The sequence below is a fragment of the Jaculus jaculus genome, chromosome 14 (assembly GCF_020740685.1).
Source record: "Jaculus jaculus isolate mJacJac1 chromosome 14, mJacJac1.mat.Y.cur, whole genome shotgun sequence".
In the NCBI taxonomy this organism is placed as follows: Eukaryota; Metazoa; Chordata; class Mammalia; order Rodentia; family Dipodidae; genus Jaculus; species Jaculus jaculus.
In genome coordinates, this window is record NC_059115.1 from 62552211 (window position 1) to 62656651 (window position 104441).

General features: G+C 43.2%; 1 long non-coding RNA gene across 1 annotated transcript; it reads left to right on the forward strand.

The window, feature by feature from the left end:
• The first annotated feature begins 6550 nt into the window (after nt 1–6550).
• LOC123454840 lies at nt 6551–95648 on the forward strand. The gene is made up of 3 exons (XR_006633507.1): nt 6551–6657; nt 94731–94811; nt 95172–95648. It is a non-coding gene; the product is annotated as an uncharacterized LOC123454840 (long non-coding RNA).
• Nucleotides 95649–104441: the final 8793 nt, after the last annotated feature.

Here is a 104441-nt window from a genome sequence, read left to right on the forward strand (position 1 = left end):
AAAATCCTTAAAACAAATCCCAGAACTAGCCACTCTCTAAAGGGCCTAAGAACCCCTGGAATCTCCTAGTCCTTTTCACTGAATCCACAAAAATCAAAACTGTTTTTATAATAATACTAAGATTTTATTTAATACTCATTCTTTCATAAGTACATAGTGGAATTTTCCCAAGACTGAATGGCATGGGACCCCTGACAGATCAAATGCAGAGTCAAATGGAGAACTCTGGCTTGCTTCTCTAAACTAGCCATTAAAGATCCTCCAAGTATCAGGGTGAGGTGGTGGTGCACACCTTTAATCCAACACTTGGGAGGCAGAGGTAGGAGGATCGCCATGAGTCTGAGGCCAACCTGCGACTACAGAGTGAATTCCAGGTCAGCCTGGGCTAGGGTGAGACCCTACCTTGAAAAACAAAACAAAAAAAGATTCTCCAAGTATAAAGAATGGTCCATTTCATTACCTTCTTTCTTTCTTGTTTAAGAAAAAAAAAATATTTTTTTTCTTTTTAAATGCTATGCCAGAGCTAGTGAGATGGCTAAATGGTTAAAGGTAATTGTTTAATGATACTTAATGGCCTGGGTTTGATTCCCCAGAACCCACATAAAACTAGCATAAAGTGGTATATTGGCCCATATTCTCTCTCTCTCTCTCTCTCTCTCTCTCTGTCTCTTTCTCTCATAAATAAATAAATTGTTAAAAACCTTTTGTGCTAATATGTAATGAGTTAATTGTTGCTTAAGACAAATTAACAAGTATGTATCTTTCAAATCACATGGTGTTCATTTCTAACTAGTTGGATATAAATAGATATAATCCACATCCAAAAATCTCTTTGGTATAGTCAATATTTTTTATTTATTTATTTATTTTTTGGTTTTCCAAGGTAGGGTCTCACTCTGGTCCAGGCTGACCTGGAATTAACTCTGTAGTCTCAGGGTGGCCTTGAACTCATGGCAATCCTCCTACCCCTGCCTCCCGAGTGCTGGGATTAAAGGCGTGCGCCACCATGCCCGTCAAGTCAATAATTTTTAAGGCATGGGGGTGGTTATCCTAAGCCAAAAAAAACTTAAGAAGTGTACCAAATTTACTGTTTCTTCCAAAAGAAGGCTGCAGTTACCTCAGTGATGACTCTTTTATGGTCCTTGATCAGCTGTGCATTCCGGATCTTTTGATTTATAGCTGAGCAACTGTTTTACCAGGTGAGTGACTATCCTGTTCAAAGGATGTCGGAGAGATCCTTTTGACCATCCAAGACTAAGCAGTGCTGGTTTCCATGAAGACAGAGTAAAAAACTAGAAAAACATGCCCTCAGAATTCCATCCAAGTAGCCAAGTCTGGTCAACACTGCAAGAGGAATAGATGGGATACTGTTGAGACAAAGATATTTTCGGTACACATAATCTTACACAGCTAAAATAACATCCTCTGTGAAGCAAACATGCCTAGAGTCAATATATCTTTCCCTGCTATTTTATCTTGAGCAAATCAAAACCTTAGGTTCTCTTTTTGTCTGGGATTTATATTGGAATTTAACACTCATTCATTATTCATTCTCTCCTTTATTCAACAAGTATTTGTTAAATATCTCCTTAGCTCTAGACACACTGTTAAGCGCTGAAAATACAGAGATAAATGACCTAATGTCTGACCTGAGATACAAGCAGTCTATGAGGAGATAAATGCCAAAACATACTTAAGGCAACGAAGTGACTTTGATGGAAATAGCTCTCCATATTCACACCCTTTACCGTCTTTCTTCAGTTCCACATAGCGCTTATCAACACGATGTACCGTGCATTTATCTTAATGAGTGAGTGTGTGGGTGGATTGCTGTTATGTCATTTAACTATGTTCCAAGCAGACAGGGACATTATATATATATATATAAAATATATATATATAAAATTTTTTTTTCCTGACACATGGTTGACAGTCAACAACTATTGGTTGGATGAAAATTTTAAAAAGGAAACCAAAAGCTGGATGTGGTGGTTCATACCTTTTTTTTCTAACTAATTTATGTTTTACTATCCCATGGTAATGCCCTCCCCACCCCCCCCCACTTTCTTCCCCTTTGAAACACATTCTCCGTCATATCCCCTCCCCCTCTCCGTCAGTCTCTTCTTTTGATGTCGTGATCTTTTTTTCCTCCTCTTATGATGGTCTTGTGTAGGTAGTGTCAGGCACTGTATAAGGTACTTTACTCATTGTTATGGCCAAACACCTGACAGGAAACAAGGAAAGAATGTAATTCCCATTTTACAGATGCAAACGTTGGCGCTCAGAGGGGTTATGAGATATGTGGCAGCGCTGGACTCCAGCAGCCAGCTGTGGCAACAGAAACCAGACTAAGACGCATGCATTGTAACCACATTCCCTTGGTCTGCATACGTGTCTTATTTATACTCAGTATGCACTGTTTTCTAGAACACACATCTTCAGCCCCACTGGCCGCTCCCACCCCACCCTCCGGTGCTGGTCACAGCCTGTGAGCCTCCTCCGTCACTTCTTCCCAGCACCATGGTGCCTTCTGAGTCATCCCAAGGTCACTGCCATCAGAAAAGAGAAGGTTCTCTAACCAAAAGTGAGAGTAGCATTAATACCCGGGTGTGAGCATTAGGAGAAGCGCTTCCTGGGCTCTTTAATCCCAGCCTCAGAAGATTGAGGTAGGAGGAGCACTGAGTTTGAGGGCAGTCTGGGCCATCAGGTAAGTTTCAGATCAGTCTGGGATAGAGGGACGCACTGCCTCAAAAATAAAATAAAATAAAATATTATAAAATAAAATAAAATAAAATAAAATAAAATAAAATAAAATAAAATAAAATAAAATAAAATAAAATAAAATAAATAAAATAAAATATTATAAAATAAAAATTATGAAAGAAAGAGAGAGGGGGAGAGAAGAGGGGAAGAGGCAGACAGAAAGGGTGCCCCAGTGCCTCCAGCCACTGCCAACGAACTCCAGAAGCATGTGCCACTTTGTGCACGTGCCCCGTGTGGGTACTAGGGAATTCTCCCAGAGGTGCTGACACTCCGGCTCTCAGCCTGTTTCTTTCTCATCCTCAACCCTCCACGACCTTCCTTCTGGGTAAGAAGGAAGACTTTTTTTTTTTTTTTTAATCAAATCACTACAAAGTGATTTGTATTCTGATTCAAGAACTAGATTTTCTTATTTGGGCCCGGGGGGGGGGAGGGGTTGCTTGATTGGGTGTGTAATGTATGTGATGCTATTGTAGAAATGTTTTTTTGGAAAGCTCACTCAAATGCCAGTATGAGTGAAAGTAGAGGCGTTTATTTACCTGGAAATAACCCTTTAAAGAAGCTCTGGCGCCAAGCTGAGATTTTATTTCCATTTTATAGTTTGCACAGCCAAGGGGAGGGGTAAGCAGACAAAAAGGCTGTGTCAATTTGCATATCAATCATTACTGTAGCCCATGTTACTTTGTTTTAGCCTAAACTGTCTTCCCTTCCTATCATCCCTCTGGGCCCTTCCTGGATAGTTTTCTCCTTAGGATTTGTTTTGTTTTGTTTTTCGAGGTAGGTTCTCACTCTAGCTCAGGCTGACCTGGAATTCACTATGTAGTCTCGGGGTGGCATCAAGGCAATTCTCCTACCCCAGCCTCCCAAGTGGTAGGCTTTAAGGCGTGCGCCACCATGCCCTGACTTCTTTTGGATATTTTCATATGCTGACAAGGATAAGTTTAGCTCTTTAGCAATTAACTCTTACAGTAACTCAGCGGATCTGTTCACTTTCGGCTTCTTTCCTATAATGTGATGTGTGTATGTGCAATGTGCCCACGTGCTCACCGGTGACAGGATGGGAGGAGCTTGCAGATCATCGCGGGCCCTGCTCCACAGCCCTCTGTCTGTTTTCAGTTGAGCCAGAATCGCTTACTGATTCCAGAGCTTGATGGTTTTGTTTTTTGGGTTTTTTTTGTTTTTTTGCCTGCACCAGGTGATTCTTCGGTCTCTGCTCCCCTTTGCAGGACTGGGGTTACCAACCCTGGCAGCCACACCCAACTGCTTATGTGGAATCTGGAGATTTGAACTCTGTCATGTTGTAGGTTCCCTAGTGCATTTAACCACAAAGTCATCTTGCCAGTCTTGTATTTATTCTTAAAACACTATTATGTCCTCCATTGTTCTTTCTTTCTTTCCTTCTTTCCTTCTTTCCTCCTTCCTTCCCTCCCTTCCTTCCTTCCTCCCTCCCTCCCTCCCTCCCTCCCTCCCTCCCTCCCTCCCTCCCTCCCTCCCTCCCTCCCTCCCTCCCTCCCTCCCTCCCTCCCTCCCTCTCTCTCTCTCTCTCTCTTTCTTTCTTTCTTTCTTTCTTTCTTTCTTTTTTGTTCTCTTTTCAAGGTAGGGTCTCAGGCTGACCTGGAATTCACTATGTAGTCTCAGGGTGGCCTCGAACTCACAGCGATCCTCCTACCTCTGCCTCCCGAGTGCTGCGACTAAAGGCATGCACCACCACGCCCGGCCCATCTTTCTTTTTAGAAAAATATTGTTGGACTGGAGTGATGGCTTAGTGGTTAAGATACTGGCCTGCAAAGCCAAAGGACCCAGATTTGATTCCCCAGGACCCAGGTAAGCCAGATGCACAAGGTGGTGCATGCATTTGGGATTCGTCTGCCGTGCCTGAAGGCCTTGGCATGCCAATTCCCCCTCTTTTTGCTCTCAAATAAATAAAAAATGTAAACGTTTTAAAATATTTTTATTTATGTATTTGCAAATAGAGAATGAGGTGTCAGTGGGGGTAGGGGGTGGATTAGCCAGGGTTTCTAGCCATTGCAAAAGAACTCCAGATGCATGCCCCATCTCGTACATCTGGCTTTACGTGGGTACTGGGGAATCGAACCCAGGCCATCAGGCTTTGCAAGGAAGCACTTTTAACCCCTCAGCCATCTCCCCAGCCCTTGCCTGCATCTCTTTATTCAAGGAGCATCACACAGTAAGCTAACTGATTTTACAGCTAACTCAAAGAAAGTCAGGGAAGTGGTTTTGTAGTGTAGAAACTGAAATAAAGAGGGAATGACTAACCCCAAAATATAGTTATGTCTTAACAGTTCTTGATTTTAATATTGTACCAGACCAATGTTTATCAAGTTTAAGAATTAAGTTAAGGGGGGCTGGGGAGATGGCTTAGTAGTTAAGATCCTTGCCTACAAAGCCTGTCCCGACCAGCAGGACCTCGTTATTCGTGGGGGCGAGGGGGACCCTAACCTGAAATAAGATGGGTGAGAGAGAGGAAGAGACTCAAGCAAATGTACACTTGTCAAGAGTCCAATTTTATTGAGCCACAGCGGCCTTTTTAAGGGTTAGGGTTAGGGTCTTGGGTGAGGGGGGGGCTGGAGGAGGCAGGTGGTGGAAAGTTACAGAATCTTCTTGGCCTTTGGCCTAGGACAGTTTGCAGTTATTCCAAGAATTCACGGTATAGTTCTCACGTCTCTGCAGTCACCAGGCAGGATGTTAATTAGTTAGGTGTGGCGGGGTGAGGGGATGGAATCAGTTAGGTATGGCAGGGTGGGGGGATGAGGAAAGGTCGGAAGTTGCTCAGGGCAGAAGTTATCTCAGGGCAGAGGTTATCTCAGGGCAAAGGTCTGTTCAGGGCTCATCTCCTCGTCTCCAACAAAAGCCAAAGGACCTAGGTTTTATTCCCCAGGACCCGGGTAAGCCAGATGCACAAGGTGATGCACGCATCTGGAGTTCGTTTTAAGCGGCTAGAGGCCCTTGCATGCCCATTCTCTCTCCCTCTCTTTCTCTCTCTCCCAAATAAATAATAAATAAAAATATTGGGCTGGAGAGAAGGCCTAGCAGTTAAGCTCTTGTCTGTGAAGCCTAAGGACCCCGGTTCGAGGCTCAGTTCCCCAGGACCCACGTTAGCCAGATGCACAAGGGGACACACGCTCTGGAGTTCATTTGCAGTGGCTGGAAGCCCTGGCGCGCCCATTCTCTCCTTCTGCCTCTTTCTCTCTCTGTTGATCTCAAATAAATACATAAAAATAAACAAAAATATTTTTAAAAGAATTAAATTTAGGAGCTTGAGTTCATTCTCTCTTAAATAAATAATTTTTTTTTGAGGTAGGATCTCACTAGTCCAGGCTGACCTGGAATTCAGTCTGTAGTTCTAGGCTGGCCTTGAACTCACAGTGATCCTGAATGCTGGGATTTTTCTTTTTTCCTTTCTTTCTTTCTTTCTTTCTTTCTTTCTTTCTTTCTTTCTTTCTTTCTTTCTTTCTTTTTTAAGATAAAGCCCCAAGACTTTGTACACTTAATTCAGTGATAAAAACACTACTTTATGAAAGAAAACTTAATCTATAAGTAAAAATGTTCAAATTTGCATTAGTACATTAGCACTACAAACATTCTTGTAGTAACAGGTAAGGTGATTTTTTTTTTTTTTTACACTATCTTTAGAATGAAATTTGTACATCTGAAATTCCACAGGAAGCTCCCAAGCCCCAAAGAATGCAGCCCAACCTGCCCCACCAAGTTTGAGGAAACCTATACCAGGCAGAAGTTTATTTCTACACAAAAGCATTCTCAGTTGCATAGCGAGCCGTTGGGGGTCCTGACAGTGTAGAGCACCACGCCTATTTAATACCTTCCGTACAGGTAAAGCAGGCAGCAGTTGAGGCACAGAGCTTCCCCTTTGCCCAGGTAAGGTGCAGTTCATTTGCCCTCTGGTTGTCTGCTGAGTGAATGGCTGACACAGTAAGTGCAGGCAAAACCCCTCTTGAATTTCTGTGTATTAGCCACTCTCTGTGCCTGGCTGATTTCTGTTCTCCTGAACAGACACCTTCATTCCATCCACAGCCGAAAGAGCGCCAAGGCCTTGGAAACGCTCAGTGGTCCGAGGCTGTTGGCTGCCTGCTTGGTCAGACTTGGAATATCTAGCCGCTTGCCATAGCATAGGGTGTCTCAAGGGGTTTGGGATCATTTTCAACCAGAATTCAGAGGGGTCATGTTACAAGGTTATTTGTCTAAGAGGCACTTGGCACAGGTTCAGGACACCACCTCCTTACTGCACAGCCTTCTGAAGTAGCATATGGGAGAGGAGGAAACCGGAAGAGGCTCAGATTAACCCCTTAAAGGCAAATTGAGGAGGGGGTGGAGGACTAATAATAACCTGAGGGACTCCTTTGTAGAACTGCTCTACAGTGTTGAGCAGGAATTTCAGAGTAATAATTAGCAAACGTTTTATTTAGATCCTAAAAGTCTACCATTTCAAACATACTGATCTTGAAAGTCTCATATAAATTTTATTATTGCTGGGCGTGCTGGCGCATACCTGTAATCCCAGCATCAGGAGGCAGAGGTAGGAGGATCGCCATGAGTTCAAGGCCACCCTGAGACTACAGAGTGAATTGCAGGTCAGCCTGAACTACACTTAGACCCTACCTCAAAAAAAGAAAGAAATTTTATTATTATATTATAGGAAGGAATAGTGTCTTTTGTTTTGTTCTGTTTTGAGGTAGGGTCCCGCTCTAATCCAGGCTGATCTGGGATTCACTGTGTAGTTTCAGGTGGGCCTTGAACTCACTGTGATCCTCCTACCTCAGCCTCCTGAGTGCTGGGATTAAATGCATGAGCTTCCACTCCACCATACCCGGGGCATATTTTTAAAATCAGGATCTCACTATGTAGTCCAGGCTGGCTTTGAACTTGTGATCCTCCTTCCTATTTTAGCCTGGTGAGTTGCTGGGATTGTAGGCATGCGCCACCATACCAACTTCATTGGCAAAATTGTGAAGTTCTTCAGTGATAGGATGGGAAGTGATTTTTTTCCCCTGTCATTCTCTGGATTTCTGTACTTGTCCAGTGGGCCACAAAGAGGGAAAAGGAGGCATGTAGATTCAGACTTACTGGCTCCACTTTCTAATACGATCTCCATGTGACCTTGGGCAAGTTATTAATCTTACTTATTTTTGTCTCTTTCTGTAAAATGGTGATAATATTACAATCCCTAAAGGCTCTAAAGGTTCTCAGAGGAAATAAACAAGACAATCCCAGTAAAGCCTTAAAGAATGTCTGGCTCACCCTCAAAATTTCTCTATTATTATTATTACTAGTATATTCATTGTTTCCCAGATTCATTTTTTTCTGTCTCATTTTCACCTTCTTCTTCTTTTTTTTAATGTGTGTGTGTATTTTTTAAAATATACATTTGGTATTTTGAGGTAGGGGCTTGCTCTATCCCAGGCTAACGTGGAATTCACTATGTAATTTAAGGTAGCCTTGAACTCACAGCAATCCTTCTTTCTACCTCTGCCTCCCAAAGTGTGGGCCACCATGACTGGCTAAAAAAAAATTTTAATTATTTATTTATTTGCAAGGAAAAAGCAAATGAGAGAGAAGAAATGGGTGTGATAAGGCCTCTTGGCACTGTGAATGAACTCCAGATACATATACCACTTTGTGCATCTGGCTGTATGTGGGTACTGGGGAATCAAACCTGGTTCACCCGACTTTGCTAGCTAGTACCTTTACCCACTGAGCCATCTCTCCAGTCCTCATTTTTTAAAAATATTTTTAATTAATTAATTTATTTTACAGAGAAAGAGGGGGAGAGAAAGAGAGAGAATGGGCACGCCAGGGCCTCCAGCCACTGCAAACGAACTCCAGATGTGTGCGCCCCTTGTGCATCTGGCTAACGTGGGACCTGGGGAATCGAGCCTGGGTCCTTTGGCTTTGCAGGCAAATGCCTTAACCGCTAAGCCGTCCCTCCAGCTCTCCAGTCCTCATTTTTAACGTCTTAATAGGGATGTATCTTATAATCGTTGGTCTGATATGGCTCAATAACTATCCCTCTTTATCTGTCCTGCTCACATGGACGGATGCATCTTAAGGTGACATTTTTACTTTGTGTTGATGGAGAAGTCATTTTCCCACTTGCCTCTTTCTTCATTGTGATGACTGAGGTGACATTGTGACACTCGTGCCTACTGCCTCCGGTCGGTCTTGTCTGCCTGCTGCTTTTCCACTCCAGCAGGGTGTCGTCTCCCAGCCTGCAGAGACTCTCTCCTTCCTCGCCAGCTTTGCTTGGAACTGATCTAGCTAGAGCAAGTCTCACGCCCCTTGTTCTTGCCCTGTGGGGAGTTGGGGGTACTGTAGCATGGAAGAGGTGAGAAGGTTAAACCAAGTGAAGTATTCAGGACTTTTGCAGTAAATGAGAAGGCACAGAGGGGTGAGATTTCCCTTTGATGGCCATGTTCATTAAGCGGAAGCTCTAGCCAGGTCACGCCAATAGCTGACGGTGGTGGTCTCATTCAGCCAGCTGGGCAGTTTGCACTTGACTGTTGCAACCAGGGGCTGTGACTCTAAGAGGTTCACAGGGCACTTTGAACTTGTTGGTTACTCCTGTTTATGGGGTCTTTATCCTGGGGAGGGGGACAGGGCCGGGACTTGTTGCCTTTATGAAGATGAGCCCAGCAGGGTTCCAAACTTACTCCCCACTCTGTGATCTCAATATGGCTCAGATAAAGAAGGCCAGCTTCTGTGGGCTAGTAACCAGAAGCAAGACAGATAAGAAACAAAGGGGGAGTGTGGCGCACGCCTCTAATCCCAGCACTTGGAGGCAGAGGTAGGAGTATCATTGTGAGTTCGAGGCCGCCCTGAGACTACATAGTGAATTCCAGGTCAGCCTGGGCTATAGTGAGACCCTACCTTGAAAAACAAAAACAAACAAACAAACAAAAAAAATTAAGACCAAAGACAGACAAGACCAGTTCACAGTATGTCACATGACCCATCTAAACTTGCATAAGCCCTTCATGATTGATTCCATGGGAGCTATTTTAAAACTCTGTAAGTTTAAACTATTATTAAGCAATACATATACATTTAATATTCATTTATTTATTTGTGAGAGGAGAGTGAGTGTGAGATAGAGAGTGGGTGCACCAGGGCCTCTTACTACTGCAAATGAACTCTAGACAATGCACCACTCTGTGCATCTGGCTTTAGGTGGGTACTGGGGAGTTGAATCCAAGCCGGGAGACTTTGCAAGCAAGCACCTTTAACCACTGAACCATTTCCCCAGCCCCCAAATAATTTTTAAAATATTTTATTTATTTATCTGAGAAAAAAACGAGAGCAGAGAGAGAGAGAGAGAGAGAATGAATGGTCATACTGGGACCTCTGGCCACTGCAAACCACCTTATGCATCTGGATTATGTGGGCTCTGGGGAAACAAACCTGGGTCCTTTGGCTTTGTAGGCAAGCACCTTAACCGTTAAGCCATCTCTCCAGCCCCCAAAATAATTTTTACTTATAGGCATGGACATGAATTCTTTTGGTGGAGAGACAACCCTCTTGCTTCCATCCTTCTACCTCCCTATCCCCATGCAAAGCCAGTTTTATGCTTTTTGTGTTAGCACACTCATTTCATCATTCCTTACCCATCATATTTTGTGCTTCCTTGATTTCTCCTTTAAATCAGTTCCCTGGTTCATTTCTTTAATAACTTAGGTAAGATCTTTAATGTGTTCATTTTATATCTGTATGAGTACCATGACTTACTTCTTTTGAAAATATCTTCTAAGCTGAGTTTGGTGGCATATGCCTGTCATCTAGCACTAGAAGGCTAAAAGCAGGAGGATCATGAGTTCAAGGCCGCTCTTGGCTTTACAGCAAGTCTCAAAAAGACTCAGGAGGCAGAGGTAGGAGGATCACCGTGAGTTCAAGGACACATACGTCTGGAGTTCGTTTGCAGTGGTTGGAGCCCTGGCATGCTCATTCTCTCTCTCTCTCCCTCTCTTTTTCCCTCTTTCTCTCTGTCAAATAAATAAATAAAAATTATATTAAAAAAGAGAATACCTTAGAGACAGTTCTTAAAAAAAGAAAAGAAAAGAAGCTGGGCATGGTGGCACATGCCTTTAATCCCAGCAGTCAGGAGGCAGAAGTAGGAGGATCATTGTGAGTTCGAGGACACTCTGAGACTACATAGTGAATTCAAGGTCAGCCTGAGCTAGAGTGAGACCCCACCTCAAAAAAAAAAAAAAAAGAAATGAAAATGTGGGTCAAGGTAGGGCTGGGATACCCGGTTGTTGGTCAGAAAGATTCCTGTGACCCAAAACCAAAACAGGCTATTGCCAATGCTCTTGGATACTTCCCAGAACTAGGAATCATAAGACCCTGTTACTGAAGATACCATCTGCTTCCGTTGTAATACATTGAGAAATCAAGCTGGAACTGAGTTGGAAGCCTCCTCTCTGTCACAGTGCTTAAAAGTGCTACCTAGGCTGCTAGGGTAGAAAATGTATCAATAGCATTACCCAGCAGTGGAATCTGTGAGCTATGTAGTTGGCCAGCCAGGCAAAGGGTGCCCACTGGTTCAAGAGTGACATGACCATTGTGGGGTAACCAACTGCCCTCTGATTGGATGTGAGCACTATTTCACAGGGGAGAAGTCATGCCTGGTACTAAACTCAGTCAAAAGCCTGTGACTGGGAAGGTCAGAAGCCCAAGGGAGAAGGAGAAGACGTCATGCCCATCAAATCGCCTTATAATATGTATGTTTTCGCCCATAGATTAGTATTGTTCTCACTTTTTTGTCAGAGAAACTTCTTTATGCAGTTGGTGGTGATCACTAGAGAGACTCAAAGCTTGTCAAAGCACAGAGAATAAGAGATTGTCGAGTGTTCGGGGCTAAATGAGACATCTTTATCACACCCTCCAAGGTTTAGTCAGGGAGCGTTGTGGAAGAGAGGACAGAAAAAATGTAAGATCCAGATGATAAGGAGGAGTGCTCTGGGACGGCGTGTTCTGGACGTGAAGCGGCCATTGCCTTAATGATCTCACAGTGACTCTGGTCACCTGCTAAGACCTGCGCGATACAGGGCCATCAGCATGCTGTCATGGATGGTGGAGGAGGGGAAAAGGCATGAAAGTAGAATAGGGGCTGTTGTAGTCAGGTTCGCTCTGCTGGCAAAAACACCTGACCAAGAGCAGCTTGTGGGGAGAAAAAAAGTTTATTTTGGCTTACAGATTCAAGGGGAAGCTCCACAATGGCAGGGGAAAATAACATGAGCAGAGGGTGGACAACAGCAACAGGAGAGTGTGCCAAACACTGGCAAGGGGAAACTGGCTGTAACACCCATAAGCCCACACCCAATAGTACACTACCTCCAGGAGGTATTAATTCCCAAATCTCTATCAGCTGGGAACCTAGCATTCAGAACACCCAAGTTTATGGGGAACACCTGAATCAAACAGCCACTGGGACCAAAGAAGGTAATGGAAGAGGATCATGATCAGAATATGTTATTTACATGTATGAAACTTGTCAATAAAAATGCACAGCTGGAGAGATGGCTTAATTGGTCAAGTGTTTGCCACACATGCATGAAGACCTGAGTTTGGATTCCTTGTTCCCATGTGAAATACCTGGAGTGATGATGTAATAATCCCAACAGTGGGGAGGTGGAGGCAAGAAACTCCTGAATCTAACTGGCTAGCTAGGCTAGGCAATTGTGGAGCTCCAGATTTCATATGATACCCTGTCTCAAAGAATAAGGTGGGCGGTAATAGATACCCGACATCAACTCTGGCCTCTAAATACACACACGCAAGCGTGCACATGCAATGCTCTTGCACACACAAGAAGACACACTTATCTATGCACACCACACATGTACATATACAGAAAAGAAAAAAGAAAGGAAGGGACATATGTTTCAATACAAGAAATGGGATTCAAAGTGGAAAGTTAGGGGGCTTTGAGTACAATGGGTGGGAAGGATGCTACAATTAAGACTGGAAATGACTTGTTCAAAGCTTGTCCACAGACACAGGCGCCCTCTCTACTGTCTGCAAGGAAGGTGGTATTTGGATCTCATGCCTGTTCCTTGGTTCCTCTTTCAAAGCTCAAGCAAATTATGAGTGTCATTTTGTGGCTTCCTTCAGAATCCCAGGATTGTGCTTTACTATTTTAGTGGCAAAATGCCTTTTACTTATGATAATTTTTCAGTTCTTTGAAGTAAATTGTACCCTAAATAAATACATATCTAAGATTAGCCTGAGAACCAGTGTATTCATATACATATATATGCACCCCCATGCTTTTTAATATTTGCATGAATTCCTTTAGTATTTGTTTACCTAGGGAGACATTTCAATATTTTATTCAAGTAAAATATCAAGTTTAGGATAAAAATAAACCTTGTCTGAGGATATTGATTTAAGCAAAATGCATCTAAATTAAAATAATTTTATTAGGGCCTGGACAGATGGCTTAGCAGTTAAGGCACTTGCCAGTAAAGCCTAAGGACCCAGGCATGATTCCCCAGGACCCATGGAAGCCAGATGTGCAAGGGGGCACATGCACCTGGAGTTCGTTTGCAGTGGCTGGAGGCCCTGGCATGCCTATTCTCTCTCACTCACTCTCCCCCACCCTCTCAAATAAATAAATAAATACAATTTAAAAAACAACAATAATAATAACTTCACTAGACTCTCAATTTGCAAAGACATCATCCACTAAACAACTTTCTCTAAAGTAGAATATAAGGGATTTAAGATATATGCAATCATAAGGATACGTATAAAATATGCACTGTTATAGATTCATGACTAGCTAGCTCTTCAAACTCAGCTACCTCTGCTGTGGTTTCATTTAGCTCCTCGCTCTACCATATCACTAAAGAAAATATTCTAGATAGATAGGTAGATGGAGATATTCGTTATCTATATGTAGGTATAACTGTATATACATATTCAGGTGTATATGTAAATATATAATCTAATATCAGATAGTTGTAGATGCATTTATTCTTTTTCACCAAAAAGCAGCAAGCATGAATCTATAGCAAGCAGGAGACCCAGAGCTCCAACTTCCTCTTATACCTTTGGGCTGGAATTCAGATCTACCCCCAGTGATACCCTGGGGCTGGACTTCAAGATCTGCCCCCCAGTGACAACCTCCTACAGCCGGGCAGCTGGAGACCAAGTTACAAGTTTAATGTTAACACCTGAGTCAACAGGGGACATGCATTCAAACTGCCACAAGAGGCCAGGAAGAGAAGGAAATGGACCAGGTAGCAGAAGGAACCCTAACTCCCCCAAAGTGCCTGCTCTTACTCAGTTACTGCTCTCTGTCTCTTGCCTCTTGTCCTTAGGCAAGTTCCTTCCCGAGTGCCCTCTGGTCTCTGCAGCCAACTTGCTGTGGTCACAGAGCTCCAAGTCTTAGGCCAGGCCCAGCTCGACTTTTATGTTTAAGATCCCTATTCAGTTTTTCTAAAGAGGTGATTTTCAAATAGTCAAATATTCTTTGAAAAATTAAACACATCTGAAAAACATTTTGGGTAGAAATGCACTTCAACAATATAATGTGAATAAAAGTCAAACTTTCCTTGGTGACTCAGGGCCAGCAGTGTGCCCAGGATTGCTGGCCCTTTTCTGTAACAGACATTTCCTACCGTGAAGCTCGCCTGAACTTCTGTGCTCTGGGATCTGCTTACGGTTGTATCATCGTGTCATCAATATCCTTGTGAATTAGAAACTAGAAATCTTTATAAACAGGGCCTGAAAAAAAGGGCAAATGGGCAGAGTTATTGGTGTTTTTCCATAGACACAGCGCATTACCTCAGGCAAATTTGAGGCCTTCATTTTGAGTACACTGATGCCCTTGGAATTTGGCTCTTGGACCACAGCTGAATTTCTGCACTGTGACGAAGCATAATGCTATTTCCTAATCCTGGCGTCCTAAGGAATATGTTCAAAGCAGAATGCAGCCTAGAGTGGGTAATGCATTAATTAATGCTCACTTTAGAGAAGACCAACTATGTTGGCATTGATTAAAAACTCTGGAATTGGGCTGAAAAGATGGCTTAGTGGTTAAAGCACTTGTCTGCAAAGCCAAAGGACCCAGGTTCAATTCCCTAGGACCCATGTAAGCCAGATGCACAAGGTGGCATATGCGTCTGGAATTCATTTGCAGTGGCTGAAGGCCCTGGCGTGCCCATTCTCTCTATCTGCCTCTTTCTCTCTCTCAAATAAAAAAAAAAAAATTCTAATATTGAAAAAAAAATTGTATTACTTTCTTTTCTTCCTTTTTTTTTTTGTTTGTTTGTTTTTCGAGGTAGGGTCTCACTCTGGCCCAGGCTGGCCTGGAATTAGCTCTGTAGTCTCAGGGTGGCCTTGAACTCATGGCGATCCTCCTACCTCTGCCTCCCAAGTACTGGGATTAAAGGCGTGCGCCACCACGCCCGGCTTGTATTACTTTCTTCTTCAGGTAATCTATATGTCAGAATTATACTCAGCTACACACACAGTCAAGTTAAAAAGAAATGCTCGTAAGCTAGAAAGGGGCAATAAGGGAGGGAGGAGAGGGGAAGGCTTAAGGGAATGGTATTGTATATATGTAAACTGATAAACAGATTACTAGGGGGTGGAGAGGCCTAAGTGAGGTCAGGGAAAAAGTTTGAGTAAAGCAAGGGAGGGGGAAGGGTTATTCAAAATTTAAGAGGGTATGAATATGCCAAATAGAGACCTACTTTTTTGGACAATGGTGCACCCAGAAGCCATAGATTGTTACTAGAAAAACTTCAGTGCCTGAGCTCTATATTTGGGATTCATATTAAGAACTCTGAGGGGGGGGAATGCAGGGAGCGATGTTAAAATGATCTACGAACCCATTTTTGGTAGATTTTAGAAATGTAAGTGAGTAGATATGAAGAAGTGATAGCTTGCTTCATTAAAAACTAGAGCCTCCATGACTCACAACCACAGCAATGAGCAGTAATGCACACACCATGCCTTCCTTATCTTTTCACAATAGAAGGCTGCACAGTTTACGTAACATTAACAAAGGGTCAGAACAAAAAAAAAAATCTTTTTTTCCAAAATAAGTTCATCTTCTTTGCAACACTAAAGTGTTTCTAGATTTTTCTGTCTGATAGAAAACAGAGTTGAAAGTCATTCCTTGCTATCCATCAGAGGATTGGTTCCAAGATCTTCAATCCATGCCATAATCTGTGTACGCCTTATATAAAATGGCACAGTGTTTGTATGGAACTATATGTAACTCACACAAATCCTTCTGTGGATTTTATTTTATTTTATTTATTTATTTATTTATTTTTTGGTTTTTTGAGATAGGGTCTCACTCTAGCCCAGGCTGACCTGCAATTCACTCTGTAGTCTCAGGGTAGCCTCGAACTCATGGTGATCCTCCTACCTCTACCTCCCGAGTGCTGGGATTAAAGGCATGCGCCACCATGCCTGGCAAGTCAATAACTTTTAAGATAGTAGCGATGTGTCTGGAATTGGTTTGCAGTGGCTAGGGGCCCTGGTGTGCCCATTCTCTTAATCTCTCTCTAATAAATAAATAAATAAATATTAAAAAATAGTTTTGGGCTGCAGAGATGGCTTAGCAGTTAAAGGCACTTACTTGCAATGCCTAACAGCCAAAGTTCAACACCCTAGTACCCACGTAAAGCCAGGCGCACAAAACGGTGCATATGTCTGGAGTTCTCTGCAGTGGTAAAAGGGCCTGGTGTACCCATTCCTTCCCTCCACTCCTCTCTCTTTCTCTCTCTGCTTGTAAATAAATAAATACATACATAAATAAAAATATTAAAATAGTAATAAGCATTTCAATCCAAGGATGGTGGAATCTGCGGATATGGAATCAGAGACGTAGATGTCCACCTAGATTAAGTACTTACCACTTACCTTCACCTATGTTAGACACAGTCAGATTTACTAGATTTGTTGCTGCACAAGATAGATATAATCGCCTTCTCTGTCAAAGGAAGTCAGATCTCCAAGAATTAGCTTACCAACCTCAGGGATGACAGGACGGCAGAGAGGTGGTTTTCTGCCGCAAAGGGACTTATTGTCAGACTGTTTCAGTCCATTTCCAAGCCCCGAGTGCTTTGGTATCTTATGCATGCACTGGAGAACCCCTTCCCAGCACATTATGCTGTCTTCGCTCTTGGTTTTGTGGCAGAGGCAGAGTAGAAAACAGGCTCATTTAAATCCTGAGGTCTCTGGAAGGAGTTGGCCTGGGGGACGTACAGGATATTATAGCCTAGCTTTGGTTAATTAGAAAGTACACCTGACTATGCGCTGTGGCTTTGAAGAACGTTTTCAGGCATGAATCAGTCAAAGAATGGAAAATCATGGGGGGAAATGTGACTTAACCACTCTGGTGACTTTGAGAGCGCAAGCCTTCATTTTGGTACATGGTTTAGAACACAAAATGATAGGATTCTCAAGACTGTGGGAGAACACCCACTGGTTCATAATCATTAAAAATATTGATACGTTAAGATTTGTCATTTTAGTCTTTATGTACTGTTTTCTTCTTTGCTTTCTTTTTTCTGTGGTAATATGTGGTAGGACCTTTTTTCTTTTCTTTTCTTTACCTTCTTTTTTTTTTCTGAGGCTCATTTAGATTTTGTTTGTTTGTTTGTTTTGTTTTGTTTTCTGAGGTAGGGTTTCACTCTAGCCCAGGCTGACTTGGAATTCACTATGTGGTCTCAGGGTGGCCTCAAACTCACCGTGATCCTCCTACCTCTGCCTCCTGAGTACTGGGATTAAAGGCGTGTGCCAAAGCTCATTTAGATTTATCTGACACTCGTTGTATCTTTGATGGTTTTGATACATGAATAGAATGTATTTTGGTTACATTCACCCTTATACCTTCTCTTGTCCCCTTTTCCCCTTCGGTTGAACCTTCTTCACAAGTAGTCCTCCTTCTTTTTAAAAAAAACATTTTGAATATATTTAATTTAATAAATCATTTATTTGAGAGGGAGAAAGGCAGAGAGTGAAAAAGACAGAGAGAGAGGGAGAGAGAATGGGCACTCCAGGGCCTCCAGCCACTGCAAACGAACTCCAGATGCATGTGCCCCCATGTGCTTCTGGTTTACATGGGTCCTGGAGAATCGAACCGGGATACTTTGGCTTTGTAGGCAAACGCCTTAACTGCTAAGCCATCTCTCTTCTTCTTCTTTTTTATTTTTCATAACCCACCCAGTGGAGTTCGGGTTGCTGACATAGCATAGGTGTGGGATCATTTCACAGAGGATGGGCAATTTACCAGTAGCTGCGCCGCTGGAGAAAATGCCTTAACTGCCAGTAACTCCTTGGGGAGGGATGAGGGCCGCAGCTCCTCCCGCATCCCTGACAAGATGTCCTCTGCAGTCCTCTGCAGCTCCCGTGCAGGTCTCTGCAGCCTTCGTGATGAGTGCAGCAGTCAGGTCAGGCGTGGAAGACAGCACCCCACGGCCCTGCGCCTTAGCCTCTGGCTCCTACGCTTCTCAGGGAGGAAGCGTGCTAGAGCAGAGAAAAAGGATCAGCATGTTCGCCCCAAGCTCAACAGCAAGGCCTGGACCAAGGATGTGGGTTTCGTGTCCCATTTCAAGCGCTTTTTGGTTTATCTCTACTCATATGCAAATTCCGAAGGCTTTATTGAAGGCTTTGGGACCTTGCTCTCCGCCCTGCTGCGCGGTCTCAACTTCTCCCCGACAGCTAAGCCTTTGGGGGAAGCAGAAGAAGGATGATCCATCTGGCTGTAATTACCCCCTGCCGCGGAGGGCCCCAGCTCCTGCCTGAAAGGGACCGTGGAACTCTCTCCCTGTTAGCTCACAGGATCTAGATTTCCTGTAGTAGGAACTGACTGGAGACTGCATCCAAAAGACTTTAGTCTAAATCTGTTCTATCCTAGAAGACATGACTATTAGTAAGCAAGAGTCACGTGATTGCACCAACCAATGACCACCCCCCCACACCCCGGCCCCAAGGGCAGGATCCAGCAGAGCCACCCCTGTGTGTTGCCCAGGAGAGCCATCCCTGTGTGGCTGCTGCCAAGGGTGAGATGTCTGGTTGTCCTTTCAGCGCTGTTTTTAAAAAATGAACACACACTGGCGGTTATGCAACTGAGGATGTGGCAAAGTGCAAAAGAACAATTCTAAGAGTGAGCCCAGTGGTCAAATATATTAAAAGGAAAACAGTGTGAGGTTGTAATCGCCGGTTTAGAGTATAATAGTAGTGCCAACAAGTAACGAATAAAACCAAAAAAATACGCTCACATGGAGGAGGTTTATGCCTGTAATCTCAGCATTCTGGAGGCCGAGGTAGAAGGATGGCTATAAATTTAAGGCCAATCTGGGCTAGAATAAGACCTTGACTAAAAAAGAAAAGTCTGAGAAGATGGCCCAGCAGTTAAAGTCACTTGCTTGCAAAGCCTTGCAGCCTGGGTTCAGTTGTCTAGTACCCACGTAAAGCCAGATGGACAAGGCGGTGCTTATGTCTGAAGCTCATTTGCAAGGACAGGAGGCCTTGGTGGTCCCCTCTCTTTCTCTCTCCCTCTGTCTGTATCTTTGCCTATGAATAAAATTATATATATATAATATATATATATATATATATATATATATATATATATATAGTTACTTTACAAATAGATTTACGTGTAGAACTTATCTTCGCATTGTCTAAGTTGACATCTGTTTTTCTCTTGTTTGAAGAGTATTTTAAGCTTTTTAACAGTTTGCAGGTATAAACAGCCTTGCTAACATGCTCTCTAGCTGAGGATAGTCTAGTGAATACCCTCTTGCATTCTTTTGGTGTTTTTTTTTTTTCTTACATGTGTTGCAAAATATGATGTTACATTTCTTTAATTCTAACATAGCAAAACATGGCATAGTGACGATGTTTGCTCGCACCAACTTTGCTTCTTTCTGCTTCCCGTTAGACAATGTCTCCAACTCCCACCCCAATACGGCTGAAATATCCTTTCAACAAGCTTCACTAATGGCAATTCATTCATTCACAAACCTAGAAAAGCACTAATATTGCTCATAACCCACATTTCCCTAGTAAGTATCATTCTCTCTTCTTTTTAAAATATATTTTATTTATTTATTTGAGAAAGAGAGAGAGAGAGAGAGAGAAGGTGCCCCAGAGCCTCCAGCCACTCTGGCTTACATGGGTCCTGGAGAATCGAGCCTGGGTCCTTTGGCTTTGCAGGTAAATACCTTAAGTGCTAAACCATCTCTCCAGCCCTCATTCTCTCCTCTTTGATAACTCTTTTAAATCTTCTACTCAAATATCCTATACGCTCCTCCTCACCCTCACTCTAGGCTGATGGTCCTGTGTTGTTCTTCACGAAAGTAGCAAAAATACAGTAGAACAAATTGCATACTAAGAAGTATCAGTGTGAGGGCTGGAGAGATGGCTTAGCAGTTAAGGCGTTTGCCTGCAAAGCCAAAGGACCCAGGCTCGATTCCTCAGGACCCATGTAATCCAGATGCACAAGGTGGAACTTGAGTCTGGAGTTTGTTTGCTGGAAACCCTGGAGAACCCATTTTCTCTATCTATCTACCTCTCTCTCTCTCTCTGTCTTTCTCTCTCTCTCTCTCTCAAGTAAATAAATAAATAAAAATTTAATAAAGCATTTAAAAAAGAAGTGTCAATATGAGACATTAGGCTTCTTTTTCTATACCTGAAATAAAGTCTAACTCTAGCTCTCATTCCACTGACAGTAGAAAATTGAATCCCATGTTTCTTTAGTTTTCCAATATTTTCCAACTCAGTGCATTAAGACATTTTGCCTTTCATAAAAATTTCCCAAAGTAATGTTTAAGGTCTTGGGACTTTATATAGTGTAATCAAGAAGAGTTATGCAGCCGTGTGTGGTGGCACACGCCTTTAATCCTCCCAGCACTTGGGAGGCAGAGGAAAGATTGCCATGAGTTCGAGGTCACCATAAGACCACATAGTGAATTCAAGGTCAGCCTGAGCTGGAGTGAGACCCTATCTCAATAAACAAAACAAAACAACATTGCTGGAGCTGGGAAACAAGTCAGAACCATATCCAAACATAAACCCGCTCTCCATTATCAAGCTATCGTGGGCTATAAGAGGGCCTACACCTATTAAATTCTCTATAAAAAAGTAAGGGTTATCTCATTTGTCCTGGTGCTAACTTACTCTCCGTTGGAGAATCTGCTTCTCTTTTTCAGATAGATGCAGATCCTAAGGAGAGAACCACCCTATCCTACCTCAAAAGGGCCCCGGCTGAAACTAAGAACAATTGGCAAAACAAGCAAGGGTGCTGTTTTCTTGGTGAACCGGGTACCAGCACAGGGTGAAGGAGGTCAACACAGAGAAAAATCAACTCCTACCAAATCAGAGAACCAGAGCCTCAGAGGCCCCCAACACCTCAGCACTGAAGCAGACCAAAAATGAACCCAACATGGCTCAGGGAAATTTTGTGGAAGAGGGGGCGGAAAGAATGTCAGAGCCACATGTTGAGTCATGATATGCAGAGACATTTATCCTACCCGTAACTGTGGGCTCACTCCACAATGCACGACCCATATACCTCAACAAGGAGGGGCCAGAGGGTGGGGGTAGGTCATGGATGAGCCTAATAATGGTACCAAATTGACTGTATTCACCGAGTACAAAACTAATTAATTATTATTGTATTCTTCATCTTCAAAAAAAAATTTAAAGGACTCAGGAAGTAATGTCCCTTGTCTTTTTTTAAAAGAATTTTTAATTTATGGGGCTGTTTTCATTTTATTTTTCATGTCTTTGCTTTAGGTGTCACTATGTATCTTCCTGACTCAGTCTGAGGTTGAAGTGCTGGGATTATAGGTGTGACCTGGCATAGCTCACAAAATTTAAATGTATATACATGAGGAAATTGTCAATAAAAAGTGTTTTAAAAAAAAAATGAAGAAGAGTTATGCATTATAGCTCAGCATACCAAAAACTTGAACAAGTGATCTAGTAGGAAGCGTCTCTTACAGAGACCCCAGAACTTCTAAATTCAAGTGCTGTAATCTGGATGTTTGCTCCTTCCAAAAGTCATGCTGGAACTGAATACCCAGAGCCCTAGGTCAATGCTGTTTGGGGGCAAGGCTTTTGGGAAATAGAATTTGATGAGGTGATGGGGGTGGGGCCCCCGAAGTCACAATAGTGGCTTTATTAAGCAGTGGAAAAGGCAGGAAGCCTGCTTGGTCTGGACATGTGATACCCTGCGCTGTCTGCAGACTGTGCTTAGGTCCCAGACTGCAGGGAGGCCCTTGCCGGAAGCTGAGCAGATACCAGTACCATGGGTTTAGATTTCCCAACCTCCGAAGCTATGAGCTTATCAAACATTTTTTTTTTTATTAATTTCTCAGTTTATAGCACTTAGAGAAAACAGGCTTAAGTTATCAAGACAGTAGTAGGAGGGGATTACTGAATCCACTCAGTATGAAATTTGTTATCTTCTGCCCACACCACAGATCCTAGTTGTCAAGAACAATAGAAATGATGCATTTGAATTTCATGTAGCCACTTGAGTTATTCTGTAGTATATCAAAGGCAATCTGTAATTAATATTAGTGTTTCAGACACATGACTAGGAAACTCTTTAAATTTTACTTTTGTGAGATGCTGTTCTATACTATTGGAGCATATAGCTGTTTTTTACTTTTTCCTTTTCCTTCTATTTAAATGTATATACATGAGGAAATTGTCAATAAAAAGTTTAAAAAAAAACAAAAAAAGAAGAAGAGTTACGCATTATAGCTCAGTGTTAATCCTCCATCTAAGCCTACAGCTAGGGCTCACTTCCAATGTTTATGATGAAATATTTCCTACAATTTTCTCCATCTTCCCAAGGAAGATTTCATAGGAACAGTATTTTCTGAGTTTTTGAATCATTTTCACATGCAACCTACACTTTCTTAGTGTAAAGTTACACTTTTTTTTTTTTTTTTTACTTACATGACAATTTCAATCATGTGTATTGTCACGTGTATATTTTGATCATATTCATCCCCATCACTCTCTGGTCTCCCACTTCTGCTTATCCTTTTCCTGTTCTAAACCAGTGCATGGTGGCGCACGCCTTTAATCCCAGCACTTGGAAGGCAGAGGTAGGAGGACTGCCTTGAGTTTGAGGCCACCCTGAGACTATATAGTGAATTCCAGGTCAGCCTGGGCTAGAGTGAAACCCTACCTTGAAAAAAAAAATTATCACCATAATTAAGATACAGAACAATTCACACACACACACACACACATATATATAGATAGATAGATAGATAGATAGATAGATAGATAGATAGATAGATTTTTTTTTTCCTTTTCAAGGTAGGTGCTGGGATTAAAGGTGTGCGCCATCACGCCCAGCAATCCAGAACATTTCCATTGCTTACTCCGCAAGTTTTTTTTTTTACTAGTCATTATAGGCTTTTATTATGTACCCTCTTTTATTTAGCACACATACCTTGAGATCATATTATGTCTATATAATTCCTTTTATATTACTTTATTAGGTGCAAACACCACAATTTGTTTATCTGTTTATCTGTTGTTGGACATTTGAACTATTTCTGAGTTTTGGCAATTATAAATAAAACTGCCATAAATATTCCTGTGCAAAAGTATCTGTGGGAAGTATATTTTATTTCTTGTTAATTATTCTGATTTTAAAATATGAGTAACCAAAGCAAAACATTTTAATCTCACACGGTCCAATAATAAACTGCTTAAAGCACATCTGTGTGCCAGATCCCAGCTGCAGATCCCTGCACTTTATGGTTTTGCCTTTGGAAATGCAAGTCTTGTGTGTGGCTCTTTGACCCTTGGAGACTTAGCCAGCTACATATTCACTGGCCTGAGGTTATGTGGAAGTCAACGAAGGAAGCCATAATTTACGATTCAGTGTTGTCCCATCTTAGGGAACCTCCAGAGTGTCCCCTGGGAGGGGTTGATCCTTTTGTAGCAAGGTAGGGATCTGGAGAGGGGAGGACAGTACACCCCCTATTGTCTGTGACAGACTGAAACTGGCAGAACAGCAGCTGTAAAGTACTGCGGGTATCTCTGGCTGACCCTCCGCCACTCCACCAAACACCCTATTTCCAGAGGGGAGTTTCCCAGCCCCAAAAAGCCTCCTGACAGCCCAGCACAGTGAGATTTCCAGGAAGGCAAAAGTACAAGAGTCCTTTTTTCTCTGGCCTCAGAAAAAGGGAAATTGTAGGACTGGTCTTAGAAAAAGAATCCCTGATTATCTTTTCTTTATATCAATGACAGAGAGGGGAAAGGAGGTCACTTAACAGCTCTGGAAGGTAGCAGTGCTTTCTGGGCTAGTTGCACAGTGGAAACTCAATACGACAGGTCAGCTTGGGTCATGATAGGGAAATATTAGCCCATGAGAAGTCCAGAATTCATGTGATGTTCTGTAGAATTCAACCGAATGGGGGCTGGGTAGGTGGCGTAGTGGCTAACCGCGCTGTCAAAGCTCCTCCTCCTGGCTTTGGTTCTCCAGCATGCATGTAAAGCCAAATGCAAAAGGTGGTGGGTGCAAGAATCTGTCATTTGTTTGCAGTGGCAAGAGACCCTGGCACACCCAGACACACACACACACACCCAAATAAGTAAAATTAAAAAAAAAAGATTCAACAGAAATTCTATCAAGTTCAGTATTTTGTTTTGAAATGGTAAACAGTATCAGTTGTAATGTCTCCTTTCACCTGTTTTATTTATTTGAGTGTTCTCTTTTTTTTTTTCTGGTTTTCTATCTAAAGGTCTGTCAATTTTGTTTATCCTTCTAGAAAATCAACTCTATTGCATTCACCTTTTGGAATTCTTATTTTTCTTCTTTAGCTTTGACTTAATTTCTGCTCTGATATTTATTTCCTTGTATTTACTTGGGGATTTGGTTCTTGCTTTTCAGTCTTTGAGGTATATTATTGGGCTATTTCTTTGAGACTTATCTTTAAGCATATTCATTTATTGATATGCATTCCCCTCTTGGTACTGCTTCTCCCATGTGTAGTAGACTTCTGCATGTTGTATTGTCATTTTCATTGGTTTCTAGCAATATTTTCTTTCCCCTTTCAATTAGCCATTATTCACCTAGAAGCATATTACTCAATTTCTGTGTGTTGGTATATTTCCCATTCTTGTTGTTGTTGTTGTTGATCTGTAGTTTTATACTGTTGAATTCTGAGATTTCAGTGTTATTTTTTTTTTAATGTTATTGGATTTCATATGTGACTCATTGTATAATCTATCCTGGAGAATTTCTGTGCTGGTGAGAAGATTGTATATTCTGATGTTATTGAATACTATGTTCCTTAAATACCTGTTAGGTTCCTTTACTGTAAAGTACTGAATAATAGAAAAACTTAGATTTATTTTTTGTGTGTGATTGTCTCTCTGAATGATCTCTCCATTGAACAGAGTGAAGTGTTGAAATCCCTGTACCTTTACCAGGAAATGGGTTTCTTATAGGCAGCATATAATTAAGTCCAAGTTTTTAAAAAAGTGTCTAGCTAATATATATATCCTTTGATTAGTGAATTTAATCATTCCTTCATTGTTAAGGCTATTATCAATAGGTATGAATTTTCTTCTGTCATTTTGTTGATTATTTTCTGTTTATCTTGTCCTTTCCGTCTCATTATTTATTTTTGTGCATTGGTAGTTTTCTGTAATGGTAAGATTTGATTCTCTTTATTGTCTCTGTCATGTGTCTTTCATGAATTATGTACATTCATGTTTTTAAATAACTTTATTTATTTATTATTTGAAAGAGAGACAGAATATGGGTGCCCCAGGGCCTCCAGGCATGCAAACAAACTCCAGATGCATGTGCCAGTTTGTTCATCTGGCTTATGTGGGTCCTGGGGAATCAAACCTGGATCCTTTGCCTTGCAAGCAAGGGCCTTAACTGCTAAGCCATCTCTCCAGCCCTCATATGTTTTTATTAAAGTGATAATAAATAATTCTCTACCTCTCCTTCAGGACTCCCTTCTATATATATATATATATATTTTTTGGTTTGGTTTTTCGAGGTAGGGTTTCACTCTAGTCTAGGCTGACCTGGAATTCACTCTGTATTCTCAGGGTGGCCTCGAACTCACGGTGATCCTCCTATCTCTGCCTCTGCCTCCCAAGTGCTGGGATTAAAAGCTTGCACCACCACACCCGACTTCCCTTCAATATTTCTTAAAAAGCTGGTCTGGTGGTTGGGCTGGTGGTGATGAAACTCTTCAGTTTCTTATTGTTTGAGAAAGGCTTTATTTTTCAGTCATTTTAACAGACGATTTTAGAAAATATTTTATTTTTATTTATTTATTAGAGAAAGTTAGAAGGAGAGAAAATGGGCTCACCAGGGCCTCTAGCCACTGCAAACAAACTCCAGATGCATGTGCCACCAATGTCCATCTGGCTTACGTGGGACCTGGAGAACTGAACCTGGTTCTTTACATGCCAGTGCAAACAAACTCCAGACATGTGTGCCCCTTGTGCATCTGGCTAACGTGGGTCCTGGAGAATTGAGCCTCGAACCGGGGTCTTTAGGCTTCACAGGCAAGTGCCTAACCACTAAGCCATCTCTCCAACCCTTGTCTTGCACTTTTGATGTTTTGACTCTAATATGCCTAGGTGAAGGCCCCCCTCTTTTTTTTTCAAGGTAGGCCCTCATTCTAGCCCAGGCTGACCTGGAATTCACTATGTAGTCTCAGGGTGGCCTTGAACCCACAATGATTCTCCTACCTCTTCCTCCCAAGTGCTGGGATTAAAGGCGTGCCCCACCACACCTGGCTTTTGAAGGTACTTTTTGATGGAATCCAGTTAGTGCCTTTGAGCTTCTTTTAAGAATTCTTATTGAGAACTTTAACATATGAACATAGTGCAAATTGGTCCTTTTAGCTTCTTGGATCTAGATACCCATATCTCTTAAAACATCTGGGATGATTCTAGCTGCTAGTTCATTAAACAGGTCTTCAAGGCCCTTTTCCTTTTATTTACCTTCTGAAGTTCCCATAATCCAGATGTGTGTTCACCTACCATACATAGGATTTCATTATTCTTTTTCATCCTTTTTTTTTTCCTTTCTTTCCTCCTCTTCCTTTTAGTCTGTCTGAGTTAATTCAAATCCTTCTGCCTATTCTAGGCTATTGTGGAACTTTTATTTGATTGATATATGTGTGTTTTTATTTGATTGATTGAGGTTGTTGGTTTTGTTTTTTTTGAGGTAAGGTCTCACTGTAGCTCTGGCTGACCTGGAATTCACTATGACGTCTAAGGGTAGTCTTGAACTCACAATGATCCTCCTACTTCTGCCTCCTGGGATTAAAGGTGTGCACCACCATGCCTGGCCTGATTGAGATGTTTCTGAAACAAGCACAAGTGCATGTGGAAGCACCAGGGATGCCTGCTATTGCAAATGAACTCTAGACACACTTGCTACTTTGAGCATCAGGCATTAGGTGGGTACTGGGGAATCTAGAAAATCAAGCTTTGCAAGCCAAGCACCTTGAACCACTGAGCCATCTCCCTAGCCGGAAGACATTCTTATCTCATTGATTTCTGATTGATTCTGTTTTATGACTCTGATCCTTGGGTGATATGAAATTCTCATTTATTTCTTAACTTGTTTTTCTCATTTCCTTGCACCCTCACTATGTATTCTCTAGCATCCCACTGAGTATTCTTAGAATCATTATTTTGAATGTGGGGAGCATTTTAAAATTTCCTTCAAATTGTGACGTTTTTTGTTTTGAGAATTACCATTTTTATTTGAAGGCATTCTGCTTCTTTTCATGATTCTCTTCTTGCCTCGGTATCTGAACCTCTGGAGAAATGGTTGGCTCTTCCAATTTATGAAGTAACTTTTGTAAGAAAGGACTTGGATAGGTATTTTGGCTTTAGTTAGAGGTGGCTCAAATGTGTAGTTTCTGTGTGACCTTTCTGGCTTTGATTGATGTCAGTACCGTATGAATCCTCAATAATGTAAGCCACAACATTTCATGACAGGCAGCGCCACTTTCCACTGAGCACAGGCCTTCCAAGGTGCATGTCCTCAGGGCTCCACAGAGCTAAGCCCTACTGGAATTTAGGCAGCTGCTGTAGTCTTGGTAGTTCAGAATGTGAAGAGAATTGTCCTTAGGTCCTTTAGGGTGATACAAAGAGTTGTATACCCAGTATGACCCCAAAACCACAGAATAAGATGGATCCATGGAACAATAACTATAGTTCTAGGATGAGACCTACCCCCATTCCATGGAATGGGCGCAGATGATACTTGTGTCTTTGACCTCAATAAAGGTAAACTAAAATTCTGATAATAAGCTGGCTTTTTTTTTTTCTCTCTTTATGCTCATAGTTAACATCAAAGCCTTCTGTGACAAAATGTAGGCAGTCTTTTTCCACATCAGGCAATTTACCATTATCTACAGATTACAATTTAAATCAGCCACGACACTATGTTCTTGGAGATATCTCCTGGAGATAGCTCAGAGCCCACAGTACACAGGCTCCACCCAAAGAGAGTGAGCACTCCCACAGCAGACAAGGGCTGCACAAAGTACCCCTTGGGCTTCTGGCCAGCAGGCTGTGCACCCCTGGTCCCCCCCCAACCCGCTTCTTGATCTGATCATTGCTAGAACAACCCCCAGAACCCAGGACAACAGTTCACTTCCTGGCTTACTAGTTTGGTATAGAACATGCAGCCCAGGAATAGTTATAGACACAAGACACACACAGCAGAGTGGGAAGGGCCACCTGCACCCTGCCAGCTCCTTTTTCTATTTGGTGTGGCAAAGGCACAAAATGGAGGCTGAGAACCAGCAGTCCAAGCTTCTTCGATGGTTAATGAATGGAGAAGTAGGAGTTTAGGCTTGCAAATCCCCTTCTCAACCTTTTATTGATGTGGGGAAATCATGGGTACAGCCTAAAAGAAATGATGGGCTGGAGAAATGGCTTAGTGGTTAACGACTCAGGTTTGATTCTCCAGGTCCCACATAAGCCAGATGCACATGGTGGTGCATGCCTCTGGAGTTTGTTTGCAGTGTCTGGAGGCCTTGGCACACCAATTCTTACTCTCTTTCTACCCCCATCTTTCTATCTCTAATAAATAAATAAATAAATAAAAATCTTAAAAAGCATAAAAGAAATGAAAGAAGGAATTGGTTAATAAATGGGAGGAACAGTCATGTCTTTTCCCAGAAGAGCAGATGTCTCCTGATACTCGGGTACCCTGCCAGCTTACTTCCTTTCTGGGCTGCTGCTTCCTGACATGAGACTGGTAGGTACGTCACTGAGTATGGAAATTAGATTAGAATAAAGTTCAAGGGCTGGAGAGATGGCTTAGTGGTTAAGCGCTTGCCTGTGAAGCCTAAGGACCCCGGTTTGAGGCTCGATTCCCCAGGTCCCACGTTAGCCAGATGCACAAGGGGGTGCACGGCGTCTGGAGTTCGTTTGCAGAGGCTGGAAGCCCTGGCGCGCCCATTCTCTCTCTCTCCCTCTATCTGTCCTTCTCTTTGGGTCTGTCGCTCTCAAATAAATAAATTTTAAAAAATAGAATAAAGTTCAAGTTTGTCTGGAAGTCACTCTAGTGCCATCTTAGGTCCAGTGGGTTTTGGCTATCTTACTTGAAGAGGAACTTGTAGCCTTGAGGCCCCCCCGTCCTCCAAGTGAAAAGAGGAGTGCAGGGTCAACGTTCAGCTGGGTCACCTCGCCAGACTGGTAACAAAGGGGCCTGGCACGTTTGATGTTTTCTTTAAGAGCATCAACCTCCCAGCACCTCCATGTTCTCCTCATTCCAGTAGTTCTCTGGACCCCACTTAGGACTTCAATAGATCTTTCTTTTTTTTTTTTTTTAATTTTTTGGTTTATTTTTATTTATTTATTTGAGAGCAACAGACAGAAAAAGAGAGGCAGAGAGAGAGAGAATGGGTGCGCCAGGGCTTCCAGCCACTGCAGACGAACTCCAGATGCATGTGCCCCCTTGTGCATCTGGCTAACATGGGTCCTGGGGAATTGAGCCTCAAACCAGGGTCCTTAGGCTTCACAGGCAAGCACTTAACCACTAAGCCATCTTTCCAGCCCCGATAGATCTTTCTTTACAGAAGTATTTGCTTAAATCATGGACGATTGATGACCAATTGAGCCTTCAGTCTCTCTCTTCTCCCTGAGGTCCAGAATTGACTAAAAGTTCTAGCCCTCTAATACCTGGTTGGTCCCTCAGGCAACTAGATCCATCCCTAAAGTCCTATCACTGATGTAAACTTAGATGTGCTTGAAAAGGGCTTGTCACGAGTACTGACGAACACAGCCCTTCACCTTTATTGCTAAATCACTGAGAAAGTTCCCATCACTTTAGGAACTATATGCAGGATCATAAAAATTCATATACATTTCTGTCTTTTATGGCGTACATGTATGGTGTGTGTGTGTGTGTGTGTGTGTGTGTGTGTGCAAGTTCATGTGTTTGAGAGTAGGTACATGTGTGCCATGGTGCACATGTGGAGATCAGAGGACGACTTTCAGCCATCGGTCTTCACTTTCCAACTTTTAAAAAATATATATTTTATTTGGGCTGGAGAGATGGCTTAGCGGTTAAGGCACTTGCCTGCAAAGCCTAAGGACCCAGGTTCGACTCTCCAAGTCCCATGTAAGCGAGATGCCCAGGGTGACACAAACGCGCAAGGTCATCCATGCGCACGAGTTAGTCCATGGTTCTGGAGTTCAATCGCAGTGGCTGGAGGCCCTGACATGCCCATGCTCTCCCGCCCCCTTTCTCTCTCACACACACATTAAAAAATATATACAAATTATTTTATTTGAGAGAGAGAAAGATAGGCAGGGGGTGGGAGAGCATGGGCATGCCAGGGACAAACTCCAGACACATGTGCCACCTTATACATCTGGCTTTACGAGGGTACTGGGAAATTGAACCTGGGTCCTTTGGTTTTACAGGCAAGCACCTTAACTGCAAAGCTACCTCTCCAGTCCACCTTTTCTGAGGCAGGATCTCTTGTTCAATACTGTATAACCTGGCTGGTCTGCAAGCTTCTAGAAGAACTCTTCTATCTCTGTTTCCCTTCTAACACTAGGTGCACTGGGATTGCTTCATATACTGTCTGGTCTTTTATGTGAGGTTTTTGTTTTGTTCTGTTTTGTTTTGGTTTGGTTTGGTTTTTCAAGGTAGGGTTTCACTCTAGCCCAGGCTGACCTGGAATTCACTATGTAGTCTCAGGGTGGCCTCGAACTCGTGGTGATCCTCCTACCTCTGCCTCCCAAGTGCTGGGATTAAAGGTGTGCGCCACCACGCCCGCCCTTTGATGTGAGTTTTGAGGATTGGAGCTCAGGTACTCAGCTGGCCTGGCAAGGACTTTATCAGCTGCGTCATTTGCCTGCCCTTGCATGCTAATTATATCACAGTAGTAACACATCAAAGTGAAAAATCTGCCTAGTCTTAAGAGATCAAAAAATCACTATCTTTTCCAAACCTTGGACATGTTTCCTCTCCTGGGCCAACTTGTAGCAGACGGTGATCCAACGGCACCTTTCCACGGCACCTCTTCCATTGTTGCCTGCTGGAGCTTAAGAACTTCTGAGGATCTTGTGTCTGACTTCAAGCTGAGAATTATCCAAGCATCTCGGTAACCTCTGCTTCCTGCCTGACATGCAGAGACCCCTTAGCTTGCATTTAAGACCCTTGTTCTTAAGTCAGTCACAGGCAAGGGGAAGGAAAATCTTCCATTACTAATTGGTTTTATTCTGTCACACACCAAAATTATTTATCCAGAAGCTAGGTACTAAACAAATCTTTCTAGAGATTTTTTGAACCCATAGGAGCGAAGCTCTTTCCTTGTAAAACCCTTTTTATGGAGCTGGGGACACAGAACTCAAAGGAAGAAAGAGAACGGATGAAAAATACAATTTAACACTTGAGAGGCAGAGGTAGAAGAATCACCATGAATTCGAAGGCACCCTGAGACTACATAGTGAATTCCAGGTCAATTTGGGCTAGAGTGAGACCCTAACTCAAAAAACCAAAAATAAAATAAAAAAATAAAATTTCAAAAGAAAAATGAGGGCTGGAGAGATGGCTTAGTGGTTAAGGTGCTAGCCTGCAAAGCCTAAGGACCCAGGTTTGATTCTCCAGGTCCCATGCAAGCCAGATGCACATGCCAGAACATGCATCTGGAGTTTGTAGTGCCTCGAAGCCCTGGCATACCCATCCTCTCTCTCTCTTTTTCTCTCTCCCCACCCCTCTCTCTGTCTCTAATATATAAATAAATAAAAGTCGGGCTGGAGAGATGGCTTAGCGGTTAAGCGCTTGCCTGTGAAGCCTAAGGACCCCGGTTCAAGGCTCGACTCCCCAGGACCCACGTTAGCCAGATGCACAAGGGGGCGCATGCGTCTGGAGTTCGTTTGCAGAGGCTGGAAGCCCTGGCGCGCCCATTCTCTCTCTCTCCCTCTATCTGTCTTTCTCTCTGTGTCTGTCGCTCTCAAATAAATAAATAAAAAATTAAAAAAAAAAAGAAAAAAGAATATCTTAAAAAAAATAAATAAATAAATAAATAAAAGTAAATCTTTAAAAGAAAAGAAAAACAGGAAATAAAAACAGGTAGAAGTTTAAGCTAGTCAGTTAACTGAGATACATCAAGAATGCATCAGCACATGATACAGCCATATGACTCATTGTGGTAGTTTGGTTCAGGCATCCCCCATAAACTTAGGTGTTCTAGATTCTACATTCCCTAGCTGATGGCAATTGGAAATTAAAGCCTCCTGGAAACATTGTATTGTTGGGGGTGGGCTTATGGGTGTTATAGCCAGTGTCCCCATGCCAGTGTTTGGCATACTCTCCTGTTCCTGTTGTCCACCTTATGTTGGCCAGGGGGTGATGTCCATCCTCTATAAATGCCATCTTTTCCCCTGCCATCATGGAGCATCCCCTCAAGCCTGTAAGCCAAAATAAACCTCTTTTTCCCACAAACTGCTCTTGGTTGGGTGATTTCTACCAGCAATGCAAACCTGACTGCAACGGTAAACGTGGTACCGAGGAGTGGGATTGCTGCTAGACACCTGACGGTGTGGCTTTGGCCTTTTGGAGCTGAGTTTCAAGAGGAATTTGGACTAAGAGACTCCTTGCTGTAAGTAAGTACAGCTTGATGGACTATTCTAGTCAGAGTTAAAAGACCTGAATGCAGTAAGAACTATGGGTTGTGAGGTTTGGCTTATGAGGGTGAGAAAAAGCTTTGCTTGGATTGGTCTAGCAGTTTGTATATGAAGCTTGCTGTTATGCCCGTGTCCTGAGAAGTTGTACAGGGTTGCTTTGCTTAGAAATGACCTGGTGTGAGCAGAGGGATATGACCCAGAAAGAAAAATCTTTGAGTGAACTGCTGCCCGTTCAGCTGCATTTGAGAGATTACAACCTTTGAGATTGGGCCAGCTGACCTGCACTGGGGCAATAGGAAGAATGTCGACTCTTTTGAAGAGGCCTGAGTGCTCAAGGAGTGTCCTGTTCTTCAAAGTCTGCTTTATTCCCCCCCTGGATTAACAAATTGGCATCCTAACTGGTATTATGGAGTATAAGAAATGCAGGAAAGAGAGGGTCATTAAGTTTACAACATGGTCTTGTGTTTTGGAAATGGCCATGGGCAGAGTGAAGCAGGTTTGCTGGATGCCTGCATGGAGGCTCACTGGAGATGCCAGGACCATGAGATGGCTGCCAAGGAGAGCTGCCGGCCCCAGATGAAGTTTTCCAGGACTATGAGTAGCCTAGCTGGAGGGGCGGAATTGGAGTGCCAGAGACTTGTTGCTGGTTAGAATTAGAGACTTGTCACTGGCTAGAGTTGTTGGACTTGGAGCTACAGAGTTTGGTGTTTGCCCTGTTTAAATCATGTATTGCTTGAGTATTTCTTTGCTATGCCCAATGTCATCTTTTGCAGTGTGAATGTTTATTCTGTGCCGTTATGAGTTTTTTTAGGTTATTTTTTGGTATTATGGCTCAGTTAAAAGATCTTGGACTATGAGGATGTTTGAACATCATTGGGATTGATAAAAACTGTGGAGACTTTTCAAGTTGGATGAATACATTGCATTTTACATCATGTATAGTTAGCAGTTTATGGGAACCAGGGGCGGAATGTGGTGGTTTGATTCAGGTGTCCCCCATAAACTTAGGTGCTCTGGAGGCTAGGTTCCCCAGCTGATGGCAATTTGAAATTAACGCCTCCTGGAGGCAGTGTATTGTTGGGGGCGGGCTTATGGGTGTTATAGCCAGTTTCTTCATGCCAGTGTTTGGCATACTCTCCTGTTCCTGTTGTCCACCTTATGTTGGCCGGGGGTGATGTACACCCTCTGCTTATACCATCGTTTCGCCCTGCCATCGTGGAGCTTCCCTTCGAGCCTAAAAATCAAAATAAACCTCTTTTCCCACAAGCTGCTCTTGCTTGGGTGATTTCTACCAGCAATGTGAATCTGACTGCAAAAAACATCTTGTTAATAATCATAATAAATATTTTAAAAAGAATGCCATCAGGACATTTAAATGTCACTAAATTATAGCTGGAAAGATGGCTGGCAAATCTCCTAATACTATCAATTCACTCATCCCTAGATCTGAAATGTTACCTTTCCTACCTTTTCAGCTCAGTTTAGTGGTCACATATGAAGGGGCAACAGGAAATCTCAGAGCTATGAGCTTGTGTGGATGAGATGGTCATGGATCCATTCACAGAGAAAATGAAGCAGAAACTAGTTAGGTCTTAAGACTGGCTTAAAACTTGTTAAGTTTCAAGAATGAAACTTGCCCAAGTAAAGATAACTCTTGACTAGTTAGAGATTTTAAATAGTTCTATTGGGGGGAAAAACTACATACACATTTGAAAAATGTATAAGGAAGGCACAAAAGTTGATGATCTCAGAAGGAAAGGACAGGAACATAGATAAGCCAAAGTAAATACTGATTTGGGGGGATCCCACTTATTGCAGCCAGGTTCACATTGCTGGCAGAAATCACTCAACCAAAAGCAGCCTGTGGGGAAAAATAAAAGTTTATTTTGGCTTACAGACTCTAGGGGAAATTCCATGATCACAGGGGAAAACACTGGCATGAGCAGAGGGTGGACATCACCTCCTGGCCAATATCGAGTGGCCAAGAGCAACAGTAGAGTGTGCCAAACACTGGCAAGAGGACACTGGCTATAATACCCATAAGCCCACTGCCTCCATGAGGCTTTAATACCCAAATTGTCATCAGCTGGGGACCTAGCATTCAAAACACCTAAGTTTATGGGAGACACCTGAATCAAACCACCACACCACATTAGTGATAATTAGTTTCCTTCAGATGATGAGGGAAGTAAGAGCTGCAATAAAAAGAAACTATAGTTGGGCCTGGAGAGATGGCTTAGTGGTTAAGCACTTACCTGTGAAGCCTAAGGACCCTAGTTTGAGGTCTTGACCATGTTAGCCAGATTCACAAGGGGGTGCACGCATCTGAAGTTTGTTTGCAGTGGCTGGAGGCCCTGGAGTGCCCATTCTCTTTCTCTCTCTCTCTCTCTCTGCTTCTTTCTCTCTCTCACTCTCAAATAGATAAATTAAAAAAAAAAAAAAGAAAGAAACTAGAGTTGCATGTATGACAGCCAAAAGACAAAAGAGTAGCAAAGCCCAGAGAAAAGACTTTTGAGAATGGGAAAGTGAATGGCCAATGATCCTGATGCCCCGAGAAAGATTAAAGACATGGACAAAGGAAGGGAAATTGGTCATCACATGGTAGCTGGGGTGTCCCCTGGACACACATTAGAAACACAGGTTCTTAGAGTTCTGTGGACTCCAAAGGTGCATTCTGAAACATTGCTCCTGGGGATTCATATAGGCACAACATTTGGAAAGCACTGTTGAGGGGTGTTTGTCCAGGGCAAGTGGTACAGGTAGAAAGTTGATGGTGTAAATACTTGGAGTGGCAGCCTCTCTTAGAGAGGGATACTCTTGGACGAGGTGAAACATGTGCAGCTATTAAGTGAGAAAGAAAGGCACAAAAGGTGGGCTGGAGAGATGGCTTAGTGGTTAAGCGCTTGCCTGTGAGGCCTAAGGACCCCGGTTCGAGGCTCGGTTCCCCAGGTCCCACGTTAGCCAGATGCACAAGGGGGCGCACGCGTCTGGAGTTCATTTGCAGAGGCTGGAAGCCCTGGCGTGCCCATTCTCTCTCTCCCTCTATCTGTCTTTCTCTCTGTGTCTGTCGCTCTCAAATAAATAAATAAATAAAAATTAAAAAAAAAAAAGGCACAAAAGGAAAGGAAGACATTCAAAAGGAGAAGAAAGGGCTGGAGGGATTGCTTAGTGGTTAAGGTGTTTGCCTGCAAAGCCAAAGGACCCAGGTTCAATTCTCAGGACCCACGTTAGCCAGATGCACAAGGGGGCACACGCGTCTGGAGTTCGTTTGCAGTGGCTGGAATCCCTGGTGTGCCCATTCTCTCTCTCTCTCTGTTAAATAGATAAATAAATAAAATATATTTTTTAAGATGGAAGAAAAGAGCCACTCAGGCAAGGAAAACAGGACTCTCCTACTGCTGGAGGGAGCAGGGATATGGGAAGTGAAATGAAGTCAAACAAATGGTGAGGTCAGTGGGAGGTGTGGTCCCAGAAAGTGGAAAACATGTGGTTGCTTTCTTGCATCTTAAGAACAGGGGCTGGGTTGGCTCATCTGTTTGGGGGTCATCCAAACACATCCCCATACCTTAGTGACTCACAGAGGAAAACAGGAGAGCGGATGAGCCTCAGCAGATGTGGTGTAACTCATTGCCCAAGGTTGTACTTCTGAGCACTAGAGTCACCAAGGTCATTTAATCAGCCATGTTTTTTTAATAGTTATTTTAATTTTATTTATTTATTTATGTGAGAGAGAGAGGTGTGCCAGGGCTTCTACTGACTGCAAATGAACTCCAGACCCATGTGCCATCATGTGCAGTTGGCCTGTGTGAGTTCTGGGGAGTTGAACCTGGGTCCTTAGGCTTTGCAAAATAATAAAGCTGGAATGTGACTTCCTTTGAATGGAAGTTCACGGGAAAATCGATATTTTCTGCAATTAATATTCATTCAGTGCTCAAGCTGTATGTATGGACTGGTGGTTATCTACACACTTGTATTGCACTGTTGTTGAGAAGTGGTTTTACATGTGCTAAGCTGCCCTCAAACTTACTATGTAGCCAGTGATGACCTTACACTTCTGCTTCTCCTGCCTCCACCTCCACAGGGCTGGGATTGCTGATACGCACCACTGCATCCAGTTTATATGATGCTGAGGATGGAAGCCAGGGCTTCAGGCATGCAAGTCAAATGCTCTACCAACTAAGCCACGTCCCCAACCCTCATTTAAGGGGTAAGGAGTAAAGAGAACACTGAGGAATTCTTTTATGGCAATAAAAATATAGTTTCTCCCCATGCATAGTGGCACATGCCTATAATCTCAGCACTCCGGAAGCACAGTAGGAGAGTTGCTGTGAAATCAAGGCCAGTCTAGGACTACAGAGTGAGTTTCAGGTCAGCCTGGGCCACAGTGAGACCCTACCTCAAAAAAAGTAAAAAACAAGAGCCGGGTGTGGTGGTGCACACCTTTAAATCCCAGCACTCAGGAGGCAGAGGTAGGAAGATCACCATGAGTTCAAGGCTACCCTGAAACTACATAGTGAGTTCCAGGTCACCCTGTTCTAGAGCAAGACCCTACCTCAAAAAAAAAAAAAAAGGGGGGGGGGTGGCTGGAGAGATGGCTTAGCGGTTAAGCGCTTGCCTGTGACGCCTAAGGACCCCGGTTTGAGGCTCGGTTCCCCAGGTCCCACATTAGCCAGATGCACAAGGGGGCACACGCATCTGGAGTTCGTTTGCAGAGGCTGGAAGCCCTGGCACACCCATTCTCTCTCTCCCTCTATCTGTCTTTCTCTCTGTGTCTGTCGCTCTCAAATAAATAAATAAATAATTTAAAAAAAAAAAAAGTAAGCCAGGTGTGGTGGCACACACCTTTAATCCCAGCACTCAGGAGACAGAGGTAGAAGGATTGTCATGAGTTCGAGACCACCCTGAGACTACAGAGTGAATTCCAGGTCAGCCTGGCTACAGTGACACCCTATCTAGAAAAACCAAAAAAAAAAAAAAAAGTTTAATTTGTTTTTACTTTTCCTTAACTAAAGTACACTTATATTTAGGAAATTGCACGCACACACACATACACACACCTCTAAATGCCTCTGCAATGACAAAAGGGCACAGAAGACACAACAATCTGTTAAGAGGACACAACAATCTACAGGCCAAATGCTACAGCAGAATGTTCCCTTCCCACAGGAAAGCCGCAAGGACTTCTCACTGCAAAGTCGTTCCGCGTCCACTGGAAGATTTCCTAAGAGGAAATCACATATGAATTTGTGAAAGGAACATAGTCATTCTTCTATTTACCTTTTCCTTTCACCGTGAAGGTTTGAAGCAACTTTTAAACCAATGTCCCTTTAAAAATACACTTTTCCTGCACCTCCCCACTGGCCCACATATTCCCTATGCAGGGAGAAGAATCTGGTTACTGGGAGCTGTGTTGAGCAGCAGATATGAGAACAGAAAGATTTTGTGCAGCAGAGACATTTCTCCTGCTTCACAAAGTTTGGTTAGGAACATTTTTTCTACCATTAATGTGAATTCAGTACTCAACTAATATTTCTTCTGCTGGGCGTGGTGGCGCACACCTTTAATCCCAGCACTTGGGAGGCAGAGGTAAGAGGATTGCCGTGAGTTCGAGGCCACCCTGAGACTACAGAGTGATTTCCAGGTCAGCCTGGGACAGATCAAAACCTTACCTCAAAAAACCAAAATTTTTTATAAAAAAGAATATTTCTTCTTACTCATGTTTTTCATTTTCACTAACATGAAAGTTCAGATTTCCAGTAGCCATTTGGAGTTAGGGTTGGTTGAAAATATACTTCCTCATCTCTTCCTTTTTCTTTAATTGATTGTGAAATACAACTGAAACATCATGTACTCAGTAGACTCGGAGGGTTTGAGGTTTCTTTAATAGTGCAAATGTGGACAGTGGATTGAATGATATCCAGAACCCCACGCTGTTTATCAAGCAATCCCTCACGCCATGTCTGTTGCAAAGTCACAGTGCTCCCAGCTATTTTTGCTGTACAACAAAATAGTTTGATGCAATTTCAGTTGAGGTTTTTTTTTTTTTAAAATAAGTTGAAGTTGGGAAATCTTGCTTCCTTCTCATCTATTTGGCTTCAGTTGAAAAGACCCTTATAGTGAAACCGAATATCAGTCTCAAGTGTAGAAAAGTGGAGATAGTTGATATGGCAACCCTCGCTCGCCACTCCTCAGGATGGTTCTTCTGCCAAGCCCTGTCAGAGGTCCCTGGCTCTGCTCTCTACCTCACAAGATCTCGTCCTCAGGAGAGTGTCTGCGGGCACTGCGGCTTGTCACTGCAGTGGCAAAACCCCCGTCTTTTCGTGTGCCAGCTTGTAGGTGGGGTTTCAAATGCCCGCGAGGGCTTGTTCTCTTGAGATTCCGCTGACAGAAACTTAGGCCCTGTCCATTCAGAATTGACTGATTGTCTCCCCCACCCCATGTATTCTTGCTGGCTGTTTGAAGTTAGGCTGTGTGTGGACCACCGAGGAGTCTCAGCAGAGTTCTGGTAACATGAACCACTGTGCGAAGACAACGCTGGGATCTGCCACCCTCCGTTTCAAGCAGCTAAGCAAACACCACTCCTCTCCGGGGTCCAGAAATCCAGCGCTTCCTCACCTCACCAGCGGAAGAACTTCCCTGTGGCCAGACCGTCGCATTCGTTGCAAGAGCGTCGTGTCTAAAAATGATCGCCTGAGGGGCGTGGGGTGGCAGCATTGAGATCTCTTTCCTCAAGGACTCTGGTCAAGATTGTCTACTCACAGGTCAGCAGGGGACAGTGGGTGCTATGGTTCAGCAGGGCAGGGAGATGAAGACTTTGGGAAACCAGGAAGCCTTTGTCCACTATTAAAGCTCTGACTTAGTTTAAAGTAGCCAACCTCGGGCTGGAGACATGGCTTAGTGGTTAAGCGCTTGCCTGTGAAGCCTAAGGACCCCTTTTCGAGGCTCGATTCCCCAGGACCCACATTAGCCAGATACACAAGGGGGCACATGCGTCTGGAGTTCATTTGCAGTGGCTGGAAGCCCTGGCTCACCCATTCTCTATCTCTCTATCTCCCTCTTTCTCTCTCTCTGTCACTCTCAAATAAATAAATAAAAATGAACAAAAAATAAAAATAAAAAATAAAGTAGCCAGCCTCACACAGCTGCATCTAACGGTTGTCACATGGGAATACGGCTTGTTTCGCCAGATCTTTGGATTTGTCCAGTGAAGTCAGATATTTATGTGAAATCTATCTATCATACACAAGTGGGAATAAAAAGACTGGCAATACTTTATTAAGTAGTTGAAACCATTTTACCTCCTTCAGTTCTTTGTCCAAATGTCACCTTTTCAAAGAAGGGTTACCTTGGACATTTCATTTCAACCATCACTCTCCATTCATTGGTACATCATTCTCCATTTGGCTTTTCTCCATGGCATTTGATGACCATCCAAGCTCCAAGAACAGTCCTGGGCCCCAAGAACATGTTCAAGAATGTTACTGAGTAAATGATTACATGAAAGAATAATGCAATGCAGATCTGATCTACAAGTAGAAGGGAAGGTGACCGAGGTACCTGCGGTTAAAAGCTTCTATGACCTTGGAAATGAGCACCTCACATTTTGTGTCCTAGAGATGTCCATCCTTGTTCTAGTCATGGCCAGAGTGATGTAGTGACCACAGTGATTTCTGTTATGATCCTCAGGATGAAGGGGGAGGAAAGGGATGAGGAAGTTTAAAAGTTAATATGCTACTGATACTTAAAAATGTTATTAACTCCAATGAATCTCTAATTTTCAAATATATGGCTATTGACCAAAAATGGCACAGCATTCTTCAGTTTGAATTTAATCCTACCAGAGATTAGAATTTTCTATTTATTCTCTCATCTTTTCTATAAGAAATAATCGAAAGTAAGCTCATGAAAATTTTCCCATTAGTAAGGAGAGAGAGAGAGAGACAGAATTGATTTCAAATTTACAGATAGAATGAACAGAGATAAAATTAACCTATTTATTGAAAACTATCAAAAATCTAGAGCAAATTAAAAAAATGAATGTCCATCAAGGAGGTATATAATCCATTTTAAAATTGAAATGAAAATAATGCTTTAAAATGTTGTAGCAAAATCCAACTTTTTTTTCATATACAGTTGGTCCTCTGTATGCATAGATACCATATATGTATATCTAATATCAGATGGAAAAACATTTGAAAAAATTACGTCTCTACTGAACATGTGCAGATGTTTTTCTTACCATTATTCCCTAGACAATATGGCCTAGCAACTATTTGCATAACAGTTATATTGTATTATGTATTAATTTAGGAATTTTTTTAGGGCTGGGCGTTGTGGCTCACGCCTTTAATCCCAGCACTCTTGAGGCAGAGGTAGGAGGATCGCTGTGAGTTTGAGGCCACCTGAGACTACATAGTGAATTCCAGGTCAGCCTGAGCTAGAGTGAGACCCTACCTTGAAAAACCAAAAAAAAAAAAAAAAAAGAAAGAAATTTTTTGAAACATGGGGGATATGTGTAATTTATCTATAAACACTACATAGTTTTATAGAAGGAACATGAGCTTTTGTGGACCTCGGCATCCATGGGAGGCTCCGGAAGCGATCTGCCACAGATCTTGAGAGATGACTGTTGTGGACTTGCTAATCAAGGAGGTTCATTCGGCTTCATGTCCACTAGAATGGCAGCAGGTGTAGCTTAAATATTAATACAGTGGCAATTGTAACTTGTTATTAAAATGCAATTCTGGCTGAGTGCCCCAGATATGATCACTCTCGGACCCCTAAGGAGGCAATAAAGCAGATCAGAATGCAAAGTGCTCAGGACTGGGGAGAGCTGGTTTCCGGAGCAGTTGCAGTGGGAGCAACACGAAGGGAACTTCTGCAGAACAAAAGCGTCTCCCAGGAGAGTCAGGTTTAAACAGCTGCCATGCTGCCGGAGAGCGCAAAGGCCCTCAGGAAGACAGCGACGGAGGAAGAACGGTCCGTCTTCCCTTCACGCCCAGGAGCCTGCGAGTCTGGCCGGGCAGGACTAGGGGAGGTCAGAGAGAGAAAGCAAAGGCCACCAGTATTTTTTATTTTTATTTTTGAAGCCTGCCCTTGCTAGGGGAGGGGGAAAGATTTCACTTGAAAGCAAAGAAAGTTTTGCATATTGTGTGGGACTAGGAAATTTCATCATTGACAGGAAATTGTTTTGTGATCTGAACTGAGCTGGGATAATTTCCTAAGCGTGGGCAGCAAAGTCATGGAACATGGTGTTCGTTTCCGAGGAATTGAATATTCGCATTGATTTTGCTTCTTTAGGTAATTATTTTTATTTTATGCCGCGTGCTGAAGGTGCTTGTCTACAAAGCCTAAAACCTGGGTTCCATTCCCCAGGACCCACGGAAACCCAGATGCACAGTGTTTGCAAAGCTCTTGCAAAGTAGAATCCATTCTTCTTAGTTCATGCCTTTCAGTGCAGATTTTGTGAAATAAGGTCTGGAAGCATAATTAAAGTGTCATAGTGAGAAAGCTAGAAAGGCACGTGGAGTACAGTAAGGCAGTGGACGTGCTGGGGCGCTAGGGACAGAAGTCAGGTCTGTGACCTGCAGGTGTGTGCAGCTCAGCTTCTTCGTCCTGAAAATAGAGATGTTAATGCGGCTTTGAGGATTGTTGGACAAATAAGAGATTGTTATATAATACATGTTTCAGAACTTGGGCCATAGATAACATTGGATAAATCCAAGGAATGTTTATTGATATATATGCTAGAAAGCCTCACCATCAATACCAGGAAAAAAAAAAATCATTTGTCCCATTATATTACTCATTGCTATGCAATGACAGGCTTGTGAACATTTCTGCATAAAATGCATATTGTAAAAATAAATAAATAGGTTTTTTTTTTCTTTTTTTGGTTTTTCGAGGTAGGGTTTCACACTAGCTCAGGCTCAGGCTGACCTAGAATTTATTATGTAGTCTCAGGGTGGCCTCGAACTCACAGCGATCCTCCTACCTCTCCCTCCCAAGTGCTGGGATTAAAGATGTGTGCCACCGCGCCTGGCAATAAACAGTTTTAAATACACAGAAAGGAATATCTATAATTTTCAGGAATTTCAACAGGATAAAACTTAGTTTGTAAAACATGAGCACCAAGCCATGTTTGATGGCAGGAATGTAACCTGCCATCAGCCAATAAGAATAGATGATCAGGGCAGGAGACATGGCTTAGTAGTTAAGATGTTTGCCTGCAAAGCCAAAGGACCCAGGTTTGACTCCTCAGGTAAGCCAGATGCACAAGGGGGTACAAGCATCTGGAGTTTGTTTGAGGTGGCTGGAGGCCCTGGTGTGCTCATTCTCTCTCTCTCTCTCCCTGCCTATTTCTGTATCTCTCTCTCTCAAATGAATAAATTAAAATAAAATTTTTTTAAATAGAATAGACGATCACATCCCATCAGTCAAATGAGTGCTGTTGATGATGGTGCATCCATTATTAGCTAAGCAGGTACTTGAAGACTATGTGTTCTTAGACTGTTCATGTATTTGGAACACTGGTAGCTATGTCCCTGAGATTCAATATGCCGTCCATTTGTAGGACTGAACTGTCTTGGGGCCCGTTCTTTTTCACTAGAGCCCAGAACCCCTGGGGAAGCACTGGTTCACCAGTGATCTGGGAACAGGGTCGCTGGAGCATGGGACAGAAAGATGTAGGTTGTACAATTTCTGACTTTGTTTACTTTTTATTTAAAAAAATTTTAACTTTTGCCAAGCATGGTGGCACACACCTTTAATCCCAGCACTCGGGAGGCAGAGGTAGGAGGATCGCCATGAGTTTGAGGCTACCTTAAGATGACACAGTGAATTCCAGGTCAGCCTGGGCTAGAGTGAGACCCTACCTTGAAAAAAAATGTAATTTTTATTTCTTTACTAGAGAGAGAGAGAATGGGCATGCCAGAGCCTTTAGCTGCTGCAAATGAACTCCAGATCCATGTGCCACCTGTGTAGCTGGCTTACATGGGTACTGGGGGAATCAAACCTGGGTCCTTTGGCTTTGCAGGAAAGCACTTTAACTACTAAGCCATCCCTGCAGCCCCCAATTTTATTTTTTACTATTCAAATTGATTTCTCTCTTTCTCTCTGTCTCTCTCTTTCTTCCTCTCTTCTCTTCCAGGGTAGGTCTGAGAATACCACATCCTAATTATTAGACCACCTGGGAATATCCAGACTGGCCTTGAATTCATAATCCTTTTGCTTTTGCCTCCCAAGAGCTGGAATTACAGGTGTGCACCACCACATCTGGCTCCACATTGTATCTTCTTTGTGGTGGTGGTTGCATGTGATTAAATTCTGTCAATAAGGACAGAGGACACCTCTGCGTTGGTCCTCATCTTCCGTTTTGTCTGAGGCGGCGTTTCTCTTGGTCACAGTTGTATACGCCAGGCTAGCTGGCCCGTCAGCATCAGGGTTCCCTTGTCTCTCTGCCTCCTTTCTCACTGTGGGCCTGCTGGGATTATGTGCTGGGATTATATAGGCTCTGGCTATGCGTCCAACGTATCTGGGTTCAGTGGATCGGAGCTCAGGTCATCAGGCCTGTGTAGCAATGCTTTAGCCACTGAACCATCCGCCCAGTCCCTCTGCAGGGCTTTTAATGTTTGTCTATTTATTTATTTACTTGGGGTAAGCGTGTGTCCGCGTATAGGAAGGAGTGCAGGCGCCACGGCCCGTGTGCGGGGATCAGAGGACAGCTTTGGGGCCAGTCCTCGCCTTCCATCTCGTTTGAGCCAGGCTTTCTCACTATGCACCACTCCACTAGCCAGGCCTTGCTGCTCCATGAGCTTGCAGAAGAGACTGAAGCCTTCCACAACTTCCAAGTTTTATGTGGGGTGTGAGGGTTTGAACTCGGGCACTCAGAGCTGTGTGGCAAGAGCTTTGTACACGGAGCCATTTCCTCACCCTCAACTCTCAGTTATTTGTATTCTCTTTTTTTTATATATATATATTTCTCACCGTGGTTGAGATTGAACTCAGGGCCTTCTGCATGTTAGGCAAGCACTCTGCCCCTGTACTAGACCCCCAGCTCCTTAGCATGGATTTTGTGACATGCACCCTTTCTGTGATCTCATGGATCTCTTTTCAGAGTTTCATGTCATTTCACTTTTAACTTTTTTATTGACAGCTTTCAAACTTATACATAATGTATTTTGATCATAATCCCTTCCTGTTACCGCTTCTTGCCTTCTAGTAACCAACCTCTCCTCTATTTCGCTGTTTGTTTGTTTTTTTCCCTCCTCCATCATCCTTGACAGGTTGTCAGTGGTTCCAAGTGTGTGCAGGCATTATGTAAGTAGCAACAGCTGTTGCGAGACCACGAATGCAATGGCTGCTTCCTTTCCAACGACAGCATTTCACAGCCGCCCCCTCTTCCAAGGTGATCTCAAGGCTCCATTTTACATGCGTAGAATAAACCACAGAAGAGTAGCAAGGATGCCAGTGACATGGGAATTATATCAAATTATATAATTGGTGATGTGGAAATTCCACCCAACTACTTTAAAAGTGTGATAGTGATATATCTTTACAATATAAATAATGTATAATAATATATAATAATTAATTAATAATATAAATAATATAGTCTTTCCCTTCCCTCTGTCTTGACTATTTTCTAGTGTGTAGTTTTGGTTTTTTTTTTTTTCCTAGTTTGGGCGCTGAGACCGTCTGTAGTGCACTATCGCCCATCCTCAAACCTCCTGCAGAGGCAGCAGGTGATATCAGTGCACAGAGGGTCAGTCAGATAATAGAGAAGGATGAGTGACGCATGGCCTTTGTCTTCCCTCAGGGGATCTGAATGTAATATGTGCTTCAAAAAAACCCCGCAGTATTGTACTAGCCAAACAAAGACTAGCCTGGTGTGGTGGTTTGATTCAGGTGTCCCCCATAAACTTAAGTGTTCTGAATGCTAGGTTCCCAGCTGATGGATATTTGGGAATTAATGCCTCCTGGAGGGAGTGTGTTGTTGGGGGCGGGCTTATGGGCTTTGTAGCCAGTTTCCCCATGCCAGTGTTTGGCACACTCTCCTGCTCCTGTTGTCGACCTTATGTTGGGCAGGAGGTGATGTACACCCTCTGCTCATGCCATCGTTTTCCCCTGCCATCGTGGAGCTTCCCCTCGAGCCTGTAAGCCAAATAAACCTCTTTTTCCCAGAAGCTGCTCTTGGTTGGGTGATTTCTACCAGCAATGCGACCCAGACTGCAACACCTGGATACATGTATATTTTTATTAGCTCATTAAGTAGCAATCTAGTAATTACCCTATTTCAAGGTAGTGAAGAGCCTGAATGGTAGTTTATACTCTAGCACAACTGCAATATGCAGTGAAATAACAGATCTTTATTGGTGGCAAAGTCACAAGTACTGCCGACACCATTGTGGTTTTTCCCTTTATATCCAACATGGAAAAAAAAAATGCTATATTCAGTCAGAGATCACTGAAACTATTTAACCCACCTCCATAGAACCTCTCCCTTCCCTCTGTCTTGACTATTTTCTGCTGTGTGGTTTTTTGTTTTTTTCTCTCTAGTTTGGACCCAAGACTCTCTGTAGTGCAATGGTACCATCCTCAAGTCTGCAGACAGCGGGAGGTATCAATGCATGGAGAGGGTTAGTCAGAGAATTGAGAAGGCTGGGTGACCATTGCAGAGCCTATGTCTTCCCTCGGGGCATGCGAATATAACATTTGCTTCTTTAAAAAAAAAAAAAAAAAGCAGTAATGTACTAGCCAAATAGATTAGCCTGGAGTTGGCCAGGGCTGCCAGTGTTTAATCAACTGGAATGAACTGCCAGTTCTCCCCGCTGCCCCGCCCTGCATCTCCATAGCGTCTCCTTTATGTTGAAAGGCCTTCCTTCTAATCTCCAAATCAAAACACAGCCATCTCTGAGGTTGGTATTTCCTGCCACCCCAGCTGGAAGCCATCTGGTTTTCTTTCTGCACTCCCAGAGAACACGTCTCAGAGCTGCATATGTATTTATTTTTTGAGCACGGGCCAGGCCTTGGGCTGTCTGTTGATGTACATGTCTCACGGTCTCTAATTATCTCTAGCTCCTAGAGGGCAGATCCCTTAACCTCATTTCTCTCTGTCAGGGTTTGGCAGTACTCCGTGCAGAGAGAGCCCAGCAGAGGCAGAATGACTGCATTGGGCCGCCTCCTGTCTCCCACCACCGTGTCTTGCACCTTCCTCTCTTTCACTGATGAGTTTTAATTCTTCTGTCACTAAAAATAAAACCCTGATAATTTTTTTCTTTCACTGAAGGTCCTCACAGTGTATCGGCAAATTTCCAAGCCAGAAAACTGACTAATGTTATATAGCCTTTAAGAAATGGACATTGGGGCTGGAGAGATGGCTCAGCAGTGAAGGCGTTCACCTGCAAAGCCAAAGGGTCCCAGTTCGACTCTCCAGGACCCACGTAAGCCAGTTGCATAAGGGGGCACATGCATGTGGAGTTCATTTGCAGCAGCTGGAGGCCCTGGAGGGCCCATTCTCTCTTTCTCTCTCTTTCTGCCTCATTCGCTCTCTCAAATAAATAAATAATATATATATATATATATATATATATATATATATATTTTTTTTTTTTTTTTTTGGTTTTTCGAGGTAGGGTCTCACTCTGGCTCAGGCTGACCTGGAATTCACTATGTAGTCTCAGGGTGGCCTCGAACTCTCGGCGATCCTCCTACCTCTGCCTCCCGAGTGCTGGGATTAAAGGCGTGTGCCACCACGCCCGGCTTAAAATATATTTTAAAAAAAGAAATGGGCATTAATTAATTCAGTCATTTATTTGCCAGATCCCTCATTCTTTCAAACATTAAGTGAAACTTTACTGTATAAAATATTTCACAGCTGGGCATGGTGGTTCATGCCTTTGATCTCAGAATTCAGAAGGCTATAATAGGAAGACCACCATGAGTTCAAGGCCAAACTGTGCTACAGAGTGAGTTCCAGGTCAGCCTAGGCTATAATGAGACCCTGCCTCAAAAAAAAAAAAAAAAAAAAATATATATATATATATATATATACCTCTTATTAAAGTTGGATACATATGAACTATGATACATGTTTGTGAATTTTTTTCTTAATTTCTTAGTGACTAGGAGAGTGATGCCTCTATGAAGACTTCTTTATTTCTTATTGTTCAGTGTAGAAAGTAACACCTGTATGAAGAGTTCTCTTTCCTCACTGTTCAGTGTGGAGCTTCTCAAGTAGCATTCTACTTGTTTTGTTTTTTGTTGTTTTGAGGTAGGGTCCCACGCTAGCCCAGGCTGACCTGGAATTTACTATGTAGTCTCAGGGTGGCCTCGAACTCACAGTGATCCTCCTACCGCTGCCTCCCGAGTGCTGGGATTAAAGGCATGCGCCACCATGCCTGGAAGTAGCATTCTATTAATATGGCCAGTCAGCAGTGCCCATGGATTCCTTGTTGCAAGGTGGTTGCATTTAAAGACATCAGGGCTTGGGGAAGATGGCTCAATTAAAGGCACTTAATTCCAAAGCCTGCTGGTCCAGATTCAATTCCCAGAGACTCTGGAGTGGAAGTTGTCAATTTAAAAAAAAATAATTTAAATAAAAAGAGTCTGGGCGTGGTGGTGCACGCCTTTAATCTTGGCACTCAGGAGGCACAGGTAGGAGGATCACCATGAGTTCGAGGCCAACCTGAGACTACATAGTGAATTCCAGGTCAGCCTGGGCTAGAGTGAGACCCTACCTTGGAAACCCAAAAGAAAAAAAAAAAAGAGAGAGACTCTCGAGTTCCCACAGCCCACCTCCCCCACACACGCTTACAAATAAATAAATGACTAATAAATATTTGTGCTGGGGAGATTGCCTACTGGCTATAGATGCTTGCTTGCAAAAGCCTGCCTTCCGGGTTTGATTTCCCAGTACCTACATAAAACCAGGTACACATTTAAAAATTACCCAGGCCCAGAAAGATAAATGTCACATGTTCTCTCTCATATGTGGATCCTAGCTGCAAATGATTGGACTTCTATGTAAGTAGGAAGAAAACTCAGTAGCAGAGGCCAGTGATCTAGAAAGGAGATACAAAGGGAATAGAAAGGGAGGGAGGGGGGATTTGATAGGGTGGTATTATATATATGTGTAAGTAGAAGAATAGATTAATGGGGGTGAAAAGGCCTAAGTGAGGTCAAGGGAAGAGATTGAGTAAAGGAAAAGTGGAGGGAGAGCTAATCAAAATCTAAGAGCATATAAATAAATCATATGGAAGCCTACTTTTTTGGACAATGGGACACCCAGAAACCATAGTTTGTTACTAGAAAATTTTCAGTGCCAGGGATGGGATACCTTCCAGTGAGTTGTTGGCCACGGAGGTCCCTGATGACCCTAAAATATTATAGGCCATTGCCAAGGCCCTTGATTTCCCACCAGGAATAGATGGTAAGACCCTATTGCTGAAGACTCCACATACTTGTGCTGCAAGGCCACTGAGAAATCCTGCTGGAGCTGAGCTGAAAACCTCCTCCATGTAGACCAGCTGACAGAAAACTGGAAAAAGCCATGCTGCCTGCAGTTCAATGGGAGAGAAATCACCAGTGGAGATACTCCACAGTGGACACCGCAAGCCTCTCTCTGCTTCCTGACTTGAGATGTGATTGCTTGCTGCAACACACAGTTTCCATGACGTGCTGCCCTCACCCCAGATCCAAACTCACAGGGCTTCAGATTTCAGAGTTTGGACTTGGATCTCCAGAGCTATGAGCCAAAATAAACTTCTCTTTACTTTATAAGTGGTCTGAGCCCCATGTCTCAGTACAGTGATGTGAGGCTGACTAATCAATTAAAATTAAGCATGGGCAGCTTTTAGAACAATGCCTGCTAAATGGCAATTGCTCCATGAATGACAAAACTTTCAGTGAACAGATGACTGGGCTTCTGCGTGAGAGTGAAAATACTTAGTAGCGGAGGCCAGTAAGTTAAAAAGGAGACATAAAGGGTAGAGAAAGGAAGGGAGGAGGATACTTAATAGGTTGATATTGTATATATGTAATTACAATGATTGTAATGGGGAGGTAATATGATGGAGAATGGAATTTCAAATGGGAAAGTGTGGGGGTGGGGAGGGAGGGAATTACCATGGGATATATTTTATAATCATAGAAAATGTTAATAAAAATTAAAAAAAAAAAAAAAACTTTCAGCGAAGACAAAATACTGGGGCTGAGGAGATAGTTCCAGGGTTAAAGGCGCTTGTTTGCAAAGCCTGAAAGCCCGGGTTTGATTCCCTGGCTGCCCACATACAGCTGGACAGACGTTGTTTGTGGCAGCGGGTGATGCTGGCTTCCCCCAACCCCTGCACACAAACAGATAAATAAGTAAATAAAAAAAACCCACCTCAAAAATAGTTCTTAGTAAACACTTATTTTTGCCAGGTACAAGGCTAGATATTAAGGACTCAAAGCTACCATAGTGATTTCTTTAAGGAGCTCTTCATAACATGCTTTGTTTTCCCACCTGTGAAATGAAGATTCCTTGAGGTAACTTAAGAAAAAAAAAAATTTTTTTTCTTAGACTAAAAAAAAAAAAAACAAACAAAAAATAGAGACTTCCGGTTAAGATGGCAGTGTAGGTACCACACCAAAGCAGCCTGGGGGGAAAAAAAAGACCAAAAAACCTCAGCAAAATACACACTTTTAGTAAAAAGTGAGGTGTATAGGAAACTGAAGCAGCAGCGGAGAAGTAGGAGAGATCCAGAGCATCCAGAGCCCGCACAGGACGGCAAAAGCGGCCCTGGCAGCTCCGCCAACTACAGCGACAGCGGGGCGCACCAGAAAGCCGCCAGACTCAGCTCCAGCCGCGGGAAAAGCCAGGTGCGGGCGCTTCCCTCACACCGCGCTCTCCACAGCTCAGGAAACGTGAGGGGAGAGCGGCAGTGAGCAGCGGAGGAGCAGACCGCGAGGTAGAAGAACACGTGGAGCAGCGATACAACCAGAGCAGCCGCGGCTCCCTCCCCTCCCCCAACGCCTGAACCCAGCTCCAGCGAACAGAGCAGCGGCCCGGGACCCGGCCACGCCAACTTGGGCTGACAGCGGGACCCAAGCAGGAGCAGAGTTCGGCAGCAACTTCAGCGGCTCTGGAACCGGTACCAGTGGCCCCAGCAGCAGCAGACCCAGGAGCGACAGCAGCGGCAGACCCAGGAGTGGCAACAACAGCAGACCCAGAAGCAGCAGCAGTTCCAGCAGTGGGGGTGCTGATCTGCAGGGCCACAGTTGCCAGGCTTGGTTTGCCCTGCAGGAAAAGCCAGTGCCCAGCTCCAGAAATCAGAACAGCAGCCCAACGACCCAGGCAGCAACTTGACTGAGACCAAACTCATCCAAGGTAACTGGGTTTGCACCAGGGAAGGGTCTCACTTGGTCACAAGCTGACTGGGATCCCTCAACAGACCAGAAATCTTAACCTCTGTATTGATAGAGTATCTGGTTGTTATAATAACTACTCTGGCATACATACTTGGGGCTGTTTTTGACTGAATGGGTACAGTGTTTAGTTAACTTTTAGAATCTACCGGTGTTTTATTCCACTCAGCCTACTTGAATACTCCCATAGCAGGGAGACAACCCCAAGGAGCACCTTTGTAGATACTCTCAGAGTCTTAAGAGCCACATCTAACACCTTAAGCTCCTACCCTGAAAATATATAACATCAAATCAATTGATACAGCTAAGAATACCCAGCTAGCTAGAAAATCCAAGCATTAACTTAATCCAAGAGATGCAAAAATATATACATTATAACACAAGAAACACTAAAAAGCAAGATGATATAAATCCACCTAAAAATATTAATGCATCAGAAATGACCTCCAGTGAGAACGAGTTAGAGGAAATGCCTGAAAAAGATTTCAAAAGAATGATTGTAAATATGTTCAAAGAAGTCAGAGAACAAATCAAAGGAGTCAAAGAGGAACTTAAAGAGGAAATCAAAGGAATCAAAGAAGATGCAGGACACCAATTTCATGAAATAAAGAAGGCAATACAAGACATAAATAAGGAATTAGAAATAATAAAGAAAAACCAGTCAGAATTACTAGCAATGAAGAACACAGTTAATGAAATAAAAATCTCTGTAGAAAATCTCACCAGTAGAATGGATGAAGGAGAGGACAGAATATCTAAGCTAGAAGACCAGGTGGCAGATCTAATACAGGCCAACAAAGAGAAAGACAAACTTATAAAAAAGTATGAGTGGGAATTTCAAGATATTCGGGACACTATGAAAAGATCAAATATTAGAATTCAGGGCATAGTAGAAGAAGAATTTCACTCAAAAGGGATAGTAGGTGTCTTCAACAAAATCATAGAAGAAAATTTCCCCCAAATTGGGAAAGAGGTGCCAATACAGATACAGGAAGCCTTTAGAACCCCAGCCAGACAAAACCTGGAAAGAACCTCTCCTCGCCATATTATAATCAAACTTCCAAACACACACACCAAAGAAAAAATATTGAAAGCAGTTAGAGAGAAAAATCAAGTTACCTACAAAAGTAAGCCCATCAGGATTACAGCAGATTATTCAACACAAACTTTTAAAGCCAGAAGGGCTTGGGGTGATATATTCCAAGTTCTGAAAGATAACAACTGTCAACCAAGGTTACTTTATCCTGCAAAGTTATCCATTCAAATAGACGGAGAAATAAGGACATTCCATGACAAAAGCAGGTTAAAGGAGTATTTGAAGACAAAACCAGCTCTACAGAAAATACTTGATAGAATCCTCCATGCTGAAGAAAAGGAAAAGCACACATATAAGGAATCTAGAAAAAACAAGCAATACTCAAATACTAGTTAACAGAAGAGAGCACAGGTAGAACCAGAACCACAAAAAAAAAAAAAAAAAAAAAAGGCAAACATAAATACACACCTTTCAATAATATCTCTTAATATCAATGGCCTCAATGCCCCAACGAAAAGACATAGATTCGCAGACTGGGTTAAAAAGCAGGATCCTACAATTTGTTGTCTCCAAGAAACTCACCTTTCTACAAAGGATAGACATTACCTTAGGGTGAAAGGTTGGAAGACAGTGTTTCAAGCAAATGGGCCTAGAAAACAAGCAGGGGTTGCTATCCTAATATCGGACAGGGTAGACTTTAGTCCAACGTTAGTCAAGAAAGATAAGGAAGGTCACTTTATATTGATTAAGGGCACACTCCAACAGGAGGACATTACAATCCTAAGCATATATGCACCTAACATGGGGGCTCCCAAATTCGTCAAACAAACACTATTAGAACTAAGGTCACAGATAACACCAAACACAGTGGTGGTGGGTGACTTTAACACCCCACTCTCATCAATTGACAGGTCATCCCGGGAAAAAATAAACAGAGAGGCATCTGGACTAAATGAGGTCATAAAAGGAATGGACTTAACAGATATATACAGGACATTTCATCCAAAGGCTGCAGAATATACATTCTTTTCAGCAGCACATGGAACATTCTCTAAAATAGACCATATATTAGGACACAAAGCAAATCTTAACAAATTCAGGAAAATTGAAATAATTCCTTGCATTCTATCTGACCACAATGGAATTAAACTACAAATCAGTAGCAAGAAAGGCTATAGAACATACACAAAATCATGGAAACTAAACAATACACTACTAAATGATGAATGGGTCAATGAAGAAATCAAAAAGGAAATCAAAAAATTTAGAGTCAAATGATAATGAGAACACAACATACCAAAATCTCTGGGACACAATGAAGGCAGTTCTAAGAGGTAAATTTATAGCCTTGAGTGCCTATATTAAGAAATTAGAAAGGTCGCAAGTAAACGACCTAATGCTTCGCCTTAAAGCCTTGGAAAAAGAAGAACAAGGCAAACCAAAAATCAGTAGACGGGAAGAAATAATAAAGATTAGGGCAGAAATTAATGAAATAGAAACAAAAAGAACAATCCAAAGAATTAATGAAACAAAGAGTTGGTTCTTTGAAAGGATAAACAAGATTGATAAACCCTTAGCAAATCTGACCAAAAGAAAGAGAGAAGAGACACAAATTAATCAAATCAGAGATGAACAAGGTAACATCACAACAGATTCCAGAGAAATTCAAAAAATCACAGGGACATACTATAAAAGCATATACTCCACAAAATATGAAAATCTGAAAGAAATGGATGATTTCCTTGATCTATATGACCTACCTAAATTAAATCAAAATGAGATTAATCACTTAAATAAACCTATAACAAACATGGAGATCCGAACAGTTATCAATAATCTCCCAACTAAAAAAAGCCCAGGCCCGGATGGATTCACTGCTGAATTTTACCAGACTTTTAAGGAAGAGCTAACACCATTGCTTCTTAAGCTTTTCCAGGAAATAGAAAAAGAAGGAATTCTACCAAACTCCTTCTATGAGGCCAGCATCACCCTGATACCAAAACCAGGCAAAGATAGAACAAAAAAAGAAAATTACAGACCAATCTCCCTCATGAACATAGATGCAAAAATTCTCAACAAAATATTGGCAAACAGAATACAAGAGTATATCAAAAAGATCATTCACCCTGACCAAGTAGGCTTTATCCCAGAGATGCAGGGATGGTTCAACATACGCAGATCTATAAATGTAATACATTACATAAACAGGTTGAAGGACAAAAATCACATGATCATCTCATTAGACGCAGAGAAAGCATTTGACAAAATCCAACATCCCTTCATGATAAAAGTTCTACAGAGACTGGGAATAGAAGGAACATATCTTAATATAATAAAGGCTATTTATGACAAGCCTACAGCCAACATATTACTAAATGGGGAAAAACTGGAAGCTTTCCCACTAAAATCAGGAACAAGACAAGGGTGTCCACTGTCCCCACTTTTATTTAATATAGTTTTGGAAGTCTTAGCCATAGCAATAAGGCAAGAGACACACATAAAAGGGATACAAATTGGAAAGGAAGAGATCAAGTTATCATTATTTGCAGATGACATGATTCTATACATAAAGGACCCTAAAGACTCTACTAGCAAACTGTTAGAGCTGATCAAAACCTACAGCAATGTAGCAGGATACAAAATAAATACACAGAAAAAAAAAACAATTTACCTCAGATATATATGGAGCACGTAGAGTTGCTTCATGATTCATAAATGTCAAAATCACATACATGTAATTACTTTGGGATTCATAAATGTCAAAATCACGTACATGTTTCTGGTGTGTGTGAGGGTGTGTGTGCGTTGCACATGTCTGTGCTGAGGTGGCACCCCAGGGGCTCTCCGTCAGTGGCCACAGGCAAGCACTGGGCGTCCTCTTCTGCCGCTGACCGGTCTGTTCTTCACTGGGACAGAGCCTCCCTCTTAACGACTCCCGGGCCTGTCCTTTCTCGAGCTTCAGTGATTCTCCAGTCTCTGCTCTCCATTGCACTGGGGTTCCACGTTTTGCTTGGGTTCTGGAGACTCAAATTTGCACAGCCTCAGGCCCCCTCAGGCCCTCATGCTTGCACAGAAAGCACATTTGTGCCTTTAGTCCCAGAACTCGGGAAGCAGAGCGAGGAGGACTGCCCTGAGTTCGAGGCCAGCCTGGGACTAGAGCGTGAGGTCCAGTTTAGCCTGGGCTAGAGTGAGACCCTTCCTCTACGAAATGAAAAAGAAGAAAGCACATTTAGTGCTGAGTGATCTCTTTAACCCTATTTCACATTTTCTATCACTTGTCTTAATATTAAGAGTTCAAATGTGATCATGGGATGTCCCCATCATTGTTTGGAAGATATTGAAGTAGCTTGTTGTGATCTAGTTTTGGGCCTACTGTTTGACTAGCCAGTAGCATCTGAGAGAAACCCAAGTAATTGTGTATTCTTAGGTGTGGGGGAACCTCTGCTACTGATGACATTGAGACATTAAGATGCTCTCTGGGAATATTTGATGGAAGAATTTACAGGTGCTCTCCCAAAGGCTAGCTGCTGCTACCTGTACTAATCACTTTTTTGTTGCTATTACAAAATGTCCACAAAAGCAACTTAGGGAAAGAAAGATTTATTTTGGCTCATAATGCACAGTGCATTTAGCCTATCTCCCAAAGCCTTAACGATTCCAACATTGTCCACAAGTCCAAGAGCAGGAACTCTGCTGAGACTCAGGCGATTTCTACTAAGATTCAGGCAACCTCTCTTCTAAAAAATTATATACTTTCACAGGCTGGAGAGATGGCTTAGCGGTTAAGGCACTTGCCTGCAAAGCCTAAGAACCCAGGTTCGATTCCCCAGGTCCCATATAAGCCAGATTCACAAGGTGGCGCATGCATCTGGAGTTTGTTTGCAGTGGCTAGAGGCCCTAGCATGCCCATTCTCTCTCTGTGGCTCTCAAATAAAGAAACAAACAGGCTGGAGAGATGGCTTAGCGGTTAAGCGCTTGCCTGTGAAGCCTAAGGACCCCGGTTCGAGGCTCGATTCCCCAGGTCCCACGTTAGCCAGATGCACAAGGGGGCGCGCACGCGTCTGGAGTTCGTTTGCAGAGGCTGGAAGCCCTGGCGCGCCCATTCTCTCTCTTTCCCTCTGTGTTTCTTTCTCTCTATGTCTGTCGCTCTCAAAATAAATAAATAAAAAATGAACCAAAAAAAAAAAAGAAACAAACAAATAAATAACTAAAATATATAAAAAAATTATATACTTGCAGTATGCAGTCTCATAAATAGTCCCCATCCCAATGAGAAAAAAGGGGCATAGTAGTAAGGAAAGATCAGACAACAGCAAGACTGAAACCCCACAGGGCAAACGCCAAATCCGGTACCTCCATGTGTGGCATCTGGGGATCTTGAAGCATCATGTGGGCTCCAACAGCCTTGGGGAGCCCCACCCTTCCAGTTCTGTGTCTACTGCACGAGACCCCTTGAGTCAGCTGTACTCTGCACCTGCAGCCTTCCTTGGAGGGCATCACACGGTCCTAGTCTCTGTAACAAAGCATGTCTTGTTGCGGTGACAAAATGCCTCACAAAACAACTTTCGGATGGACTTGTTTGGGCTCATTTTTGGGAAGATGCGGTCCACCGTGGTCGCAAAAGCGCGGTGGCAGGAGTGGCTCTGGCTGTGGCAGCAGGAGCTTAAAGGCAGCTGGTCACCTTGCATCCACAGAGAAACGCCGCTGCTCTGCTGGCTTCCTCCTTTTCTCTCTCTATTTCGGCCCAGGACCCCAGCCCATGGATGGGTGCTGTGGTTGGGCCTTCCATCCTCAGGTAAACTTCTGTGGGAACACCCTCATAGACATGTCCAGAGACGTGTCTGTGAGGTGCTTCTAATTCAGTCAAGTGGACAATCAAAACTAGCCACCACACTATCATAATCAGTTTTGTGTGGCTGTGATAAAATGCTACAGTCCGAGTCATTTATAAACGAAATTTCTTTCCTGTACTTCTGGACGCTAACATCTGATGAGGGCTTTTGTGCTGTGTTATTCCATGGCAAAAGGCAGAAACAGCAAAACATCTTTAAAGGGAGAAGACAGGTAACTAAGCACATCTTCAAAAAAAACACATTTATTGGGGGCTGGAGAGATTGCTTAGTGGTTAAGCGCTTGCCTGTGAAGCCTAAGGACCCCAGTTCGAGGCTCGGTTCCCCAGGACCCACGTTAGCCAGATGCACAGGGGTGGCGCACACATCTGGAGTTCAGTTCCAGTGGCAGGAGGCCCTGGCGCGCCCATTCTCTCTCTCTCTCTCTGTCTCTCAAATAAATAAATAAATAAAAATTTAAAAAAATCATTTATTGACCATTTTTATAAAGACATGCATATATAAATATATTTTGATTTCACTCACCTCCATTACTTCTCTTGTTCCCCTTCCCCTCCTATTGAAATTCTTCTTCCCAAGTAGAACCACTTCTGCTTTGATATCGTGTGTGTGTGTGTGTGTGTGTGTGTGTGTGTGTGAAATGCTCTGGGTTTTGAGTTACTTGCATAAATATTAAGTTGAGGACAGAGCACAAGCAACTTATCAGTGGCTAAACCACTGATGAAAACTTTCTCCCTTTCCCCCAGCAACCATTAACTTCCAGTAACTTCTCAGGGAGGGGTGAGGGCCTCATGCCCTCCTTCTCTATCCTTGATGAAAGGGTGATGGACCCAATTTTGCGCAAGTCTTGTGCCAGTCATGACAGCTGCTATCAGGTCATGAGTGTGATGGCCATGCCTTATCCGCAAAACAGCATTCTGAAACACTCTTCTCCCTCCACTCTCTGGCTCTTACATTCTTTACACTCCTTCTTCTGCAGTGTTCTCTGAGTCATGAAGTGTGCGACAGAGATGTCTCATTTAGTGCTGAGTGCTCAACCGTTCTTTACTGACAGTGTTTTGATGAGATTTTTGTGTTCCCTGTAGTCATTGCCAACTACAAAAGGAAGGTTCTCTAACCAGCAAATCTATGGACATAAACATAAATATTTAGAGGAAATTTGATAGGCACAATATATCCAACTAGCCAAGTAAAAGGAGTAGCTTCCTTGCTAGGGCCTCTGGCTGGGTCCCCAGCCACAGACTTTAACTAGATTTTTAGTACCAGGCACAAATCCCATCCCATGAGACAGGCCTTGAATGCAAAGAGCAGTTGGCAACCTCAACAGTCATGCCACTATTGCACTCATGGGCACACTTGGCCTGTTGGTCAAGCAAAGAAATATGACCATTTCTGGAGCTAGGAAGATGGTTCAGTGTTCAATGACACTTGTTTGCAATAATGACCAACCTGGGTCCAATTTTCAATACAGCCACGTAAGACAGATGGCAAAAAGTGGCACAAGCATCTGGTGTTCATTGACAATGGAAAGAGGCTATGGTGCACACACGCTTGCAAATTAATTTAAAATAAGAGAAGACCATTTTTTAAAAATAGTTTATTTGCAAATGGGAAAGTGTGGGGGTCGGGAGGGAGGGAATTACCATGGGATATATTTTATAATCATGGAAAGTGTTAATAAAAAAATAGTTTATTTGTTTCAGAGAGAGAAAAAGAGGCAGAGGGAGAGAGAGAGAATGGGTAAAACAGGGCATCCAGCCACTCCAAACAAACTCCAGATGCATGTGCCACCTTGTATATCTGGCTTAAGTGGGTCCTGGGAGTCACATCCGGGTCCTTTGGCTTTGCAGGCAAACGCCTTAACAGCTAAGCCATCTACCCAGTCCAGGAAACCCATTTTTATGGTATGTGATAGTTTGAATCTGATGTCCCCATTAACTGATGTTTTTATGGTGATTTTTGAGGTGGAACCTTGCTGGAGTGAGTGTGTCACTGGGGGCGGGTTTGAGGTCTATCAGCCCGCAGTTTGCCAGCGTTAGCTTTGCTTACCCTATTGCTGCTGTGGCAAGGAGGTGATGTGCAGCTTCTGTTCACACCATGCTTTCCCCTGACATCACGGAGAATCCCCTCAAGAGTATAAGCCAAAATACATCCTTTCCTCCCATCAGCTGCTTTTGCTGGGGTGTTTTATCCCACCAACAAGAAGGCAACTACAACAGGAGGGTCATTACTGCTAGAAACCTGACTGTGTGGCCTTTGGCCTTTTGAAACTGATTTGCAGGAGGAATGTGGAAGGATTTGACCCTTGGTCTAAGAGATGCCTTGCAATGCCAAAGGCAGAGTTTGATGGACCATTTTGGTCAGAGTTTAAAAGACCTAAATGCAGTAAGAAGTATACAGAGCTAGACAGATGGTTTAGTGCTTAAGGCCCTTACTGGAGAAGTCAAAGGACCCAGGTTTGATTTCCTAGTACCCACCTAAAGCCAGATGCACAAGATGGTGCAGGAGTCTGGAGTTCATTTGCAGTAGCTAGGAGGCCTTAGTACACCCATTTTCTCTCTTTCTCTCAAATAAATGAATATCCGGGTGTGGTAGCACACGCCTTTAATCCCAGCACTCAAGAGGCAGAGGTAGGAGGATCACTATGAGTTTGAGGTCAACCTGAGACTACATAGTGAATTCTAGGTCAGCGTGGGCTAAAGGGAGACCCTACCTTGAAAAACCAAATGAATAAATAACATTAAAAGAAGAAGAAGAAGTGTGGACTATGAGGTTTGGCTTAGAAGGGTAAGAAAGAGCTTTGTCCAGACTGGGCTAGAAGCTGTTTGTGTGAGAGGCTGGCTGCATTCTGCATGCCTGTGTTGTTAGAATTTGAGCAAAGTTGAGTTTAGAAGAAATGGACCGATGTGAGCAGACTGATGTAGCATGGAGAGAAATGAAAGTTGGGCTGAAGATTACAGCCTGCATCAACTGCAATTGTTTGAGAGATTACCACCAGTGAGATTGCGTTAGCAGGAAGAATGGTGGCTCTTTTGAAAGTAAGGGACAGGCTGGAGAGATGGCTTAGCGGTTAAACGCTTGCCTGTGAAGCCTAAGGACCCCGGTTCGAGGCTCAGTTCCCCAGGTCCCACGTTAGCCAGATGCACAAGGGGGCGCACGCGTCTGGAGTTTGTTTGCAGAGGCTGGAAGCCCTGGCGCGCCCATTCTCTCTCTCTCCCTCTATCTGTCCTTCTCTCTGTGTCTGTCACTCTCAAATAAATAAATAAATAAAAAATTAAAAAAAAAAAAAAGAAAGTAAGGGACCATATGCTGAAGGAGTGTCCTGCTCTTCAAAGCTGGCTTTCTTCCCCTCCAGATGAACAGTTTTGATAGCTTGCCTGGTACTATCAACAAATGCAGGGTTGAAAGGGTCATTGGATTTGCAACATGGTTTTGTTTTGTTTTTTAATGGCCATTTGTTGTCAGAATCTTTGCATAGAGGCCTAGTGGAGCCAAAAGGATGAACCATGGGTTGCAGTGGAGATCCTCCGACTTTGTGAGATACCAGGATTATGGTATGGCTGCCAAGGAGAGCTGCTGGATCAGAATAGTTTTCCCCAGGCTGTGAGTGGCCCAGCTGGAGGGGCAGAATTGAAAGCCCCAGGGATTTTGTCACTAGTTATAGATATCAGACTTGGAGCTACAGGATTTGGCATCCGCCTTGTTTATTTTAGATCTTGTATTGGTTCTATTTCCTTGTACTGTCATCTTTTGCAATGTAAATCTTTACTCTGTGTCATTATACTTTTGGTTTTACAGCTCACAGTTAACAGACCTTGGAGTATGGAGATGTTTAAACAGCGTTGGGATTCACAAAAACTACGGGGACTTTTAGGCTGGGTGGGGTGGCACACGCTTTTAATCCCAGAAGTTGGGAGGCAGAGGTAAGAGGATCACTGTGCATTCCATACCAATCTGGGACTACGGAGTGAATTCCAAGTTAGCCTGGGCTAGTGTGAGACCCCACCTTGGGGGTGGGGGAGAAAAACAGTGGGGACTTTTAAAGTTGAACTGAATGTATTGCATACATTGTGGGTAGTCATGAGTTTATCAGGGTCAGAGGCAGAATGTGGTTATTTGAATCAGGTATTCCCCATAAACTCATGTGTTTAAAATGCTTGGTCTGTAGCTGGTGGCAATTTGGGAGGTAGCATCTTGCTAGAGGAGGTGATGTGTTGTTGGAAGTGGGCTTTGGGGTGTTATAACCGGCTCCCCCCATGCCACAGTTTGGCTCACTCTCCCAATGTGGCGTTCCAACTGCTGTGGCAGAGGTGATGTCCAGCATCTGCTGGTGATCTGCCATCATGGGAGCTTCCCCTCATGACTCTAGGTCAGAAAAATAACTTTCGTGCTGGAGAGATGGCTTAGCAGTTAAGCGTTTGTCTGTGAAGCCTAAGGACCCTGGTTTCAGGCTCGATTCCCCAGGACCCATGTTAGCCAGATTCACAAGGGGGTGCACGTGTCTGGAGTTCATTTGCAGTGGCTGGAGGCCCTGGTGCACAGCCCATTCTCTCTCTCTCTCTCTTTCTGCCTCTTTCTCTATCTGTTGCTCTCAAATAAATAAATAAATAAAGATAAAAATAGAACTTTCCTTCCATCAGCTACTTTTGGTCTGGTGCTTTGTCCCAGCAACAAGAAGGTAACCCACTCTCATGATATTGCCATTGAATCCATTCATAAGGGCAGAACCCTCATGACCCAGTCACCTCCTAAGCACCTGTCAACACTGTTGCGTGAGGAGCTAGTTTTTAACACATGAATTTTCACAGATCCATTAAAGCCATAGCAGAGACCTTTCACAAAACTGGCGGATGTAGAGTGACCTTCCCAAACTGAACCAACACGGCCTCAGTTAGGAAGCCAACCTGCTACCGTTCTTTGATTCAGTGGAAGGGGGACGAGAACTCCCAAGTTAGTAAAATGGAGGGGCGGTGTGGGGCCAGGAAACCTGAGGTTGCTAGCAGAGGCTCTTCCCAGCAAAGAGACAGGGCTGGAAGAGAAGCATTTGATTCCCTCTGTCAGCTGCTGTTCTAACAGAAGTGGGATCATGGCAGTCTTCTACCCATATGGGCAGTTGCAAACTACGACGTGAAACCTCTTAGGTCACCTCTCACACTAGGTATAGTGCGTCAGTGGAAAGAATGAGTGAGTTTGATTTTGGCTCCTATTACAGTTTTAATTTTCTTTCTTTCTTTCTTTCTTTTTTTTTTTCTGTCTTGGCACCCATTCTTGGCAGTCTTTAAAAGACTGCAGTGACAGCTTTGGAAAATCACCGGGGACTATTGCCAATACTAACAAACTCATACCAGCATAAATGGTGGATGAAAGCAACTTCTCCTATCTTACTCTTAAAAGCTCCACACCTTAAAATTGGTGTGGCCCAATGTCCCTTTATACATGAGATCAGTAATGTTCACACTGGTCAGTACATTTTGATGCAGAAAAGTCTTGTTTATTATCTTGGTAGTTATATAATTCTGAAGGAATTTGATGATGTCCCTGGAGAAAAAAAAATACACCTGTTTTGTGTTTTGTTTATTTGTGTTCTTTTTAATCTTGGTTATTCATAGGCACTGTAATAGTTCAATATCTGGCTGGGTTTATTGGTTAGCACATGGAAGATACTCAAGTCAACTTGGATTTATTAGGGGGAAAAAAAAACAGAAATACCATAGTCCACCCCCCACATCAGGATTACATTTCAAGAGGCCTTTTGAATATGAAACTGTAGTCAGTATAGACCCTAATACATAGTGTGTGTGTTTGCTGTTCATAAAAATTTCATATTTTTCAAAACATTTAAAAAAGATTTTATTTCTATTTATATATTTATTTATCAGAGAGAGAGAGAATGGGCACACCCAGGCCTCTAGCCACTGCAAACAAACACTAGACACGTGTGTCACCATGTGCATCTAGCTTAGGTGGGCTCTGGGGACTCGATCATGAAAAACATTTTTTTTTTTTCCAGTTTAAGTCAGCACTTATCATGCCCCATCGCTGTAACTTTTGCAGTCTGTAATGTGATAACATGAATTTCTCTTTCCTTCTTCACAACTTCATGAAGAAAAGATTCCTTCTTATGAGAGATCTTAGCAATCTGAGCATCGGACTTTCCCCTTTCTTATTAAATGGAGGACTTTCACTTTAAAAAAAATTTTTTTTTAATTTATCTATTTGAGAGAGACAGACAGAGAGAGAAAGGCAGAGAGAGAGAGAGAGAGAGAATGGGCATGCCAGGGCCTCCAGCCCCTGCAAATGAACTCCAGATGCGTGCGCCCCCTTGTGCATCTGGCTAACGTGGGACCTGGGGAACCGAGCCTCGAACCCGGGTCCTTAGGCTTCACAGGCAAGCGCTTAACCGCTAAGCCATCTCTCCAGCCTGGGCTTTCACTTTTTAACTTATAGGAAATGCTTCATGGCTCCTGCTCGTACTATCCAAGCTGTCAGTGCTTCAGCAGGGGGACTCTGAACTCTCAGCCACAGATCAGAAAACCAAGACAGCTATTAAATGAACAAAGAACTTGTCACTACACATGGGTGTAGAGGAGACAGAGCAAGATTTTTACCTCACTACTAAGAACAGCAAGTCTCTTAAAACTTGTGCTTATTCAGACAGGGAATTCCGGTTTTAGTCCATTGATAGCACCGTGTGTGTGAGGAGATTCGACCCCACACACAGCCGCAGGACTGTTTCCATGGCTGCTCCGACCACATAATGGGTAGAAACATGTTACTGCTTCAGGGCTGTGATGTACGTCCTGTGGCTCCGTTCTGTAAGATTCCCTGAAGTTTCGATACATGCCGTTTTCTTTAAATGACTTAAGTTTAAAGCATCTGAGTTGTTTTCAGCAGTTGACCATCGTGTCGTCCTTCATCAGTGTGGTTTAAGGGCACAGCTCGATGGCTCCCCTTTCTGTTGTCCGCTCAGTCCACACACGCACCTCTCCCCTGTCGACAGGCGGTACAGATGTCAACGCATCTCCATGGACCTGAAGACCATTCCTTGTGAAGTTGAATGCACGTGTACTGTCATTCACAGTGTTTATATAAAAATACCAGGAATCTTCACTTTTGCTACCTTGATATAGCATTCGGCTATCATGTTACAACATTGAAATACATCGATTTATTAAAAAAAATACTTTTATATAAAAAAAAAACTTGTGCTTATTTCTTGAGTTTTCCATGTACTGTTTTCAGAAGACTGCTGACTGACTGTGGGTAAATAAAGCCACAGGAAGCAAATGCAAGCTTGAGGAGAAGGAGGACTACTGCATTCACACGCCAGTCACCCCAACCTGTAAAAGGGTTCCTTTGGGTAGCACAGATATTTCCTTGAGGGCTCACCTTCTTGAATTCCCAAAGCTGCATGGGCCTGGTAAAACAATGGCGCAATCTACTAATTAAGAGCATTTACTTTGTAGCTAAACATATCTGCATGTGACCTCTGACCCTGCAAAGAACCAGGTGGGAGATCTCAAGTAACAAACACCAAGCCTCAGTTTCTTCATTTGAATGTGCTTCTTTACAATGTACCCTTGAAAATGTGATTGAAGAGTTAAACAAAAGCAAGCGTACCTAAACCTTAAACCCTGCCTACGCAATGTTTCTCACATTCAATTACCACTTGGGCTGTTGTTCACTTAATGTTTTCTTTAGCTTAATTTAAAAAAAAAAAAAACCATTAATTTTAGAAGGCAAATGAGATATTATTATCACTTCCTGGTGATACAGTATATAAATAAGAGAGGCTAAACAATGCTATTGAGTTCTAGATGGAAATTTTTATGTTTGTTCAAAAGATTAGCCTGGCATGGTAGAACACGCCTTTAATCCCAGCACTTCAGAGGCTGAGGGAGGAGGAGCCGCTGTGAGTTTTGAGGCCACCCTGAGACTGAATTCCAGGTCAGCCTGGACTAGAGCAAGACCCTACTTCAAAAAACCAAATAATAATTAGTAGTAATAATATTGTCAAGTGTTAAAGAGCTATTTGCTCCAATAAAAAACTTTCTTTTGTACTTAATAAAATATTACTTTATATAATGTGACATGACATGATGCCCTGATAATGTACCATGCAATATCTCCTAAGGCATTTTTGCTGGTATGTACATCACATTTTATAAAATTGCAAGGTACTTTGTAAAGATTTTGTCGTATTAACAGAATGACACACAGACCTCCCAGCTGCAGCTTCCTGGATCTTACACAGTAGTAGCAATATGTTCACTCAGACACCACAGACGTAGAAGAGAGGTGAGAAGAGATTGCCGGTAAATTAACTAACTCTGGTGGTTGCTTGACTTTCCACAAAAGACAGAGGTCAAGTTCTAGAAGAGCCCTAACAGTGGATTTTTTTTTTTTTTTTTTTTGGTTTTTCTCTGGTCCTGGAGAAATCTGGGGACCCTCATGCATCACAGAGCTCTTAGATGAGGAGGATGTCCTACAGGCCAGTGCCCAGAACCTCTCATCACTTCTGTCTGGGCTTAGAGGCTGGCGTGGGCAGAATCACACTCCTTTCTTCCCCCCCCCCCCCATTCGTGAGTTGAAGTCCTAACTCCTAGTACCTCAGAATGTGACTGTACTTGAAGATAGGGTTTTAGAAGAGGCCATTGGGTTGGGGATATAGCTCAGTGGTAGAGTACTTACTTAGCATGTTCAAGGCCCTAGGTTCAGTCCCCAGTACCACCAAAAAGAAAAACAAATTTAAAAGAGATAATTAAGTTAAAACGAGGCAGGGGCCAGTTGTGGTGGTAAATGCCGGTAGGATATTGCTGAAGAGGTGGAGGCAGGAGGATCAGGAGTTCAAGGGCAGCCTGGGCTACCAAAAAAAAAAAAAAAAAATGAGGTAGGGTTTGGTCTTAATCAGGTATAGCTGCTCTTCTTATAACAAGAGGTTAGGACATCAACACTCACAGAAAGGCAAGGCCACCTACAAGCCACGGAGGGAAGCCTCCGCAGTCAGGCAGCTTTCAGTAGTGCCAGAAAGTAACGTTCCGTCTGTCACGCTCTGGCGCAGTGGCCTTAGCAAGTTAATAGAGTCCATGCTTCCCAGAGGAAGCTAGAAGGGTGAAACAGTTTACCCTCCACCTACAAAGACACCTGAAATGAGTTCTCGTGTTTGAGAAAGCCAGAGTTGTCTAATTTCATGCAGTCATTCCGTTTCTCTCTCAGGTAACACGTACTTATGATCCTCATGTCTTTCTTCTTTATCACCCCTCCTCCTTTTTTTTAATCCCCTGAAGTGATCTGCAGGCCCACCCTCCCCCACTCTTGACCATTTCTGAGCATCCTTTGCACAACTGGTCTGCAGTGAACGTTCCCATGCACTAAGTCCACAGTACATTCTTTCTGTTCATGATACGCCCAAAGGATGCATTGCTGCCTGGCTCTAAAATGCTTTCCTACCTGGGGGACAGGCGAACCTCGTATCCTTGTGGGCAGCTCCAGGAATTCTCACTGTCAGTTCGTAGTTTGTAAACTCTTTGTCATTACGCATTCGGTCTCTTGAGAAAAGCCTTCCTAATCCTGTGCATTCAAAGTTTAAATAGAGGGCTGGAGGGAGGGCTTAGCAGTTAAGGTCTTTGCCTGCAAAGCCAAAGGACCCAGGTTTGATTCCCCAGGACCCACGTTAGCCAGATGCCCAAGGGGGCGCACGCATCTGGAGTTTGTTTGCGGTGGCTGGAGGCCCTGGCACACCCATTCTCTCTGTCTCTCTCTCTCTCTCCCTCTTTCTCTGTCAAATAAATAAGTAAATAAAATATTTTTTTAAGTTCAAATAGAATCTTAAAAATATTTCTAGGGCTGAAGAGATGGCTTAACGGTTAGGGTGCCTGCCCTGCAAAGCCAAAGGACCCAGGTTCAATTCCCTAGGATCCATGCACAAGATGGCACATGTGTCTGGAGTTTGTTTGAAGTGGCTAGAGGCTCTGATGTGTCCATTCTCTCTCTTTCTCTCTCTCACTCTGCTTCTTTTTCTCTCTCTAATAAAATTTAAAAAACATTTCTTTTTTTTTAAACTTTTTATTTATTTCTTTGAGAGCGACAGACACAGAGAGAAAGACAGATAGAGGGAGAGAGAGAGAATGGGCGCGCCAGGGCTTCCAGCCACTGCAAACGAACTCCAGACGCGTGCGCCCCCTTGTGCATCTGGCTAACATGGGACCTGGGGAACCGAGCCTTGAACCGGGGTCCTTAGGCTTCACAGGCAAGCGCTTAACGGCTAAGCCATCTCTCCAGCCCTAAAAAACATTTCTTATCACAAACCTTGGCCAGGTAGGCCAAGAAATTAGAATGTCTTTTAGCTTCCCACTTGGTGGGACAGGGCCAAAAGGTGATTTGAGCATATTATAGAAATGGAACAAGTGTTTGGGGAGGGGGTTTCTACCTAACCAATTCACCCAAGGAGTAATGGGCAAGAGTTGGAAAGAATGATGCGACTCATTGTCAGCTAGGAGGCAGATACAACAACAGTAAAATAAATTCTTTGGTTTTTTTTTTTTTCGAGGTAGGGTCTCTCTGTAGCTCAGGCTAACCTGGAATTCACTATGTAGTCTCAGGGTGGCCTCAAACTCACAGAAATCCTCCTACCTCTGCCTCAAGAGTGCTGGGATTAAAGGCGTGTGCCACCACGCCCGGCTAAATAAATTCTTTAGGTCCCAGATAAAAAGTTACTCAGTCTCCAGGTAAGGTGTAACCGGCAGGGATACAGGTGAGAATTGTGTGTTAGCAGCCCTGAGCGTAAACAGCAGCTCAGTTGTGGAGATGACCGGTCAGGGTGATTACTCACTGAAATTCTGGGATTTGTTTTTTTCTGGCCACTGTTTCTTCTTGGGAGTAAATCCTTTCCTCTCAGAAACTTTCCTGGCTGCCTTTCAGGGCCTGCCTCTTAGTGACGTGTTAAGTTCTCGTTTATAAGTTTTGTTAAGGTGCAGCCCATGAGTAGGTGTTCTAAGCCGCGTCAATGTCTCCAGGCCCTTGGAGTTTGGTGACTTCTGGAGGAGGAGTCAAAGGCAGGCTCCAAGTTCTCTCTGGTCCCTATGCTTCTCCTCATGCACCTTGGACATGTACTCCAGGAAAGCCCAGTATTTTCTTTCTCATTAAAGAGCTCCGATTGGCCTAGACAGATGGCTTAGCAGTTAACGCACTTGCCTGTAAAGCCAAAGGACCCAAGTTCAATTCCCCAGGACCCAAGGGGATGCAAGCGTCTAGAATTCGTTTGCAGTGACTAGAGGCCCTGGAGTGGCCATTCTCTCTCTGTCTGTCTCTCTCTCTCAAATAAAAATAAAGAGCTCTTATTCCCCTGTTTCATAAAAGCTCATGTACAGGAAGTGAGGCCAGGCAAGCCCTCCTCAATTCCTCTATCTACCACTTGAACCTTGAACGTACATGTTTTTCCATGGTATATCAAGAACCTATACTTTTGTTTTGTTTTGCTTTTATTTTTTGAGGTAGAGTTTCACTCTAGCCCAGGCTGACCTGGAATTCACTATGTACTCTCAAGGTGGCCTTGAACTCACAGTGATCCTCCTACCTCTGCCTCCCGAGTACTGGGGTTAAAGGCGTGCGCCACCATGCCTGGTGAAATCTTTTAAGTTTTTAAAAAATTTTTTTGTTTATTTTTATTTATTTATTTGACAGTGACAGAGAGAGAAATAGGCAGAGAGTGAGAGAGAGAGAGAGAGAGAGAATGGGCTTGGCAGGGCTTCCAGCCACTGCAAACGAACTCCAGACACGTGCGCCCCTTGTGTATCTGGCTAATGTGGGTCCTGGGGAACCGAGCCTTGAACTGGGGTCCTTAGGCTTCACAGGCAAGTGCTTAACCGCTAAGCCATCTATCTCTCCAGCCCATGAAATTTTTTAAGTTTTTAAAAATATTTATTTTATCTATTTATTTGAGAGAGAGAGAGAGGGAGGCAGATAGAGAAAGAGAGAGGATAGGCGCACCAGGACCTCTAGCAACTGCAGACGCATGTGCCGCCTTGTGCATGTGGCTTATATGGGTGCTGGGGAATTGAACCTGAGTCCTTAGACTTTGCAGGCAAGTATCTTAACTGCCAAGCCATCTCTCCAGCCCTTATTCATTTCTTTACTGGTTAGTAGACAATGTAGTTAATTGGTGGCAGAGAGCCATCTTTTCTACCTCAGGGTAATGGTAAGTATAGCCTTGTTTATACCCATGATGTTTAGTTTCTTGATAATATGATGATAGGAGCTACTCATCCATGGACAGAATTTTTGCAATTTTTACTGTTCGAGATAGGCGACACCTCTATGAGCAACTCAGTCAGAATCCCTGCTGTTACACGGTCACGTGCTGGGGGCATAACTCTACAAAGCCTTTTAAGCCTTCTTTAAGAGAGTCCTAAAAGACCCGTTGACAGACCCTAGTAGAGTTCCGACAATATCATTGTGCACTTAGCTTCCTCCACGTGAGGGTGGGCAGGTCTCCTTGCAGCAGGATATGGTAAAGGTGATGGGACATCCCCTCAGCAGTTGTTATTATAAGTAAGATTTCATGTTGCTGGCCGACTCCCTCCAAATCCTCTAACCAACTATGAGGTAGCAAGTGGTCATGTAAGGTGGCCCGTGTGGCAAACAGCTGAGAGCAGCTGCCAGTCACTAATCAGCAAGATGCCATATCCTGGGCTGGAGGGATGGCTTAGTGGTTAAGGCATTTGCCTACAAAGCCAAAGAACCCAGGTTCGATTCCCCAGGTCCCACATAAGCCAGATGCACAAGGGAAAACATGCATCTGGAGTTTGTTGACAGTGGCTGAAGGCCCTGGTGTGCCCATTCTCTCTATATATTTATATCTATCTGCTTCTTTCTCTCTCTCAAATAAATAAATAAGCACACACAGAAGTCACAAAGAGCATGGAAAAGCACATACAAAGGGTGGTGAAGACTTGATATGGAAATTACAAAAAAAATGGAAATTATAAAAAAAAAGGCCAAGCATGGTGGTTCACACCCTTAATCCCAGCATGCAGGAGGCAGAAGTAGGAGGATTACTGCGAGTTCAAGGCCACTCTAAGACTACATAGTAAATTCCAGGTCAGCCTGGACTAGAGTGAGACCCTACCTTGGGAAAAAACAAAAATGAGTCCAGTAGCAGCCTATGTTATCTTGGTTTCTCAACAGTTGATTGGTGTGAAGGAGAAGGGACAGATAAAGACAAACTCCACCTAAATCAAGACATTTTTCAGGGTTTGTTCAGCTAATACAAAGCAACTGAACCATGAACACTCACTGTAGGTGGCAAATGGTGTACTGATAACTAGAAGGCATTATGCTATTTACATATGGCTTCAATAATATAATTCATTGGGCAGTAGAGTTGACTGCTTTTCTTTCAGGAAAGCTAGTGGGGAATCCAAGGGTGAGATGATAGCCTGGGACTACAGTCTGCCCCCCCCCCACACCCCGTTCTCTTGGAACAGTTTCTTTTTGTGAGTGGGACCTGATGGAGCAGTCATTTAAAATTCATTCTTGGAGATGAGTCTAGGCCTCTAAATGAATAATTCATTCAAAATTAAATCCATGTTTTCTTGGAGTTTCTTGGTTACAATATTGTTCGAAGGTTAGAGAGATGGCTCATTGGTTAAAGGCGCTTGCATGCAAAACCCAGGTTTGATTCCTCAGTACCCACATAAAGCTGCACGCACAAAGTGATGCATATGTCTGGAGTTCATTTGCAGTGGCAGGAGGCCCTGGTCATGCCCATTCTCTCTCTCTCAAATAAATAAATCTTTAAAAATAAAAAATGTTTTAATCTGGGCATGGTGGCGCACGCCTTTAATCCCAGCACTCGGGAGGCAGAGGTAGGAGGATCGCCGTGAGTTCGAGGCCACCTTGAGACTACATAGTGAATTCCAGGTCAGCCTGAGATAGAGTGAGACTCTACCTCAAATAACCAAAAATAAAAAATAAAAATAAATAAATAAAAATAAAAAATGTTTTCTTCAAGATACAGGTCAAATGAGTTTAGGGCATGGCTTAAGTCACTATAGTTGGCTATGGGTGTGTCTTTGGCTGACATTTACTGCCTCTTCCTCTCACACGGGCTCTCTACCCCCGATGTCCCCCACATGACAGGAGCTCTCTGTACTTTAAATCTCTTTGCGTGTTTCTTCTAGGCCCCCATGGGCTCTCAGACCACGTGGGTATATCTCTTTTTGTTTTAATGATTTTGTACTTTCCTAAATAAACATAATAATTTAATGTATCTATTTTCCTTCTAATGGTTTTGTACTCCCCTAAATAAACATAACAATAATAATTATCCTCCACAGTCTTATTTTATCCAATAGTTTGGTTAAAAGGAGATAAGAACTAAGAGTTTGGGGTTTAAGGACTCTATTCCTGAACCCCTAGCCCCCTGTTTCACGACCATGTTTTGAGTGGAAGGCCAAGGGAAGATGAGCAGAATCTGAGAGGGAAGAGGGAGCCGTAGGGCAGAGTCTTAAGAAGATAGTTGAGTGCTGCAAACAAATCCTCCTAGACTCATCAACTCCCAAAGGGAGTTGTGATAACTTGTGCTAATGCATTCTACAAAAACATCATATCTGTTCCCCATGAGCTTCCTACGATTCAATGCTTTTAAGATTCCCTATATATAGCCAGGTGTGGTGGTGCACACCTTTAATCCCAGCACTTGGGAGGCAGACGTAGGAGGATCGCCATGAGTTCAAGGCCACCCTGAGACTGCATAGTGAATTCCAGGTCAGCCTGGGCTGGAGTGAGACCCTACCTCGGAAAACTAATATGTATATGGTAGACTGTAGAAGGCAGAGCAATGATGCAAAGATCCAGATCCCCACATGTGACTGACTGTGTTGCCTTGCATGGCAAAAGCTACTTTGGATACTTTGGAGATGGAACAGAGATTCTGAGCCTTGATGTGAACAGATGACCCTGGATTATTGGGATAATCCCCCTCTAACTGTATGAGAGCTTAATGGTGAAAGAGGAAGAGTTAGTGGAGAGCGGAGCAGGGTAAGAAAGAGGAGTGATTTGGTGCTCTCGAGTCACTCCAACCCCGCTTGCTGGCTGTGAAGGCGCAGGAAGGTAGCCATGCCCCAAAGAATGCTCCCAGCTTCTACAAATGCACAAAGCCCTCAACTGGCAGCTGACAGGGAAATGGGGACCTCGGCCTTACAACTGTATGCATCTGAAGTCTGCCAACAACCTAAGAGAGTGAGGAAATGCAGATAGCAATATGATATGATAAAACATACACAGCAATATAAACCAGTCGACAGGAATCAAGATGAAACGTGTGTTTATTACATTCATCGAGTCATTTATTCATTTTTCATACTCTCACCAAGCATCTAAGATAAAGAAGGTCCCAAGCCGAGGGCTGATAAAGAACATGCCAGAAGACAGTTTAAGCTCTTGAAATATTTACAGAAGTTGATAGGAGAACCGGAAATAGGGTTCTGACTCCCAAAACAACTGGATCTGCCTTGCTTCCCTGAACTCAATGTCTCCTCTTGTCTACAATTTCAAAACAGTTAGTCATAGCAGAGGTGTGTGACGTTTTGCCAGTTCATTGGCATGGATGGAGTACAAGCAAGTCCGAGACCATTTTTCTATCCTTGGTCTATGTGCAGGAGTTCATGGCTCTGCCTTCCTCCCTGCCGAGCTCTGGACATTGAATACTACCCGCATCACACTGCTATTCCCCAGAGACACAGTGACATTGTCATAGTTGAGAAGGTTGCCTGAGTTTGCTGTAGAACCATCTAGAAGGCCTGTGAAAACACAGAACTCTAGAGATTCTGATTTAGTAGGTGTGGGTGGGGGACTAGGAAGACATTCCTTTCCTCACAAGGTCCTAGATAATGTCTCCAGCCCACAGGCCATGTGTGTGTGTCTGCTAGGTTCATAGTAAATCTGGAAGGTCTGTTAGATTGCCTTATCAATAAGTAAGGTGATGGTCAGAAGCAGATAGAACTCAAAAAACAAAATGTAATACCAGAGACCTGTGCCACAAATCCAGATTTTTTTTTGTTTTTTGAGGTAGGGTCTCACTCTAGCCCAGGCTGACCTGAAATTCACTATGTATTCTCAAGGTGGCCTGGTACTCAAGGCAATCCTCCTACCTCTGCCTCCCGGGTGCTGGGATTAAAGGCATGCGCCACCACGCCCAGCTCAAATCCAGACATTTGAGCCTTGATCATCCCCCACCCAGTCCCTCCCCTATTTTTTTCCTCAGATAAAACGTTGCCTTCCTCTGAAAAATCTGGAATGCCCAGCAAGTTGCTGAAAACTCAGGCCACTGAGAAAGAGAGGAAAAGAGGAGAGTAAACTGGATTTCCTTAGCCCCTAAATTCAAAGCGGCCTGATATCTTTGCCTTAGTAAACAGCATCCTCATTGATAAGACACATTTAAAAGAAAACCTTGAGATCTGTACTTATGCAACTTGGCATGAAGTCAGAGCATGTTTCCCACTGAGGGGCAGGCAAAGGGATTACGCAATGTGCTCTGGGGAAGTGGAGTGCATCACATGATCCTGCGGCCTCTCTCAGTCCTCACTCTGTTAATCTCCCTTCCAGATTCTGTTGTCCCTGCCACCATCCCACCATGACTGTGTGAAGGTCAAAGAACATGCTGGAACTTCTGGCATCCTCCTTCCAAAGATCCCTGATTGGGGCTAAAAATGGTGAGGAAACCTCCATCCAGTGATTCCAGACAGTAACCTTAAACTACTGCACACGTTTTGTCACTGCTATTGACTGTGAGGGTTCGACTCTCTCTCTTTTCTAGATTCAGAAATGTGAAGTAGAGGGCTGGAGAGATGGCTTAGCGGTTAAGCGCTTGCCTGTGAAGCCTAAGGACCCCAGTTCGAGGCTCGGACCCATGGTTAGCCAGATGAACAAGGGGGCGCACGTGTCTGGAGTTCGTTTGCAGTGGCTGGAGGCCATGGCGCTCACACTCTCCTCTCTCTCTCTGTGGCTCTCAAATAAATAAATAAATAAATAAATAAATTTTAAAAATGTGAAGTAGAAACTTGAGTCTATTGTTTGGGAAAAAAAAATTCAGTTGAAATTCCAAAGTGCTTTCCTACATTATTTGAAATAGCAAAGTGGCCTGAGTCAGGGCCCTGACAGACACAGCATGCTTGATTCAAAAGAAAATACCAGCTTTGTGGTGGAAGTCAGTTTTCCTAAACAAAGATATCTCGAGAGGGCTGGAGGGATAGTTTAGTGGTTAAGGCATTTGCCTGCAAAGTCAAAGGACCCAGGCTTGATTCCCCAGGACCCACGTTAGTCAAATGCACAAGGGGGCGCACGCGTCTGGAGTTCATTTGCAGTGGCTGGAAGCCCTGGTGCGCCCATTCTCTCTCTGTCTGCCTCTTCCCCTCTCTCAAATAAATAAATAATAAACAAAAAATGTAAAAATGTCTCTAGAGCTCTTAGATAACGGTGATAATGATATTTCCTTTGTGCTAGGTCTTTGCAAAGGGAAAAAAAAGTCTTGTAAGACACGTGGTCCATTTTACATTAGCAAATCTCTTAGCAGAGGAAAAGAAAACCTTCATCCCCGAATAATCTTTGCATCTTCCTTTGAGATAACCACTGACAACTCTCCCTTACCCTTACCCTCCCAGAATTTTTCTTTTTTTCTTTCTTTCTTTCTTTTTTTTTTTTTTTTTTTTTTTGGTTTTTCAAGGTAGGGTCTCACTCTAGCCCAGGCTGACCTGGAATTCATCCTGCAGTCTCAGGGTGGCCTTGAACTCACACGATTCTCCAACCTCTGCCTCCCCAGTGCTGGGATTAAAGGCATGTGCCACCATGCCCGACTGCTTTGGTTTTTTAATTTTTTAATTTATTTATTTTATTTGAGTGTAAGAATGCACCAGGGCCTCTTGCTGCTGCAAACTCACACCGGATGCTTGAGCCTCTTTTTGTGTCTGCCTTACATGGTTGGCTTGGGAATTGCATTCAAGCTGGCAGGCTTTGCAAGCAAGTCCCTTTAACCACTGAGCCATCCTCCCAGCAACTCCACTGACATGTGTATACGTAGTCCTGCATGCATCATATGGCAATATACTGTTGGGAAAATTGCTTTCACTTACGTGGCGGATGGATTAGGTGGTTTTTGATGATATTATACAGAATGACATGTTTAGCACCTGGATTCCCTGAAAACCCAGCGTGTTCCACGTAAAGAATCTTCTGTAGGTGGGAACTTGTACAGAGAACCAGAGCTCAAGTCGTAGGACACGGTACTTCAGGGAGTGGGCTTCTGATTTCGCTTCAAAATGCTTTTCTATTGAGTACATTGAAATATTTAAAATTTAAATAACCACAAAATCAAAACAGCCCAGAAATGGAGCTTTGCTATAATGGGCATGGGGAAGGACTGTCGCTCACTGCAGCTGACGCAGGAGCAGTCACCCAGACTGCTGTGCTGTGTGTACTTAACGGAATGAACTACTTTTAGAAGCATGGTGAGTAAACGTTTCTATGTAAATCTTACATGCAGGAACATTCTGAATATACATGTGTATGAATTTGAAAATACTTCTTTAGGGCTGGAGAGATGGCTTAGTAGTTAAGGTGCTTGCCTATGAAGCCTAGGGACTTAGGTTCAATTCCCCAGGACCCACGTAAGCCAGATGCACAAGGTGGCGCATGTGTCTGGAGTTTGTTTGCAGTGGCTGGAGGCCTTAATGTTCCCATTCTCCCCCTCCTTCTCTCCCTCTCTCTCCTTCTCTCTCTCTCTCTCATCCAAATACATAAACAAATGAAATATATTTTAGAAAGAAAGAATACTATTTCCACTGGGCACAGTGGAACATTTTTAAGTGGTATTGGCAGTTGGCAAGGTGGTCTCCAAAAAGGATAAATTTGAGCTATTATGATTTTCACACTTTTTAAAGAAAAATCTGTTGTACTGACTTTGTAGTACTTGTTTTTCTATTGTAGTACTCAATCTTTGGAAGAGGCATGAAATAGAAATTGGCATCCACTCATTGGCACACAATATGCCCAGCAGCCTCACGTGCCACCGGAGCAGTTATCTGGTCAGACGTTCATGAGATGAGCAAGCGTGTCAACAAATCAAAGAGATAATGGAAAGCCATTCTGCATTTTTACTGAAGATGCTTATCCTGGGCTGGAGAAATGGATCAAGTGGTTAAAGGTGTTTGCTAGCAGAGCCTGACAGTTCAAGTGCGATTCCTTAGGACCCACATAAAGCCAGATGCACAAGGTGGTACATGCGTCTGGAGTTTGTTTGCAGTAGCAAGAGGTCCTGACATGCTCATATTCTCTCTCTCTCTCTCTCTTAAATAAATAAATAAATATTTTTAAAAGACATTTGTCTTGAGCTGAGTGTGGTGATGCATGCCTGTAATCCCAGCATTTGGGAGGATACAGCAGAAGACTCACGAGTTCGAGGCCAGCCTGGGCCACATAGTGAGCTCTAATTCCAAAATACTAATAATAGTAACAACAGTAAAAGCAGTGACAGTCTTGGTGGAGGTCCAACCCTGGTGGATCTTATGCTATACCACAGTGATCCTATAAGGTCAAGGTAACGGATTTGGTCCTTAAATGGATTTTTAAAAATTATTTTATTTTTCTTAGAAGCCGGGCGTGGTGGCGCACGCCTTTAATCCCAGCACTCGGGAGGCAGAGGTAGGAGGATCACCGTGGGTTCGAGGCCACCCTGAGACTCCATAGTGAATTCCAGGTCAGCCTGGGCCAGAGCGAGACCCTACCTCAGAAAAAAAAAAAAAAAAAAAAAAAAAAAAATTATTTTATTTTTCTTTATTTATTTGAGAGAGAGAAAGAGAGACAGAGTAGTAGTCGTCAGGGAGAGACAGAGAGAATGGGCACACCAGGGCCTCCAGCCACTGTAAACAAACTCCAGAAGCATGCCCCCCCCCCCGTGCATCTGGCTTACATGGGACCTGGGGAATTGCACCTGGCTCCTTTGGCTTTGTAGGCAAGCACCTTAACCACTAAGCCATCTCTCCAGCCCCTTAAGTGGATTTTCAGCTTTCCATAAGGAAAAATTCTACTGCTTATAGATAGCTTTGGCTATATAGTGAGGGTCAGTACAAAAATAGATAAATAAATAATAAGCGCAGTATGTCTGTGGGGCCCAGCAAGTCTGCAACGTGTAAGGCGAGCACGTGGGCTGGAGGCGGATGGGAGCACATGCAGTCCTGAGTCAAAGCCCCAGGGAGTTCTAGGAGGCCGGGAGCTGGGTAGGAGTTCAGGAGCTAGTGCTGTAATCTTAAGGCAGAATTTCTTTTTCTTGCGAACCCTGCAGTTTTGCTCATAGTACTTGAAGCCTATTAAAGAGGCCCACCCCTGTGGTCAAGGTTAATCTCTAAATTCAAAGGATGGTGTTAGCCACATATACAAAATACCTTCATACCATCGCCTAGGTAATTGGTTAAATAACTGTGCTTTAGGCAAGCCAAGATGACACCTGAAGTTAAGTATCTCTTATCTAGAGTAAAACTGGATAAGGCACGTGGGTTAATGTGGAAATAGCCTCCCCTTTCAGAAAAGGCAGCACACATCACTCTTAGCTTTCCATAGCTGTGACAGACTACCTGAAGGCAACAGGTTATAATAAGAAAGGTTTATTTTGATTCATGATATCAGGGGTTTCAACCCATGGTTGTCTTGGGCCTGCGGAAAGGCAGAACACTGCACAGGGAGGGGGTGGTGCAGGAAATATGCTCACCATAGGACAGTCAGAATCAAAGGGAGAGAAATAGCAAAGGGTAAGGTTTCCAATATCCCTTGAGAACATACCCCACTGCCATATCCTCTTATTGGACCCACTTAAAGAAATCTTACATAAGCCGAGAATGGTGGTGCACGCCTTTAATCATAGCACTCAGGAGGCAGAGGTAGGAGGATCGCTGAGAGTTCAAGGCCACAACACAGTGAATTCTAGGTTGGCCTGGACCAGAGTGAGACCCTACTTCAAAAAAAATATGTGATGTGTGAATATGTATAGTGGAATTACGTTATGTTGTTAATGTCATGATATCATTAACACCAATCATATCATTAATGTAGGAGAGGGTAGACCATCAGAGGCACAAACCACATTTCTGGCATTCTAATTACACCCTCATTAGCAAGATACCACATGCAGGAAGGTACTTAGTAAATGTCACTGAATTACTATCCATACTGACTCAAGCAACCTTAGCTTTGGAAAGGATCTCAGCAATTATTAGTCCAGTGGGATCTGTAGCAAAGGGTTCCTGAAGAAGAAAAGAACTGTTAATATGTCCATAGTAAATTCAAAGAAATCACAATTCAGTTCCTCAGCCCTATGTAACTGATCAGTAATGTTAGTGTAGTGTAGGAGATGGCTCCCAGGAGGTTGACCAGCTCTGAATGCAAGACTTGCAGAAGTTCTAACTCGGGCTCCGTGAAGCCTGACAGGTGTCAGTTCTTTGTGATAATGATGTCAGCTCTGTTTGGGTGAATCTTGATGCATGGGCCTGTTTCCCAAGTACTCAACTAGTGAACAGTTCTTTGGAAGTTTTTCCAGAATTTCTGGTTTGTGGTTTGTAGCAGGGATCTTGAGCAAATGAAGGACAGAGCAGAAACAGCCACTTGGGATAAAGCTGAGTGGTCCTGGCTAGTACCATGACCTGAAGTGTTAGAGTGAGGAAAAGTAAGAGCCCTCTCTTAGTCCAAGTGTGTAATCAGTAACAATCTAGAGAATAAGAATTATGTTTACATTGGAGCATGTTATCTTTGTGTAACTAGTTGAGAAAGGTTAAGTGTCACTTTCTGAGATGTGTGTCCTCCCCTACACTGTGAAATTGATCAACTCAGCATGAAGAATAAAATGGAGCCAGGTGTGGTGGCGCATGCCTTTAACCCCAGCACTCAGGAGGCAGAGGTAAGTGGATCATTGTGAGGTCAAGGCCAGCCTGAGAATACAAAGTAAATTCCAGGTCAGCCTGGGTCAGAGTGAAACCCTACCTCGGAAAACAAAACAAAACAACAACAACAAAGATTAAAATAGAATTATAAAATATGCAGGAAATGGATAGAATGGGGATATATTAAATTGAGTGCTATAACCCAGGGTCAGAAAGAAAAATAATGCATGTTCTCTCTTACATGTAAGTCTTAAGGTGCTAATTTTTTTTTTGTTTTGTTTTGAGGTAGAGTCTCGCACTAGTCCAGGCTGACCTGGAATTCACTATGTAGTCTCAGGGTGGCCTCAAACTCATGGCGATCCTCCTATCTCTGCCTCCTGAGTGCTGGGATGAAAGGCGTGCACCTACCCCATTGCTGATGACTCCACACACCTGGGTCATAGGAGATAAAGAAATGAAGCTAGAAGTGGGCCAAAAGTTCGCTCCCTGTTGGCTAGTCTTCACAGTACTGGGAGAGAATTGTTATCAACAATCCTATTCAGCTGTGGACCCTGATGAGGCACCACTGACTGGTCAAGTAAGATGTGTCCACTGGTGGAATTATGGCAGTCTGTTCATGGGGGTGACCAATCATTTTTTGGTTGTATTTGAGGCCTGTTTCACAGGAGGAAATTTATAACTGATCCTGTAAATTTGGTCAAAACCCTGTGACTAGGGAGGCTGTAGGCCCTCGAAGCTACTTCTGTTGTTTTGTTACATGGTCACGATGTGCCTGTCAGACTGTCTACTTATCTTAATAACTATGCTTATGCCCCTAGATCAATGCTGCTCTCAGCCTTGGTCAGAGAAACTTCTTTATTCTGCAATGGGAAGTGGTAATTGCAGAGACTTGTAATGGATCAGGGTGCTTAGAAGAAGTGATGGTTGAGCACTCGGCTATAAATATTTATAATATTTTATAAATGTTATAAATATTTATAATTATTATAAATATTATCCTCCCCGAGGTTCAGGGGACGTCACAGAAGATGAGGTAGAAATAATGTAAGAGGAAAGAGGCCGGTGCGGAACACTAGCTCCCAGGCACGTGACATGGACATTGCGCCTGTGAACTCACGGCAGCCGTGACCCCTGGCTCAGGATCTGCACAAGACTGAGCGCCTCACCCTGTCATGGTGGGAGGGGGCCCAGCACTCCTTAGGGATCTGTATGCAGCTAATGGGTGATGAAGACAGAGGGGGACATTTTCTTTAGTAACTTAGCCACTGGTAAATTGTCCATGCTCCTGGAAACAAGCAACCACCACTTCATGTCTAACAGGCAGCATTCCAAAGCACTCCTTCAGCTCTTGCATTCTTTCGGCCGCCTCCTTTGTAATGGACCCTACACTTTGGAGTGCATAATAATAAAATTTTTTAAAAGTCTCATTTCGTGTCTAACACTTCACTGTAACTTCTCAGGGCATGGATGAGTTTTGAGTCTCCCCAGCACTTATCACCATCTGAAGAGAGAATCTTCTCAAATACAAAGAGCAGCATTCATACATGGGCATAAACAATTTGGAGTACATAATATATCCATTTAGCCACAGAACGATTTCCCTGATAGAACTTATGACCTTCATAGCCGTAGGCTTTTTAAAATTTTTCATTTATTTATTTATTACAGACAAGAGAGAGGGACATAAAGAGAGAGAGAATGGGCATGCCAGGGCCTTTAGCCACTGCAAACGAATTCCACATGCATGTGCCACCATGTGCATTTTATGTGGGACCTGAAGAATGAAACCTGGGTCCTGAGGCTTTGTAGGCAAGTGCCTTAACTGCTAAGCCATCTCTCCAGCCCACCATAGGTTTTTAACTACATTTCCAGTACCAGCCATGAATTCTCTCCCATGGAATGGGCCTCAGATCCAATCAGAGAGCAGTTGGTAACTCCCATAACAGACATGCCACTATCATATCAGTTGGCCAGTTGTATAGTTGGTAGGGTCCACTGCTGATTTAGATTGTTGATGACTTTTCTTCTCTAGAAGAGTGGGTGATGGTTTGATTCAGGTATCCCCTATAAACTTAGGTGTTCTGAATGCTAGGTTCTCAGATGATGGAGATTTGGGAATTAATGCCTCCTGGAGGGAGTGTATTGTTGTGAGTGGGCTTATGGGTGTTACAGCCAGTTTCCCCATGCCAGTGTTTGGCATACTCTCCTGTTTCTAGGGTATACCCTATGTTAGCCAGGGGGTGATGTCTACCCTTTGCTCATGCCATTGTTTTCCCCTGCCATCGTGGAGCTTCCCCGTGAGCCTATTAGCCAAAATAAACCTCTTTTTCCCTCAAGCTGCTCGTGGTTGGGTGATTTCTACCAGTAATGCGAACCTGACTGCAGCAGGGTGCATAGAACTTTCTAGCACTGTGACAGCTAGTCAACAGGGAGGAGGCTTCCAGCTCAGTTCTAGCTTGATTGTTCAGTGTTCTACAACTGAAGCATAAGATATCTTCAGCAACAGGGCCACTGATAATTAAGAGCCTTTATAAGAGTCCATAATGATTGACTCCCTGACCAAGTGACTCATTGGGAAGATATTCTACCCCTGGCGTTCAGATTTTCCCATAACAACCTATAGCTTCTGGGCACAGTATTATCCACCGTGATGGGGTACATCTGCTCAAACTCTCTTTTTAAAAATTGCATTAGTTAACAAAGACATAGGTTTCCATATGGCTTTTTTATAACTTTTTTTTCCCCCAAGGTAGGATTTCACTCTAGCTCAGGCTGACCTGGAATTCACTATGTAGTCTCAAACTCATGGCAATCCTCCTGCCTCTGTCTCCCCAGTGCTGGGATTAAAGGTGTGTGCCACCACGCCCAGCCCTCATAACAACTTTGGATGTACCATTATTCTACCTTCTCCTTTCCTCTAGGCTCCTTCCCCATTTAGAACTTTCCACCTCCAGTATTTCTCCCTCCACTTACATTTACTATCTCCTCCCCTAAAGCCCTCTCCTCTCTTCCTCCCTCATGGTCCTTTTTTGTCTCCTTGAGAAGTATTTTCTGTAGACCTGCTTAGTGCTTACGTGTTTGCTTAGCCTGTTTTTATCATGGGAAGTTTGTAGTCCAGGTTGGTAGTTGCTGTCTTTCAGAACTTGAAACACATCGCCCCACTCTCCTCTGGCATTTAAAGTTCCTGTTGAAAGCTCTGCTTGCCTTTATAAGTTGCTATGGGTTTCTCTCTTGACAATTTTAATATGCATCCTTTGGTCTGTGTATGTAGTAGTCTATAACATGACGAGGGGAGACTCTTTTTCGGACTTATCTGCTTAGTATTCCAAATGCCTCTTGTGTCTGTGTTGCCATCTCTTTCCCTAATTTGGGGTGGGGGGGATTTTCTTCCATGATTTTACTGAAAATACTTACTCTGCCTTTACACTGAAATTCTGCTCCTACTTCAATGCCCAGAATCCTTATGTTTGAACCCTTCATGGTATTCTGAATGTCTTGAAATTCTTGCATACCTTCTTATTAACTGAACTTTCTCCTTGTTGCAATGTTACAAATTCTTCACCTTGTCTTCAAACTCATATATTCTGTTCTCTCCTTGACCTATTCTATTAGTGGTACTTTCTACAGAGGTTTTGTTATTATTATTATTTATTTGACTTACTGTGTTTTTTATTTCCAGTATTTCACATTGTGTTCTTTTTTTCTTTCAGCATTTCTGGTTCTTTACTCACATCTTGTGTTGACTTCCTTGTTTCATTTTGCTATGTTCAACCTTGAATCCTGTAAGGGTTCATTTTCTTTGATTCTGCTAAGCATTCTTATAATCATTCTTTGAAATTCTCTATCTGACATCTTGTTTAATTCAGTCTCAGTGTAGGTTCTTTGAGGTTCATTATTTTGTGGGTTCATTAATTTTTGAGGAATTATGTTGACTCCATTTTTTTTTGTGTTTCATGTATTCCTGCACTGGAATTTTAGCATATTTCATTGCTCGGATTTTCTGTTTGTCAGCTATATTCTTACATGTGGAGGTCAGAAGTTGTAGCTTCAGGGTAAGAGCTCAGTGTGCCAAATGTAGCCTTTAAATTACTCCCAGAACAGAATACTAACAGCAAGAGTGACCCAAACATGCCTTCCATGCAAGGCCTTAGTAGAAAATAACAATGGTCATTTTTGTTTTGTTTTGTTTTGGTTTTTTGAGGTAGAGTTTCACTCTAGCCCAGGCTAACCTGGAATTCACTATGTAGTCTCAAGATGGCCTTAAATTCATGGTGCTCCTCCTACCTCTGCCTCTCAAGTGCTGGGATTAAAGGCGTGCACCACCATGCCCGGCTAACAATGGTCATTTTGACTTCAATAGTTGCTGGTGGGTAAACGAACAGCAGTGGTGTAAAGCATGCTAGAATTTTGGTTACTTAGAAGTGGGAGTGATGTAGAATGGGTTAGGGTGAGAACTTGGAAAAACGTGGAGGTGGCATAAGTGTCTGATAGAGGAAGGTTAGAATACTGTTAGATTCCAGATTTTGTAAGTTATGGAGTCTACAGGAGGTAGTAGTTATGCCTTACATCCAAAGTGCTAAGCTTATAGGCATGTGCCACTAAGCCTGGTTTCTGTGAAGATCTTCTTAATAACCAGTCTTTCCTTGAGGGTCAATCTCCAGAACCACCCATAGAAGAGAAAGCAAAGTGGTTTAGCAGCATCAGTGTCAAGCCAGAGTGCCCTCAGCGGATGGGGCTGGGGGGAGGGAATATGAGGGTACCACCAAGTGGGCCTATGACCAGTATGCAAGATGTTCATGCAATTTTAAAAAGAGACATAAAATTGCACCTAAGATCAATTAAAGTTCAATAAATGATCACCAATAATCATAAACCAGAAGATGGCAAAAAGTAATGTAGAGTGTAATGTGATGTTAAGAATTATTGAGGGCAAATGTGGAGGTAGTACATGGAAGAGAAGAAGGAAGGGGGTAAGGAAAAGGCAGAATTACTGGAGAAAGTGGGGTTAAGTAAATGAAAGAAGAGACATTGAGAAGAATGTTATGGGGGGGGGAAGAGCAAGAGATTATTGAAAAAGAGAAAAACATTTAAAAAGAAATATTGCTCAGTAATGAGAAAATGTCTACCTGAATTCAGGAATTCAGATAAATGTAATAAGGGGAATTTAAAAATAAATGCTTTTTTTTTTTTCAAGGTAGGGTTTCACTCTAGCTCAGGCTGACCTGAATTCACTATGTAGTCTCAGGGTGGCCTCGAACCCATGGTGAGCCTCCTACCCCTGCCTTCTGAGTGCTGGGATTAAAAGTGTGTGCCACCATACATGGCTAAAAATAAAAGCCTTTGAAAAACAGTAAGATAAAAATAAAAATACCATGAAGAGTATAGTTCAAAGAAAAACAGTGGAAACAACAGGACAATAAGAAAAAAGATTAAACTTTATTCGGTAATGAAGAAATGTACACACAAAGTTGAACAAATGTAAGAAGGGAAGTCAGGCATGGTAGCACATGCTTGTAATCTTAGCAGTTGAGAGGCTGAGGCTGTGAATGGGAGACCAGCCTGTGCTACAGAATGAAACCCCGTCTCTAAACAAAACAACAACAAAAACATGAGAAACGGCTGGATGTGGTGGTGCACACCTTTAATCCCAGCACTCAGGAGGCAGAGGTAGGAGGAGCGCCATGAGTTTGAGGCCACCCTGAGACTAATTCCAGATCAGCCTGAGCTAGAGTGAAACCTTACCCTGAAAAACAAACAAACAAAGAAAAAAAATGATCCCCCCCAGACACAAAATGGCCTGGATATTTATGACCTCACAGTGCCTGACACTCCCTACACAAGACCATTATAACAGGAGGAAAAGATGATGACATCAAAATAAAAGACTGATTGAGATGGGGAGGGGATATGATGGGGAATAGAGTTTCAAAGGGGAAAGTGGGGGGCGGGAGGGTATTACCATGGGATATTTTTTATAATCATGGAAGTTGTTAATAAAAAAAATTTGAAGAAAAAAGAAAAAAGTGTGAAAGGGGAAAAAGATAAAGTAGCACTACTACTAAGGTACAGTAAAAAGGAAAAAGTGGAAACACAAGGGGCAAAGCAATGGATAAAAGGAAAGAAAACATGTCGGAGCTGCTGCTGTCTTTGTCCTTGACAACTAGACATTGCTAGGTACATGGCGATGGAACCTCAGCTGGCCATGTGGACTCCTGGCTTTTCCTGTGATGTATGCTGGTGCTGAGTTGCACTGGATGAGCGTGTGGTGTCTGCAAGAGGCATCTTTGCTTGAGTAACTTGCCTTCTTTGCACCCCAGGTCCTCAGCTGGCCACACTTGGCTTTGCAGTCTGTGGGCTGGGCAGGTTCTTCCGGATCCCCTCAGCTGGCTAACCTGCTGGGGTGTGTCTCCCAAGTGCACCGGGGCTTTGGGGAGCGACTCCGGCATTATAATCTGTACAGGTGGACCGATGTTTTGCATATTGAAAACATGCCAAGCCTTCACCTCCCTCCTTTGGGAATGTGGCTGTGAACGTCAGGTAGGCTCATGGCAAATAGCTGCCTCCAGCCGTTGATCTGCCTGCTGACCTCAGGCTCCCCGGGTATTCTCAGTTGGTGATGTCTGCTCGCAGCCCCATTTGCAGGCTCCATTTGCCTTAGACATGGGTCACTGCTTGGGCTGAGATGAACCTCTTGCTGCCGGCGCGGGGTGGTTGGTCAGCCCCTCCCCTTCTGCTCTCCACAACTGCCTCTCAGGGATGCTTCTAACCCTACTGCTATGGCAGGTTGAATTCAGGCTGATTGATTTATAGCTGTTCCCCATTCTTAGGCCCTCAGAGTGGCTCAGTTTTAAATCCTGAGTCCTCTGTCAAGGTGGAGCCTGGCCACAGCCCTCTGAGCGTGGGGACACCCCCCCCCCATTGTCCTGTCCTGCTGTTGATGTCACGGTCCTAGCAGACTGCTTGTAAGAGCCGTGGACCTGTCTTGTGGGTATGGATGCCAGTTTCCAGATCCAGGGCTCCCTGGTTTCCTGGATGAGACCTCTGTCTCCCCTACCTGGACTTGCGGTGGCTGGGGGGGGGGGGGCGGGGGGCACTTGGCCGGAGCTGCATTCAGGTTGGCTCTCTTCTTTTTGTTTCCTTGCTCTTCTGTCCACACTTTTCAGACATCCTCTCATTCCTTGTGTGGATTTCGTACGCTTTTCTTCTGTCTTTGGAAGCGTGTCTATTTTTCCTTATCTCAGCCCTTCTCTATCACCAGGCCAGAGAGCCATCTTCTAAGCCACCATCTTACCTGGAACTCCCTATAGGTGTGTGTGGTGTGCACGCATGTGGAGGCCAGGCACTCATGGCGAATGTCTTCCTCTATCGATGTCCACCCGTGGTCGGGACAGGCTCTCTCTAAAGGCAGAGCTCACTGACTTGGCTGGACTAGCTGGCTTGCGAGGCCTACGCGTCCTCCCGTCTCTCTGTCCCCAGCGCTGGTGCTACAGGAATGAGTTGTGACACCAGCTCTTATACAGGTGACAGGGAGTCCAAACTCAGGTCCTCACACTTGCACAGAAAGCATTTTACCCACAGATCCAGTCCCATATAGGTAGCTTCTAAGTAATTATCAGCAACCAAAAGAGAGAGAGAGAGAGAAAAAAAAAAAAAAAGGGCTGGAGAGATTGCTCAGCAGTCAAGGCGTTGGCTTGCACAGCCTAACAAGCCAGGTTCAGTTCCCTGGTGGCCACGTAAAACCAGACGCACCAAGCGGTACTCGTATCTCGAGTTCATTTGCAGTGGCTGGAGGCCCTGATGTGCCCGTCCTCTCTCCTGTTTCTCTCACTCTCTGCTTGCAAATAAAGTGTTTACAAAAAAAAATAATAAATTTCCTAACATTTGCTTTCAGACGCTGATTCTTCAGCATGACGGGACTCTCACTTCTTCCCTTGCAGTTAGTTAAGCTTTTATTTTTACCGGGAAGCCACAGAGTACGTGTCTTGTCTCTCTGAAAACATTTGCTAGATGGCACTTGCTGCTGCCAGCTACCTTGTCCTCACAAGAAGGTCAGGAGGGTTAGAATCTTTGTTTTTTTGGTCTTATCTTTATTTGGAATAGCTCTTTCAACAATTTTTTTTTTGCAAGGTAGTGTCTCACTCTGGTCCAGGCTGACCTGGAATTCACTATGTAGTCTCAGGATGGCCTTGAACTCACGGTGCTCCTTCTACCTCTGCCTCCCGAGTGTTTGGATTAAAGGCATGTGCCATCACACCTGGATCAAATTTATCTTTTCTTTTTAAAAAATATTTTATTATTTATTTATTTATTTGACAAAAAGACGCAAAGAGAGAAAGAGAGAATGGGCACATCAGGGCCTCCAGCTACTGTAGATGAACTCGATACATATGCCACCATGTGCATCTGGCTTATGTGGGTACTGGGGAATCAAACCTAGGTCCATAGACTTCACAGGCACACACTCTAACCTCTGAGCCATCTCTCCAGCCCTTGTTTTCTTTTTAAATTATGTATTGACTTTTTAAAAATAAGGTTGGACTCTTACACTCCCCCTTCCTCAGCCCAATTCTGCTTAGGGTCTTTAGTGGGGTTATCAGTATTCATTGTGGGGACCAAGAGGCCTTAGTAAGTCTCTATATGGGGGGAGGTGGGAAACAGTGCCTTAGGCTGTTTCCACATATCCTCCCACAGTGTTCCTTGAGCCCTGGAGTGCAAGCTAGAGACCTGATTTAGTGTTGCTTTCTCTGTAGGCTCTGGATCTCTGTTCTGATGCGGTTTGAGTGGCCACAGTATCTGTCGCCGTCTCCCTGAAACTGGTTTTCAGGTTAGCCGTGAGAGCAGTGTTCCTGTCACTGCTTCCTCTGTAGTGGCTTCTGGGCCTAGGCAGATGAGGTGGATGTGACCCGTCTCACGGTAGACAGTCAGCTGTCTCATCTTCATAGATGGATGAATCCTGATTCTTCCCAGTATTTTCCACCATCTGTGAGGCAGAGCAGATTCTCCAACCGAAAGTGAGAGCAGTTTGAATCAAAGGGGATTAGCCTAGTTATTAAAAAGACTGATTGATGTTTGTGTCTACTCTTCTTAAAGAGCAGTGGGAGTTCTCTCTGGAGCCTATTGGTTTCCTGTCCTAGGGAATCTGGCTTAGTTCCCAGAACCAGATATGAGTTCTTCCCCACTGAGCGAGTCTCACCTCCAACCTGTGAGCAGTTGGTTACCCCCATCAGCCACTATTGCACAAGTGTGTGCTTCTTGTTCGGCTGGTTGATTTTATAGTTGGCAGGATCTCCTGCTTATTCAATCTGTTGGCAATCATTATTCTCCATGTACTCTCATAGCACTTTCCAGCACCAGGAGGGCTAGCCAGGCAGAAACTGGATTCCCTCTCAGTTCCAGCATGATCACTTGATGTCTTATAGCCCCAGGCTGTGGTGTCTTCAGCAATAGGGACTTACCTTTGAGCTCTTGCAGGTGACCAACTGTTTTGGCAATAGCCTATATTATTTGGGGGACCTTATGTGTCTCCCTGACCAATAGCCCAGTGTTGGAAAGAACCCAGTTCTGGCCCTGGGAATTACCAGCCAGTGCCCATGGTTTTAGGGTTATGCTTTCTCCACCCTCTTATTTCTCCTCCCTCTTATTGAGGGTAGAACTTGTAGAACAGCATCCAGGAGGGGAGGTTCCTGTAGAGTCGATCCGTGTTGTAAGTTTTGTGTATTTCCCACCACCAGTCCCTCCTTCCTCTATCCCTGAGACCTTTATATCCCTCCCTCCCTTCCTTCTTTCCTTTTCGCTTACCACTGACTTGTTGTCAAGTAGCCCTTCTCCTCCTTCCTCCCTAATGCCTCCTTCGCCTCGCTTCATTCTAGTAACATGTCCATACTGTTGATATTTACAATGGCTTACACTTAACTGGAGCCGGTCTAGGTTAGGAATCACGTAGGAGAGGACACGTGGTGTTCGTCTTTCTGAGCCTGTGTGACCTGGCTTAGCATTTTTTTCCCAAGTCCATTTCCTTGCAAATTTGATTATTTCATTTTTCCTTATTGCTGAGTAGAATTCCATTGTGTATATGCACCACATCTTCATTTTGATCAAAATGAAATTTAAGACAAAAAACTTTGTAGTCCTTCCCCATTGTTTCAACATAACCTATACAAAATGCTCAAGTCAGCCATGCACAGGAAATAATGAATGCATAAAGCACTGGTGCCAATCTCACCCAGTCTTCTCTCTGGGGTTAGTCAAGGTTCTCCAGAGAAGAGCCACCAAGGATGTGTGTGTGTGTGTGTGTGTGTGTGTGTGAGAGAGAGAGAGAGAGAGAGAGAGAGACAGATAAACAGACAGACAGACAGACAGACACACACACACACACAGAAATAGATAGAGAGAGAAGCAGATGGGGGAATTTAAGTAATCACTTTGAGAGGTTGTGGGGAAAAGTCCAAATTCTGCAGGGAAGAGAAATCTTTAAGAGACAGTTTAAGTTACAGTCTTGAGTTCAAAGGCAGACGAGGGGAAGACTTCCTTCTTTTTCTGGGGACCTCATGCTTGCTTCTTTGTTCTTGTAAAGCTTTTGAGTTACTAGTTGGGGCATGTTCACACAGTATGGCAGAGGGGAAGAGGAGTGATCTGCTTTGCTCAAAATCTGTTGATTTAAATGTTAACCACATTAAAAAAAAAAAAAAAATCACCTTCCCAGCAGCGTCTACACTGTATTTCACCAAATAACTAGGTTCCACAGACTACCCAAGCTGACACATAAATTAAAAGTCGCATCTCATCCTGGTGGGGCCTCCTCCCAGGCACACCTGGGGGCCCCTCCACTGCAGTATGGAGAGTTGTCTGGTCTGGCTGAGCATAGCCAGCAAGGTAACCTCACACACAGTGTGCCTGTGTAGGCGTCATGGCCCAGGCCAGTAAGTGAGGAGATAATTATTTCTGAACACTTGTTCTAACCCCTGAGACCAGTGAACAAGACAGATGAGATCTCACAGAAGTTACATTCCATCAGGTGATGGGTTTAAAAACGAATCCAGGTCACAGAACAAAGTCAGCTATGTGCCCCAGAAGAGGAAGAAACTACCGAGGAAATGAGGAAGCATCTGAGCCAGGCCTTAAAAGACACATAAATTTTAACACATACATGGGAAGGGTTGTTTAAAGTATAATTTAGAGTATAATAAAGTATAATTCTTGCAGATGAATTGCTTTCTAAGAAACAATGGTAACAAAGCCACTTCTTTTTGCGATCAGTTTTCAGGAATAAGGATTTATCATTATCATTTTCCCTTTTGTTCTCAGATAATTAGGCCCATCTTCAGTTTTTGAGGAAACGTCCAGGCTGGCCTTGACTTCATGGCTATCATCCTACTTAGCCTCCTGAGTGCTGAGATTCAAGGCATGCCCTATCACATCCAGCTTGAGTTCTTCATATTCTACAACTAATTAAAAAAAAAAAAAAAGGGCTGGAGAAATGGCTTAGTGGTTAAACGCTTGCCTGTGAAGCCTAAGGACCCTGGTTTGAGGCTCAATTCCCCAGGACCCATGTTATCCTGATGCACAAGGGGGTGCACGCATCTGGAGTTCGTTTGCAGTGGCTGGAGGCCCTAGCATGCCATTCTCTCTCTCTCTCTCTGCCTCTTTCTCTCTCTGTCTGTTGCTCATAAATAAATAAATAAATAAACAAACAAAAAAGTTTCAACAGGAATTCTCATGTTGAATGCACTATTAGATGCTCTGAATTCAAAAGTAGTTCATAGAAGAAAAGAAACTGTGTGACATTGATAAACCTTAAAGATAATTACTCAAGCATTTTCTGACATTGAGTTAACAGTACATAATTACTTCACTCACTTAAAATGGTAGTAGCATTCATTCTATTTGCAGAATTTCCTAAATAAAGTGGCATCTTAATAAAGATTGGTAACAGGTGTGTTAATGATCCTTTCCTCTCCTCCCTTTAAAGAGACTTGAGTCTACCCGCTTATATCCTCAGCCACCTAGAGCAAATAAATTCTCTCACCAAATGGTTTCTCTTTAAGAGTTATTGCTGCCCTGGGCTGGAGAGATGGCTTAGTGGTTAAGGCGCATGCCTGTGAAGCCTAAGGACCCCGGTTCGATTCTCCAAATCCCACATAAACCAGATGCACATGGTGGCACATGCATCTGGAGTTTGTCTGCAGTGGCTAGAGGCTCTGGTGCACCCATTCTCACTCTCTCTCTCTCTCCAATAAATAAATAAATAAAACAAAAACATAAAAAAAAAGAGTTACTGCTCCCCTGAAAAACACCTTCTCTCCAGTAGCTTCTGATTGCTTTTCAAGGGCTTAAGAGTAGGAATCATGTAAAAAAATGCAAATCTAATACAGACAAATCAAGTCTGTAGCCAGAGTCAAGACTCATATATAAAAACTGAGGTTTCAGAGTTGTGAGCCCTTCTGTATTTCATGTTGAAACCATGGACCCTCTACCACTCAGCATCTGGTTTTAGTTCGGCAGCTGTTTGTCTCTTGTTAAAGATAGACGCATTGGTTGCCAACAGCTTTCCCTAAAGATTAAGGCAACAACATTCACATGAACTGAAGAATAAGCAAGCCACAAACACAATGCATTTTGATTCTAACGTGGTGTCTGCTACCTCAGAGCCTGTTACTAACCAAGCAGCACGAAACAAAAGCCCTTTCTTTCTAATTTTGCCACAACTCTTGCCTCATCTTATCTTCAAAATTACTTATGAGAGTGATATTTGTGGGTGTTCTAATTATATCTCTGAAACCAAATGTTTTTAGTCAAGGTCACACCAACCTGCAGAGGGAGTTCTAATTTTCGCATTACCAAATCAGTGTTTGATGGAAAAGCGTAGAACTGGGATGAGATCCCAGATTGTCCAGAGCACAGTCTGGGGTTACTCGCTACTTGTGGTCTATAATACCAGCTTGTCACCTTATCCACATGTTCTTCTATAGCTAAGCACTTTGTAAGCCCAGGCTGGCAGGAACGTTACAATTTTGGACCCTATTGCTAGTACCCTTTCTTGTAGGTGGTCCAGTTTAAGATTACAAACACTCTATGGTCTATAACTCCACCTTTTATTTTGTATATGATGTAAGATATATATATATACTTAAAATTTAGTGTTGGCTACACAATGTGGGTCTCACACCTTTAATCCCAGCACTTGGGTTGGGAGCTGGGAGGAGGAGGGTTACTGTGAGTTTGATGCTAGCCTGGGCTCCTGGGCTCGAGGGAAACCCTGTTTCAAAACAAACAAAAATCTTTGATTTATACCTTCACATTTTGCTTTCCATATAATTTAAGAAAAAATACATTCCAAGGAAATATTGGCTTAATACTTGGAGGCACTCAATATAAAAATACCCTTGTTGCTGACATCAGCAACTATAGTTAGTGGGGATGAAGCAAAAAATACAGCATATGAAAGTGTTATTGAACCTAAACTTATGTCAATTCATGCTAAAGTTGTGAGTTTTGGGTCTCAAGTGCAATCCTCATTGTAATCACAAAGAGAATAACTTATAGAACCAAAAGCTATAACTTTAGCATGAATTTATATAAAAGAAAAATCATGAGAGGAACTAGGAGATATTTTTGTTTCATTCAAAATTTGTTATTAGGCCAGGCGTGGTGGCACACGCCTGTAATCCCAGCCCTCGGGAGGCAGAGGTAGGAGGATCGCTAAGAGTTCAAGGCCACCCTGAGACTCCATAGTGAATTCCAGGTCAGCCTGGGCTAGAGTGAGACCCTACCTCGAAAAACCAAAAAAAAGAAAGAAAGAAAAGAAAATTTGTTATTAGATGATTTAAGTTTACATATTAAGGATTAAGAAAAGATAAAAGGGGCTGGAGAAATGGCTTAGTGGTTAAGGGATTTGCTTGAAAAGCTGAAGGACCCAAGGTTCGATTTCCCAGGACCCATGTAAGCCAGTTGCACAAAGTGATGCATGTGTCTGGAGTTTGTTTACAGTGGCTGAAGGCCCTGGTATGTCCATTCTCTCATCTCTCTCAAGTAAAATTAAATTAAAAATTAAAAAAAAAAGGAAGCTGGGTGTGGTGGTGCACGCCTTTAATCCCAGTACTTGGGAGGCAGAGGTAGGAGGATTGCCATGAGTTCAAGGCCACCCTGAGACTACATAGTGAATTCCAGGTCAGCCTGGGCTAAAGAAAGTCCCTACCTCAAAAAGCCAAAAAAATAGGGGGGACTGGAGAGATGGCTTAGTGGTTAAGACACTTGCCTGTGAAGCCTAAGGACCCAGATTCAATTCTCCAGGTCCCACGTTAGCCAGATGCACACCATGGTGCAGGCATCTGGAGTTTGTTTGCAGTGGCTGGAGGCCCTGGTGTGCTCATTCTCTCTCCCTCTGTCCCTCTGCTCTGTCTCTAATAAATAAATAAACAAAAACGATTTAAAATTTTTTTAATTAAAAAAAAAAAAAAGATAAAAGACAGCCATGCATGGTGGTGTATGCCTTTAATCCTAGCACTTGGAATGCAGAGGTAGGAAAATCACCATAAGTTTGAGGTCACTCTGAAACTATATAGTGAATTCCAGGTCAGCCTAGGCTAGAGTGAGATTCTACCTTGAAAAATAAACGCAAATAAAAAGGGCTGGAGAGATGGCTTAGCAGTTAAGGCATTTGCCTGCAAAGCCAAAGGATCTAGGTTCAATTCCCCAGGACCCATGTAAGCCAAATGCACAAGATGGCACATGTGTCTGGAGTTCATTTGCAGTGCCTGGATCCCCCAGAGGGCCCATCCTCTCTCTCTCCCTCTGTCTGATTCTGTCTCAAATAAATAAATAAAAATAAAATATTTTTTATTTTGTTTGTTTATTTTTATTTTTTTATTTTACAGCGACAGACAGAGAGAGGAAGAGGCAGATAGAGAGACAGAAAATAGGCATGCCAGAGCCTCCAGCCACTGCAAACGAACTCCAGATGCATGCACCCCCTTGTGCATCTGGCTAACGTGGGTCCTGGAGAATTGAGCCTCGAACCGGGGTCCTTAGGCTTCACAGGCAAACGCTTAACAGCTAAGCCATCTCTCCAACCCAATAAAATATTTTTTTAATTAAATCAAGAAAAGTAGGGCCGGGCATGGTGGCGCATGCCTTTAATCTCAGCACTCGGGAGGCAGAGGTAGGAGGATCGCTGTGAGTTCAAGCCCACCCTGAGACTACAGAGTGAATTCCAGGTCAGCCTGGCCTAGAGTGAGACCCTACCTCGAAAAATCAAAATAATAATAATAATAAAAGAAAAAAAAGTAAAAGGCATTAAACGCAATAGAAATAGTTAAATGTGTAAAAAAATATAAAACCAGAATATTACAACCTTTCAATAGCCTTACTAATCAGAAGAAGAGACACATCTGGAACTAAATGTGGATAACAGTTCTCAACAGAACATAATCAGGAATTTATCTTATCAATGGCCAGATATTGGTCCAATTAAACATGACCTTTTAGTTTCTAAATATAACATAGATAATGTTTACTGAGATTTAATTATAGGACAATTTCCTGGTGAAAGTAGTTTTTTCTTCTCTTATGAGACCCCCCTTTTTTTCCCAACAGGAGCATCTATTTATTGGTACTGATACGAAGCCGCTTCCCAGCCGTCACTGCCGTAACAGGAGCAGGACTTGGTTTCCATAGGTAATAAAGTAACAGTGACATCACAAATGAACGACTGGGGACATTTCCTGACAGGAAACCCACTTTTCTCCTCCAGCCAGTGTGACAGTGCTTAGTGCCCTATCGGAGCATGCCTCCTGGTCCCCACGGTTTAAGACGCTTCCTCTTGGCTCAGTCCTGGAGGGCTGCAGCCCTGGGCAGGATGGGCATCCTCTGCTCCACACACGTCCCTGCAAAAACACCTGCCCCACGTCCCGCGGGTGACGCGGGTTCTTGTGGGAAAGCCGCAGTCTGGTGACAAAACAGCTCACACCAAAAAGCAGCTTTGGCTTGCTTCCATGAAGTAAACACACTTCATTCTTTTTTTTTTTTTTTCTTAAGGAAAGAAAGTCTTCCAAATATATGGCACCAGAGTGTGAAACTCTACACCTGTACCCAGCGAGGATCCAGGCTCTGTTTGCACGTCAGATGTAGAGCTGGTGGGAGGCCAGGGTGTCCATGAAAGGGCGCACCGGCTGGTTGGTGAGAAGTACAAGATGAGCCCAAAGGTGACGGGGATGGGGAGGGCAGGCAGCGCCTTCTTGAACCGAGCAAGCAGCAGGAGAGTCAGACACAGGCCGATCAGGATGGCCACGAAGCAGGCCAGCGTGGTGTTCCAGTCTCCACTTCCTGGGGCCGCCGCCTTGCCTACCAGGACGCTGTAGAAGATGAAGTCTCCCAGGCCCAGCTTCACGCCCCTTTCCTCCTCTTCCTCCAGCTCCTCCCCTGCCCCCTTTGAGTTTCTTGGCATCTACCTTCCCTACTGTCCCATGGATATGCATATGTAAAACTTAGAAGCTGAGATCAGCAAATGAGAAAGAACACACATTGGGTTTTTTGGTTTTTATTTTCCAGTCTGGGTTACCTCACTTAAAATATTTTCCAGTTAGATCCATTTTCCTGCAAATTACATAATTTCATTTTTCGTCATGGCTGAATAAACTTTCCTTGTTCACATGTACCACATTTTCATTATCCATACATCTTTTTTAGAACTCTTTTTTACTTATATGCAAAGATAAAAAGAGGGAAGAAGGGAAGGAAGGAGGGAGAGAGAGAGACAGAGAAAGAGAGAGAAAGGATGGATATGCCAGAGCCTCTTGCCACTGCTAATGAACTCTAGACATACAGACCACTTTGTGCATCTGGCTTTATATGGGTACTGGGGAATCAAACCCAGGCCATCAGGCTTTACAAGCAAACATCTTAAGTGCTCAGCCATCTCTGCAGCCCCCTTTCATCTTTTGTTACACATCTAGGCTGATTCCATCTCCAAGCTACTGCGAACAGAGCAGCAATAAGGATATATAGGCTGGAGAGATGGCTTAGCAGTTAAGGTGCTTGCTGTGAAGTCTAAGGACACAGGTTCAATCTCCCAGTACCCACATAAGCCAGATGCACACGGTGGCTCATGTGTCTGGAGTTTGTTTGCAGTGGCCCTGGTGCACCCATTCTCTCTCTCTCTCTCTCTCTCTCTCAAATTAATTAAAAAAAATTTAAATATGGATCAGCAAATATCACTACAGCAGGATACAGACAGAGTCCCTTGGTATATATGCCCAGGGGTGGTATAACTAGACCACATGGAAGTTTTGTTTTTAGCTCCTTGAGAAACGTCCACGCTGACTTTTCATAGTAGCTGCACCCGTGTACATTCCTACCAATGGTGAGTAAGAATCTCTCTCTCTCTCTAATGTCAGGATCAGGGTCAGAGACATAAAGAAGCAGGGGAAAATTGTTTCTTGGGCCCAAGAATTCTGTTTGTTTGTTTAGTGCCTGGAAAGAAGGGTAGGACCCAAAGCAAGCCTTCAGAATCCCAGGTGAGGGCAGGGAGCAAGAGTTGGTGGTTTGGCTATGGCTGTGGAGGAGGAGCCTTGCGTGGGGCGTGACTGCGGCAGGCCACGGGAGGAGGGGTGGGATTCTTCCTCTGAACCCCTGTGCATCATGGCTTATTAGCTTTCAGAGCAGTGGGTGTTTAACAGTCCCAAGCTTGGTCTGAGCATGCTGCTGAAGGGGGAGGGAGGGAAGGAGGACTCAGGAGACAGTGCTTTCATAATCTAACAGCCAACGTTTGCTGTCATTTGTTTTCTTGATGATAGTCTGACTGGGGTGAGATGAAATCTCAGAGTAGTTTTAATTTGCATTTCCCAGGAAATACTTCTAAATAAATGAAAATTAAAAAAAAAACAACCACAAATTTATGAGATGAAAAAGTGGGAAATTTATAGGTATAAATGCTTACATTTTTTTTTAATATTTTATTTATTTATTTGAGAGCGACAGAGGCAGAGAGAAAGATAGAGGGAGAGAGAGAATGGGCGCGCCAGGGCTTCCAGCCTCTGCAAACGAACTCCAGACGCGTGCGCCCCCTTGTGCATCTGGCTAACGTGGGACCTGGGGAACCGAGCCTCGAACTGGGGTCCTTAGGCTTCACAGGCGAGCGCTTAACCGCTAAGCCATCTCTCCAGCCCAATGCTTACATTTAAAAACAGGATTTCAGGCTACAGAGATGTTTCAGTGGGTGAAAGGACTTGCTACACATGTATACGGGTTTGAAAGGACCTGATTTCTCCTGAGCTCAATTTTCCAGCACCCACATAAGCAGCTGGGCATGGCCTTGACTGCCTGTAACCTCAATTTTATGGGAAACAGAGACCTGAGAGTCACTGTGGCTCGCTGGTCAGCCAGTCTGACCGGAGAAAGGCAGCTCCGTGGTCAGTGAGAGGCTCCATCTCAAGGAAACACACCGGTGAGCAAGACAGCATGTTGGACATTCTCCACTAAAATCTGCACATGCGCACAAAGAGTGTACTCATTTGTGCATACACATATGTATACACCACACATATTACACACACACACAATAAATAAAATGAGATCGCAAATAGATAAAAACCTAACTTTAAAAATTAAGGAATTGAATTAGTAATTAGCCATCTTCCAAAAGAGAAAAGCCAGCCGGGCGTGGTGGTGCACGCCTTTAATCCTAGCACTAGGGAGGCAGAGGTAGGAGGATCACCGTGAGTTCAAGGCCACCCTGAGAATGCAGAGTGAATTCCACATCAGCCTGAGCTAGAGTGAGACCCAACCTCAAAAACCCGAAAAAAAAAAAAAAAAGCCCTGGAACTAAGAGCTTCTCTGGTGAATTTGACCAAAATTTAAAGAACTAATACCAATGCCTCTCAAACATTTCTAAAACACTAGAGATGAAAGAACACTTCATAGTTCATTCTATGAGGCCAGGATTACTGTGATACACAAAACCAGACAAGATCCTTACAAGCTAACAATAAATTCATCATTGATGGACGAAAGATGCAAAAATCCTCACCAAGATGCTAGCAAGCCAAGTCCAGCAGAACACTGTGGAAATGATATGGAATGGATTTATACACAATGTACCAAGTGTTTTGTTTCTGGAATACAAGACCAATTCAAAATATGCAAGTGATCATATGTTAACAGAATAAAAGACCAAAATATGGTCATCTCAACTGACGCAAGAAAAACTGACAAAAATTCAATAATTTTTAGTGATTAAAAACAAAGCACTCAGATTGGAGAGATGGTTCAGCAGTTAAGGCACTTGCCTGCAAAGTCTCACAACCTGGGTCCAATTCTGCAATACCTACATAAAGCTAGATTCACAGAGTGGCACGTGCACCTGGAACTCATTTGCAGTGGGTAGAGGCCCTAGTGTGCCCATTCTTTCTCTTTCTCTCTCTCTCTCTACTTGTAAATAAATAAAAAAATTTTTTAACAACATTCAATGTACTAGGAATAGAAAAAATCTGTCTCACCTTAATAAAAGTTTCCTATAAAAACTATAATAAATATATCCAATGGTATAAATTATATCCTTTCCTCTAACAAGACTGCCTGATTTTGCCACTTCTATTCAATGCAGTTCAGGCCACCCAGGGATTCGTAGTGAAACCTTGTCTCAAGCATGCATGTGTGCATGCGTGTGCATTGAGTAGACAACTCAGAAGCAAACCCTTGTATGTGGTCAAAAGATTTTGATAAGGAGGCCAAGACCATTTGCAGGGGTTGGGGAGGGATTGGTCCTTTAATAAGCAGGGCAGAAAAAACTAGATATCCATATGCACAAGAATGAAATCAGACCTTTCCTAAACTCCATATGCAAAAATAATTAACTTAGAATGGATCAAAAACCTATTTTAAGCTAAAACTCACAATTGAAAACATTGGTTTGATTTGGTGATGGCTTCTCAGATGTGACATCAAGGACACAAGAAATGTAAAAAAAAAAACAACTTGTATAAATTTTAACATTTTACACATCAAAGATAATATCAATAGGGAAAAATAAGTCACAGAATAGAAAATATTTGCAAATCATGGAACTGAGAGGAATGAATATCTAAAATATATGGAGGGGCTAGAGAGATGGCTTGGCGGTTAAGCACTTGCCTGTGAAGCCTAAGGACCCTGGTTCGAGGCTCGATTCCCCAGGACCCACATTAGCTAGATGCACAAGGGGCGCAAGCATCTGGAGTTCATTTGTAGTGGCTAGAGGCCCTGGCACACCCATTCTCTCTCTCTCTCTCTCTCTCTCTCTCTCTCTCTCTCTCTCTCTCGCTGCCTCTTTCTCTCTTTGTCGCTCTCAAATAAATAAAAGAAAAAAATTAAAAATAAATAAATAAAATATATGGAGTACTCTTAAAACTCAACAGAACAACAAAGAAACCAGTTTAAAATTGAACAAAGGCCTGGAACAAGACTTTCTGTCAAAAGACATACAAATAGTAATAATGGTCAATAGGGTCAGTGACCCTAAAAGCCATTTGGTAAATGATACTTAAAGATAGGGCTGGAGAGATGACTAAGTGGTTAAAGTGTTTGCCTGCAAAGCTGAAGGACCTGGGTTCAATTCCCCAGTACCCACACTAGCCAGATGCACAAGGTGGCACATGCGTCTGGAGTTTGTTGTCAGTGGTTAGAGGCCCTAGTGCCTCTATTCACTCTCTCATAAATAATTTTTTTAAATTAAAAAATATTGCTTAATAAAAAAGTGTAATATATACCACATCACAGCATGAGAACAGTCATGAAGTAGAAATTGGATGAAGGAAAATTTAGAAGCCCCTGTCCCAAAATTGTGTCTTATACTGCATAGACTTTTTGTATTACTTATGTCCTACGCTTCATATTGTTTTGTGTTGACACTGAAGTTTTATATGGTGTCTTATGCATCTTTTTTTTATCTCCGTGGCGCCACTATAGACATCTGCTCATAGTTAACCATTTTTCCTCTGTTTGTGTAAAACTTGCCTATCACAAACACAAGGTCTCTGGCATTAGGCTGGGGCTCTGAGCTCTGAGAACTAACAATAATGAAGAACCAAGATAAGGTATATAAGCTCTGAGCCATCAGAGCTCGGAGTCCAGGCTTCGGAAGAGATTCCCCTGGGCCCACACTAGCATGAAAATAAAATGATTCTCCACTCAGTCTCTGGTGCCAGTTCTGTGTGCCTCCCTTTCCTGTATCAGTCACTATAAAAACAACAAACCAGCCAGGCGTGGTGGCGCACGCTTTTAATCCCAGCACTCGGGAGGCAGAGGTAGGAGGATCGCTGTGAGTATGAGGCCACCCTGAGGCTACATTGTGAATTCCAAGGCAGTCTGGGCTAGTGTGAGATCCCACCCAAAAATAAAAATAAAAATAAAAAATAAAAGAAAAAAAACATAAAGAAAGAAAGAATAGCAAAAACAAAACAAAACACTGAAAGGATGTTGAAAACCGAAGCCAACTACTGGTGGGAATTTAAAACGGTGAGGTCACACTGAAAAGCATTTTGGCAATTTCCTATAAAATTAAACCTCATGACTCAGAAATTGTACCCTGAGGCATTTAATCCAAAAGAATGGAAACTGTTTAGACAAAGGTGAATGTGTACAGCAGATTCGCTCACACCAGCCAGAGGACGGGATGTGTGGATAGTTCAGTAAACCGCGGAACATTTAGTCCATGGAATACTGTTCCTATGCAAAACTCCATGAAGAAAGCTAGTCCCATGAGGTTCCATTCTGTGTGCTTCCATTTATATAACATTTTCTAATGACTGGGGTTCACAAATGGAGAAAAGAGTAGTCATGCCCAAAGTCTGAAGGTAGGGACGAGTGGAAAGGGCCTGGGAGACTTAAAAAAAAACAAACACAACTTGTTGGAAAGGCAGAACTTTCTGATGCTCAACTCAGCCTCCAAGCCAGAGCCGTAGGCCCCTAAAGATTGGAGCCTCTCTAAAGTCCTGAGTGATGTTAGGGAGGTAAAAACAGGGACTGGAGATTGATTTCAGGACCTTTAGAGCGTAAAAGAGGTTGGGGATGCAAACTTGCCGGGGGAGATGAGAAGAAGGCAGCCTTGAAGGGCACCTGTGGACAATTTGCACCCACCAATCATTAGCTTTGCAAGGCGAGCAGAGCTATGAACATATTTTCTTAAAACTGCCTGATTATAATTACCACAAGAATTTCTCTCAAACCACCCAAACAAATTCCTCAGACTCCGCTAAAAGCCAAGCGGAGGAATAACAGTTTCCTGGCTGTTCATACTGTCCCCCCACACTGTTATTTATGAAACCCAGACAGTTCCTTCATTAGTCCGGCGATTTGAACTGTTAGTCTCTGCACACAAACTGCGTTCCATTATCCACAGTTGTCACCATTCAGAGCCTGTTTGTAGGCTGCTGACAGGATCCACTGGACAGTTTCCGCAAAGGCCACATGCCACTTGACCCCCAAACTCATTATGTTTACAGAACCTTCAGTACAAATATTAAAGCAGAGCAGTCATTGTCTTATTTTTATCCTGTTGCATACTTAACCTCTGTGACATTCTTGGAGAAGGCAGAAAATGATTTTCTTTCCTTTTTTTTTATTGTAATGACAATCAGTCATTCCTCCAGACAGACCTCTCTAAGAAAAGGCAAACAAGGGAATGGAAAAGGCAAAGCCATTTGTACCTTCCCCACGGACTCTCCTGAAGACATGTGGGACCGGAACACTGCGGGTCCTGACCTTCACTGGGTCCTGTGTTTCCTTCCTCTTTTAACTGCTGAGCCATCTCCCCAGCCCGGTTCCTCTTTGTATCTTTCTTCTCTCCACTGGTTTTGACTAAACATCATGACCTCCATTGCTGGTCTCACAAAATAGCTCCAGATAAAAACGTCAGCTGAGCTTCTCATAGCATAGCTCCTGCTTCCCTCATGCCTTGGATCAAGGTGGCTCAGATTCCAAAGCATAGAAGGAAATCTAAAATTGCAGACTAGGGGCTGCAGAGATGGCTTAGCAGTTAAGGTGCTTGCCTGCAAAGCCAAAGGACCCAGGTTTCATTCCCTAGGACCCACATAAGCCAGCTATACAAGGTGGCACATGCATCTGGAGTTTGTTTGCAGTGGCTGGAGCCCTCACATGCCCATTCTCTGTCTCTCTCTCTCTTTCTCAAATAAATAAATAAAAATAAAATTCCAGACTAGATTTACAATTCTGAAATTGTTATCTTATACCTTATTTTTATATGCAACCATTAAACATTTGGTTCACAGCTTGCTTTGAAAACAAGAATTACTGGCCTGGGCCCTAGAAAAATGCATGTGTTTACAGATACATGAAAGTTTGCCTTATAATTTCAGGAAATCTCAGAACAACTAAAGTATCTTAGCCAACCCAAGCACAGTCCCAATGAGTTAGAATAAAACATTAGGTGATCTGAGAAGGTAAAAGTCAATAAAAGAAGCTTCTGTCTTGAGCTCCAAATTCCTACATGTAGCAAAAGACTTTACCTATGTTAGAATAAAGGGTAACTTTAGTGAACTATTCACTGAAAATTTCCTGCAAGATATGTCAGAAATGAGCCAGGCTTGGTGGCGCATGCCTTTAATCCCAGCACTCGGGAGGCAGGGGTAGGAGGATCACTGTGAGTTCGAGGCCACCCTGAGACTACATAGTGAATTCCAGGTCAGCTTGGGCTAGAGTGAGACCCTACCTCGAAAAACCAAAAAAATAAATAAATAAATAAATAAATAAATAAAAATAAAAATAAAAAGATATGTCAGAAATGGCCAAATCCAAAACATAGTGATAGGGTTAAAATAATAAAAATAAAAATAAAAAAGATTCAGAGGCTAGAAAGATGGCTTAGCAGTTAAGGTGTTTGCCTGCAAAGCCAAAAGACACAGGTTCAATTCCCCAGGTCCAACCTAAGCCAGATGCACAAGGTGGCACTTGCATCTGGAGTTTGTTTGCAGGAGCTGGAGGCCCTGGCATGCCCATTCGTTCTCTGTGTCTCTCTCTTTCTCTCTCAGATAAATAAATAAAAATACTTTGTGCGTGTGTGTGTGTGTGTGTGTGTGTGTGTGTGTATGTGTGTGTGTGTGTGTATGAGGTGCATGTATGTAGGTGCAGGCATGTTCAAGCGTGTGAGTGCAGGCACATGCATACCGCAGCCTGTGTATGGATGTAAGAAGACAGCTTTTGGGTGTGGGCTCTCACCTGCCATCTCACTGAGAACAGAGGCTCCTTGTTCACTACTCCCTTGCCTAGGATCTCTGACCCACAAGTTTCTCAGGAGTTCTCTTCTTCCCATTGAAATGCTCTGAGCCCAGACTTTAGAATATGAGGAGCCCTAGGCAACCAAGAAGGTCATTTTTAAAATTATTTTTGTCTATTTTTATTTATTTATTTGAGAGTGACAGACAGAGAGAGAGAGAGAGAGAGAGAGAGAGAATGGGCGCGCCAGGGCCTCCAGCCACTGCGAACGAACTCCAGATGCGTGCGCCCCCTTGTGCATCTGGCTAACGTGGGTCCTGGGAAATCGAGCCTCGAACTGGGGTCCTTAGGCTTCACAGGCAAGCGCTTAACCGCTAAGCCATCTCTCCAGCCCAAGAAGGTCATTTTCCAAGGATGTGAGGAAGAGGTAAGCTGTTCGTTGACTTCCTTCCATCCTTTCCTGGTACCATCGGTCAGAGGCAAACAAAGATTCTGTTCCCAGGGACGAGAAGAAAGTAGACACTCTTGGGCTAGAGTGTGTGTACAATCAGGAAGGAGGTGGTACCCCAGGAGACTGAGAGGCACCCACATCTGGAAGACAAAACGTAGTGGATCCACCTCACAGGCAGTAGGTGAAGGCGGGGGAGGCAGGTACGGAGCTGCAAGGGAAGGACTCTAGAATAAAAAGATGCATAACATGATTATTCAACTTCTGGGGTGGGGAACATGGGAAATGTCAATGTCGGAACTGTCTTTCAGAATTACTGTAGTTCACAGAGCAATTCAAGTTTATAATTCATATTGAGCTTTAGAATTAAAAAAGTGAGAAAAAAAGTGAGAAAGTGTGTGGGGGGGGAGGGAGGGAATTAACATGGGATTTTTTTTTATAATCATGGAAAATGCTAATAAAAATTTTTAAAAAAGAATTAAAAGTTGTATCCTCAGAGGAATTCAAACACAGGTAAAAAGTTAAGTATTGAGGAAAATATTTATAATTTGCTGCCTAATAAAATGTTCTGAAAATATTTACCAACAGGATAAGGCTAACATTTCAAATCCCTTCCTATTTAGCGGGACCAGATTCGGGCTTCAGTAGCCTGG